The following is a 115,167-nucleotide window of genomic DNA, read 5'->3' as shown; positions in this document are numbered from 1 at the left end:
AAGCTTTGCTAGTGCCTAGAGAAATGCAGCCAGAACGGTTCCCTTCCCTGGAGACAGACAGGCCTCTGTAGTGGAAATAAATCAGGGCCTCAGCTGAATGACTGAAACCATCCTTTCTGCTTGTCACCAGGCTCGTGGATGGCGCCTTTCCTGGGGAAGCCCTGTGCTGGGGTGCCAGAGACATCCCATCACGCTACAGACACGGCGCACAGCGGAGCAGCTTCCCCCACTGCTCCTTCTGCATGGGGAGCCCACTGGGAGTCCTCAGACCCACATCCAGATGAACGTTTGCCTACCTCCAGGTCCTTGCCAGGGCTGAGGCACACCACCAGTGAGTGTTCTGTCTTGTTTCCAGCCCAGCTCCCAAACACACTGGGGGTGCCTGTCCCTTCCCATTGCCTCTGACCCTTCAGCCCCACCTCACCGATGCTGGACTCCCGGGTCAGGTCACCGCAACGCCACAAAACCACAAATCCCTAAAAAGGGCTAGATATCAGCTTTAGCTGTGGTTCACCCCAAGGAGCCAATGCTCCTGCTCCCCAGGAAGCCGACATACCTTCCCTACCTGCTCTCTCATGGTTCAGATACACCATAGGCATCTCGGCTCTTTCCTCATCCCTGTTGGTGCCCGAACTTCCCCTCTGCTTTCTTCTGAGCAAACACAGAGTCTGGTTAGAAATATTAACTTGCATATTCACCAAAGGGTCACAGGGATTTTTTTTTATTACCTAGACCACCGAACATAATACAGGTGGCTGGTTAAACGGTTCATACGTAGCCCCCTATCACTGGTGACTTTCTATTTCAGAATTATTTTTCTCAGGCTTTCTGCTTCTCCTCCTTACTTGGCCTGACAGCAGCATCAAGGTTTAAAACCTGGAAAGCTTTCACCTAGCTTCACCTTCCTTCAAACATTTAACAGCCTGACAGAAGACATGATTGGCTACGAAGGACAGAAAAGGGAGAGAAATGGAAGAAGGGGAATCCCTGCAGGACTGAAACCTGCCTCTGCCTCCCGTACAGCCTGGGGCCTTTCTGTCCCCGTGTGCCCCCAGCAGTGTCCCACGCTGGGACCGGCATGGGGTCGGGCAGTGCTGGGCTGCATCTCCTCAGGAGACCTGAGCTCGGAGCAGCGGGCCGCGCGTCTCTTTGGTGGCCACACGAGCTCTCTGCTGTCGGGTCCGTGAGGATGTCACTCGCAGCTCCCCACCGGACCCTGGGTGGCCGCTGAGTTACGCATGGCAGGAGCTGAGCGCCCAGCGTATTCCCGCAGGTGGATGATCCTCCTGCAGGGATGGCCTCGCCCCTCCTGGGGCTGCCCGGGGGCTCTGAAGGCCTTGGCCTCTCCAGCGAGTGACAGTCCCTAAAGTTAGCAAAGGTTTGCTAAAGGCTGGCGCAGAGGGGGTGGGGAGAGCAGTGAAAGGACAGACAGACGGGGCGGGGGGGAGGGAAAAAAATAAAGATGCAGAGGATTTCAGCTCCAGCTCTGCTGCAGCAACTTGACGTGGGGTGTGTGAAGGAGCCTGAAACTTAAAAAGATTTATTTTCTCTAGTCATAAATCTCATCCCGTTGTTCCTCTGACCAACCAAGCATGATAAAGTCCTTTTCCATAAAGTATTCAGTATTAAAGCCACAAAGCTCACCCAATCAGTAGCCATCTGCTTCTCCCATAACTGCTGCTCCAGAAGCAGGGAAAAGCAGCCAGAAGAGAAAGGGCACCACTGTTACGGCTCTGGGACAAATGAGGAGGCACTGAATAGCAGCCGAAACCTTTGGTTTGCCTTGTATATCTGTATCTATAGAGACAGAGGAAGAAAGGAAGCATTATATTGATACAACAATTGTAAAACAAAAAAAGGAAGAGGCATCTAAAGGGCAATACAGCGGGCATCAGAGGGCCCCGCGGGGAGGGATGCTCGCAGATTCATACAAACCTTTAATTGCTTTGCAATTGAAAGATAAAGAGGCCGAGCAAAAAAAAAAAAAAAAAAAACAACACCAAAAAAACAACAAAACCAAAAAACCAAAAACCCACCAAAAAAAAAAAAAAAAAAACCACCAAAAAAAACCACAAAAAAACAAACCCAAAACCAAAACGGAGAGAGTGGCAAGGCGACCCGCATTACACGGTGCATCGGCGCCTGAGCTCTCGCAGGCAGCGAGCCGGAGCATTGCTGACTGGGGTACGATATCCGCGGGACCGACCCCCCATTACGCTCTCCCCGGCCGCATCTCGGCCCGGCCACGCCGCACTGAACTTGGCTGGCAGCCGGCTGGGAGGGAACAACCCCCAGGCGCCCCCGCGGAGCTCCCCGTGATGCAGGACACGTCCCGCAGCCTTCCAGGCTGTCCCCCCGCAGGGTGTTTGAGGGGACCCCTCTTCGCCGCGCCGCCGGCCGCGCTGCTCCCGGGAGCACAGAAGCAGCCGGCAACGATATCACCCCAAAAAAGACGCGGGGAGGCGCCAGGGTGGCGGAGCGGAGAAGGGGTGCAGAAGCCTGGGGGGGCTGCAGGAGCACCGGGCGGGCAGCGCCCACCCGAGAGCGGCCCCCGCCCCTTCCTGCGCCGCCGCCCGCCGGGCTAGCGGCGGGTTAATGGCCGAGTTATGTCATTAACAGATTTACGGCCCCTGAGAGCCGGGGGGTCGACCCGGGACCCCACTGCACGCTCTGCGGAGGGGACGCGGGCAGGGACCCACGGCCACGGGCCGGGATTAGCGGCGGCGGGCCGGGATTAGCGGCCGCCCGCTCTGCTGCCGCTCTCTGGGATTACGCCGGGATTAGGAGGCGGCCCCGTCCCCACTCCCGCGCCGGGCGGGGGGAGGGGGAGCCCCGGAAACCCGGAGGGGCTCGGGGCGCCCGGGGGGGCCGGTCTCCCTCCCTGGCCCCCCGCTGTGCCCGGCGAATGCTGCTTCCCTCCGATGGAGGGCAGGAGAGGAAAGACGAAGCCCGGGATGCTGCCGGCGGCGAGATGCAGGTGCCAGGCACCTGCCCGCAGCCATCCCAGCTCCCGGGGGGCACTGAGCCCCCTCTGCTCGGTTCCCCATCTTGGGACCCGGCGGGAGGCTGGATGGCCCAGCAGGAGCCGGGGCTGGAAGCACAGGGGACCAAAAAAAAAAAAGGTGGTGGGTTTTCCCTTTAAGATTCCCTGGCACAGGAGTGAAAGCAACACAAATAGGATTTACGCACCAATAAAACCAGGGTCGAGGGCCGGGAGACGCGGCTGTGCCTCCCTCCCCCCCTGCAGGTTTCGTTTCTCTCGCAGAGCACGAGCAGGACCAAACGCCACGTTGAAGGCACGAGTCGCTCCCTGGCTTTTCCCGAGCACTGTCGTGTCCAGCAGCCCTGTATTATGTCAAAAATCTGGCATGGCAGGCAGTGGCACATCTGCTAGGTGTGGATGACATTCATTAGCCAAGGTTCTCTGCTAAACGGCCTGCCAGAGTCTCAGCAGCGCTGCCCAATGCCAATCACTCGTCTACTGCCAGCTCAAAGGCAATCCTGCTTCAGGGATGGCTTCTTTCCATGCTGGCAGGAGAAACAGAGGAAACAATGCATTTAGATGTTTGGGATGTGAGCGAGGTTGCACATGGGAGCAGCAAGCAGATGTAGCAGGAGAGGAGATGAAGTTGTGAAGTGTCATTCAATAATTGCAGCACAAGGGAGATGTGCTGGTGAGCTTAGGTTTGGGAGGGGAAAGCGTTAACCCCTTTCCAAGCCACAAGGCGGACAGCGGTGGACGCTTTTTGGAAGGGAAGCATAATGAGGCTAATGCAGCAAATGGCCTGCTTGTGCTCATGGAGGACAACGCAGGGAGATTGGCGCCAGGACAGCCGGGAAAACTGCCCGGGCCAGGGGAGGGAGCTGCGCCGACCTGCTCAGGGGGCAGCCTGGCTCAGATGTCCTGCCCTTTGGGGGTCTACCTGCTGCAGCCCACACAGCCGCCCTGCTCGTGACATAGTGGGCTCAGCGCTGGCCCTGACAGCTTGGTTCACAGCCCAAAGGGGCAGCTGCACACCCAGGGCAGGCGGGGCACTCCCCGCCCTGCCCTACGAGAGATGCGGAGACCAGAGGTGGAAGGAAGGAGCATCTGCTTGGCACTGCTACAAACATCATTCTCTGGGAAGAGAGGCTCCATTTTCCTCTGCTTGGAAGCTCTGGGAAGGTACTTGTTCTACAAAGGAATTAAAATATCTCAATCAGAGATAGATGTAAGGATGTCAATCTTCCCCTCTTATTAATTTAACAAAATTACAACCACATAACGAAGCTTGATTTTGAGCCACTATGTGCTTTCCAGGGAGCCTGGGAGGCAACCTCAAATAGACGCTCAGTGAAAGCTCTCCTCAGCCCTGTTTTCCCATTCTGACTTCTATTTCTGTCTACATCCATTCAGGTAGTGGTTCACAGAGTGTGTGAGATGCTACCTACCTACACACACAGCTTTTGCCTCACAGATAATTCCTGTGACAGCCTCAGTTTCTTAAATGTTCCAGTGCTTTTGCTTGCACCATGAAAGGCCACTGGCAGCTTGCAGTGCCCTTCATGCTTCTTTCAGCCAGGCAGGGAACCACAGGCTTCTCCCCCAGCACTGGCCTCTCTGCAACTACCTGTGCTATTAAATGCCCATGCACACCAAGAGCCCTCCCAGGTCAGCACAAGTGTTCCACGGTGGAGCCCATCTCTGACACCACACGCGCTCTTCCCACAGGCAGCGGCTTGCCTGCCATCCTCTGCCTGGCCATCTGCGGCACAGCTCAGCTGTGAGCCCTTTCCTTCTGCTCTCGCCTCCCCAGGAAGTCGTTCTGCTCCGGCTGCATTCTGGACTCAGCCTTACCCACCTTCTGTTTCTGCGCGGGGTTTGTCTCTGTTCTGGTTAGTTGGTCAGCCTCAACCAACGAATGTCTGCACATCGTATTTCCCCAGTTTCCTACTTTTCATGGTTTAATGCTTTCTGTACCATACACCCCAACACCCTCCCGGCAGAGGAGGTGTGAACCCCGTAACCTCCCATCCTCAGACACTAGAACTGGGTGGCTGCAGGAGCTAAATCAAGAGACAGAGATGCGATGCTTCTCCGTCCTCTCCAAACATGATACCTTTGTTTAAATATGTGAGTAATCCCACTGGATCTACTCCGGTGCTTAATGCTAAGCCTATTAAGTGTTCACAGAGCAGTGGTCTGCACACAGAGCAGCCAGGAGAAAAGGGAAAGGGAAGAGCGGGGCGCTGCTCCGGCAGGGAGCCGTGGTGGCAAGAAACATCTCCCTGCTCTCCTTCCCCTCGGGGTCACCTCCTCCTCTGGCTACTCCCGACAGCCCCACCACCAGGCTCCCTCAGCGTTCGGCTGATGTGAGTGTGAGATGAAGCGGTGAGGGGGGAAAAAGTGCTTTAAAAACTTGTCAAAACAAAAGCCTGGATTCATTTTTTAATGCCAGGTTGTGCTCTGCGGTCACCGTGTTGGAAGCTAAATTTTGTTTTGTTTTCAAGACGCTTCTCGCAAATCTCATTGTGCTCATCATCGTTATTTTCAGACAATGATATGGGAGGGAGAGCAGTTATCCCCTCTCCTACAAGGAGGGCTCCAGGAAAGCACTCGTGCACGTGGTTTCCTTTGCTTTCCGAGGATTTCAAGCACGTACTTAGATTTAAGCCTGAGTGCTACTTTTTGTACCGGGGAGTGCCTCTTAGAAACAGGACTTGATTCAAAACCTGCACATCCACAGAGCTCTGGCTCTTGACTCTGCTTCAAGCACTGCAAAACCTCCCGCCTTGGCCACACAAAGCCCCGTCCCACCCTTTGATGCATTTCTTGGCACGTGCACATTCTAATTCCCGACACCACCCTTTCTTCCCCTTTTCTTAGCCGGCTTTTCTCCGGGCACAATGCATTATGTTTTCCTGTATGTACTACTCCATACTGCTTGCACAATGTTTTGCATGATCTAATATTCTTTGTTCAAAACTGCAAGAAAATCTAAATAAAGACTATAGCGTGTCGCATCAGTATAGGCATCAGCTAACGTTTTCCACGGCATATGGTACTTCAGAAGCCATATGTACCACTGTTTAGTGATTCTGGCAAAGAGGCGCAGAATGGTGAAATCCAACTGCCAGGATTTCTGAAAACAAATATGTAAATGCTCCAGTGCTTTTGTTATTCATAACATACCTCTAACACAGCACATACAATATGCTGTTCATTCTGTAACGAGTATACTACTAAACTATATTTGCTTCCGTTCTCGTTTTAAAAGATTTTTTCCTTCTGTATACGATTCCGCCATCCCCTCTATCAAAATCCATCTAAACTGCAATTCAGAAAAGGCGTTTTGTCTATTTTGAAGCACACACCACGGGGAAGATTGTGTACCTACGCAAGGGTCTCACATCAGAACAAAGACAGACGTTATCTCTGCAGCCTGACTAGTGGAATGAAAGCAAGGCAGGGAAGTGCACTTAAGCAGATCAGCTGCACGGAGCAAAGCTTGTTCAGCCAGGAATAACCTCCCAGGGAACACGGGTGGGTTGGCCCTGCTCACGGGCTACTGCAAAGCAAGCGGGCGGACAAAGCTTTTGTGAACAGAAACAATAGCTGGGATGGAAAGAGAGGATTCCAGGCACATGGCCCAAGGTGGATGGCGGCTGCCAAACTCTGACCTGGGCTGGGATCGGTCCTGGTAAGCCAGGGCTTGGACAAAGGGGATGGCCCGTGGTAAGGGCTGTTCCCAGAAGGGCTGGCGGGACCAACACTGAGGTGTCGGGGCAGTGCACAGGGCTCACGTGGAGCACCTGTGCATCACTACACGCTTCAGATCCCATCAGCCAAGGCAGAAGCCCTCCTTCCAGAGCCAGCACCAGCAGGTACACAGGAATCAACACCCAGTTCCATGACCTACCTCTGACAGCGCTACTCCAGGTGCTCCTCTGGAGCAAAAAGCTTGTCACCTCTGCCTGGGATCTTGCTGTGCTAAAGGATTCCAAAATGTTGCTGTTTAGCATTAAGCCCCCCCATTCACAACAAACATTTTAACATTACCTGTTGCCACCATTACCTCTGTCTTTTGGCTTATCAGTGCCCACAGAGGCTGAAATTGCGGGAGTGACCAAGCCCCATTCACGGGTCACTCTGCAGCTCGCTCCTGCCTTGGAAGCAGGGCTCCTGACATCCCCAGACCTCCTGGCAGGACCAGGGGACCAGGCAAACCTTGGGAGGAGGGGACAGATACCAGTGCCTCCACAGCACACGTGGCTTTTCCAGTCTATTGCTTAACTAACGTCGTTAAAAACAACAACGAACCCAGGACTCCTTGCACACAGTCTCAGCGAAATACTGTCACCCTACAGGGTCCCGAAAAATTCAGCCATCTCCAGACATGACAGTGTTATTCAAGACACACAGATGTCTTTTTTCCCAAGAGACCAAGGGGTGCTGCTCCTTTCTTTGCCAGTTTTGCACGGCAGCATCCCATTTCAGCAAGCACAACCTCCCTCAACAGGGTCCCGTGCCCACCACCGCCTCTGCTTGACTTCCCTCGTACATCAGACCTGCTCATTACCTCCTGTCTGCTGCCACCCCCCAAGGCATTATCCTGAGATGCAAACCATCTGAGTGCCCAAGCAACTCCTTTTTGGTAGGTTTCCCCCCCTTTCCTTTCCAGACATAAACTGGGATCCCACTTTCCTCCCCTCAAGTTACAGAGATACTCTGTTCTAAAGCTGAAGCCAGATTGCCTGCAGCCAGGTCTTTCACCTCTACACACTGTTTTTTTTCCATTCTATCACAGAAGAAATCCTTCAAATAAACTTATGTTTTCCTACTTTTGTAGGTCCTTCAGCCAGAAACCGTTTTTACTTATTTTGTTCTAGCCAGCAGGTGATAGAAAATTGCCATAAGAAATGTTGGCTTTGAGCGTAAGTGCCTGGATTAGAGAAAGAGACAATTAGAAAGTGAAAAGTGGCAAAAAGCTCTAAGAAGCCAAAAATAAAAGAACAAACAAACATGCAATCTGGCTATCAAAAAAGGCCACGTTTCTGCCTTACTGCAGTAAAAATCAACATTGTCAAAATTACAAAGTATTTTGAAAGACAGGAAGTCATGGGGAGAGGAAAAAACAGCCCCACAGGATCAAAAAGGGAAGACCTGGGCAAAGCCACCTGAAGGAGCTGACAAAGGAGGGGACAGGGAAAGGCAAGCACCTTGCACTGTGCTGCCAGGATGCTGCAGTGATCCTGCAGCTGCCGTGTGAGACAAACTACCCCGAGTGAAGGGAGCCAAAAGAAAGAGCCCGCTGATTGAGCTGGTTCACGTGCGCTCGCATTTATGGCAGCACAAAGGTCAGTCTTGTATTGCCTCGTGTGAATCCCTCTTGAACGGGCAGGCTGGGGATTTGATGAGCTCAGGAGGAAGATTTATTGACACGCCAGGGGTTGCTGGCCCTCACTCTTAACCTGCTGGCAGAGGTTGGGGCTTTTCATTAAGGGGGGCTATGCATGGAATACTTGCAGGCTTCGGCCAAGAGTAAATGTGATCTCAGCCCATACAATTTGCCACTGCCTAAGAGACACCAGATTATTTTCTCTCAGCACAGAACTCAGCAGTCCCCTGGAACCCTCTGAGTGGCTGAGAGCACAGAGGGGATAGTGAGGGGAAAGCTGGAAGGGGTTTCATGGTATGTTGTTCACCATATCCACGAGCTCTAGATGAGCAGGGGAAACCCAACCACCCCTCCAAGCTGTACTCCTTTGCTCTGGAGGCACCCCCTTTGTGGAGCCAGGCAAACACACAGTGCCTCTGCCAGGACAGCCCCTCTCCAGGGCCATTCACAGCTCCCATCATCATTCTGCCTGTGCCACCACAAAATCTGGCCCCTTTTAAGGGAGAACAGTCTTCATGTGGGATATAACCCCCAGGACAGGCTTGTCCCCTCTCCCAAATCCCCTGTCTTGATTGCGCAAGCAACAACGGTTTCAGGAGGAAAGAATAACCTGAGCAATTGGGTATTTACAACAACACACCCTTCTGCCTCTCTTATTACTTGTTTTCATTGAGGCCCGTGTCTCTGCACCCCAGTCCCTCCACTTGGATGGCATCACCTCTGACTGCCTGTACATGAGCTGCTGGATTATTTCTAGGTTATTTTCCCCCTGTTCTTCCTGCGGTTTTTCTGTGAGCCCTGCTGAATCCATCAGAGTTCATTTTACGAGATCCAGCACCATTTTGAAACTCTTGAGCTTTCTGCAGCAACTAAAAAAAAAAAACCAAAACAACCCCAAAACATGGACCAAGAGGTTTTACACTTGGTGTTCTTGTGCACTTCACACTCGTTCCTACCTTTTCCTTTTCCTGTTGCAGCCTGAATAATCCGTGGTGCTGGCTGAGGGGCAGTAAATCCACTGCCTCCTTCCCTTCCTGCAGCCTCTGGCAGAGCTCTCAGCTTCCCTCTTCTTTCGGTTGAGAGATGCAAAGATTTCTCACTCGAGAGACACCATCCCAGGGAGCTTCCCAGCCCCTTGGGGACACACTCCCCCAGGTCCCTTCAAGCACCTGGGCTGCAGCAGGCACAGCTGGAAGAGCCAGGCAAAGACTGGAAGAGGGATTCCCAATACGCGCTCCTGCAGATTGAGTGAATAATTTCCCTCCCGCAGTTAGTGCCAGCACTTGCTCCTTGCCAGTTGGCAGAGGGTGCCGCTTCCTTTTCTGAGGAATGCTTAACATCCACCTTTCCCCCACCCCAAGGGGAAACCACGGAGGCTGGGGCAGTCTTTCCTGGCAGCCGGGCACCTGAAGGAGCTGCAGGCTTGGGGAAAGAGGAGGAATCCAGCGGGGAAGCCAGGTTTCACTTCAGAAACTTCTTTTAGCTGAAGGGGAGCAGGGAGCACATTTCTCCCTCACCTGAGAGTTCCCATGGGAACACAGAAGGGCGGTGTAGCAGCAAATTTTGGAACAGGCACGTCTGCGAACAACTTCTGATATAATATTTGAGTCCTCAGATGTTCAGCCGCTTGCACATACTGTGCGAGCGCCTGATTTGCATGGGATTTGTATTTGTTGGTATTCACATTCGTAGGAGAACGCATACATTAGATTAATGTCATCACAGTTTATGGAGATCATCTGTGCCACAGCACCAGCTCAGGGCTCTGATTGCATTCTGTGCCCCGTGGCACATGGCAGCCCCTCCTGCTCTGCCAGGGCCACTGAGAGTCAGGACAGGCGTGCCAGGCTGAGCCCTGAGGTGGTCCTGCTGGGTTCTCCTCTTTTTAACGCAAAAGTTTAAAGATCACTCAGAGTAACTGTCTAAAATTGCCTAGCCCACATTCCAAAGATAAAATTAATCCAACTATTTTGACTTATTCTCTTATACTTGCTTGTATGAGCTTACAGCACGCTCCACACCCTCATTTTTACTGCCTACTTAAAGACATTCAGCTGTCAAACAGACCAACTAGGTGGTCCCTTTTTGTCCTGCAAGAGCATCCCTCTCTCAGTGAAATGGGACGGTTACAATTCCCTCCCCGTTTGCCACGACACCTGGGTGCTCTCATCTGCTAGACAGCTGGAAGCTGTCACTAGAGATGCTGTTCTCACAGAAGCGTTGCTGGGCTCAGTCAGACACTTTTTGTAAAGCAGATGGAACACCTCAGAAGAACAGCACTGCAGCAACAAAAGCTCATTTTCTGCTAGGGGATTTCTGTTATTGGGCAATGCTTCCATCAGGTGACTTCACACCCCAGCGAGCCCACATGCCAGCGGAGTCCAAGCATGATTCTGCTAACCTACTTCCACTACTGAGGCCCTGCAGTTCCACCTCCCAAGGCTGCCCACCAGCCCCTTTTCCATCTCTGCCCTTCCAGATCACACAGGAGCACTAGCAATGGGGGCTCAACCCCTGCTGTGGCCCTGCCACCCAGGATTTCCGACAGACCAGGATTTCCGCTCCGTCCCCACGGAGCTGTGCACGCCCGGGCCTCTCGCGCTGGCAGCCACATCCGAGTCACTTCTCATGCACAGGGTCTGCAGAGTCTGTCTCAATCTTGATGGCGCAACCCAGAGGAAGTGGGTGGCACGAAGGAAGAGTGCACGTCTCCAGATCTGGTGATGATTTCGTGCTTACTCCGGTAACAGGCCAAATAACACCTTTTGGTCACCCTTAAAAGCCTTTTTCTCTGCAGCACATGCCACCAGCCCATGCTCCAGCTACCTGCACAATTCAGCTGCTTCCACCGCTCCTTACCCAGGCACAGCTCTCCCACCTCACAGCCAGCTCCCATCCCACAGCATTTGACACTTGGAGAGGCTGTGGTATGCATAGCTCACCGATTTATACACTAAGAAATCTAGATGGAAACCTCCAAGTGATAATTGAATCCCTTAGATATCTCAGAAAATGTTGCCCATATGATCTAGTACCCCCATGACAAACAGCTCTCTATTTTTCTTTGTGATGGTTCCTACTTCCCACCAACATCTGTCACTGTGATTATGATCTCTAATGAGCTTCTAAATTATACCACAGCATTCTGCTTTGATGAGTTACATTCAGTAACTTTCATTCTGCAAGACTGCCTACAAGATGCTGAATGAAAATTCCCTCAGCAAAACAGCTGAAAAACTGGCTTGGAGGGGTTTTTTGCCTGTTTTGCTTGGGGTTTATTTTGGTTTTTTTTTAGTGTTCTGTGTGGTGTTTCTTGTTATGCATCTTATTCCAGGATGCCTCTAAGACAAATGCCATAGTGCCTTCACAAACGAGGCACAGAAAGTTGAGCCTTGCTATTGCATAGCTCTAAAATCTCCACCTGAAGATGGGAACTGCCTCTCACCACACAGCAGCAGAGGTGGCACATTATTTCCATAAGACAGGACAGGGGGAAGAACTCAAGCCAAGGACCCAGAGAAAATTGCCATTATTTTTATGATGGCTCCCAGCTCCAGGTGAGTGTTATACTCCAGTGTAAGTAAAACTGGAAGAGCGAATATTAACCCCCAAGGTTTGTTGCCCTGGCTGCAAGGAACCAGTGCCTCAGCTGTGGCCACTAAGCCTTGCTAACACATGCCCACGCTGGCTGGCAATCTCTAGGGAACTTGGATCTCTCCTGTTGATTCCTCAGACAACACCAGCTGCCCTCAGCATTCTTAATCATACATGTTACTAAGGTGCACATCCAATGTCATACCTTGCACTAATGTCACCTGCCCATCTGGGGAAGTGTGTACAGTGTGCCTGAAGACAAGGACAGAGCAGGCTGATCTTCATGTGTGCAAACAGCTCCCCTGAGGCAGCAAGTATTGACTCCCTCCCTGCTGGTGACTCAGCTGCACCTTTCCCTGCTGCTCATCCAGGATCTGTGACGTGGCTCATGAGAGCTGAGCTCAGGAGGGTTTGATTTATAGGACAGGATTTATGGGGGTTATTCCTTACTTCCTGCAGATAAGCACAGACAGCACTGATCAACATTTGCTATGTTTCTAGCTCAGACTAGCTGTGCTCTATCTGTAACTCCTGCCTGTGGCCAACCTTGCACTTGGTGCCTGCAAAGCAGCTCCAAAACTAATGGGACAAAACATGCTGAGCGCAGCAGACTCATTGTTCACCTCTCCCAGCCAAACTGTGGAGAACCTACTGCCATTTCCCATGCTTTCAGCCTGAGCCAGCACCTGGGTGGCAGGCAGGTAACGGGGAAGGTGCTGAGAACACAGGCTGAGATTGCAATACCACCCTGAGGGGTACCAGCATTGCTGGCACACTGGTCCTCGCTGATGAGTTCCCAAGTAAACTTTATTTCTAAGGGCATAACTCTAATTGCAGAGCACTAGCCTGGTTCCAAACAAGCCCCATCTACCTGGAACATCTGCCTACTCACTGCAGCTGACACCATCTCCTATTTCTTTTGCTCTCTGTGCACCCAGTACCTTTCCAAGCCCACAGTGACTCTGGCTCATTCTCTGAAGTGCTTCTGCTTCCAACAGTTCTTGCTGGAGCACAAAACCCTGGAACAGCAAGCAAAACAAGTAAGTGATCCTGAGTAGAGGAAGAGGGAGAGCACAGGACTGGCAGAGAGGTACTGAGGAGCTTATGCACCATGGCTCGTCTGTGCCACAAGATGATCTGCCCAGGTGAACGCACACCGACTCATCACTGTCTCCGACTCAGGAAATGAGTTTTCCAAGCAACTAAACCACGTCTTTTCATATCCCCAGCAGGCACTGAAGGCCCTTCCTGCTCTACATGCATCACTACAGGTGCCTTGGGCTATGGTGCCATAGTACCATTGTACTGTGAGCTATTCTGCTTCTTGGTTAGCTTTGCTGAGCAAAACATTTCCTTTAAAAGGCTTTCTTACAGGCACAAGAATTCAACAGGACCATGGGGGATGATACTGCCCCATGGGGATGACAGTTTAGTACCCCAGCTCTCTTCCTGTGGCTATTGCCGTGTGGCAACTCTACCTGTTCCCCAGAAGCAGTGCCAAGCACACCATCTTCTGCACCCTGCTAAGCAGATCCATGAAAACATACGAGGTCCTTGCCAAGCTGCTTCACCAGCTTGTCCAAGGGGGAAGGGACACGACCCTTCCTGCCCTTCTATGGTTTGTTGCTCTGCCAGCAGCACTGTAGAAAATGAAGCCTGAAATCCAGTCAGCACTGCTCCACCTCCGCCCATCTTAAATGCCCAGACATAGGGAAAAAAGGATAATACCTTGGATGGCAGACAACAGGACATGAGTGCATATAAGTTAAACTTCTCACAAGTGAAGAAATTGAGGAAAAGGTAATTCAGAGTCACACAGATGTAAACATCAGTCAGATAAGACACATCCCAGCCACTTCACTCCTGTCTTGAGGCCAGCACAGTCACACTGGTGATCAGAAACACTTGTCATCCAGGCAGCCAGGGGAGCAGCTCACATGAACAGGGCAAGGCTGATGCATGCCAAGTCACTGGTGTGATCTGGCTGGTGAATAACCAGGCAGGGTCGTGAGTCAGCCAGCAAACACTCACACACACACTCCCTTCCTGCCCTGCGAGGTGACAGCAGCAGAACCAGAAGCTGACTGCAACGAAATCCCCATCCTACCTTCTCAAAGTGGTGTTTCCCCAAGCACATCCTCTAGACGTGGGGTTTGGTGAACAAATTTTCACTAACCTGAGACTACACAGGGCACAGGAACGGTGTTGCAGCCAACTGCAGGGGCTGTAGGCAAGAAACAAAATCACCCACTCAGGTTGGAAAGTACCTCGTATGGTTTAACCTCCTGCTCAAAGCAGGGCCAACACCAAGACCAGATCAAAAATCCAGTCAGGACTTAAAACCCCAAAGAGAGCTGATCCCAAATTAGCTCAGTTCTTGAGAGCCTGGTGCTTAAAATGCCAGGGTTGTGGGTTCCATCCCCACGTGGGCCATTTACTCAAGAACTGGACTCAGTGGTCCTCACGGGTCCCTCACAACTCAGAATATTTTGTATTGTGAGCCCAACCATGCCACTCTGGCTGTCCTGCCCCAGTGCTCAGCTCTATCTGTGTGGTGACAAGGATCCCCTACACCCTGCTGCACGCCTCTCCCAGCCTCAGGCACACAGCCAGCCTGCCCCTGAGCAGTTTCGCAGCCACAGAGGGCAACCCTTCTCACAGTGATCCCAGATCCATCCACCCCGGTGCGCGCATGGCATCCTGGACCAGCAGGGACATAAATACATAAACTAAAAAAATGCTCTCCTGGCAATCTCCAAAACTGGGGAACCCCTCAAATTACAAGTGGGACAGAAAATGGGGAAAAAAAAGCCCCAGATAAACTGGCAAAAATCATGGAAAGAAATGGTGAAAAGCTGAAAAAAGCACCAGCAGCAATGACAGCAAGGCAATCTCCCTGGTGGGAAAACAAAGGGGAATGTCTTTTCCCCCCCAGTTCCAAAATTCATCCCCCCACAAGCGAACAGCTTCTCTTAAGTGCAGGTCTCTGCTGAGTGCCTACACCCATCTTGGGATGCTCCCCCCAGCACACAGCTCCCTGTCAGCAGGCATGACAACCTGCAAGAGGTAAAGCAAGCCAAGCAACTGACCCAGCTCCCAGTGGGTAGCCTGAATTTTGTTTGTTCCCAGTCGAATTTTGTTGGTTCAAAGCACGGGCCAGGTGTTTGGGCACACAGAGCTCTTCGTGACTGTCACTCGCCCCAGCCTTGCAGCCGGAAGAAGCTGGCACAGATGACTTCATGAAACCAAATTAGGGGTCATGCACAAGAAAGGACATGGCCACAGCTCTGGTGTAATTAGGGCCCATCATCATCAAGGACAGGAAATTGGCACATCTGCTTTCCGGGCTGCTGATCCAACGGTGGCTCAGGCACCACGTCCTGCTGCAGCCCCCTGGCCCTGCATAAATACTGCCCTGATTGCCCCCAAACAGTGGTACGAGCAGTTGTTTTATCACTCAGCCTCCCAGTTGCTCTTTACTCCTTCTCTCCTGGGCCTGGGAGGACAGAACTGACACAATGCTCTCTCTCGCTCTCCTTTGCAGCACCCAAGGGTCCAGGCCAGATGGATCAACTTCGGCCCCTTTGCCTCTGGTGTGACACCAAACTGACCACAAGGGACGTTTCTGTTTGGATGCACCCTCGGAAGGCTTGAACCTGCTCCCGTGGAGTCAGTGATAAAACTGTCTGTGCTTTTTAAAAAATGATTTTTCTCCATATAAAATTGAGAATTCTGTCATCCTTTCCCTGGGTTGCACTGCACTGCAGGGAGAGTTCCTGGCTGCTCCACTCTTCTGTCTCCTCTGGCCGGGCCGTTGTTTCCCAAGAACACCAAAAAGGGTCACTGCAACTCTAGAGTTGTGCTGAACTCCCAGGCCCCGTGATCCCTGGGCGTTGCTCAGAGCCAGCAGCAGCAGCTCCCGGGCCAGAGTGGGATTTCCATGTTTTCTGTCCTGCTTTTTTTTTGGCTCTCCCAGGCAGAGTGATTTATTTTTATGCTGTTGTGGTTTGCACCAGGACAGCCCATCTTTCCCTCTTTGTTTTCATTCCTTCTGCTTGTCTGAGCACCGTGGAAACCAACAGCTCTGGCAAAGTGGAAACAAGGGGCTCTGTGCCTTGTCCAGGGCATCAGGCAGCAGAGAACCACAAGAAGCTCAAGGGAGCCTGCTCCGCTTCTGCTGAGACAGAAGAGAGCACCAGGGATCATCCTGGCTCCTCGGGGATGAGTCAGCGCGCACACAGCAGGGACACTGCTCCATATTCCTGCACTTACACCTTCTCTCATCCAACATACTGCTAGTGTTTAGGTTTCCTGGCTGTTGGAATTGAAGGGTTTCTTTCCCCCCTGTGTTTCTGTGCTTATTTTCAGTGGGCACTGCAAAGGCTTCATGATGTTGGAAAGGAAGAGCTATTCAGGAATTCCGAGCTTGCATAATTCCCAGATTTGTCTAGACAGATACTTTCCATCTGGATGATGCAGGCAGTACCACATGGACACGAGAGTTCCTGTGTTACTTAATGCTGTCCTTTTTATTTATTCATTTCTACACTGCTTTACAGGATGCGCACAGACACAAGGCTACAGCTGTAAAGGGAATGAGGATTTGTAGCTAATCCTTCAGGAGGCAGCTCTCAAACAGCTCCTGCATGTTCTGTAACTGCTGGAGCCCTTCTGGCTTCTCTTTCCTTTTACAAAGCATGAGACTTACATGTGTGGTTCATATCCTGTGAGGGGAGAAGAAAAATGTTTTCCTGTGAGCTGCCCTGGGCTCAAGGCTCCCCATCATCATCATCATCACCTGTCCTTGGGTTTGCACAGCTCAGGGTGTCTGGAAGAGCTGGCTGTGGAGCTGTCCTGTTCCGTGCTGCCCCTGGATCATGTGGCAGAAGGGCAACCCCAGACCTGAGTCAGAAAGGGGATTTAATTAATCGGCATTGCAGCCGCACTCACAGACAAACCCAAGCTCCATTTTTCCAGATGTTGGCAACCACTGAGCATCCTGAAGAAAGCAGGCTGGCTCACGGCTGTTGGGCCGAGCTATCCTGGACCTGAGCTGGACGTATCAATCAACAAAGCGCTCCTGACTCTCAGTAGTCTATGCAAAAGGCAGCCTGTGTGGCCAGCAAGCCGCTGTTTGACCCAGTCCTGAGGTCATCTCACCGCAGCACTGAAGGGTTTCCCCCCCAGGCCCCACCTTACTGCTGCAGCATTCCTGAGGGCCCAGGGGCAGGGCCAGGCTCACACCCAGGTTACAGCAAGGGGACTTTTCCTCCCAGCTGCTCACTCCCCAGATACGACGAGTTTGCTTGGGCGCCGTTTGCCTGAGGTCTTCCCGACCAGCCTGGGCCAAAAAAAGAAGGTGGGAGGGGTGGACGTTAAGGGACAACATGTGGGAAAATCATCTGCAAGGGCTGGAGGTGAAGAAGGGAACTGTATAACCCCAAAGGTGCAGTAAGCTGCTCTGTTTACTACTTTCTCTGCAGTAAACCTTGGCAGTGAACTTGAGCTCATTTGCGCATGGACCATCCACGTCAAACCTGCTGCTTCTAGGGCTGGGTTACTTTGTAGCTGTATTTTTTTAAGAGTTCTGTTTTCCACGACTGAGGGCGGTTTCTCCCTGGACCCCTGGTTTCCCTGCTGTCCCAGCCTCCAGGCAACAAGAAGCCAGCGTGAAGGAGGTCCTCATGGTCTGCAGCTGTCCTGGGTCCCTTGGTGCAGGCAAGAGCCAAGGTCTCCTCCTGCTGCTGCAACACGGCTTGTTTTGGCATTGGCAAGCTGCTGATGTGCCCCATCTGGCTCCTGGGATATCATGGAGATATCAGTTCAGGAGGCCGTTTTCCTGAGGGTTTGTGTGCACACAGGGAGGAACGCCTGTCCTGATGGGGCTGTGCAGCACTGCGGCACTGGAAGAGGTTGGGAGAGAGCCAGGCATCAGCAAACGAGTTCTGGGAACTGAGAAAAGAGGCTGCAGCCCTTGGGTGAATGAAGCCAAACAGCCATGAGCCACTGCCCTGTACGTCCTACGTGCCTATCTCCCTCTAATCCAGCCATCCCAGCAAAATAGCCGTGATTTATCTGCTTCTTCAGCAGAAACCACAGGCTAAAAGAGGAATTCACACACTTGGAAACAAGTAAAGAGTGAACTGGCAGTGGAGGCTCGTTCCAAACACACAGGGTCACATGCACTTGAAGCAAGATTTCCAACATCTGGATAACATGACACGTACTCCCAGGCAAGGCGAGTGCTCCTGGGGCTGGGGGTGGACTCGTGCAGCTTGGAAAGCTGGAGTGCAGCTGGTTTTGGGAAGCTCAGCAAGCTTCCTCTGTTGTCTCACAAGCCTCTGCTCGGCCTTTCTTTTGGCTGGGTATCTGGCAAAGCCCCGGCTGCCCTGTCCTTAATCTTCCATGTTTTGTGTATCCACGGAGACTGTAAAACACCTCTTGCTTACCCTTTGGCCTTGCTAACTGAAAAGCATTAAGAACTTCACGAGCCAGATCTCTGGCTGACATTATCCACTGCTGGTCCGCAGGCTTTGGTAAAGTTTCCAACTTGCATCATAGGGAGGCTTGGCCTTGGGATCGGCATGGAGAAGGCACCGTGACACGGATGGGTTAGGTCAGAGTGCTGTGGCTACAGCAAACCATCCAGAGACAGCAGGAACGGGGCTGAAGGGAGATGACAGGAAAACTCTCCAGCAGGATGGCTCTGACTTCCCCCATCTCCTCCTGCGGAGAGAAAAGCAAGGTCTTTTTTGCAGTCTGAATCACCTCCGCAGCCTGTGGGAGACACATGATCACTCTTAGGACAGGGCTTGCTTTTTTTTTTTTTTTTTTTCTGTTTCAAAATCCCAACTCTGTGCTGTTCGTGCAATCCCCAAACCCCCCTCGGCACTGAATTGATTTGGGGCTTACTCTCTGGCACACGTGCAACGCCGGCAGCACCACGGCCGCGAGTGACGCGCTGACGGGACGCAGGGGCCGGGCGAGCGGGGGCGGTGCGAGCCCGCCCGCCCTGTCCCCCGCCCCAGCCGCCCGCCGCCGCCGCTGCGGGGAGGGAGGGCCGTGCCGGGCCGGGCCGGGCCGGGCGAGCCGCGGTGGCGGCGGCGAGGGGCGGCCACTCGGGCGAGCGGCAGGACGGCAGCGCCCGCCCGCGCTCTCCGCCGCCCGCAGCCTCCATGGCCGGGGCCGTGCCCTTGCTGCTGCTGCCGCTGCTGCTGCCGCCGCCGCTGCCCGCCGGCGCCGCGCCGGCTGCGGGCGAGCCGTCGTGCCACGGAGCCTTCGATATGTACTTCGTCTTGGACAAGTAAGCGGGGAGGCGAGAGGCGGGAGGGCATGGGGGAATCGCCGCCATCGGGCAGCAGGGATCGGGGCGGCGGCGGCGCCGCTTTTGTTCGGGCGCTGCGCGGGGCTGTGAGGGGCCGCGCGGGGTGGGGGGGCGGCTGTGAGGGAGAGCGGCGGGAAAGGCGTCGTGAGGGGGGCCCGGCGGGAAAGGCGTCGTGAGGGGGGCCCGGCGGGAAAGGCGTCGTGAGGGGAGCTCGGCGGGAAAGGCGTCGTGAGGGGGGCCCGGCGGGAAAGGCGTCGTGAGGGGGGCCCGGCGGGAAAGGCGTCCTGAGGGGGGCTCGGCGGGAAGTTGGGGAATCCTGCCGGGAGCTCCCCTGAGGGGGCGTGAAGAGGGGCCCGTGGAAGTTCTCCCAGCGGCAGTGCGTTTGCGGCCGGAGGCGCTGGGGGAGCGAGCGGCGGCAGCATCTGCCGCCCGCCCCGCCGCGGCGGCCGCGGTCGCCCTCAGGGCGAGGGGGGAGCGGGGCCCGGGCGACAAACTTACCAGCGAGATGTCTGGAACGGCAGATATTGTTCAGTTTCTCCCCGAAATGTCACCTCGGGTCAGGCCGCTGATGTGCTCTGGTTTTGCCTTGTAGGTCTGGGAGCGTGGCGACGAACTGGCGAGAGATATTTGATTTTGTAAAACAGCTGACAGAAAGATTTGTGAGGTGCGTGGTGCTGCTTGTGACACCCGAGGTGATGCTGGAGTAATTCTGGGCTGTGTTAAACCCCCCCCACCCCAGTCCCCGTGCTTTTGCAAGCTCAGGGGATGTGTTCCACAAACACGTTAAAAGTTTGGCTTCTAAGACCCAAACTGCTGGAAAATATGGGAAACTTTAACTTTATTTTCTTGTGCTTGGAGCTCAGCAAAAAGGTGACAATATGTGTCTTGAAATACTCACTTTCTTAAATGACTCTCAGATGTGATTTGATGTTTTTTCTAAACTTGTTTTTCAATATCCCGTGTGCCTAGCTTCTAATGGAGTACTGCTCAAATTCCAATTTTGGAGATCTGTATAAAGAAGCAGTCTTGAACACATGTAAACATATGCGTTAATATATAGTGCAGGTCAAAACGAAGGGAGCAATGTTAAAGCTCAAACTCAGAGGAAGCCCATGCCGTGTAACAGTGCCTTTGTTGTACTTACATATAATCAACTTTGTTACTGTCAGCAGTGTTGTCGGGCAAGCCCAGCTCCTCTTGAAATAGCTGCTGTTAAATCCTGGCTGACTGCTCTGTACAAACAGCTGAGGATTGCAGTGCTTTGCTTTAAAAAACCCTGCCACAAACCCCAGAATAAACCGAACGAATCCCTCACCACACACAGGGAGAGATGGTGTGGTAGGGTTTTGCTGAGGACAACCCAGTGCAGAGTGCAGTTATAATCTTGGCTTGCTAAGAAAAGCATGGTCCAATCGGGCTTTTATAAGTAAATATAGCTAATTGTCATCTTGTCAAAAGCAAATCTTGTGTAAACTTATGTAAAACTTCTGTCCAGGGGGCGATAGAAACTTTTGAAAGTTGTTTTGTTGTTTTGTCTGGAATTACGCCAAAAAAAAAGAAAAAAAAAAAGAAAAAAGAAGTACTTAAATTCCCTTGATGTCAATAGTTTTAAGCTGCATCAGTGACATCAGCGGACTGAAAACATATGGTCATTCAGCTTTTCAAGTGTGAAGTCCTTACTAACCGTAACCTGATTAATTAAGGCTGATACTCATGTACACATAACAAAGCTAGTGAATATATTAAAATTGGGATGAATAAAATTTCAAGTCATGCAGGAGCGATATTACAACTTACCTTGGGAAAATTCCTGTCTTGGGCCTGCAGAGCATCAGGCAGCTCCTAAGTGTTTTTCACTGCTAATTAGATATGATTCCCTGCAACCTTGTGCAAAGAGACAGGTGACCTTCTCAAAAATAAATAAATAAATAAAAAGATTGAATTCCTCAATAAAATCAATTCATACAGCATTGCTTTTTACCGTGCTATTTCCCTGGATGCTTTTAGGGAAGAAGTTCTCAGGTCTCACAACTCTCTGGTCAGAGAAACAAGCCCAGTCTCACTCTGGAAGATGCTGCATGCAGCTTTCTCAGGGCTGAGGCAGCCAGTAGGCACTGCTCCTGTGACTGGGAGGATGTGATGAACAACAAAGAGCAGACCTGGGAATAGACATTGTGTCATCCTGAAAGAAAAGGGGAAATTGCCAGGGTCAGTTTCTGAGGTGGGAAGTGTGTCTGGTTAGTACCCAAGGGAGCAGGAGGGAACCGAGTGCTGCCCCTGCCTTGGTGTTACACCAGCGGCCCTGGCAATTCCAAAGGGTGTGTGCTACCTTCTGAGCATGGGGTGGGCACATAAACAGGGGCTAGTCGTGTGGGAGAGACTAACAGTTCTGCTGCTTTGTTCCCCCAGCATCTGGGCAAGGAGAAGATGTGCAGAAGTGCTTTAAATCCTCTCAAGTGGGGTTTGTAGTTCAAAAGTACGCTCTAGGAGGCTAGAGGATAGAGATCACGTGAATGAGACCTGAGTAAGTGAAGGAAATGCTGTGCATCAGTATGTTTCTCTGAAATGTGTTTTTGCCTTCTTTCCCTTCTCTAAAGCCCCAAGATGAGACTGTCGTTCATCGTGTTTTCCACCCAGGCGCATGTCATTATGCCGCTAACTGGAGACAGGTCAGTGCTCTGCTTTTTTAATTCTCCCCCTCCCTGCCCCTGCCCTTGCTGAATCAGAGCAGCAGTAACAGGAACAGAACAACGACTGGGGCCTCTAGGTGGTGGCCAGTCTTGAAGCCACCCTGCAGAGCTGATTTAGTTTTGTGACCATATTCCTGGATAGCCTTATAAAAAAGGAAGGAGAGGAACGATGGGAAACAAATCCTTGATGTTACCTCTGCCACTAGCTTTGCAGAAAAGCCAGCAATAATGTTTTCATCTCTGGGTGACTCTGCATCTTGCGTGGCACAGCGCCAGAATCATTCTTCCATTTGCTTTTGTAAAGCAGCCTCCAGAGAATGGTTATCAGGAGTTTTTCATGTCTAGGAGAAACATAAAATGGTAAATAAATGTTTCTCATATTCTCACGTAAGGTAGGTATTTTGTTTTATTTCCTAATCTGGACTTCAGGGCCCGTTTTAGACAGTGGGGTTGGTGCCACTTGAAGGGTGCGAGATCTTCCTGGCACTGCAGTGATGTACAGGTGTGCCTGAACTTTCAGTGGATGGTTTTGGAGGCTCTGGAATTCAAGGCTGCTCCCTCTGATTTCTAAAGCAAGTGAGGATTTGCAGCTAGGATATCTTAAGGATGGGTGGGGAGAAACAGAAGGAGGAGAAACAGGTAGAGAAGAAAATATTGCAAAAATAACTACCAAACTCACAGAAATTGGGAGATGGTCGTGTGGAACAAGTGCTCTCAGCAGAGGACAGTGGCACTGATGTCACAGTCCTTTGGTGTCCTCTCAGCTTTCTCAAAACCAGCACGACCTCTGCTCTCTCCCTTCTGTCCAGAAGCTACCGCCGTGCACACCCTTTAGGGTTTTGAACCTGTGGATAAACCGTTCAGGAATCACTCCACAAACCTGTGGCAGGGTGGAACTAAGGTGGTCCGTCCTTCCTGCTCCCGTTAGTAGGGTCGGTGCAAAATGTGGTGTGCTGTAGTTGGTTAGCTCTGCTGTGGGTTTGTTTGTTTTAAACAACACATAACAAGTACGAGACCTCCTGAGAAGACCTGCCGCTGGCAGCAGGCAGAAATGTAGCTGACATCTGAGATGTCTAAAAACTCAGTTCTGAGCCCCTCCTGTTTCAGCATTTAAAGAGTGGTCTGACTTGAAAACAGCCACTTCCCCCCATCCGGACTGGGATACTGGATCTGCTCTCTGTGGGCAGAGAGGAGCTTGTAAGTCATTTCTCCAGATGGCTGGAGAGGGGTCAGGAGAGGACACTTGAGTTCTGGGGCCTGCTGAAGTCAATGAGGTTCTTTCTCTCCCTTTCAGTAGGCTGTCAGTGGCCTGTTCCTTATCAGGCCCGAGAGGCAGCACTGATAGCACACAGACCACTTGAAATGCCGGGCAGGGTGCTGGAAGCCCGCCATGGGGACACAAGCGCCTTTTTCACTGCTGGCACGCTTGGAGCCAGGGACAGAATCGTGTTTTTCTCAGAAGCCTGGTGTAAAGCACAGGAAGAACCTCTGCAGATCCAGGGGGTTCCCTTGAGGGGCTTGGCTCTAGTTCGGGGTTGGCCGATGCTCAGGGGAAGCAAAGTGCCACCCTTCTTGTTCGGGGGGGATTATAAAGAGAAAGGAGAACGAGTGGCTGTGACCATGTGTACATAGGTAAGGATGGATAGATACAGTTGGAGCAGCTGTCTTTCTAGATATTAAAGAAGTCAACAGAGGAAAAATGCTGAGACTGTCTGGTGCCCATTGTTCCCAACAGAAGAGGAGGATGCTAAGCACACTGCAGTTCTGGGGGTGGCTGTTTGTGAGGGTGGTTATGGGATATTATGGCCTCGGTTCGTTACGTGCACTTCGGACTTGCAGGCGTGTTTTTGCCCTGGCTTACTCGCTAATTCTCAAATGTCAGGAAACCACAATTTCTTCCCAGCAGTTAGATCAAAGCAGGGCAGAATTTTTTGTTTGGAAAGCCTTAGGCTTCTGATTGTTTGCACAAAGTTCTTGCTGGGTTTACTGCACAATAAAGCTGTGGGTATAAAGAAGGCCACAGCATAGTGCCAAAGCCCCCAAATTCCCTAATATTTTGTGAGTGTGGGCAGTGCTGTGACTAACTCTGGAAAGAGAAGTCACTGTTAATCACGGTACACACAGTGCCACAATAAATCCTTAGAAGAGCAACAGCACCCAGGTGGAACAGCCTTCTCACATTGGTTAAAGCCCATTTGAAACACACACATTTGTGAAGTTGAGCTGGAAACTGTGCACTAAGTGGCGAACAAAGATTGATGCACTCACCTTTAGGGTTCAGTGTTGGAAAGCACGTGGTTTGGGACAGTGGATACCTTCAGGAATACCATGCAGCTGGCACAATGTTGCCTTTGTTCTCTTTTGGCCAGCTGTGCTGGCCAGCAGCAGTCCAGGTTTCTGTGAGCCGGCTTTGGCAGCACTGACTGGTGCTGGCGGCCAGGATGAGCCCTGCTGCCTCTGCCTGGGTCAAACTCCTGCTGGAGATGAAGAGAGATGGTGTTAGTGAAGGTGGAAAAGTAGGATGCTTGAGTACCTGGTTACACGACCAACCATCCCGTCCTTGTCCCTAGTCCAGCTGACTGCTCCTGGTTTCACAGGGGTGTGTGAAACATGGACACATTTGGGGCCTCGGTCACGTGAGCTGCCCCTGTGCTTGGGTCCAAGGCAGCTTGCCAAAACAGACTCATCTGCACAGAGTGCGTTCTGCTGCGTGTATCAAGGGCAGCAGAGCTGGCCACTGGTGTTTTCATCCAGAGCCTGTGCAGGAGGCCTCAGGTTTGAAGCAGACTAATCATTTTAAGTGACTCTACCCTTTGTAGTATTTAAGAGGCCTAGCAGGCATAAGCCTCCTCCAAATGATGCATCTGGGGAGGCTCATGCAGGGTTTCCTTTCACCACTACGACAGCTGGCCTCATCAGAGGTGGAGCCGTCCCTCTTTTTGTCAAAGAACACTTCCCCTCTCGGTTTCACTGACACGTGTGTGTGTTTTCCTGTTTACTGCACATCCTTCTTAGCAGCAAACCCCAAGTACCTGTTTTGTTTGCCTTCGTTTGTTAGGGATGAGCCCGTTGCCTTGCAGCACACAGCCTCATTTCTCAGCAGAAATACATGCTCATTAAGAGCCACCATCTCCTGCCAGCACTCATATGCTCATCACAATGAGATAATTAAAGATTCCAGCACTTCAATAGGTGGAATGCCACACGGAAAAGATGCACAGAATGCTGTCCCCCACTCAGAGGAGCTAAGAACACCCATTCCGGAATCTGCATGGATATTAACAGCTGTGTTTGCCTGGCTGCTGCTGGAGGAGCTGTCTGAGGCAGTTACACGCCTTAGAGAGAGAACAGACGGGGTAGCTATTAAAAATTAGTTGTGCCTGTGCTAAAACACAGAAATGGGCTGCAGCGCATATGCTGAGTGGGTAAAAGATAATAAATTTGTACTTATTCAGCCCAAACACAGACAGGCTGCAAGTTGCTGATTCTGTTTTGCCTCTTACACCTCCGTCCCTTTTCTGACTTGCGCCACAAAGCCAGCAGCCCTCAGCCTTTGCTAGAGTTCCCGAGCTGCGCCGTGGGATGTCCAGGCACCCAGGCTGAGGGCTCTGCTGTCATGGTGCAGATGAGTTATACAACCAGAACTTCCCTGGGGACTTCCGTGGCCACCAAAGAGCTTTGCAGAAACTAGAGAAAGGGAAGTCGTGAGAGCACTCAGGAGCAGGACTGGGGGTCCTGAGTGCTGTGGCTGGTTGACTGCTGAGTCCCCTTCATTATCAGGACAGTGCAGGCAGGCACAAGCCCCCATGGCCAGTCTTCAAACCAGCCAGGGGTGAGTTTTAGAGTGATGGAGCCCACCTCTCCTGCTGGTTCTGGGGCCCCAAGTCCTGCATCCACATTGGCCTTCTGACATCCAGACCAGCACCCGCTTGCACTTGATCAGCTTGGAGAATGCGGGGAGCTAGTTGACATCTGGCTGGGTCTGTCTAGTGCAGCTGTGCCCTGAGGGGTAGAGATGGTGCCTGATTAAACTCAGCTAAAAGAGCTCATGCTGCCAAAGATTTCCTGGAACCCCTTGTAGGCAGAGGCCTGGCAACACCAGAGATTGCCGTGCGACCGGGTCACAAGACATTGCAGATAAATAAAACTGAACTGATTGTACAAAAGCTATTTTTGCAAAATGAAATCTGTTTCAGAAAACTGGGACTTGAGTTGCTGCTTGTTTCTTGGCAGCAGAGCACTAACGCCTGTGATGTGCTGCCACTCATTTCTGGCAAGCACCGACTCTGTGGTTTATAATCTGCGTTCGTACATAATCACTTGCAAGTTGTTTCTATAGATGCTGAATGTAAAATATTTGGATCAAACAGATTGTATTATCTTACATAACTTGTTCCCTTCCATAGATTCAATGCCACATAGCTCTTTTACTCCCTCCCCTCCCTGATTGTATCAGTGGATCCTGTGACGGGGAGCTTATTCCAGCTATGGATTGTACTTTGGAACAGAGCTGCTAAACATAGAGGAAGCCCATCCGTGGAACAAATGACGAGTGGGTGGCATTCAGGCAGTGTGGCATATGCATTCTTTCTCATTTGGTCTGGCCTAAGGAAAGCTTTCACGCATCCCGCGATGTATTTTCCCTCCATCTCCTCGCCCCTGCTGGGTTCCTCTTTCTCACCTAGATTTGTCACAGTGTTCTATATATTCTGGCCCAAATTTTGCCCCTTCTTAGTTTTTGTTCATCCTTCCCTAGCATGACTTTCCACGGACTTGGCTGAAACCGTGTTTGCAGAAGAACGAAGACCCTCTGGATTTGATTCTTTCCGTAGTCTCTCTGCCTTTGCTCCCCAACTTGTGCTGATTTCACCGGAAATAATTCCTGTGGTGCACTCTGTCAACTTCTCCTCTTTCAGCCCCATAGTTAGTGAGCATCTTGCAGGTGGATCAGCTGTACTGCTCGTGAAAAATCATGGTGCAGATGCATTCTCCTGTTAAATCTGAGCTGTGGACCTGTGTGGGATGTCTTATGAAAGGTCACGCAAAAAGGTTTTAACAGTCAAAATTTAAATCTATCCTCAATGTTGCTCTTTTTCCCATGGGAACAAAAGGTGTCTTGCAAATGCTGCATATGCCTATTGATATTTTGTTCAGGACAAAGGTTTTAATTATTGAAGTTCAGTTCTATGTGATAAATGTGTACATATTTGTCTGGAAGATTTCTGCTGAAATAGAACTGCTGTTTGAGGGGATTTCTTCTTTGACTGCAGTGTGATGGGGAGCAAAGTTGGTTTAAAGTTGCAAAATAGACCTAATGCAACAGAATTTCCACTGGGCTGTGTAATGCTGAGGCTTTGCCACTGCTTTGCAATATCTGCTCCACCAGGTCATTCTCCTTGATTCCAGCTTTTTGACTCACTGAAGCATATTTTGTTAGATAGGTCTGAAATACCTGTTCCCACAGCACCACTTCTGTCATGAACACACAGTCTGCCTCCGCGTGGGACCCTAGCTAAAGGCTCTCATTTGCAGCCTTGCATTTCAGTTCTCCTTGAGGACAAATACCTTTTTTCAATTGATAAATTGCACCCTTTTCACTCCCCAGGTCACACAAGCAGGCTCTTACCTTTTTTTCCTTTGCAGAGAGAAAATCAAGAAAGGTCTAAAGGATCTGGAGGAGGTGATGCCAGCAGGTGAGACATACATACACGAAGGACTAAAACAGGTAGGTTTTACTCGTCTTCTTGCAATCAACACATCCTCTGTTCTCACCCTTTGGGTAACAACCTGTAACATAAATAGATTTATGTTTTATCAGTCTGTTATGCTCAAACCTGTCTGGTTGCCTGAGTGGTCCCAGGGTTGCCCAGACACTCTGCAAATCCCATGCAGAAGATGGCTAGCCATCACAGCAATCTGCCATGTGGAATTTCTCTGACTCGCTCCTTCTCACGGAGCAGGGGTCTGCGGGGTGGAGGTCAGAGCTCAGCCAGCATCCCAGTGACACGGTGAACAGCCACACGCAGCTCGGTGGGGCTGTGGGGCTTGCGGTGCCTTCCAGGGCTCTCTCCTGGGGAGGGTTTACCGCACAGAGCAGCGACCCAGAGACAAACGCTCTTCCTTTTGGGCTGGCTTAATTACCAAGTTCCCAGCTGCTTATATTCTTCTTCGTTCAAATAATGCAGTTTTGATGAAAGGCCTGGCCCTGAAGGTGAGGATCTAAGCTTTCGCTGTTACAGACAAGTCAGCTCTTCCCCTCGGACTGTAGAGCCATGTTTGTAAGCAGGATCTGCGCAATGAAAAGCTGGGCAAAGGGAATTTAGTTGCTATTTCAAAAGAAAAAAAAAGAATTAGTTTTAAGCCATTCTTTTTCTATCTTGGAATGTACACTGACTGCGTTTGATATCTGGGGGGTAGCAAAGGAAATCCTAACGGTGGATTTGAAGAGATCTGTCCTGGAAGAACTGTGTATTGGCAAGGGTTGATGGGTCAGTGACCCCAGTGCTTTAGAGATGGGCTGAATGGTGGCCGGAAAGGACTGATGAGGGGTTTCCCTGCTGGTAGCGAGTTCAAGGGAGGCAGAGGATTGTCATGAGAGAGATGTTGCATTAGATGCTTAGAAGATGCATCATGGTTCAAAGTTTGGGTGTAGTTTTAAGGTGGATAATTTATTTTGTTGTTTTCAGGCCAATGTGCAAATTGCGAAGCAAGGAGCCTCAAGGTTCTCTAGTATCATCATTGCGCTGACTGATGGGAAGCTGGATGGTCAGATTCCCCTGTATGCAGAGAAGGAGGTGAGCACGAGCTGGAAATACATGTCATGCTCTGTGGACTTTGGGTGCTGCCTTGTTGAATTAATAAAATGCTGATTTTTGTGTTCTGTGGTGCCACAGGCAAGGAAATCCAGAGAGCTGGGAGCAAGAGTTTACTGTGTCGGCGTCCTGGATTTTGAACAAGAACAGGTAAGAATAAGACCTTTACTATTATAGAGTACTAGGCAATACCTCAACCCAGAGTTTTACAGAGTTGATGTTAAGTAGTACAGAAATTTAGTTTTACTTACATGAGGCAGCGTAATGTCTTCTCTGGCTCAGGAAGCACACTCAGATGTATACGTAGACATAAATAGAACGTGTGGGTGTCGTGCTCACTGCCAAGGAGACCCGTTGGAAATCCCCTTGTTAACTGGGAGCTGCCAACGAGAGGGTGCAGGCAAGCCCCACTCATTGGAATGGCAACCAGGTCAGGGTACTGATCACATGAACAGAAGAGCTGTAGACAAGATTCAAGCAGTGCCTATGTAACAGTCTTGGGATAAGGAAAAGAACCTGGGATTCATGTCCTTCACTGGAAAGCTGTTCCAGAGTTGCTATGTCCCAGTGAACACTGTAGCTGCTGCTGTTCGGTCACAGTGGCTTCAAGGAGAGGTACACGAAAGGCTCCTTCCTGCAGAAGATGCAGAGAAAGAGTTTTTAGTGAAAGGCTGAGCAAACAGGGAAGGTGATTCTGGACAGGGGTACAAAATCACTGCCAAGATACAGGCCCTGAAAAGCTTCTCGAGTGTGATGCTTGCCATGATGACTAGCCAGCATTTTGTTAGCTGCGGTTGGTGGTGGTAAGTCCTACAGTTCAGAAAACTCTTAGTTAGCTCTAAAGAGAGCTCTAAAGTTTCCCTCTCTTCGCAGAATTGATGAGGGTTGCTTTGAGACATCCATTTAAATTTTAAGGGTGTAAAGCACTGTGAGGAATTTACTTTGCCAGATGATTCATGCGCTTGCATGCATTTTCTCTCCAAAGCTGGAAAGAATTGCTGACGTGAAAGAGCAAGTCTTCCCTGTCACTGGAGGATTCCAAGCACTTAAGGGGATAATCAATTCTGTGAGTACCAGGCAATAAGTTTTACCTTTCCTTAAGATTAGAGCATACTCTCCAGTCCCACTTCAGGCAGAACTGGTTCCTAAGGCAGGAATTGCAGTAGATGAAGTTCCCTCCCCATTACCTTAGAGAGGCAGTCCTGCAAATGAGCACTGCTTGCGCCTCCTGCAAAGTTATTCACGCTCAGACCTCGGGTGGACTTAGAGGACTCCTCTCAAGGAGAGGGGAGCTCATGTGCGGAGTTCGGGGGATGCTCTGACAAATGACTGCTTTGGGTTTAGTCTGGAAGAAATGGAGACTGTTACTCTGGGAGACTTGAGAACAAACAACTGCTTAAAATCTGGGGAATAAGTGTAAATTAGGAATTAACCTTTACTTACAGAGAGAAGTGTTTTAAATCCATGACTTTCATCTCTTGTTATCCCAATAAGTGGTAAGACTCGGTTCCAGTTTTCAGCGTGGCATGAGGAACTCTGGTCAGTGAGATGAGGCCATTCAGCTGATTACTGTGGTTTGCAGGAATTAATCAAAGAGAAACGTTTTGGTTGTGATCAGTGGCTTGACACCGTTTCAGCTGTGTGTTAAGACACCTGTGGTTGCGAACACAAAATTTATTTGTCTCATTTTAAGCTGAAGGCTATATCTTTTATGCGAGGTTAGCAGTGCTGCTGCTGCATGCAAGCAGCACAGTGCAAACAGGCTTACTGGCAGAATCAAAAGCAATAATGAAATCCTTTTTCTGAGAGAGAGCCCACTATCATTCACTTCCCTTTCCTTTCCTTTTTTTAAATAACAAGAGGATACTACTCACATACAGGATACTACACAGTCATGAATTTATCACTTCCTTTGAGCAGTGTGGTTTTTGTGAATGCCGTAATGCAGCAACTTATTTTCCTTGTTACTTAAAATAAATGTAGTTCCAGAATCTTCCTTGAGCTTTCTAAAGAAAATTAGTCCATCTTTTGATGCATTGACATTTGTTCTCCTGAAAAGACAGGGCAGCCCACGTGGTATTGCCTTTACTATTTAAAATCTCATTCTGTGCCATTTGAAGGACTCGGAGGATTCAGCTCTGCTGCTGGTGCAAATGGTCCAAGTGACAGTGCTGGGGTTTTTTATAAGGGCTGAATGTTTAACCCCAGCTGATGACGTTATGTTTCCAAGGATACTGCTTTGCCAATAAGCATGTCAGGGACAGAGGAGTAAAGGGACTCGTGTTCGGCGTTTCCCCTCCAGCGAGGGTCACTGACCTGCACATGGGCACTTCTGAGGGCTCAGGTCTCTGCACTCCTCTGGTCCTTTCAGGAAGCAGCAGGACTGCGGTCGCTTGAGGTTTTGAGGAGCTCAGCCTGAAGAGTCTGTCATTCAAACACACGCAAGGTTAGCATAAGGTGTAGGGTGTCCCTTTACCTTCATTCTCAGCCAGGGTGGTTTTGGGCAGTCTCTGGCTAGCAGTGGTGCCAACCTGCTATGTCCATATCTCCCAGAACTTTAAAGCACCTTCACTGCTGTGTCAGCAGGGAGGGAGGCTTTTCTGATAAGATATGCCTGATGGCGTTTGCACAAGCCTCAATCCATCTGCTTCTGACACTTATGAAAAATCCGGCTGTAAAAATCCCAGGTTTGGGCATATCGCAGCTGTGGAACAGGACCAAGCGCACGGAATGGCAGCGCATTGTTTCAGGGGAACATCCTAGCAGTGACAGGAAAAGCCAACTGATGCACACTGTTCAGCAGCATACACGCAAGGTCTGCTTCTGCAGACTGAGCTCCTGAGTTGGTTCAGGCCATATTGACAGCCCGGCCACCAGACACGTCAGCACTGGGCTTTTCCCACAGAGCAGGGATGGAAGTATCCATGGTAGGGTTTCTGCTTGCTTTGGATTTTGTGCCCGTGTGTATGGGCTTTTTTTTTTGTAGTGCATGTGTGGTGGCGGTATTAATAGGGTATTTGGTATGTTAGTATAATTAATACTCAGTTTTCTTTGCAGGGGCTTGGAGTGATTGTGACAATTCATTCCCATAACGTTATAGCACTGATAAGGAGATCTAATAGAACATGAAATAGTCACAGTTTTTCTTTTTAGTCGCTATTATAAATTAATTTCAGTTTGCAAGTTAGCTAGAGAATACAGACTCAGAGACACTGATCTAAAGGGGAAAGCTAATTTTGAACCAGATGAAAAGGAGATAGGTCACAAACATGCAGCAGTATTGCCCAAAGTACAGAGTCAAAGTGCAGTTGTGAAACCCTCCGTGAATGTTGCTGAACACTTTCTGTTCAGAAACAACATTGTCTTCAGAAATGGTAGCAACCCAGCAATTAAAACCCCTGAGCAAAGCTGCAGCCCAGAACTTCTGAGTAGGTGTTGCAGGAGCCTCTACTACATTGATGTCTCCAGGTATGAGACTATTTGGTCGCTATCTTGTTACTTTTGCACTGTATTCCAGGAGAGCTGAGCACTTATTCCATGTTTGTTAGTGTTAAAAAAAAAAAGAGTGATGAGTTTTAGCACAGACAATCTGTCACACCTGCTCCTGCTTGTGCCATGTTTTGACATTAGTTCTGATAAAATCCTAGGGAAGCGAGAAGGGTTGACACACCTCCATGCCATTGTTTCACAGCTGAACAACATCCACTACTACACTACTGGCTACGTCCAACTGCACTCCTAACATCCACTACTAAAAGTCTGTGCAGACCTGTGAAGAGGGGGCTGCTTTGCAAAGTTTCCTGCTCTGCCAGCATTGCTCATACCTAGCTTACAAGGTCATAACTAAACAGCATTGTCAGTGTGAATAAATCTGAGCAAAACTCCAGAGCTTAAAAGCAAAACGCTGAAGGCAAGTTACTGCGCTCTGAGGAACAGTCACTGATGGGGTTTGGCTGATTATTGCACGGAGCGCAGCCTTGTGAGCGAGCCAGGACAGGGTGAAGGCTTTGGGAGGGCACAGCTTCTGTCACCATGCAGCAGATCTGCACTAGATAAGAAAATGAAACCCTTAATTAAACTCAAGTTCTGTTGATTTGTGAGTGAAAGTTGTCTGGTTGTCTCTGCAGGCAGAATTGGACAAGGATGGTACCTTGAAAAGTTACATTAAGGGAACTCACTTAAGTAACATTATCAGTGTATGACAGCTCTAAGTAGACAAACACATTTTTATACTGAAGTAAGCTGACAGCACTTAATACAGGAAGTTAAAATCTATTTTGTTCTTAGGAAACGCCACAAAAACTTACCAGAAAAGACTACAGGAACTGATACATGCAGAACTTCAGAGGAAGTAGGTCAAAAAGGGTCAGCCTAGAGTTGTTGTATCTTTCAGTGTTCCAAAATTTCTTAAAAATTCTACCTGGAAAGGATTAGAAATAGAATTGGTAATCTCTCCTTCTGCTTGTTCAGTGTACAGGTGCTCAGGGTTTTTGTCTTTTTTTTTTTTTAAATTTTACATGGGATAGTCCCTGTTAAACATAATGGACAAAAAAAAAAAAAAAAGGATCAAGTCATGTGAACTGAATAGTTGCATTGTAAATTGAAGCAAAATTCTCTCCAAGTTGGATGAGCCTCTTGGGAAAAAGCCCTGTGCCTCAGCATAAAGCTGTCAGTTTGTTCAGGAAAAGTTGCAAATTGGGATACTCGAGGATGGGATACTCCTGGTGAAGGGGTGACCAGGGGAGAGGAGACCTCAGGGTTTGCAGGGTGCAAGCTCCCAGGCTGACATGGACTGATTCAGACCCATCCAAGGAGTGCACCCGGGACCAGTGAGGCCAAACAAAGGATTAAACGCACACAAGGTCCCTAAAAAAACCTACAATCACCCAGTGTCAGACTCTGGCTAAAGGGGTATAAGCAGGGAGCGCTATAAAAAAATAAATAGTTTGCCATAAAGGTATAAATTCTCTCCAGTAAAACTCTGGGGGTGATGGAGGGAAGTCTGCTCATGTTGCAAAGAGCAGTCAGCAAAATCCCTCTGGCATTCCAATCCCTTTGGACACCAGTGCAGGGTATCTATATAGTATCCTGGGGGTTTCCATGTCAGCTGGGTGGTTCCTGTGTCACTCGCTGTGCATGGCAGTGCGTGGCTGCATTGGAGTTACACGGCTCAGTGGCAGCCAGCGCAGCGGGGCCCGCGGGGAGCCGCTGCAGAAACGCGCAGCGCTGCCGGCACCGCACCGAGTCACCTCTCATCTGCAGCGCAGGGACGCTCACTGCCACCACGCCTGTGCCCCGTGCTCGGCACACACAGGGGACGGGGCCCCCAGGGCTGCTGACCAGACCTGGTGATGAGCAGACCTGTCCCTGTTTGCTGTACTAGCACAAAGTCAGCAGGGAGGGAAGCCCCCAAACCATGTTGGACAGCCAGTTGGTGGCCAGGCAGGGACAAAACCAAAGTCTAGTGAGAGGGAGTCAGTTTTGTTGAGGTAGGCGAGAGGTATTCATGTGAGGAACAATTTTAGCCTTTACGTTTATAAAACTTACTGCACTGGCTTCCCAAAGATGTGCTCCAGCCACTCCATCAATCTGAAGCCTTCTTTTCCAGCTGTGCTGTCAGCAGCACTTCCTCAGGCTGACCTGGCTTTGGCACTGGGGGAGGGTGAATTACCCAACTCCCAGGAGTCCGACAGCATCTCCCGCTGGTACCTGCTGTAAGGCAACAGAATTTGTGTTTAGGGAGGGTGGGAAACTTCCCACTGCCTCAGCACTGCTCCAGGATCAGACACCGGAGAACGCTGGTTCCATGTCTCTAACCTGGCTGCTTACCAAGCTCCGCTGCCTGAACCCAGGGGCCAGGCTGCGGCTCGGGTACTGAGCAGCAATCAGGGACTACATGATGTTCAAGTAATCCCTGCTGCTGTGCAGCCCCCTCGAGCTAGGCTGCCTCCCTGCGCTTCCTTGGGCAGTGTGCTCAGCCTGCTCCCTCCCTTTCCCCAAGTCCTGTCCCTCCACCGTGCATGAAGGGGGGTCAGCCAGCTGACTGGACGCGCTTAAGATTTTTCAAGGCCAAAATCAGCTTAAACAGTTCATTATCAATTATACATCAACTTAATTGGATCATTTCCTGTAGGAAGAAAATATGCTCGGTTTATGCACTGGGAATCCAGGAAGCAAACTATTAGACCTTTATGGAGGTGGGGGGAGGAGAAATGCAGCAAGTTATCATTAAAAGAATTATTCTGATTAAATCAGTCATCTTATTTAATCCCCTTGGACGGTCTAATCTTCAAGCTGCACTGGGTGCAAGGTTCAGAACTAACGCTGCGCTATGTTTTCCATGTGATTGAGACTGAGGAGATAGTTTTGGGAATTACTGCATGTAGTTGTTAAAAGGAATCAATGGCCTGGAATAGAATGCTTTCTGCTCTACCCTTCACTGCCGTGCAGCCCTCAGTTTGACATTCTCTGACATATTACAAACCATATAATGTTCTCCTGGAGCACAGTGAGCTTGATAAGCCAGCACCGGCACTGACACGACTCTGGTTAGAGTGAGCGTGCCTGTGCCCTGTGATTGGGATGGGACTTGTCAGCCAGCCCTGCACGCCTGGCAGCTCTCTTACATAAGGGATGCTGTACGACTGGCTCCAAAGGAAGCAGTCACAGGTCCAAATGAAATCCAGCCACTCCTTAGTGAGAAGTTTCTTTGAGACAGATTTTTCTTGCTAATTAGAAAAAAAAATAAATAGCCCAAACAACTTTTTTTCCTGTTATGGAAAGTAACAGTTTGTCTTGATTCCTAGTTACATTACTTGGTAAGTAATGGTTTTAGGGTTGTTTTTAGTAATTTGGGGGTAAAGGTTCCGATGCTGTTAAAATACACATCTCATGACCCGCAGTTTTGTCATCTCCATTTGCTTTCCTCAGTGGCTGCCAATGAGGTGCTGCTCAGCCTTGGTGTAATTATAATATTCTCACTAACCTAACGCCGCGCCAGGCTTCTCTCGGGTGGTGATTTTATGCAAGACCATATGTCTCAGGGATTTTTTTCACTTAGATAGGGGACAGGGTAGCAGCCTTCCCCTTCCCCTCGCTCTTTGTCCACGGCACTGCCAAGCAGTGTCAGGGAGCAGGCCGGGCTTGGCAGCGAGGCGTAGTCACAGGCACAGATGTTTGGCAGCAGAGAAAGGTAGGAGCCATTAGATATTAACTGCTGCAGTTCCTGCTCTCACTTTGTGGGAGAGAAGCGCCAAAATGGTGTTTCCTCGAAAAGCGTGTGTTTCATTCCAAGTCACCCTGAATTGATTGCTTTCCGTCTAGTGCGAGGTGGTCCTGCTGCCTCGTGCCTTTCTGCACAGATCGGCACTGGGGAGATAAATGACAGAGCTTGCTTGAACACAGCAGAGGCATGTGATGTGAAACCAATGCTAGAAAGAATGAAAGGCTGCACTTTGGAAACAGTTAATTTCAGGGAGTTCAAGTATTAATTGTATTAATTGCTATATGGACAGGCTGGCCTGTCCAGAGCTTAAGGTGGGCTGTGAAAGCGCTTCTCACTTAAAAAGTCTGATAAAGGTTTCTTGAGTGTAATCACAGAAATCAAGAGCTCTACTTAAAATTATTTCCTCTTGTAACCTACTCTAGATATTTTTTTTTGTTAAAACCTAATTCTGACACACTATGGGGGGGGGTACAACTCCTATTTACATAAAAAAGCAACAGCTCACGAATGAGAAACCTGTAACAACGCCAGCCTACATACACCTTAAATTCTTCATCACCCTCATTTCACACATGTTGACTTTACATTGCCACAAGAGTCAGTGAATTCTGCACAAAAAAAATTCTGCTCAATACACAGTCAGCATTTAATTCTCTAGAACAAAACCAGTGAGTCCAGCAAACCAATTATACACCTCCTGCTTTACTTCTCTCACCTTTTTACTGTCTTAGCCATAGTGGAAAAAAAAGTTTTGAGTTAAAAAGAAAAAAAAGGAAGCAAGCTACCAGTAATACTTCTAAGTGACTCATAGAAAAACAAACCTACATGGAAACACGGGGTAAGCCCAGTCCTGATGCAGCCAATTGGAAGGAACGAAGCAATAGTTTTAGGAACTAAACCAAGCACCTGGGTGAGCCCAGCTGGACACAGCTAACCCAGCACTGGCACAACGCTGCCTTCATCATCCACTCCTCTGAGGAGCTCCGCAGCCCCGAGCTGGGATGGGGCTCCAGGAGGCATTGACTCACCGGAGAATGGCCTCAGGAGCAGTGTTCTGTAGGCTGGGACAGCCTTCCCCAACTCTGATCCAGGCTTCCGGACCCCGCTGCACCTGTGTAGGCAGGAGCCCTGCTGTTGTCTACCTTTTAAATAGCTGCCCCCCGCACCCAGTGGTGTTTCTGAGCAGCTAAAGCAGGAGCCCGAAGGTGCAGGCAATTCCTCATCAAGAAAAGGCCCACAGCTGGCAGTCGTTGAGGCTTTGCCTGCATGCACAGATTCCCAGCTGAGGCACGGAATGCTCAACATAGATTTAAGCACTCTTGATGTTATCAGGGCCCTCTCAGACATCGCCTTCCATTACTGCCCCTCACTTGCCATACATTTATGACACTGACAATCCATGTGTTGCAGTGACAAGCACATGAGATAGGGGCTTGCCACTGTATCTTGAAATAGGTATCCTGATGAGAGAGGCAGCTCTTGATGAGGCTGGTTTTGTGGTTACCTGAGAGAGGAGCTTGGCACAGTACAAGAGGAAAGCACATCCTCATGGCCTGTCACACCATCAGCAGTGTTTAGTTCCTCGCTCTGTTTTCCTTGAGCTTACAATTTTGCTCACCAGCTGTTCTGTTTGTAGCATCCCCAGAGAAAATTACAGACCCCACGTTCGGGCAGGAGAGAGGAAAGAAAAGGACTCTCCACAGAAAAGCTCCTACTGCCTGCAGCTCTGAGGCTGCCGTGCAAGGGGGCTCTCGGGGCTGGGCTGCCATCTCTGGCTTGCGCACACTCTGGCTGGCAGCGTGTCCATGGACTGTGCTCCACGGACAGGCTTCGTGTGCCAACGAGGAGAGAAAGCTGCAGGGGTGTTGTCTGTGCACACACAAAGGGTGGAAGCGATCCCGTTGTGCTGTCAGGGAGTCACTTTTAAAGGTGAACGTTTTCTCTTCTTTAAAAACAGGTTCTAGAAATAGCTGGTTGGATGCAGTTGCTCTGTTACAGGACATACACTCTGTTCAGAGACTCAGGCTGCCTTTCCCCAAAAATCACAGCAGCCTGATGTGTGGTCAGCTTCCAGTGAGCACTGATGTAAACAGAGGTGCAAGTTTGAAAGGATCCACAGGGAGGAAAGGCCACTGGTGGCCCTAGAAATCCTTAGATGTTCAGACTTGTTAGCATGCCAAGTCTGACCAGAACATGTCAGCAGCTGTCTCCTTCCAGCAGTTCCTGGTTATTCTGACCTCTGTCCCAGGAAGCAAATGCTTTACACAGCCATAGAGCATTTTCAAGACTTGAAATCATTATGTTGGTTGAGTGAAGAATCCAGCTGTGATGACGACCTACTCAAACCCGGTACGCAGTTTACAGTTCTGGGCAGGAACAGATGCCATGCAAGTTTTGATTTATGGTGCTGCCTGCTGCCAAAAATTTCTGAACTGCATACGGGGCTAAGCGAAACCGAGTGAGGTTGCAAGACAAATTGACACTTAGCGTATTTTGTTAATTGTCTCTGTATGGTTGGGCTGCTCATGGCTAGTTACTAGTGCATTGTTCTCGCAATTTCATGGAAGACAACCTTCATTAGTGTCCTGGAAGGGAAAGTTGTTGTTTGTGTAACACTGTGCTGCCTGATACAGCTCTGTTCCACAGCATGTGCTGAGGGAATAGCAGGCTAAATACTCAAAAAGCTGCAGGAGCCATCCTGCTTTGCTGTTAAACACTGAGAACTTGTAACAGGCAACAGTGAGGGTGAAAAAAGAGTCCAGGCAGAGCCAGGCCTGGTCTGTGACAGGCTAAAGAGGTCCTAGAAGATCCACAAAGCACATTTTCTACAAGAAGAAACGTTACATAAAACAGGGGAAAGATCTCTGGCAAGGCAGAATTGATAAACAGAGGTGGAGTTCGCAACGACCACGAGCAGTGGGGAGCTTGATGTCAGCCTGTTGGTTGGCTGCCTTTGTGCAGCGTGCTGCAGGGACATCTGCCCTTCCAGTGCTGCTGCCAGAATTTGGGTGTGGGGTGTTTCTGCACTCGGGGCTGACAACCCCCCAGTGTGCGGTCAGTTCAGACACCTGCAGGTCAGAAACAGGCAGAGTTTCTCCAACAGCTCTGGTGGGAGGAAATGTGCTAGTAATGACAAAAATGGGAGCCCACTGCTTCAGAAATGGTGAACTGAAGTTTCTGTGAGCCTTCAGGAACCTTCTAGTAGGAAGCACATAGAAAGCCATGAGGACAGATATGGATTTTAAGTACTCCTTAACAATCAGCAAAGTCTGGGAAAAGTGCACTAGGCAAAAAGTGGGGCCAGATGGAAAAGCTGGTAAAGCTTTTGGTAATGGGTAAGTGGACCTGATAAATGAACTTCTGACAACTGTTTTAGCAAGATTGACATGTGTGCTTACTTGTAAGCCACTGAAATAGCCTGGAGACAGGTGGTTTAAAGCTCCACAGTCGCAATTGGGATGGCCATGGTGTTCCCAGAGGAGCTGGGCAGCCCAGCAGTTGATTGACAGGCAACCCTTTCAGCAAAGGAAAGCTTGTTTGGGCAGGTAGGGCCTAAGGTGTGCCAGCGAGTTTGCTTTAAGGGTGAGTTGGCTTGCAAGTGCCCTTGGGTACCTCGGATGCCTGTCTTCTGGTAACTTCTGCTCTCCGAAGTGTTCTGACATGATCAACTTGCTTTACTGAGAGATGCTGTAGGAACTGCACAGGGTCCACTCAAAAGCCAAAAGAAGAGATTTCTATTAAGGGGTGGGTGGGATGCTGTCCTGCCTGCATCCATCCCTGAAGAGCAGTGCCCGGCCGCAGAGGCAGCGTGGAGCACAAGCTGCATTCGTGCCACTGGTTCTTGTGCTGGCTGCTCTAAGAACTGGCCCTAAAAAACACCAGGGTTTAAAACATAAGATCCTTGGTCGCTGCTGCTGCTGCAGTGTGGCAGCAATGTAACAAGTCCTGCACATGGAGAAGCTACAGAATAATTTCCTGAGCAGTCTGCTGTGTTGCTGTTGCACAAGTGGATATTTGGGGCATGGATTCCATGTCTCATGTTCGTACCGTCCAAGAGACTGACTGCCTAAGAACAGCACTCCGCTGCCTTCTCTCCTCCCAGCAGCCACACCTTTGTTACGGAGCTGACAGCTGTGGGCACTTAACCTCCACAGGCTCTGGTTCCAGCTGGCACCATTCCCGCGCTGCACAGGGCGCCTCAGAAGGCAGTGAACACCCTCTAGTCTTAGCACAGCTCTCCGCTGCTGAAGCTGCAAGACAGCAGGACAAAGGCTGACAGGTTTCTGCTCTGCTTGGCACTTGGGGCTGTGGGGAATTGGTTCTCTCTGGTAAAGCCAGCCCTGGGAGGAGGGGGAGGGCAGGGAGTGAGAGAAAAGCCTTTGTGAGCCTGGGAGCACAGTCCTGTATTTGGTGTGGACCTCTGGAGACAAAGTGGATGACATCAATTCTCAGAATCTCTCCTTGCATGCTGTTAAAATAAAGCAATTTGTCTTATTTGAATTTATTTTATGTCAGCAGAGTGCTTCACTATCCTGTCCGAGGATGGCCTTATAGAGTTATTATTTCAACTTTTCTTGTGGGCAGTAGGTTTCTAAAGAATGAATTTGCAGTGTCTTGGATTATCCTGAACTGGAACAGAGTATAGGTTTTGATTGATTTACAATTTTTTAATTGATTTATAATTTTTTTTTTTATTTATAGATTGTATAGATTTTTGTGGAGTTTGTTTTGGTCTTGCTGACTTGGCAGCCTGGGTCTCCACATCAGGATAGTTTGAAGTTAGTTTTGAATTCTAAAGGACAGGGGTGGGAAGGCATGTTAAATAATGCACATGGATCAGCAGGAAAATGGCAAAGATGCCCTCACATGATTTCTGCTCTGGGGAAAAATACTTTCTGTTGGAGTGCGCTGTGCTGGCTGGAAGAAATAGCTTGTGTAGAAAGGGAAAAAAGATGGAAACAGGTAGAAAAGAGTGAGTGGGAACAAGGAAAGGTGTGAAGTTTCTGTACCTTCTTCTAAGACATGCAAACACATTCATTTCCCCCACACATGAAAGCAAATGCGGCATTGCTGTATTGAAAATATTGTCACCCGTGGTGGTGGCAGAATCCTTGTGAGCCAAGCCCTACACAGGGCCAGTGCTCAGGACAGCTCGTGTGCTTGGACCCTGCAGAGCATGATGGCTTTTGTTTAACTCTGGGGAAACGCACTTCTGAACACTGTTTCAGTGTTGCTTAGAGGGAGTGTTAAGGAGAACCCAGGGCATCAGCAGAAGTTAAGCAAAGAACCATATCTGTGTGCTTCTGATCAGCTCCACCTGAATCCAGTTAGTCCTTGATGAGGTTTGATGTCCGCTTTTTAAGCTAACTCAGTCCTTGAGGGGAGGGGCTTTTGGGGACAAGGCACATTTCTCTACCATTATCCTTTTTTTTCCCCTCAAGTGTGGACTATTAAGAGGCTTTCTGAAGGATAGAAAACAACCTGACAAACCTAGAAACCCAAATTTGAGTAGTTTCAGACTTTTTTTAACCCCCATATAAGCTTTGTTTGGGGGGAAATGGTAGAATTAGGCCACCACCCTTGCAAAGAGACTGTCTCTAAACAGTACAGCTTGCTTAAGATAAGCAAAGGACAGCAGTAATAAAGATTATGAGAAATTATTGTCGAAGCAGCTATTTCTAGGAGCAGTATTAAGATCTGGTATTTTCTGCTTTAGCCTAGAGCATGCATGAAAATGGATTCCATGCAGGAAATCAGTGTATCCTGACCCCTCTATTGAAATTTGCTTTTGTTCATGATTTGTGATCATTTTATCTACACCATATTTCAGCTCAGTTGGGGTTGTTGTGTCTGCTCCTCCCACCTTGTTCTTAAATCCAAAGGTAGTTAAATATATCCAGGTAGGTTTTTTTCCTGATTTATATTGCATTTAAAAGCACAGTGTTAGAAAATTCACCCTGGGATGTAATGAAACCAGAGAACTACTGCTTTGCAAGGGAAGTCAGGTCCTGTCCCACACTGTCTTCGCCTTTCCCCTGCCTCCAGGTCATACCAGTGACCCTTCCTTAGACACTGGGCAAATGGGGCCAGGACAGGGGTTGGAAGGCTCTCCCTCTGAAAACACAACTGCTGAATTCTGTGCCACCTGCTGGATCTGTGCTTCACATTAAGCTGGCCTCTAGTCTCAGCCTCACTTGAGCTATTTATCTGACTCTTCAGTGAAAACAACTGAACATGCTTTTACAGCAAAGGAATAAAATGCTATACAAAATATTCGCCAGCCCCCAAACAAGCCATGGAAAGCTTCTCTCCACACTGCAATAGGAATCAAAAGGCTGAAGCCCTTTTTAGGAAGCAAGATCCTCAGCTAACACAAACTGCTTGGCTTGCACTGAACTCTGGGCTACATTCTTTCCTAAGATCTCTGTTGCTGCGTCTCATCCAAATGCACGCGCCTGCGACGTCTCCATTTTTTAAAATACCACTTAATATTTAACATGGGTTTTAAAGCGCTACAAGGTTAATTTGTGCACAACATTTTGTGGGGAGAGAGGCAATACGGGCAGTGTTCAGTGAGGCAAGATGCTCTCTTTCTCCAAGAAAGCTTGGCGTGCTTCTTGTCAGAACAGTGCCTACATGATGGTTTCTTCTGGGCCTGGATATGTAGCAACAGGAACCACTGGAAAACATCACAGAGCGTAAGGAGTCCTCCTGAGAGGGAGGCAGGAGTTAAGAGTATGACAGAGGGACACGGCTAGGAAGTCAGGGCAGCTCAGCAGCAGGCACAGACCTGGCAAGTGGAGCCAGAGAGGGGACAGTAACAGGACTCTCTGCTGTGCACGTGGTTGCATGGACCTGAACTGATGCCACGGAATGTTTATGAATGCGTGCTAAAAATACCACTTAGAGCAGGGAGAGCTGAAGTGAGATCCCTGTCCAAGGGCAGGCAGCGCAGTCAGGAACACCGCTGTCACTGTGCCTCTCCACGCAGGGCGAGGTGCCAGCACTCACAGTAACGTGCACTTGGCTTGACCAGGCTTCATTGTTGCAAGACTGCTCTTAACTGGATGAGGTTTTGGATCAGGCTCCTTGTGATTAAGTTTTGGCTTGAACATTAGGATTAGGGTTCGTGGATAATCAGGCTAGGGATCTGGACATCATTACATTTTAAAGGCTCTCTGGGGTTTAACAAACTAATCCAAGACTCCAAGGAGGAACTCCTAGACTTGACTGTGCAGGGGTGTGGGAGCTGCTCATGCTCTAGGCAATGTTCTGCAAAGTCAGACTTAGCAAACCAAACCTGTACCTCTATGTGTGTTCTAGGGAAAGCATTTGTTTTAAACTAAGATAGCTCATTGAAGTAGTGCTGTGAAACCTACTTCTGACTATTTCCTCCTTTGCAATAGGTTTTGAAACAATCATGCACTGAGATTTTATATTTGGAGCCATCCAGTGTCTGTGTAGGAGGTAAGGTTTTATAATTTTAATATACTATTCAATTATTATAGGACTGGGGTTTCCCACTGTTTTATCCAGAGGAAAACTGCATGTCTCTAGAATAACCTATCTCCAGCTTAAGTCCTCAAGAAGTTAAGGAAACATGATATTTCTCTGTTTCCTTCTTGCTCTCCTCAGAGGAGCTGACCACCAGGGCCTGCTTCCATAGCTTGGGTAATGCACGTGGAAGTTGGAGATCATTGACCTGCCCCTCTCCCCTGGGTCTGCTCTGCACTTGTGTCAAATCTGCCCCAAAATTTGTGGAGTGTAAGAACAAAGCACGTGACTGCACTTCTGGGCAGCAAGAGAAATATATTAATGAAATAGAGTTCCACAGAATTTTAAGGTCTTTTCTTTCTAAGCTTCATAATCCACGCACAGTTGGAGATCAATCAAAATAAGGTAGTTGCAAAACGTTCCTTGGATATTTTTGCGAAAATGTGGATGCTCTGGGTGAAGTCAGTGGCCCTGGTAAAAAACTCTTTTCACTCCTCCTCTGCACAGCTCACAGATAGCGTGGCCCTTAGGCAGCTTGCAGAGAAATAGTACTAAGGAGAAATGTTTTCTTCATCTGGTACATCAAGTGAGCCTGATCTGGGTTTGGGGAGTCTTCTTCTTCTGAGTCCCCTATTTCTCATTTCTCATTCACTGAGAAACTGTGTCTTACTGTGCAGCTGAGCCCCGGATCGTGCCGATAGCCTGAATCTGCTTCCACTTTCAGAGGGCTGTCTCAACACAGATTTGGGAACAAATCTTGCCTTCCTTTGCCAATTTATAAGGAGAATTCAGTACAAGAGTCCAGGAAAACAGGAGATAACACTAAGTTGGAAGCATTACTATGGTGTGCTTTGTTTATTGCAGACTAAATGAAGTTGCCCTGGTCTAAGTGTAGCTTACTGCAGTGCACTGCAGTTGGGTGATTTTGTGTGTTTGCTTTCCCCTCCAGAGGAGTTCCAGGTTGTTCTCAGAGGAAGCGGCTTAACCCTGGGTGGGAGAAGCGACAGCGTGACTTGTACCTATCAAGTGAACGGAACGACAATCCGTAAGTGTGCATGTTTGCCATCTCCTGCCTGTGTAGTCCTGCAGTTACCTCAGCTCATGACAAGTCAAACAGAAGCACAGCGAAGAGGAGGAGAGCAGGAAAGCTCAGAGGATTAGCAAAGGGAGGAAAGTTGTGTCACACTCTGCTCAGTGGTTCCAGTTGGCTAAATTTTCAGTGCCTTCAGCTGTGAGGAGTGTTGGCAGCCCCCTCGCTGTGGGCATTAGCATGGTGAGAAGTGTTTGGCTCCTGACGTTTGGGCAAGCAGATGTTTGCTGATGGTCAAACCCGTGGCTGCAGTGTACCGACTGAGGTCCCTTTCTGCACCATGATCCCGGCCAAGACATCTCATTGCAATTCCCAGAGGCGCTTACCTTGGTTTTGGCAAGGTCCCTGCTGGTCCTAGGTGGTGTGCCAGGTGTGCTGTGGGTTTCAGGGGCACATTAGTCCTCCTCCTGCAACAGCATAGAGAAAGGCCAGGTCAGAGCAGTGGTGTATTTTGTCACGGTCCATGAGCTCTGTCTGCCCAGCATCAGGGCTGACTGCAGCCATAGCACAGAGCAATTCTGTTTGAGATGGTGACCATGACACCTTGTACTGGCACTTGTCCTCTAGCTTATATGTGAATTTTCTTTTTCTATCCAGAAGCTGAAATAGATGGCTGGGATAAGTACATCCAACTTCTAGCTCTAAACAGAATTCCATAGAAGCCAGCTAGACTGGAAAAAAAAAAAAAAGTAGCTGAAGGACTGTTTTTTTCCCTGCCTACTTTCTGATTTCTGTATTAGCCTGTCTTAAATTCCTACACAATTGAATTTCTGTTTCCAGTGCAGTTTCTTCCTTACTCTGGATATTGTACATACCGGAGTGGGCTGCCAGTTTCTCCTGCCTGTTAAACACCTACAATAACTTGGCAGAATAACAGGGTAACCCCGTAGCTCTGGATGCAGGCAGCCTGTGTAAGTCAATTCCGCTTGTATAAATTTCCCTTCAGTTTCCATTACAATTGTCACCTCTGCTTCCCATTGCCCACAAACACTTGCTACCATCTGATGTGAGAATTGCCAACTACAGCTCTGGGCTGCTTGTTTTTTCTTGGCTTGAGGAAGGGGTGTGCTGAAGCACACGAGGGTAGGGGAATGGCACAGCGATGTATTGATTATAAAAACACAATCTGCTCTGTGGGGTCTTGCCAGGGCCTTCTACATCCCCCCGGTCCAACGTCGCCAGCAATGGACAACAGCGAGCGTCTGGGGACTAGTACAGGAAGAAAGCAGGGACATTTCATGTGGGACATTTCAAGTCCTTCCCACAGTACACGAGGTCATTCTCTACAGCTCTGTGCTGGATTTTGACTGCCTGCTTCAGAGGGAGCCTAAAGGGGGCCAGTAGAGCCAGGATGAACTGGAAGACAGGGAGGGCGCTTGGAGCACTGCAGGAGGAAGGAGATGGTCCCAAGAGAAGGACAACCATTCCCATGTCATGGCAGTCTCCTCTACAGAAGACTGGCAGTTCCTCTGCAGAGCCCTCAGTGTGTGAGGGCACTGGGGCGAGGATCTGCTGGTGTTGGAGTGCCCCTCACAGAGAGTCTTTGGGACCAGCCTCTGAGCACACCCTTACTGTGTCAGCTCCCCTGCTTTTAAAGGACGCGTTTGGCATCTTTCTCGTTCTGCATTTATAAAGAACCATTACCAAATGCTAGAAAGGAAACCTGCCAAATGGAGCTGTGGGATAGAAAAATAATCTATGAAACATACCATTAAGACAAAAACATATGGCAATGTGCTAATCCCTCTTCCCCACCTCACAACTAGCCCCAAATCTAGGCCAAGCAGTCAGTGCAGATTATAGCACATATGAAAAGCTCATTTATGCCAACAGCTCCTCCTTCAGCTGCCCCTGAACTGCTTGTCTGTCTGCCTGTTCCTGAAATGCAGGACAGAGTCATCTCCAAGTTGATCTGGCAGATCACTTATCTGCTCTCGCCCCACAGTCAGGAAATAGTCCTTGCACAGAAATCATCAGTCCTGCCTTGGGGAACTTTGGGCTGATGGTTCTGCACACAGGAACTGAATTTTCCCCAGCTTACCAAACATGTTAGGCAAAGAAGCTCCATCCTCCCCTCCTCACATCTGCAGAACAGAAATGCCGTACTGGACACAAGGCTCTACAAATAAGTGCTTCATGTGCTCTACAGACAGGCGCTTTGTAAGTTTAGGAGGTTTGCAAATCACCCACACTCAAAAGCAGGAGAAACACTGGCGAAAACCACACTCAAGTCACAGCTAATAAAACAGGCCTGCAATGCAACGCACAGGGATGGAGCCAACTAGAAACAAACCTGCATCTTCCAGCTACCAGGAAACTACTAGTAGTGTTCTCACTCTCCATAAAGATGGTGTTGATTCTAGGAAGTGTTCTCTATGGAAGAGCATCAGCTGACTCGAGCAGCTCCAATAAGCACTGTAACGAGGGCTCACCTGGCATTTACAGCCAGCTCTGGGGCTCTGTGTTCCTTACCCTGGGCCTGCCTTGCTGCCAGTTTCAGCCAGGACAGACCAGTAAGGAGCATGGGAACAGAGGGACCTCACAGCAACATGGCTGTCCACAAGGCAGCTCCTCACCTAAGGTGCACGGCATAGTAAGCTCATGTCATTCTTGTTTTTCAGATGAAAGGCCTAAAACAGTACAGTCTGATTTTTTGCTCTGCCCTGCACCGATCCTGTACAAAAGTGGCCAGTAAGTACTGAACCAAATGCCAGCCCACATTTTGCTGGAATTTGGCACCATTGTAGCTGACTGGGAGGGGTTTGGCTGAAGGCAATATTTTGTTGCTTCTACGGGGGGCAATTTGTTGTTTTATTTTCCCCCCATTCTTGTGTTATTTCCCTGCTGTATATGCCAGCTTTGGAGTGGACTTGGAGTAGTCATCTGTGACCAAACCCATTTGGACAGTGTCTTAAAAATGAATATTCAGCCAGTTTGTGAAATACTGAAAAGATCTGGCTTGTCCTAAGTTTTATGCAGATTAGCTGCTTTAACAGGGCATAATATGCTCTCGTCCAGATCATCTCCAGGCCCACTGTTAAAGAGATGACATTACCACTGACACTTACAAGCTATTATTAAAATTAGGTGTCAGGACATGTACCCCTGCTCCACACATCCTGATCCAGTGAGTTAACAGCTCCAGCACCGAGGCTAAACTGCAGCTCTGGCCTTATTCTCAGTGTCACTGGCCAGGGCTGCACATTACTTCTGGCCCTTGGAGAAGTAATCCTTCCCTCCTCCTCTCCAACTCAAAGGTGCCTCAGGGCCTTATGATCACTTGGACTTCACTGTGCACATTTCTGAGGACCCTAAGCTAATCTGAAGTCAGAAAACTGCACATCAGACCTTGTTCCTGTGGGAGGGCCAAGGCTTTGGCTGTTGGCTTTCTCCCTGCTTGTAAAGTAGTTATTCCCAGGGACTAACTAGGCATGAGGCTAATGCTACTCCAATGGGAAGCACAGCAGTTCTGCATTGGCCTTGATCTGTGGCACTTGAGGAGCTGCAGAGGTAAGCGTGTTGTATAGATGACTGGTCTGTAGCTACATTTCTGACTTGAGCAGCCATCAGCCGCCTCAGTTGTGCTGTCAGATGGACAGCAAAGCTCCACAAGCACATCTGGTTTGTGCGTTGGACGGCAGGCTGGGGGAGGGAAGCTGGAAAGCCGCGGAGGGAGAACGTTCAGTGCTTGACCCCAGTGGGGCGGCTGGGGCCAGAGGGTCTGCCTCCCGAGCTGCGTCATGGCTGGCAGGGAGAGCAGGCACGGAGCAGAGCTACATGCAGAGCAGAGGGAGGGCGAGGGATTCAATACTGATCTGTTTCCTGATGCTGCTTCTCCCATGGCTCTGTGACAAATGCATCTTGCACCACGTGCAGCAGGGTGTCAGTCCCCTGTGCCTGCTGAGCCTGTGCATCCCACAGCGCAGCAGCTCTGCAGCTTCTGGCTCAGCTAAAACCAGTCAGCAGCACCACAGCTCTAAGGGAACTGATTTTGTCATCAGGACAAAGTCAATCAGTCAGGTTTAAACCCCTCCTCCCCAGGCCAGGTATTTCAGGGCAGTTACTGTACAGCAGAAGAGCAGTAGCAAATCACATACAGTCCCAGTATGAAGCATACATTACATACAACCCCAGTATGAAGGTTCCCAAAAGCTGATGCTGTAAAGGCTTTTCCACACACAGTTTGTCCCAGAGTACATAAACAGCCAGTCCTGCCAAAGGTGTGTGAAATGTATCACACGGTTGTACAGGTTAAAGCTGTGCAACCTGTACATGCACATGCTGCACTTTTCATTACACTATGGAGTGGTACTGAACCAGACACCTGCCACCCTGGAACTGCAGTGTGGATAATGCACCTCAGCACAATACAGTTGGAGTTGTACAGGTTCACAGGAAAACACCTTTTCCTGAGTTACCCTGTGAGACACAGTTCCCTGACATACTATTGAAGGAGTTGGAGCTCTGCCCCAGAGCTGAGCAGTTTACTGTGCAGAAGACTGACAGCTATGAAAGAAATGTACGTACTTGAACTCTTGACTTCCCATTGGCACAGCCTAGACTAGTGCTGGATATCTCCCAGTAATTCCTCATGTAGTGGAGCTAATATTAGTCACTAATGTAGCAACAACCGCTCTGTTCTTTTCTAGTGCTCTTTTGGGTGGATTTAAGAGAACACAAGCAGTCTGAGTTAGCTTGCTGTGTGGCTTTTAAACCTGCAGCTTAGTTTCTGGGTGAACAGTCAGGACTCATGTAACAGGTTTCACTGTATCTTTTCCGAATTGGAGACATTCTTGTTGCTTAATGAATTAGCAGTTTTCCCATGCAGAGCAATACTAAGCTGTGTAAAAACACATGAAATGCCAAAGAATTCAGGAGGTTGGGTTGGTGAGCCCCTACTCTCCTGGAATTCGGCCACGATGTGTTTCTGCTTCCTTCCCAGCTGTTGGCTGCATTGAGTCTGGAGCTTCCCAAGTGCCAGCTGTAGATTAAACCAAGCATTTTTTTCAGTCTGCTTTTCCACAGTACCCTGTAGCAGATGGATGTATCATCCTTAGGTTGGGTGACAACATGACTGTGCTGCCTGTGCCATTTAAAATCCCTTCTTGTCATGCTGCTCCTAAAGTGCAAAACTCCATAGTCTGCTTACAAACCCAGCCCACTTGCAAGGCTCCTTATCAGCTAACAGCTGACAATTATTCACAATTTTCACACAAGCACCCCCTGCCTTATAAAACACCTTATGACTTTGAAATAAAGCAGAAAGGCAAAGTGCACATACACCTGGTGGGAGGTGAGGAGGCTAACCCAGGTTGAATTGCTCTGAGAGATCACCTATGCACTGTGATGGCAGGTGTAACAACACTGTCAAGCTGGTTAGTAAGCAGGACTCTGATTCCGCTGCACCGCCCATTTAAAAGTCACATTTTGAAGGTCTCAGAATATCTGAGAAAATCAGTTCCCCTTTTTAGCAGAGACTTGGATTTGTTGTCCTGCCACAGCTTGAGAGACTCAAGGCAAGCCAGCGGTGGCTGTGACCTCTCCATTACTGTACATCTTTCTGTTGTCGTTGTGCCTCGGAAGGCAATCAGAGCCCTTGTCTCTCTTGAAAGAGACTACTAGTGATCACTAGCCCTGATCACTGGTACAGGAAAAACAGTGATATTTTACAAGTCTGCATTCCTTGCTAGTTCCACTTCTGCTCTCTCTCTGCCCTGAGTTCTGTGAGATTGCATTCAGAACTATCTGTCTGTAGGCTTGGCTTCACCTCCAGCTGGCTTCTGCTCTGGCGAGCCATTGGTGAAACCCCCTGTGCCTTGCACGGAAATGCCAGTGGGAAACCCAGCATTTCTTGCACTGCCTGAACACTTACAAGTCTGCTTTTATTAGGTGAGTGGATGACAGTAACTACAGTTCAAACTAGCACAAGAAACACTGCTTTACTGAAATGCTTCTGCTGAATAATTACATGACTACTACTTATCTCAGTCTATTCCAACTCTCATTTCTCACTGGAATATCACAATAACATTTTGGTTCTGATGGTGCCTACTGCAAACATCCAATCCTGTGCAGACTCTCCTCTATGCCAGGCAGGAAAGGATGGATGTAGGCCAGGCTGTGGATTATTCAAACTGAACCAACAGGCTGAGGAATTGTCATTGTTCTTAAAATAGTTCAGGGAACTACAGAAGGCTGTTTTTTTGATGCAGCTGCAGTGCTGGCTAGCTTCCATCTTTGTGCATCCTGCACTTGAACTCAGGTTTTGCTAGGACAGAAGAATGCAGCGTTCTTCTCCTTGGGCTCAGAAGCTTAAGGAATAACAGAGCCAAAAAAGAAAAATCCCAGCCTAAACCTAAGTGAAACTTCACTCACAGGTACCTTGACTTGATGGTCAGCTTGCATGCCAAGGTGGGACAGTCCACACTGCTGCTATTAATGACCTTATCTGCCCTCTATTCAAACACTGCTGTCTTCAGCCTCCATTTATCCCTTCCTACATCCTGTCCAACACAAACAGCTGGTGGCACTTAAAGAGCAAAGATTCAATGCAAAGTATTTGCTGGGTGGTAGGAAGGAAAATGACTACTGTATTGCCAGATTCTTGGTTACCTGCAGTTGCAAGGAGCTGATGGAGTCTGGGGCAGCTCACTTGGCACGAAGCAATGCAGGAGGTAATCTGTTACCCATCACATGCCTCACATTCAGCTCTAGGGGCTCTAGGATTTCTAGGTGCAACATGTTTCCATGACAGTGGAACAGGAGTACCTTGAATCTTGCTTTCCATTTTCTAAGTGTCATTTTTATTAATACCAGCACCAGATTTAAGGGGAAGAGCATGGACACACAAAAGCAAACAGACAGAGAGAAGATGAACGGATTGTGGGCTCCATCCTTCACATTCCCTCACTGGGTTTCTAGACAGCTGTCCCTTTGGAGAGCCGCTGGAAGGTGCTCTATGGAGTGATTGTCATGGCAGGCTCCTAACCAGGGATCCTGGCTGTTCCCAGCACCCAAAGACAGATCCTCTTCTGCCCTGACTGCATTCACTGCTGCCTGTGAGCTGGGAGCCAGGAGCTGACCGACTGCTTTTGTCTCGCATCTTGGGGAAGCAAAGCCCGTTCCTTTGGGACAGTGGTGGTCCCAAATTCATCATGCAGGCAGGGTGCCAAGCAAGCACCTGCACCCCCAGGCACATACCCAGTACACGCAGCAGCAGGGAAGCCAGTCTTTGCAAATTTGATTTAACTACACCAAGGAATATTTTTTTCTACTCTTGCTTCCCTTTTCTCCCCCCTCAGCTGCAGCCTCTTAGGTCTCACTGCTTCCTCCCCTGTGCCAGTGCGCTGGCAGCATGGATAGGCGCTCAGCTAAGGCATTACCTGTGCACTCCAACATTCATTAGGACCCTGTGGACCCCCTTTCACTCCTTCATTTCTTGCTGTAGCTCCTTTATGGAACTGGTAGTTTCCCCCTCCTGTTTCCTGTGCTTGATGAAGGCACTCAGGAAGTAAAAGCAGTGTTGAAGAAGCGATGCTTTGTAAGGTGACTGATGGTGAATATGTTTGCCTAATTAACTTGTGGCTAATAATTCTAAGCCATTAAGTAGCTAGTTAGTACATGCTTCAAATAAACACATCTGGTGCTGCCCTGAGCGGAGGTTGTGGCTGTGTGTGGGTGACAGATGTGCTGTTTCCCCAGCGCTCCCTTTTCCATGCCGAGCAGCACGGCAGTGCCGCAGCCGGAGCCAGGCAGCCTCGCGGCAGCTGCACGCTCCCCGAGTGGCTCCAGGGACTTGTGCCTCCTCTCCTCAGTTGCCCAGCCACTGCAGCCCGCTCTGGTGCCTCAGAGCTGGCGTGCAGCTCCAAGGAACACCCTTCTCAATAGCTCAGAGACTCCTGCCTTCTGGCCTGAAAGGCAGCAGGAGCAGGGGATAAAGTGTCAGGCCACCCAAGGAGCAGAGCGCTTAGAACTCCTTAGCCCTGCAGATTGATCTGTTGCTGAACAGGGGGCACTGGCAATGATCACGCCTTGCTGTGTCACTGCCTGGAACAGCTGGGCTGGACTTGGAACAAACTTCCAGGGAGGGAAGGGTCCTCCCGTGGAGGACAAAAGCCTACTCCTTTCTATGGGCAGTTACTTCCTGTGTTGGCAGAGCTCATAACTCTCATCAATCTTACAAGTGGGAACAGCTAGGAACAGTTCCATGCAGGAGGGACCCTTTCTTCCACCTAGGCTGGTGCCTGGTTTTTCAGGTCTTGGCTTTTTGTGGTGGGGCTGTGTAAAGCTGGGTGTTTTCCAGACAGAGGAAGGAGTTATGGCAATGAAGTAAACAAATAGCAGAATATTTTGCAAGAGGCTAATTTGCCAGGAATTACGTCTTCAAAGTGAGGCTTAAGTTCTAAGTTACCAAGGGGCCAGTCAAGGTTTATTCGTAGTTCTGAGTGCACATGAGCCCTGATTAGAATGTAACTGCCCCATAATGTCCCACACAAGCTGTCATTAGAGCTAGAGCTGCAGGCCCAGCCCATGACCTCTGTTTTGTCAGGCACCAACAATAGCACAGCTGCCCCTGCCTGGCTGGGATCTCAGACCTGCCATTTGGCACGAGGAACAGAGCAAATTGGATAAATACACATAAACACATTGGGAAGGGAGGGAAAACAGAACAGAATGAACCAGAGCAGCAACCCACAACTTGTTTGATAGGGATGATTTAAGTAGGCATATGGTATAGTTAAATGTGCTTTCAAAAACATTGGCCTGATTCTTCAAGCAAACACAAAATAAATATCTGAATGGCATGCGAGCCGATCCGGCACCATTAGTGCTCTCAGAGGACGCACTCGAGAGCTCGGGCTGTCACACTGACATTCCCACCCCAAGTGTCAGTGCCTCATGTTAGCATGGCACAGTGGTACTTCCCTCTAGCAGTGCAGGCCTCACGAGCCAGCAGGCCACGAGCTCGTAATTACACCTGACCTCGCAGCCAGCGTCATACCTTACCGGCCCAGTGTTGGCAGAACAGCCCAGCCACGCCTCTCCCAGCTGGATTAATCCAGCAAACCCAGTGCCCTCACACACATCTGGAGCTTGCTGAGTGCTCACCTGACACCCCTCTGCAAGGCCGGGTTACTTGGTACCTCAGTCACACCTGCAGGTTACACCTCACCTTTGTCTCTCCGTGTTCTATCAGATGGACAAACAGACAACTGCAATAACCTGAGACAGTCTGTCTTACCGCAAAGTCCAAACTCACAATTAAAAGATGCCCCTGACAACCTCTCCCCAGGTGTTTCTCCCAAAGAACCTGCCCACAAATACTGGAGTACACAAATCCCTGTGATTTCCATTGCACACAGGTACACACACATCATCACCTGTTTAGTCAGACAAGCCCAGAACTTGGTCAGGGTCATGGAATTGTGCAAAATATCCCTTTGCCTGTCTGAACAAATGCTGAGAAAGGTGTGTGGAACTTCAGTGAGTTTTCTGATAACTTGGAAGTGAGTGGCTGAAAACCAGAAGGAAAAAAGCTGTTGCTTACTATGGCTACCTTTACTACTGTGATTTTTGTTCTGTCACTTTTTCTTCTGCTGAGAAAGGTAAAAATTTAGAAAAGCTGTTGTCAGCAAAGGCAGACAGAGTGTTTGCAAGCTGCAGCTCAGTCTCGCATGTCTTTCAGGGTCACTCAAGAAAGGATTAATATGCTGTGGCTGTGTTGAGCATTTCTGTTCTCTCTCTAACAAGTGACACTGAGCTCTTTCTGTAGTGCTGTTCACTAAGTAGCCTTAGCACACCCTTTGTGGCAACGCAGACAGGGGTGTCATTTGGCCACAGAGCTGAGTTACTCACTAACCTAAGGGGCAGTGCTTGTGCTGAGTGCTGAGCCACTCGAGAGCTTGGCAGCTGGTGTCAGCATGCCAGCATTGGTTAAAGGACCAATTTTCCAACCCTCATCCTCAGTCTGAAACCTACACGGTGGCTACATACCACTTGGAAAAAAACATTGTTCAGAGACAAGGGGACCAATTAAAAGGATAATTCGATGAGACTGGCAAGTTAAGAGACAGCTTGTTGACTAAAGTATTTCCCATTCCACGTAACACTGGTCACTATGTGAAAAGGCAAAAGCACAAAGAGCCCAGTTACCTCTCAGAAGCCAGCTGTCCTTTGATATGCGCTGAACAGAGAAGAGCAGGCAGCCTGCTGCTGCAGGAGGTCCCAGCCCCCAGAATGAGGCTCTCTCAGCTGCTCAGTCCTCTTCCAGCCTTGCCTACAGCTCTCTGATGCAGGAGATGCAGCTATTCCCAGCACCAGACAAAAAGAAAGCCACCTCTGCTTCTCCCTTTTGACTTCCTGCTGTTCAGCAATTGGTAGGATGCCAGCTCCAGGTCAGACTGTTTTCACCTGTTCCCTGTTGTTTTCACCGTTGCAGAGCCCCTGTGCTCAGGTGAAGGCAATACTCCCCCATTGCTGCTGTGCCCATGGCCAGTCCAGACCTGGGTTGGATATTGGCATTACCCCTCATTGCAAACAGCTGGTCTTCCCCTGAAGCCCTGGGCAGGGAGCCAAGGGGGTCAGAACTGCTCCCACCTGCACCGATTCTTCCTGTTGCCTGCTCACTGAGGTCAAGTGTTTAATATAGGCATTGTCTTTTGTTTCCCTATCCAATGTTTTGTTCCCACAAAAATAAAAGACAGTATGGTTCCCAGTGTCTGGTGCTCCCATGGGACAACCTCTCCCCTCCAGAATAGCCAGAGAAATTAACTCAGGTGGGGGGGAAGGCAGAAATAGGGCTGGAGTAGGGTTAATGTCTGTCATAAATATTAACTTCTGCAAATATTTTAGAAGTACATTTAGTCTGACACAATTAGGGTATAATGGGACCTATTCACAGATGGAAACATCCTCAATGAATTGTACAGGCTAACAGGCCCCTCAGCCATATGGATGTGGTGTTAAGATCAGTAGTAATTTCTGGCGCAGTCCTTCATGTCCCTCCTAGGGCACACAGTGTTCCCAGAGCATTAGCGAGGACTGCGTGAGCAGAACTAAGTGCTGCACATCATGCAGCGGCCACAGGATCCCGAGCTGGATTAATGGTCTACTTTAACAGAATAATGACGTTTCATACCCTGCTACTGCAGGTTCCCGTGATTCCACAAGATCAGAGCTAGTGCCTCGCTGGCTTCTAGTTCTCTCACATTCCCCAGGAGTTCCCAGCAGTGCAAGTTTGTGTCTTGTTCCGTGGAAGGTCAAGTCCAGACAGACAGCATAGTGGACATGCGGCTGGAAAAGCTAGAGGGTTCTGAGGTAACAAGAGGGAGTCCTGAAGAGCCATCATCTGAATTTATATCAGTGCTAAGCTACACCAAGAAGGGCAGGGGGATGAGTTTGGACTCATTATTTACCAGAATCCCCAAACACCACGATGAATTCCAGGATGAGCGGGTCTCGCTATCCTCAGGAAAATAGTCAGTGCTCCTCTTTTTGCCTGTGTGGCTGATGGGAGGAAAACACCTCTGACCACTTCTCCTAACTGCAGCCCATGTCCTGTCCCCAGCACAGTTCCCACTGAGTAGATGGTCCCAGTGCTCCCCGGGCACAGCTGGCCTGTGGCATAGGGGCACTGCACCAAACAGGACAGGCAGGGCTGGAACCCTGCTCCGGGAGAGCTGTCCCTGTCCTTGTGCAGCTGGGGCTGCTGTCTGCGAAGAGCACCACACCCAGAAGCCCGGGCTGGAAATCCCTTCCTGTGTGTGTTGCCTCCTCCTGGGGCAGGGATGAGTCCCTGGATGCAGAGTCATCTTTGTGGTCCAGGAGTGTTTGTTAGCAGAGCCCAGGGAACGAGTCCTCTCTGCTTGGGTCAGGGAGAATGGAGGGGTAAATGTTAATTGCAGTCCCCAAAGACATCAGAGTGAGGTTGGTCAAATGGAGCCCGTATTATAAAGCTATCCATTATTTCATGAAGGCAGTGTTGGAAGGGAAAGCGCCCTTTAAATACACAGACCTATTTTTTGCCTTCCTCCTATGTACCGCATTTTTGCTATTTTAGTGCAGGCATTTGATTCTGAAGTACCTTTGTCACCGTAATTTTAGTAACTTTTTGAGCAGTTGCCAGTTTAATTTTCAGTGCGTGAAAATTGGAGGTAAATTATTTATTACTTACAGCAAATGTCTTTCACAATTGTATTTAATTTTTTCATCTTTTTTAATGGGTCATAAAATGGCAGTCTTTTAGTAGCTTCCCATAAAGTAAGGGGCAAATGAATACTTTGCAAATAGGTTACCGTGGATGGAAATGTCAGCTGTATTTCACAGGGAATGGGAGGCTTTAGACCAGAGTTGCAGGGACATATGGCGCTGGGCCACATCCCTCTGCTGTCACAATAAACCAGCAGTGGGCAGGATGGAAGGAATTGCAACTGCTCGGTCTCCTCAAGTTACATTTTTGGGTAAATTGTGTATTAGGATGGGCAGTGGGCCAGGACCGAGGCAGCTTCAAGTTGCAAGAGTCTTGTGGTTACCTTTGGTCAGAAATCAGAACATTTTTAAAAAGCTCTTTTCAGACTTAAGTTTTCCAGGATTGGTTCCCATCCAGAAAGTGATATTGCACAGACAAAGGATAGGAAAATCCCTTCCACATGGAGGAAGGGCCGTGAACTGTAAATGAAAGGCAGTTTTTCCTAGGACGGTGAGGCGGGTTTGAAGTACAGCCTGCCGGGAGGGCAGAGGCAGAGCAGTAGGGTTTGTGCTGCACAGCGCTGTCAGTACTCATGCTCCTTTGCCAGCTCTCTGATTCCACCTGGCTCAAGTGCGGTGTCAGGAGGGAGCAGAGGATGGGAATGAGCACCCTCCCTCAAAGCCCTGGAAAGCCACTGTCTGTGGGCGCTGCTGGGCTTGTGAGGAGGCATGAGCAGGGCTCTGCTGCCATTCCCTGGAGCCTGGCCCCTGCAGCGCTGTGTGTCCACCTGCATGGGGAGAAGCCGCTCAGCTCTGCGTGTTCCTGGTGCTGGGCTGCAGGATGGTTCTGCGGGACGGCCCGGGGCGCTGCGGCAGCAACACTGCCCAGCTCTAGAGGGGGTTTATTTGAGGGGCCCTGAGGACATATCCCATTCAGGCAGCTTTCCAGAGCTCAGCCCTCAGCTGGGATCTGTGCTGGTACAAAACTAGCGAGCCAGGGCTGTGCCCAAGGGCTGTGTCCCTGGCTGCAGGGACAGGAATGTTCTCTTGACCGGACAGTTCTGAGCTCCACTGGGGGGTCTCGGCTCTTGCAGAACAGTGACAGTCACCAGTGGGAAATGCAGGGGCCCGAGAAATGGGATGGCTGCTGCTTGTCATTTTCATCTGGGAATATTTTCAGTTTCGGCAGAATGCCGAGCTAAAAGCCTCGCACACGTGGCTGGTTGCTGGTAAACACTAGGATGTGTTTGTGTACGCGTCTGTCTCTGAGCCGTGTGTGAAGGAGCAGCCGAACCAGGACACCTCTTTCTGGGACTCCCGGTTTGAGGGGCAGTGTTTGTATGAATCACAAGTAGCCAGAGCCCAGCAAACAGGTGGCTGCTCAAGAAATGAAAGGATGTACTGGGTATCCCCAACAGCCATGACAGTCTCAGGGAAGGAGTGCTTTTGTGTGTTGACAGGTTCATCCTTTTGAAGATGAGGTAATTATCTGTGTGAGTTCACTCTGTGGCTTCCAGAACGGAGCGGCTATGATCAGCTCCAGTGACATCTCCAGTGGCTCATCCCTGCAGCGGTGTATCAGGGTGGGAGTGGGAAGGCAGGGCTGCCCTCCCGCAGCGTGTCCGTGCTGGAGCTGATTGCTCAGTGAGCCTGCTCCCTGGGATCTGTCAGCGGGCTGACAGCGGCAGCGGGGCCGCAGAGCTGCGGGCACGGCGTGGCACACGGCACCGGGGCTGGGACATGCAATCCCGGCTGGTACCTATTACAGCTAGGAACGGCTACTGTGTTGCAAACAGCGAGGAGTACAATGGGCTCCAGCCCGCTGGGAAATCTTTGCTGTTTTACAGAATGTTTCATACAACCCAGTGAGCTCAAGAACATGCCAGGGTCCCCAGGATGCCGGGGAATGATCTTTTGCTTTAGTGTGGCTTACGTGTTTTATCCAGGTGTGCTTTGTGTCCCCGTTTTGCTCCATGTGCTGGCAAAGACTATCTCCCAAAACAGCATCGTTCCTCAATAGTGGCATTCCAGGCAGGACTCAGAGGGCTGTCAGGGCACACAGGGCTGGTGGGGCAGCTGCAGGAGCGTGTGAGCAGCTCAGCCTGGGGGTCCTCCTCTGCCCCCGGGGAGGCAGGAAACCCTCCTGCCCTGCAGTTCCAGGAGTGTATGGCCAAACCTGAGCAGAATCCTCATGCTGGAATTTCCCCCAGCATTCCTCATTACAATGCCAAAACAAATAATTGGAATGAAAAATTATAAAAAGCACTGCATCTTAAAAAAAGTCATCATTGACCAGAGTTTAACTGTGGTTTGATTTATTGCTCTGCAAGGGAATCAAATAGGTTTGGTTCTTTCACTGGTTCTGATTCACTTATTGCAGTGAATTCCAATTAGAAGGAAATTAGGGTTATTCTTTCTGTTGGATCAATTATTCAGAACAGAGATCATTTAAAAATGAGTTTAGTGGAAGCAACTCACTTGATTTTTTGTTATAACTGAAGAAGAAATGAGCCAAATTAGCTAAAATAGCTTTGAACTCCATATTGACTGCAGTGTTTGTGCCAGAATAGAAACTCATGACATATAAGAACGGTGTAAATGATTAATCATTTTAGTTCGTGGATATCTACATTTTTATTTAATTACATCTATGCATAACATAAACTGTCTGAATCCTGGGAATCCAAGCCAGAGAAGCTGAGGAGTCTTATTCTGTTTAACATCCACCATGTGTTGTTTTCTTGTAGGGTTAATTTGTAAAATGTAAACCGCATACTATTTGTATGCAGTGTTCGGGGCTATTTATAGCAAGTCCTGACCATTTATAATTATCCGACATCTTTAACCATAATGTCTGTGTGTGACTAAGGAGATGGTTACGGAACAGACAAAACAATGCTACTTTTACAGCTGAACTTCAATGTATTTTATGGAAGATTTTTGGGAGTATTATCTGCTCTGTGGAATGGGGAAGGGGTATTCTCTACTTGGACAGCTCTTTGTCAAGGAGACCAAACTTATTCCCAAATAGGAACAAGCACAGGCTTCTGTTTTCCCTCTGAGGACACTCCCTGTGGAGCAGAGGCTCTAGGTAGAGCAGGTATGAGCCTTTCTTGGCTCTTCCATGGCTGCTGATGTTTCTTCTTTGTCTCTTGGCAGGACCCTGGAGGTTTTGGTGAGTTTAAATGAAGGCCAGTCTTTCATGTCCAGCTCGTTAACCATCACTGCTTCCGAGTGTGTAAGTGAATGACTTCTGTAACTCCTTGTAAAATCCCCACACCCCGTTTCTCTTTGGACTTCGCCATTGCAAGACCTCAGAGCACAGAACCTCTGCTTCCACTTTGCTGTGCAAAGCTGTGTCTTTCCAAGTACTGGGAGGCTTCCCTGCCCTCAGAGACCTGTCCTGAGCGCCAGGCGTGACAGTCAGCTGGGTCCCATTCCGGCATGGCTCTTCCCCGAGTAGGACTGGAGGGAGCAGATGGGCACAAGCTTGGCCCTTGCGCCTGTGTGTGGAGAGAGGTTACAGGCCGGCAGAGGGGCTAATGCTCTGTAACTCTGGGGCCTGAGTGAGGAGTGTAGGCTCTCAGCTCTTGTTCATCCGGGGAGACAGCCTGTCTAAGCAGAGGCCAGAGTGTCCCACTTACACCTGGGAGTGAGGCAGCGTGAACATCCTGCTAAGTCTGATCACAGGTTATAGAAGAGATAAAAACTGCTTCTGGGAGAGACCACACACTTGTGCTGCCAGTGACTGTTCCAACTTAACACATGTATTTTCTACTCTCACATTTTTGCTGTCCTTTAGTTCCCTTTGTATTACACAGGACAGCTGGAATTTATGGAGGGAGACACGAGCCCACTGTGTTGAGCACGTGCTGTGCACGTGGGCCTTTAAATGTGTCTTACCTCAAGCGTGACTGGAGAGCAGCTTTTCCATTGGGCGTGGAGCACAGAGAGAATCTCTTTTGCCCATCACCACGCATTGCTCCCAACAGGATTTCTTTGCTCATAGATCAGTAACTGAAAAGAGAAAAAAGGACATTTTTATTCTATTCACTTAAAACCTCACCATTTGTGCAGCTGTAGAGATCAGAGATCCAGTGCAGCCCTGCAGTTTGAGGAGGGAAGCCTGACTGAGCTGGGAGCCGAAGGCACACACAGAGCCCAAATGGCAGTTCTCTGTTTCAGGGCCTGTCGGTGGGCAGCATGCCAGCCGTACGCCCAAGCAGGGTGGCTGAGGGCTGTGCAGCACAGGAGCTGCTGCAGCCTGCCTGCACTCAGCCCTTGCAGAGAGGGCAGCACACGGTGCCCCTGTAAGAGCTGCCAGGAGTGCACAGAGAGGAACAGAAAAGCCCTGACGCAGAGCAGCTCAGAGCGAGGTGCTGGGCACGGCCTTCCCACGGAGCTGCATGGCAGCTCTGCTGCTCTGTGCTCACAGCCTGTCCTGGCAGGAAGCAGAGGGGTACACATGTGCACGGCAGCAGGAAGAGCTTCTCAGCAGCCTTTTTTGTCTCTTTCTGCTTTCTGCTCTTGGCCTGTGCTGCAGCAAAGGCAGCTCCACACAAGAACTGCTGTTTCCATAGTAGCAGATGGGCAACTCAAGAAATGGGTCACTGCTAGAACTGCTCACTAATTCTGGGAGCTGAGCAGCTGATGGCTGACTGGGAGATGAGTTGCAAGTTACAGCCTCCCAACAAACACGTTTCTGCAGTGCAAACAAATAAAATCCCACAGCATTAGGCACCCAGGCACCACTGTACCTGTTTGCCTCGCTGCACCTGGGATATGGCTCTGTTCCAGACCCATGTGCAGTGGAGCACCTCTGGGTCGGGACTCCTGACTCAGTGTTCCAGTCTTAGTGGTCCTCTGGGTCTCTCCTTTTTTTCCCAGTTGAAGTCCGAATAACTTTTATTTTCCTAGAGATGCTGTTGTATCTCTGTCAGTGTTGTTCTAAAAGCCTGAAGTGTAGGAATAAAGACACCCCCAGGAAGTGGGTTGGAGGTGTGGGAGGTGGACTGCTCAGTGCTGTAGTTCAAGTGTTGCTGAAAGCAGGAACACTCCCTCCTTCAGTTTCAGGCTCCCGCAGCAAGGCTGCAGGGAGTCAGCGTGCCACAGTCTGTGCAGGAGTCTGGGCGATCAGCACCCAAGCCTCACAGGTGTACTGTTCATAGAGGCGCCCTAAAACCTTCCTGCATGCTCCCCAGTCCATGTGTGAGACCTGGGTCCTCACGGAGGAGAAGGGCACCTCTGTGTTATCCACAGGCTTAGGATGAGACTTCCCCTGTCGGTGTCTGACGGCTCATTCCCTAGCAGGCAAGGGACTCTCTCTTTTCCTCAAGCTGGGCCTCATTCTGATCTCAGGGCTGTAAGTTGTACGAGTTCTACATCAGAAGGAAGGCCCTGAGCTGAGCAGAACTGTGGCTGGCTTTCGGTGAGCGGGGGAGGCAGCACTGACGCTGTCCCTGCTGTCTCCGCAGTCCAGTGGCGTGGCAGCGCTCATTGCCGTCCTCGTGCTGTTGCTGCTGGTGGCGCTCGGCCTGCTCTGGTGGTTCTGGCCCCTCTGCTGCAAAGTGGTGAGTACGGACCCTGGGGAACAGCCCCTGCACCCTGAGCCACGGGTGGGAAGCACAGATCCTGAGGGAAACCAGGAAAGGGCTGGGGAGAGTAGTTCCAGCACTGGGGGCTCCACTGGGCACGGCCCCGCCTGTCTGAGTTACACGCACAGGAGCCAGCATGGTGCTGTTACTGGGAGTGGGGTGGCCTTAATGGTGTGCAGATGTTACCCTGAAATCAAGGACCACTTTAAAACTGCTCTCAGGAAAATTGGTATTTGTAGTCCATTATGGGCTCTCAGGTTGGAAATCCCTATTTTTTTCCATAATCCCTGCACACATCCATCTCTTTATCTGAGTGCGCTCTCTATCCTCACCCCAGCAGCAGCAGTGTTGGTCACTTGCCTCCTGCCATTCCTCTCCGGGGGAGCAGGGAAGTTTATTATTCATCCAGCTCAAGAACAGTATGGAGGACTTGGAAATGGAGATGGCTTCCCTGGTCTGGGTTCCTGTTCTTGTCTGGGGCTTGTGGAATGTGGGGCAGAGAGGAAGTGGCCTTCTCACCTGACCGTACTTCAGCCCTTGTGACCCGGGGGGTCCATCGGGACCCTGGCTGTCCAAGGGCAGGAAATCTCAGCCTCCATCTGCACCCTCACAGGCTGGGCTTCCTGAGGTGAGAACAAAAAGCCTCGCTCGTTTTCATTCTCCACAGCACAGGGCCCACAGAAATCCAGGAAGCTTCCTGTTAATCACCTTACTTCCACTTCGTTTCGTACGAAGAGCCTCCCTGTGGAAAAGGAACATTGCAAATCAGTAAGAAGCAAGCTCCTGGTTTTCTCATTTTAAAAAAAATCTAACCTTGATTCATAAACCAGATTCATAAGTTACAATTCCTACATGAAGCAGGCCAGTGAATAGCTCTATATTATCAATTTTCAGCCTTATAAAACCATAGTTCTTCAAATGTTTGTGCCCTCTGTGGTTCCTCCCACCTCCTGTGGATACTATTTTGTTACTTCAAAAGAAAAGGTAATCTTAGGCCTCTTTGCTACAGCACTGCTGAGTTCCAAGCTCACATGCTGTTGCACTGAACCTGCTGCAGAACACTGATCCTTCCTTCTGGTTTTGCTGTCCCTCAGTCCCTGCCTTTCTCTCCTGCACATGAGGCTTGGACATCCGTCACCTGGAAGGGCCGCTTGTGGCTTTGTAGTCCTGGGCTTGAGGGCAGTGTCCCTGAGGAGAGAGGCAGCATTAGGGCCAGGCAGGACCTGCTCTTCCCTTCCTCTGGCTCTGCTTCCCTGGTTTCCTGGAACAAGGAGCAGGAGCACAGGAGTCAGATTCTGATGGAAAAGAGAGGTCCAGGGTGCTGTGGGCAGAACAAGCGTCTGTAGCCAGGCGGGTGTGTTTCCCCCTGCCCACGGGCCCGGCTCCATCCTGGCTGGGGCTCAGTCTCACAACGTTCTGTGGTGTGAGTCCATTGGACACTCAGAGGGTGGGGCAGGGGGACTCCTCTTCCTTTTCCTTCCTCGTCCCCCACTGTCAAGGGTTTCACTGTGACAGTTCTGTCACTTGTGCCTCGCTGTGGAACATATGATTGCAACAAGCTGGCTGTAGGCTCTGTGCTGACATCTCCTAATGCCCACATCATGGAGCGGAAGAGAAGTGTTAATGAGTGGATCAGAGGCACTGCTGCCTCAAGCACCAACTTCTTTTTTTTAAATGATTTTTAAAAAGAAATCAGCTCTTCTCCAAACTCAAACCTTCATTCTTTGTGACTCGCTAAATGAGATGGAGCTTTGCCCGGAGAGGCCGATGGTAAAACCGATCAAACTGAGGAAGCAGCCCATCTCTCCATGAGGATGATAAGACAGCAGTGTTATTCAGAGGCTTCGTCATTGAAACAATCTGAATCCAGCTTGGGGAAAGTGAAATTACAATACTCAGCTCTTCCTCTGTGCAGTTCTGTGTGCTGCTCCATGCAGAGCTGCACGTGTGCCTTGGATTTCTCTTTTTCATAAACAGCTTTCTACTGATTTCACTTGGAATATCACACGATTGAAAAGAATCCTTGTGTGTGCACGTGTGATTCGAGTGTGTGAGTGTGAGAGCCTGTGGAAGCATAAGGATGCAGGCATTGACATTCCAGTGCTGTCAGCAGGGTGAGGAGCTGCTACTCAAAGCAGATTATTTTCTCACACCACTGTCACTTTTAAAACAAGTTTCATTTTCTGAAGCCATTAGAAATAACAGCTAATTAATGGATTGCTTGGCTTTAAACTGAATTTCCCCTCAAACTTTAGCGAGTTCAGGAGCTGGCACAGGATTAGATCCTCCACTTGAGGAGATGAGCAAAAGCTGGCATTGCCTACTGCCTTAGGAAGCCACAGTAAGCTCAAACAAGTCAGGTTTCCCTTGATTGTCCAGGGTGGGAGCTGTGATTCCTACATCCCCAATGGGCTTAGGGCCCGCAGGAATTGCATCCCTCATCGTGGAGAGGTTTGCAGGGCAAAGCTGTCTGTGCTCAGACACATGTGAGGCTTCAGAGTGGCACAGCTACAGATGGGGAAGGGCAGTGCCATTTCATATGGGTGCATTCAAATCCACCTGGGAGCACCTTCTCCAGTACAGCTGGCAGGCCTGACAGAGACAGAGACCATGTTGGGATGATCGTTAGGGACCATCATCCCAACGGAAAATGGTGAAACGGAAATAAGGGCAGAAATTAAGTAAGGTGTCCCTTCATTGAGAGAAAGTGCTGCTCTACTGTTTCCAGTCTCCTAATTGCTTTCAATGAGAATTAAATATCTCCAGGCTTTGGAAAATCCTACTCAGCATCCAACTACCTCTCAGGATCTGTCCCACAATCCCTCTGTGTTGCTGTTTCATGTAAAGTCAGGGTAATGATTCCAGTGTGGCTCTCAGGAATGTTTCACTAATTAAACAATTACTTTCTGTTAAGTATGCTGGAAACTCCTGATGACTGGGAAGAAAAAGTGTTCGGAGCTGTTTAAAGAAAAGTAATGTCTGGCATGGTTTTGCAACATCCTAACAGCAAAGGGATGTCTCAAAGCTGAAATCCACAGGTTACTTTCCAATCCACCCAAAGCACTCTGAGCTTGACATGAGCCCTTCTGTAACTTAAACCTGAAGGGCTGTGGAAAACTGGTTCCAGGGGTGCCATAAGTTATTTCTCCTATCGGGCAGAATTCCTTTATGCACTCCTGGAGGTCCACAGCCTGTTTAAGCAGTCAGTAGTAACTATCTGGGTGGCACTGATAACTGAAATATAAATCAAGATGGAAAACTCTACTGATCAGAAAAATATGTTTCTTTCGTGTATTATGCTGACCTTCTGCAGTGGTAGTGTTCATAGGCAGTGTTTATTGAAAGTACTACAATTAAATAGCACAGAGTGAATAAAGTAAGGCACATTTCAATTAAGTTACTTAAAACCTGTATTAGATTGAGTTGTTTGTCAGCATGCACAGTTTTGCATGTGTTTGTGTAATATCAAGGCATAGCAAGAACGGACTCCTTGATATTCATGGTGTACTTTTTAGTCATTTCCAGGCAATACCCATGCCCAAAATATGGCCCAATGTCACCAAAAAACTTACCAAGATTAGCTTGCAAACCTGCTTTTCTCATGGAGGAACGCCTGTGAGTTCTGTTTTCAGCCAAATCAGTGAAGAGGGTCCCTTGCCTGCCTCTCCCCTGCTGGGACTGTCAGTGCTGGGCATTCTCTGAGCTTTACAGTGTGGATATGACAAAGGGAACAGGAACAGACTGTAGGGAGATTGATACGGAGGTGTAAGAAATGCTCCCGGGAGTGGGCTTCACCCGGAGCAGTGTCAGAAGTGTGGGAGTGTGACTGCAGTGCAGGCACTGCACAGTCATGGAGCTGGGAGGTGGGAAATGTGAGGGCTGCGGAAGCGTCCGGGACATCCAGAGGTGAAGCCTGAGCTGCCAGAAGGAATTTCACACTTGTCACTGGGCCAGAGACTCCCCAGCAGCACGGCAGCAGCAGCGGCTGCTCGGCCCACGGCTGTGCAGGACTTCACACAGGCCTCGGACGCTTTTCCTCCGGGATTGCTCACGGACTCTGGGGGGGGTCTCGGCACTGGCTGTTCCTCACAGCGGCTGAGGCTCATCCGGCCAGGAAGCGCGGTGGCAGACACGTCTGCCCAGAGTGTCTGCAGGCCAGGGATGGCAGGTCTGGCAGACGGATGGTGGTCATTTCCAGAAGGCCTTGCTGATGGATGCTCAGGGGAGCGGACCGCAGAGGCTGCCAGCTCGCTGGCGGTCATGGGGGCTCGGGTGGAAACAGGTCGTTCTTAACCGTGGTGTGTTGCCTTTGGCTGCTGCCAGGGCAGCACCTTATTCTTTCCTATGTTTGGCTCTTTCAGGTCATCAAGGATCCCCCTCCACCTCCGTCAGCCCCGAAAGAGGTATGGTCTGATGCTGCTCATTTTACCACACTGCTCTCACAAGGAACCACTCCTGTGCTTCCCTCCGCCCTGCGTGTCCGGCTCCTTGTCCGAGTGCTGCCGGAGAAAGGACTGCCATGGGGGAGGGGCCTTCAGTGGAGAACAGGGTTGCTAAAGTCCAGATCCCTGCTCTCACAGATCTGGATCTCTGGCTCTCTCCACAGGCCTCAGCTCAGTGTGGCCTGAATTAAGCCCAGATCCACAGAAAAAGTCACTTAGGGCCTTCATTCCAAGATAGCCTTGTTTTCCACAGTCTGCACTGAAAGCAGAAAGCTTCCAACATCTAAGGATTAATGTAGGACTTAGGCAGCGTTTTCCCCCTGCTCTGTCATTCCAGACACTGAGGAATTCCCCTTACAAGGGAATTCCTCTCCCTCTTACGGGCAGTAATGCACTGGAGGCTCTGCTGTCCTCAGTGTTTGCACCCCTTTCACAACCAACAGGGTACGCTCCAGGAACTCCAGTGAAATACACGGAAAAGACATTCAGTGTGTGGGTGTGGAAGCATTTTTTAAAAGTAAACACCATTTGAATGTACTTGCAGGAAGAAGAACAGGAGCCCTTGCCTTCCAAGAAGTGGCCCACGGTGGATGCTTCCTACTACGGTGGACGAGGAGTTGGGGGAATTAAGAGGATGGAGGTTGGTATGATTTGGAGATGGCAGTTCCCTCAAGCACGAGAGCTCTGAGGCTGCAAGTGTGGAAACAAAGACTTGACAGTGCACTGAAAATACAAGGCCATAATGTGTGCTTGTCTTCCCACTGGCATAAGCCTTGGAAAATTCGTTACCATATCGAACAATTCTGACCTTGCCTCTGAAAGAACAGCTTTCAGTAGTTCCATTTGACTGGGACTTTAAATAGCTGCCTCAAGACATGCTCTTTCCATCACGCTAATGAGAAAGAGAGAGTGAGAGCCTTTTCTGCGTGTTTTGGAAGGAATTACAGTGAAACATAAGTCCCCCAAGTGTGGGCCAGCCAAATGCGCTGACAATGGTGACGCTGAGGAGAGGCTTGATCCCAGAGGGACTCGCAGCGACAACAGAGCCTGTCTTTGAAGAGACACGATAGCATCATGTTAATTAAAACAGAATGAAGAATGTGCATCCTTATGGGCACATCCTTATGGCAGGTTTTGTAGTCAAGTCAGCCTATATGGAATGTGCAAAGCACTTCCTAACTGCAGTCCAGGAAGCTGTCTCTGTCTGAAGCACCCACCTAGGCCATACTGAGGTGTCTTGATGGAACTTTAAAGGTATTGGCCTAATCAGCTTTGCTCGAGTACTTTTTAAATGCAGAGGCAGAACATGCAGGTTTGAAGCTGTGTCGCTTACATGCATTTTCTTCAGCAGTTCAGAATTGCTAATTTAGAAGAGCTTCAGATTTCACAAAAAGCAAACATTTTGTGCAGTGTTTTTCAGAAGCAAACTAGGAAACGCTTTCCAACATCGAGAATTACAAGCTTGGATTTGAGGGAAACTATGATAGCCTCCAGGAGGGGCTCCCAAATGGGATCCTGCACAATGGAGCAGAAACCTCGTGAACACAAGTGACATCAGGACCACAAAGAAAGACATGTTCAGCCCATGGCAAAAAATGCAAACGAGGGTAGAAACTGATGATTAGGTTAGAAAACCTTTTCATCTGTGGTAGGAATTTTGTGCAGGACTAAGGGCTAAAGAAGTTAACCAACTGAAATTCCTGCCAGCGTAATCATGGGCCCTTGAAAAGAGGCCCCTTCTGTGGGGCTCAGTGGCTCTGTCTGTCCCCGAGACCCCAGAGCAGTGACAGGTCTGGCTGGGCACTGACGGTCAGTGCCTCTGGGTTTGAGTGGGGAGCTTCACCTCTGCCCTGCCGTGTCTGGGACGGGCTGGGAAGATGGGCTCAGGCTGTTGGGAGAGCAGGACACGCCTCACAGCTCTCCCTGGCTCAGAAGAGCACGCTGCTCTTTTGGGGAGCTGGGGCAGAAGCAAGAGAGAACACACCCCAAGGGAGGTTTTTCTTACCTGGCTGGTAAAGGTGGTTTCTGTGCCATGGCCAGTGACACACGTGCTGGCCCAGTCATGACATTTCTTCCATGTTTGCAGTCCATGTGGCAGTGGAATTATCTGGTTTTTATTGCTTCTCTGGCTTCTTTTCTTCTGCCGTTCCTTCAGCAGCCTGATTCCTCTGGCAGCTTCCCTTTCTGGAGAGGGGAAGGGACTGAACCATCACCCTTGCACTTCCTACTCCTGGGCTGGGGCAGGTACCCATCCACTCCTGCCTTCCCCACTGGCTCCACCCCTCTGTGACAATCCCAGATAGCTTGGGCGGTGCTGTTTGCTTTCCTAGCTCTCTCTTTTGGCATTGCTTTAAAGCTTTGTGATGTCATTGCCAGACCCCACCTCTTACAGTTAATTCCTTTTTATGTCAAAATTGGGTGGTCAGACTCCACCACTTCTGGTTTCTTCTGGGTGAATTGGCTTTTGTCTGAAGGAGAAGGTAATTTTTCCAGTGAGAGATCCACCAGCTAATGGTTTTAACAGTGTTTAAAATACATTTCAGCAGCCACATGACAAGCCCTGTAATAAAAGTACCATGGATCACAGTGAAAGACACAGGTGTACAGGGGCCTCCTGGCAGGCCAGATGACAGCAAATGGCATGATGATGGCAAGTTTTGCTGAAATGATCCAGGCCACTTTCACTAAAGACTCTCAGTCTTTTAGCTGTTCCTTTTTGGATTAGAAGGGAACAGCCTTGTCCAGGCTCGTTTCTGTGTGCAGTACAGCAAACACCCCTGCTCAGATTGCTGCAAGGTGAAAGAGGATTCCTGCAGCAAGGTGAATTATTCCTCTTAGCAGGGAGGTTTTTCCATGTTTTTCATCTCCAGAGCGCAGTGAGTGCAGCCTGTATGGGAGTGGGAATACGTGTCTGTCTCCCTGGCAGTGATAACCCTGGTTTCCTTCTCTTTCAACTCTATATATATTTTATACACTTGGAGCACTGTAACATACACAGTTAACATTAACATACACAGTGTTGCATGTTCTGCATGCACTTAGGCAGGGTAGACTGCTTCACCTGCACTACTCCAGTGTGTATCTTCCTGCAGGACCACGTGGAAACCTGAGCAGGTTCAGGGAGCTTCTGCTCAAACTTCCCTAAGCATCACAATAAATCTACACCAGGCTTCTTGAAAACTCTGGGTTAGGAGACCTGGGTTCAGAAGTCTTGCCTTTCATGGGTGCCAGATCAAGGTCTGGTACTTTAGGATAAATAAGTGGAAATTGTATTTTTATATCATTACTTAGAGAAGATTTCACAGATCCCGTCGCCCACGGGATAGGGCAAGATAGGATTTTCTTTCACTACTGAGACTTACCTACAGACATTTACCTAAGACTATTGTTACCATAATGAAGAGGTAGTGTTATCCTCAATACCTCCTCTCTTGTTTATCCAGCACCTCTTCCAGATTTATCCTCTGCTATTTGCAGCAGTTTCCCTGCCCTGAAGTGCACTCACACCTGAACTCTGCCTTTCCTCAGGTGCGCTGGGGCGACAAAGGCTCCACAGAAGAAGGGGCCAGGTTGGAAAAAGCAAAGAATGCTGTGGTGAAACTGCCAGAAGAACCAGAAGAACCTTTTCACCCTAAACCACCTAAACGAAAGCCTACCTCACCAGCCGTGCAGCAGAAGTGGTACACACCAATCAAGGTATGTGTTCAGTCTGTGGTACCATTTGTTACTAAGGGCTGGATTCTTTGTGCCTCATGCTGGCTGAGCTGTGCGTTACTTTCCAAGTGTTCCCATTCAAGTGTGATGTGCTATTCTCGAAGGGAACACCTACTCAGCAGGAGTGGCAGGAGCAGTTTGTAGCCCTAAATGCAATACTTGATCATTACTGCCACATTCTGTTTGCCTCCTCTTAAAAAGGGACATATTGTACAGTGAGAGCATTAAAATCTATGGGGGCTTTGTTGGCTTAGTAGAGCTAATTAAACCCAAAACTGCACACTTTGTAGCTGCTACACTAGGTTTTAAACACACATTGTCATGGCAAACCAAGAAAAGCAAAAAATTATATAAAACAATGTAATGCAAGAATTCTGATAAAAAGCGAATTGTTCTATCTGGCTCATAAGAATGGTGCTCTGAGTCACCTGCCAACAGAGCACAAGCACTGCCTACAGGCAGAGCGTAGGTCTGTAAATACCTTGCCGTTAGGTGTTAAGAAGGAAAACACCCAGGTGTAGCTGGGACTCTGGATACTGCTGTCTTCCCAAGCACCTGCGAGTCCTTTCTGAGCCCCAGAAAGCCCTGAAGCCATGATGTCCAGACACACAGGCAAGGTCTGGAACCATGTGTGCAGAGCGGGATGCTCCTAACCGGCTCCGCTCCCCGGGCAGGTGAGTGCCCTCCCTGGCACTCCAGGCGGGCAGGGGCAGCACCGCAGCGGTTGCAGGGGACGCAGGCCAGCCGTGCGGGTGGGGGTGCTGCTGCCCCTGACTGAGCCCTGTGTCCCCGCAGGGCCGGCTGGATGCGCTGTGGGCGCTGCTGCGGCGCCAGTACGACAGAGTCTCGCTGATGCGGCCTCAGCAAGGAGACCAGGTGAGTGCGCCGCGCACGGCCGGCCAGGGGCCGCGCCACGGCCCGCGGGGGGCAGAGGGACACCGGAGTGGCACGGCGGGAAGGGAAGGGAAGGGTGACACACCGGGCGCTCTGTGTGGTGAAAGGGCTGTGGCACCAGCCTGGATGCGTGGCACTGGCATGGGGCTGCCGGAGGCAGAGGGAGGGGTGCTGGATGTGGTACGTGCTCAGGTGGAGAGCAGGAACACAGCCACATGCAGGGTAAACTCTTGTCACAGACACACAAATCGCTCTCAGACCCAGCTGTTTGTAACAGCAGAGGCTGACAATAACGTCCATGCAAGTTGCTTCCTAGAGCTTTGCAATTCCACACCAGTGACACCTTTCACAGAAGAAAAAGGTGAGGAAATGTGTTTCTCAGACAGTCCTTTCTCCTGGAACATCTGTGGCCACTGAAAAAGGGGCCTCACCCCCAAACACTGCTGAGGGCACAGCGCTGCTGTTTGCACCTCTGATAGTGAAACCAGATCAAGTATTTTTGATTGCTGCTCCTCAGGAAAGTATCACATTGAATGTCAGTATTTATCTCCTGCATCCACTCAGCTCGCTGTCTGTGGCACTTGGGAAGAGCCACAGGAGCAAATGCTTTTCTTTAAACAGGATGGCAGCAGGTCACTGTCACATACTCCAGGGCACTGTCTATGCACCTTACAACATGAAGGCCACACAAAAGGATGAGAGGGCTGAAGGGGAGGGAGTTACATGTGGTCGAATGGGAGGCAATGGGAATTTAGATTATTTTCCCGGGATGAAGTTTGGTGCTGTTCAAAAGGATTAAGAGGTGAGACTAAGGTGAGGCAAGTGTTGGAAGCAGTTAAATGGCCAAGTGCCCTGCTGCAGGTGGAGAGCACAGCTGGATACAGCTGTCAGCGTTGTTACCGTGGCAGGTTAGGCACTGTTGTGACATGGAGCAGCAATAACAACAGCAATCTACACACAAAAATACATGGCACAATACAGTTTAACAGGTAAATACAGTGTAAAGATGAACATAGAAGTGGTGCCTTAAAAGACTAAAAAAGTGTGAATCAGGCCCTGATTTAGGCATTTCTGCCTCTAAAGGCAGGGAGTTACTGTAAGGACTGCCCTTGGGGCAGGCTTTGCTGAGCCACTGAGCAGTCAGATACCTGCCTTCCCTGGGCCTGTCAGGAGCAACACTGGCCAGCACCTTGGCTTGTGAACAACAGAGTGGTAGCTCAAGGGAAAAGGAGTAATATTTGTGCCTAAAGGAGCGGTGGGTCAGATGTGACCTGTGTCACTGCAGAGTGCCGTTTCTGTCTGCGCAGTGTTTGCTGTCTTGGGGAAGAAAATGGTATCTTTTTCCTTGTTCCTAATAACACACTGGGTGGAGATCCCACGGTGGGCCCCTGGTGTGTGTCAGTGCACGTGTGTGCACAGGGACACACACACACACACACACACACACACACACACACACACACACAGCCGTGGAGTTGTTCTAGTTCATCATCTTCCTGTTACTGTTTAGGAACTTGTCAGTTCCATTTGTAAAAGATCTCACTGCTGAATTCGAGTGCTTGATCAGGCAGCTGAAGTTTAGGCATGAAGTATCAAAGCAGAGCGAGCAGTTCGTGCCTCCCCGCGCTGTCCTGCCTGTGCCGTGCGGCAGGCCGTTCCAGGAGGCTGCCAGGGAGGCTGGAGCCCCGGGAGCCGCGGCTGCCGGAGGCGGGCAGCGCCCAGGTGTGGGCACACGGAGCAGGCTGCGGGCACAGCTGTGTGGCGGCCGCGGGAGCGCGGGGCAGGCCGGGGCACGTGGGGCCCGGGGGCCGCAGCACTAAAGGTAGCACGGCTTGGACACAGCTGCTCCCCGGCTCGCCTCAGGCACAAATCCAGAGATCCAACGCGGGCTGGCTGTGCTGGGGGCCGAGGACACGCAGCCACTTCAGAGACAGCTGCACGCCGCGGCAGCTGCGCCGGGCTCCCAGTGAGGGATGAGGACAGCAGGTATGGATCGAGGGCCCCACAAACAGCCTCCATTAAGCCACGAGCGCTTTTGAAGGGCTCCCATCAAACAGAGCAAGTCCGCAGCAGGAGATTTCGGCTGCAGAGCCATGTGGTGTTTTCTGCGCTAACAAGGTAATTTATAAATGATGCATTACCCTGTGTCTGTGCTCCTAGCTAGACTTCCTTCCTTTTTTTTATTAAAGGGGCAAATAAGACTGAGCCGCAGCAGCCCGGGCTACTCTGATAAACCAATTCAGTGTTCAAGGGCCTGAACTGAACTTCTTTTCCCAGGAGTCTGGGGCTGCCCAGTAACATAGCCTGGCACAGGGGCACAGCGCCAGCCTCAGGGGCCTGGTTTTTCCTCTAAATCCTTGTGTTTGTTTTCCAAGTCATAGTGTAGCATCATCAGCAGTTTGGATTCTTTGTCTGAGCTTGCTGCAATGTGATGGTGGCTGAGACTCTGTTCCTGTGTGCATTTATGCACACAAACATCTTTAAGTCCGCAAATAGCCCGTGGCACTTGTAGTGAAGATTTTGTCCTATCGGGATGGAAATAGTCAGTGGTAAAAGAAAGACTGTACTTCATTCTAGAAGAATCAGAAGAGAGGAGAACTACAGAATGCTTCTACCTTGTACTTCCATGTACAAACCAGCCTTTTAAACAGGAAGACACTTATTTTAGCCTGTTAGTATTTACCTGCTTTAAAGGTCTTTTCTAATAATGGCTGCAGAGTTACCACAGACATCTGTTTAAACTGTTACTCTGCACAACACAAAACTAATACGTTCTGCACGTGCAAGATGTGGCTAGCAGTGCTCCCTCCAAAAGGAAGCTCCTGGTCACTGGAGTCATGGCCTCTCCCTGTAGCCTGAGCTGCTTTCAGGAGGGTCTGGCTGGCTGCCTGGCAGGTGCCCATCCCGACTAGAGTGGCTCTCCTGGCAGTCAGATTTGCTGTCAGTCAGTGGAAGCGGGAGGGACCATCTTGCTGAAGATAGGATGTTGTGCTGGTGTCAGGAGAAACAGGGATATTTTCCCAACTACGTAGGCAGTAGTTCTTGGCACTGCTTCCCTTGGTGCAGATGAGTCTGCTGCTCTCTTAAATGAGCCTTCGGGACTCATCCCTCTGTGAGCATTGGTAGGAATGAAAGAGCAGGAAGAAACCAACCTGCCTGTCAGTTCCAAGGCCATGTGGCACGGGATAGCACCTGTGGAGAAAGGAATGCCACTGCTGGGGGCAGCACGGATGTGCCATAGGTGTCCCACAGCTTTGCTGCCAGCACACGAGCAGTGCAGCCTCCCAAGCCAAGCCAAAGGAAACCTTTCCCTGGGCGGGGCAGGGGCTGGTAATCACCAAGTGTTTCACTGCGCAGGATTCCCAAGCAACAAGCACATTTGTTTTCCTCATCCTCACAACACCTTTCTCACGGAGTGAGCTGCAGTAGAGTGATGCACCAGGCCTGTTCCCCTGCCCAGATTATTCCTCCCCTGTGAGCTGGCGGCACAGGGCAGCTGTCCGAGCGGCTGGCCGGGATTCGGGAATGGCCGCTGAGCTAATCTCCAGGCTTTGCAGATGAAGGAGGCAGCAGATAACAGGATTAAAGTTTCCCGACCCAGGGTTTTCACAGCCCGAGACGCGGGCGGAGGGGGAGACAGAATGACTTCTGTCATTAATCTTAATTGATTGCCAAGAGGTTTTTAATCTGGCTTATTAATTAGGAAGGTCCTTAACACACTGTCTACATATCAACATCAGATGCTCTTTTGGGACTTTGGGGACATATGGCCTATCTATATTTACATTCACACAATTTACACATACATACATCGCTGTATGGGAGCTGCTCGCACGGGTAACGCGCACGCAGCGCCGAGGAAGCGTTTGCATTCACACACTCTTCAGCAAAAGGGGATGGAAACGAAAAAACACCTCGCACAAAGGTTACATCCCCACACGGTGAACTCCCACACCTCTGTTTATATTGATATGCGTATTAATCCAGATCAATTCTATGTGACATTTATCTAGATTAGCGTTCAAATGGCATTCTTGGTTTGGCAGATTTAAGTGAGAGGTCCCAGTGTTCTTCCACAGCGACATGGCATGTGGTAAAAAGTCCAGGCTGTGGTTCCACTGCCATTTTGGAGGAGATCAGCACAAATACTTGACAGAACAGAGTCAGGTGATGCTGTAAATAAGTGACCAGAGCCACAGAGGCTCTGAGATGGGAGGCGGTGACAGAATGAGGTGAACAGAACTAGGCTGGTTTCCGTGTCACTTCACTGGGCTCTGCTCCTCTAACCAACAGCAAAGGCATGTGAAAACACCTTGGGAAAGCTGTTTCTAGAAAGTGAGTTTCTATCTCACCTGGCAGGTGTGCTGTCACCGGCCAGAGCTGTGTCAGCCCGAGCTCGTTCAGTCACCCAGGGTGAGTTGTTGCAAACCTGTGGTAAACTGCAGCAACTGCAGTTCAGAGGATGCTCAGATGTGCCCACCCAGGCCCTGCCCAAGCTGGGGCTCTAAAGCCTGTAAGCAGTTGCGCACGTTAATTCTTTTATACACAACATTATCCAAAGGGAGGCAGGGGATGGGAGCCGTTTTCCCCTACAGCTCTTCAAAAGTTGGGAAGAACTACAGCACACGTGCTGCTGGATGTGACTGCTGCATGGGAGAGGCAGACAGTGAGGAGAGAGAGAGGATAAGTGATCCAAAATAACATTCATTGCCTCCAATCCTTTTACTGAATTCCCATAATTCAACATTACTTTTGTTCTGAAATCAGTTTTTGCATGTTTAAGTGCATTCTGAACTATAGATCCATAGAGCATTAACAAAACCCCCATAACACTTCAGTTGTTTGCATTTTAAACTGGCCAGGTGTTCGCCAGCCAGAACATTTCCTGACCACTGACTGAGGGCCGGCTGTGTCACAGCCTCCTGCACTTTAAACACAGGCTCCGAGGAAGGTAATGCAAGTGGCAGCGATGGTTACCGATGCTGCTCCCTGTCACAGAGGGTTTGTGGGTGCACACAGGTCTGTCCCCTCCCAGTCACTCCAAAGAGAATTCTGTAACTTCTAGGAACTGGTGGGCAAATGCCACATGAGATCAACCACTGCAGTTCAGGTGGGCTCAGCTCCTGCCAGGCTCCAAGCTGTGCTGGACAGGTGACCAAGGAAGAGGAGTAGTGTCCCTGGCCTGCAGCCTCAGGACAGATGACACGTCTGGCTGTGAACACAAGCTTGGGGATGGGGTGACAGCCTCCCTAGGACAGGGCTTCCCTGCTGCAACTTCGTGGCTGCTCTGGGGCTCGGTACTGCTCCTTCCTAGGCAATGGTTGTTCCTCAGACACATTTCTGTCTGCAGTTTTCTCACACAGCCTTGCCCTGTCTTTATTTCTTAGTCCAGCAGGCCACACGCAGCAGTGTAAAACAGCTTGATCCAATGAAAAGGGAATTAGATTTTCTTGGAGTTCATTATCACCTTTTTTCAGTGGAACAACAGAAATTCTTTACCAGTGTGAAATAGAAGTTCCCTCTCTGGATGCAAACTGTGCATCCTCTCTCTGTGCAAACTGGTGCCTGTCTGAGCAGAGAGGAACTGAGCAAAGCGCACAGGAGCTTGTAGCATGTTTTGTATCTTTCTGTACTCGGGTAGATGGATGATACTTTATTTTACAATTTAGTAAAACATAGAACCTACTAAAATCTGGAAAGGCTGTAAAATGATGAGCAGAATAAGCATATTATGATCCAAAAGAAAATTGGTTACTTAGAGTTGAACACTCAGAGCAGTGCTCAAGGGTGCTGAGAATATCACTCCATTCTGGGAAGATGTTCCCAGCCCAGCTGAGCACCCCTGTATTTGGGAATCCCCCAGAAACTCTGAGTAGTGCCCCACTGCTCACCCAGGAGAGACAGAGAGGATGTCTGAGGGCACCCCCTCTTCCAAGGGCTGCTTCGCTGCCCTGTTCCCGTCCGTTTGCCCCCTTGGGGAGCTGTGGGTGCCTGTCTCGAACCTGGAGTCTCTCCCACAGCCCAGCCACAACCAGTCACAGGCCATTTGCTGCCATGCCTTTACTAAAACAACATCTCTAGACAAAGGCTCCCCAGTGAAGTGGCCAGGGCAGCGATGGGAATGCTGGGAATGCCCCTCCCAGCCCACCTGCTCCCACACAGGAGCAGCCATCGGTCCCCTCTGGTGACATGGCCGTGCCCCAGCAGGTGGTTATAGGTCATCGGGACTGATGAGCTCTGTGATTACGGCGGCTCAGTAAGGTTTTTTCCTCTCATACCAACATTTACAATAAAAAGGAAAGGTGTTTGAAGGATTAGGAGAATATAATGGATAAAATTTTTCCATTATACTTAGGAATCTGTGCATTAGAACTATGGGAATTCTCTGAAAGAAGTCTTCCTCTTTCCTTAAATTTTTCCTGTGCTGTTTGTAATTAAGGCCCTTTCCTCCCAAGCCAGCCACATGCCCAGCTGGCACTCTGTGAATGCTCCGAGGCACTCTCAGGGCATGTTTGATGTCAGTCTGTCCTGATTTATAAACCCATAAATGCTGTGCTTAGAGAAAGGAGAGTAATACTAGGTTTTGGCTCAAAGAAGTCAGGAGTAACGCAGTGTGCTGTGTCCCCCCGACAGCAGGGAGGACGTGCCTTCCCACTGGGCCCTGGCCGTACATCCCTAAATGCAGTGTGTCCTCTGGGGAGAGCAGCTGGGCTCTCCCGAGGGATAAGGGGAACTGAGGCGCATGTGCAGAGGTGATGTGAGCCCCAAGTAATGAAACAAGCCCGTGGCCAGAAGGGGGAAGGAGAGATGCCCCTGGTGAGCACTGAGCACCAGCTGGGAGCAGAGGGTTGCTAATCCAGGTAAAGGGGCTCACAGTGCATTTCTAGGGGATGAAAATGGGAGAGTTCAACTGTGAAAACAGTGACAAGGGCATTTGGGGCCCAAGAGGAGCAACATAAAACAGGTTTTCTCCCATCAATACACTCTTACTTGTTGCGGAGCTTAGGGCACAGAGATTTCACCCCGTACATGGACACAAGCCAAGCCAAGTCAGATCTTACACCAGTCTAGGATGAGCTACACAAACCCCCGCATTTATCAAGGACCGCACTGCTCAGGTGGAAAGTTGTGGCACGGAGGCTTTGTTCTTGCGATGGCTCTGAAGAGCAGTTTTGTGAATAACTGCTTCAGCTTCAGCTACTGCATTCAGGCTGAGCCACATGGCACCCACTGGTAGCCAGGAGAAACACTGAGACTACCGATGCCCTGTTGTGTCCAGTGCGTGCTCAGGGACAGCGTTTGCCGTGCTTTTGCCAAAGGCTGCTGTCACTGGAGATGGCCTGGGAAGGCCAGTTTGGTGCTAATGAGATGGCTGGGAGAAGGGAACAGCAATAGCAGCGGGAAATGGTGCTCTGGGCACGCTGCCACTCTGGGATTAGGGTCTGTCCCAGACCTGTCTGACATGGCCTGAGCACCTGCAGAGCCCTCAGCGTCTGCAGCTGGGCACCTTCCTGAGCATCCTCCCCCTGGGGAGTCCCGCGTGTGCAGGAGCAGCAGGAGATGCGTCTGATCGGGAGGTGACATCGGAGCACGCGCACGGGGGTGACCTGACCTGCCCACACCTGCAGTACAGCCGTGCTGCCCGGTGCCAGGGGAAGGCTGCGCTTCCTTTGGCACCAGGGCTACAGGTCTGTCTGTTTCCATGGTGTAAGTTGGGTCACACGCACCCCAGCTTCCTGAGGCTGATATTTTCAGATGTGCTACTCAGATCTATTTTAAGGGTTCTTCCCACTGCAAGTCTGTGATGAGCATTAGAGCTTTAAAGCACTGCTTTGGGAAGCTATTATCAGTAGGTATTAATTATTGAACACTATACCTTCTGGAAAAGTTGTTTCATCACTGGAAAGTGACCTTGCTAGAAGAGGCTGAGGGAAGGAGAGGCGTATGGTGCCTCCTGAGAGCAAGTGGAGTGATGCGTGGCAAGAGAAGACACTAAAGATTTATTGTCTGTGGCAAAAGAAACACAGATCTCTGCTTGTGCAGTAAGTGTTTTTGACATCATACGCCATAAAGAGTGATTGGATGCTGTAGTTAAAAAGTGTTTCACTGAAGGGAAATAATAGACATTTTCACAGTGCTGTATCTATTAAGTGTCCAACTGTGCGGCTGTGCAGCTGGGCTGGCCCTGATAACTGCAGTGTTGGAGTTCAGGCAGTTCCGAGTTAAAAGGCAGCTGGATCCTGAGAGAAGACTGAGAATTTATCTCTCTTGAAAGAAGATCCCTTTTGACCTTGGCTGGTACAGGTTCTTATTGCCTGACAGCACACCACTGGACAAGTTCAACATCAGCACTGTTTGGACGTCTCGCATGGAAATGTCACTTAATAACGTGGCCCTGGCCTTTTCCCTGGAATTTCTTTTTCCCAGCTGTTAGTGCAGCAGTGCGCTCGTCTACCAGTGACACTGGGAGTCGGAATTCTCCCTTTGCTCCAGTGGTTTAAAAACCCCAAGAGAAACAGGCATTCAGTTTAAAATAAAAGCTGGGGAGAAGCCAGAACTCAGGCTCACCTCTCACCCTGTGGTTGCCTCTGCCAGGCTGGAGAGCGAGGTGTGGCCAGAGAGCTGCTCGATAAATCATCATTAAGTCCACGTGCAAATACAGCAGCCAGGCCCAGGCGCACAATTAGGCACCTAATTACGGTGAAAATGCAACCGCACACTTTGCTACACCAGCCCCGTGGCCCTGGGAGCCGGCCGGGGCCCGTCCCTGCCCCGGGAGGCGATGGGATGGCACCTCTGGAAGGCGTCCTGCGAGGGGCAGAGGCGCTCAGACAGGAGCCTGCCCGGGCACAGCCCGCGCTGAGGTCGCTCCTCCCGCCCACACGGGGGTGATAGTGACGGAGGGGACAGGCCACAGCACGGCTGTGTTACCTCTGCCTCTTTTTGCTGCAGTTTCTTTTTCTTCCTTTCAAAAAGGCAAAGAGGGGAATACCCAGCCAAGTGTGATCCGTGATTCAGATGACAGCTTATGAGTGTGTGACTGAAACTGCAGCGAGGCTGATTCCAAAGGAACATTCAGTTTAAAATAACGCTGTCACTGTTCAGGGACAGCATTTTCCATATGAAAATGCCTGATCTGGGAGTGTTGTCAATGCCATGATCCTTTGGGGGGCAGACTGTTCAGCCACTGCTCCCACTGGCAGGGCCCACCTGAGAGTAGCTGAGGCCGGGCACTGGGGGAACAGCTTTAGCCTGTGCTGCTGCCTGCACAGGTGAGGTGCCACCACTGCCTTCAGTTCTGCTTACCCATGCCAAAAGTTTTCAACCTGGGCTGGAACGCTTAGCAGCCGAGGGAGGAGCCCAGTTCCCAGTCACGAAAAATGAAGTGCACCTGTCCTGTGCCTGTTCAACATCCTATGATGCATTTTCTGTATTCTTACATCTTGTAAAACCAGCAGTCCCTTCTCCTTGATAATGTGCTGGTAATTTCTTGGAAGGAATTTGAAGGAATTCCTTATTTGGAATTGAAAACTTATACTAAAGGTCTGAGAATAAGGCTTGTTGGAGAGAATCTACTAGCCAAGGAGTGAAGATACAGTCCTACATTAAAAAATCACAGAACTGCTAAAATTACTGCACTTTTTAGTTTTAAAATGCATGTAATTTGTACAGTGTGAAGTGCTGCTCAGTGGAACTCTGTCTGTGTCAGGGGATCTTCCTTTGGTTTATTCTGTGAGCACAGTAAAACCAGGATTTCTGTATGGATTCAGGAGGAGAGGCTACCTGGGCCTCATTTCTATCCATTTTCCCCCCAACTGCCACGGTCAGGCCATCAGCTGAGAGGCATTTGCGTTTCCTTCCTGTGCTGACCACCACTACTTAATCGTAAGGAAAGCATCATTTTGCTTAGGAAAAGTGCAGTGTTTCACATGTTTTGCAATTTCTCACCTGTGCTTCCAAAGAACGGCTCCATGTCCCAAAATCCCACCAAAAAATCCAGCACCAGAGCTGGGAAGTGTACTTATATTTGGGAAAGCCAGTTTCACTGCTCTTGGATCCAGCATATGTGCAAACACAGGGTTATTACCTGGGTTAGAGACACACCTGCACTTGTAAGCCCTCGCATCCCTGTCTCAGGATTTCCCATCATTTATACCATCTCTGTGACAGAGGAGGAACTGTATTTTCTGATTGCCACTACCAAGTCTGCAGTGATTTATTCCTACAGGCTCTACCTGAATTAAAATCTTAATTAAGCTTATGCCACTTTTTTCTTCATTTTAATTAGGAACAGCCAAATCACTTGTCTGGGGGAAGGAGAAAGAAAAAGATAAAGAGCAGCAACACTTTTTTGTGTTCTGTAGTTGTATTAATGAAGGCGTGGTGAGAATGTCCTCCCACAGAGGTACCACAGGGCTGCACAGGTAACACAGCACAGCCAGTCCTCCTCAGTCTTCCACAGAAATGCTTTCCCTGAGTGTTTCCTGGTGTCATTTCACACCTCACTTCTAGAGTCCTCACTTCAATAAGACTCCAGGAAATGACCCATCACAGCGCTGAGTTTTTGGTGCAGTCACTTTGAAAACCCTGTCAGATCATCAAGTCTGGCCACTTGCCCAGCACTGCCAAGGCCACCACTGACCCACGTCCCCAAGTGCCACATGCACAGGCCTTGGAACACTTCACGGAGAAGCATCACTTGTCTGGTCTGTCCTGCTTGTGTTCCACCTACGGCAAACCACACACAGATCACACAGGCTATGCCTTGAGCACATTAGAGATTCGTACTAAGCTCTCCTAACTTAGCAAATGCTGCCATCGATGAAGTGTAAGTCCCTCGCTTATAGCAGGAAGGGGATTTTCATGTGCCCTCTTTCCGTGTTACCCGCTCCTTTCTCCCCAGCCAGCCTCTCCAAAGGCTGCAGCTTCGCAAAAGCGCAACCTGGTTCTTTGCGTGGAAGCCCTGGCTGAGTCTGTGTGCTCCTCCACAGGGTGGAAGACTTTTCCACACACTGCCCCACAGGGCCTGTGGCAGGGAAGTGGCCATTCCACGAGTTCCCCTGGTCTGCAGGGGAATGCACTTCCACCAGCAAAGCTGCTGTGGCAGGGCCGGGGCTCAGGCTTTCCCAGGGCTTCATGGGGCAGGAACTGTCCCAGGGGGACCTGGAGGCTCCCAGTGCTCCTGTGGATCTCCTGCTCAACATTTGCATGCTGACATTTTCTACTTAAGGGGCCTTTTGGCATCTCTGGCATTAATTTATAATGCTGTGGTAGCGGGGCTGCAGCAGTGCTGGAACAGCCTTTACTTCAGAAAGACTTTGCTCTGGAATCCGACTGGAATCAGTGCAGAGACTGACCACATTCCAGCTGCTCCTGCTGGGAGTTTTGGTTTGCTGGATTTTGGTTTGTTGAATTTTGAATTTTTTATCCTGATTGTCTGGCTAGATTTTACAGGTGTATTTCCTAACTGTATTTGCCAGTATCTTTACATTTCACAAGTTCTCTTGGAGCGTTACATGACACTGCTGGATTTTGTGCACCTTCCTGTGTAAACTCAGCCCCGGGATCAGTCCAGGAAAAAAAGGGCTTAAATTTGTGTATTTGTTTGGCAGATGTAATTCACAGACTCTGAAACCTCCTCTGGTTCATGCGAAGGTACAATTAGAGCCAGGGGGTTTCACACAAGCAAAGTGGGCTTAAAAGGGCCAAATATGTCAGTAAGGCCCTGCAAGGGCCAGGGACAGACCAGCTGGATTGAATTTTATTACAGCTGGTACAAGGCCCCTTACAACATGCCTGGGTCATTTAAAAATTTTAGAAATCATTTAGCTTCAATCAGCCCTTCATTAACTGCAGTTAAATGCATGTAAACCATTTGAGGACAGTTCACAAAGCTATTTTTACTCATTTAACTACACCTGTTTGAAAATGTAATTTGAAGTATGCAATGAATTGCAGTAGTTGAACCTGTGTTTCATTTTTGCCGGAGAATTTTTATATAGAAGTTTCTGATTTGCCAGTGCAGGCTTGGGTTCTGTTGTGCTTTCAACTCCAAAGAGCTGACATGCTTGTCAGTGAAAGGATGTAGAAAAGGCACCGATCCACCCATGTTGCAATTAAATTCAGGCTCCAGTCCATGTGTGGCTGCAGCTTCAGAGGGTAATTGTGCATACCTCATTGCTTTTTAGTTCTGAATGCTGCTGTGGTAATTTACCAGGTAATTCCAGAGACAAGGTCTAAATTAGCAGTGATTTCATAAAGTTTAAAATATCCATACCTAGCGGGAGGATGCCGGGGCATTGCCTCCAGTCTCCCAGACTGAGAGCCCAAGAGTCCTGGAGAAGCCCCGGACCCAGGGGGAGCAGGGTGCTGGGCAGCCCAGACTCAGTGCTGCGTACCACAAGCACCGCATTGCCATGGCAACCACGCTTCATTCGGCTCTGTAACACTGTGACAAACCCCGCCACCTTTCCCAAACTCACCATTTATCACGGCATTCCTACACTTTGCCTCCAGTTCACTGTTCCCAGCCATTTCCCAGCTCTCACACAGGGATTTCTGTGGGGGCTGTTCCTTTCCTTTGTCCAATCAAACCAATCCAATCCCTTAGGCAGCTTGAATCTCTCTAGGTGGGATAATCTGAATTTTTGTCAAATCCTTTAGAACTCTAGTGTCCTCCTCCTGGTGGCATTCCCAAGAGTCTCCTCAGGCAGGAGGCAGCTCAGAGCAAGGCTCCCAGTGACACTGAGGGGGCGTTGTGCTGTGCTCACACACCTGCCAGCTGGGTCAGGGCCCTCTGCAGGGTGCACAGCTCCTCTGGGGAGATCTGACCGTGCCCTTCCTCACGGCCAGTGCAGCCAGGGCTCAGGCTGGCCTCTGGGAGCTGCCCCCAGCCTTGCCCCAGGCTCTGGGAATGCCCCGGAGCACCCTGTCCCTGGCAGTGCCATCCCCCAGCCCCAGCCAGCCTTCCAGGCCGGGCAGATATCCAACAGTGGGGAGTGCATTCCTTGGTGTTTCAGCGCTGCTGGATCGATGCCCATCCTGGCCCGGCCCTGTGCTGCGCCCAGGTGTGCACCCCCCCAAGCCAAGCCATCTGCACTCCCATGTCCAGGAGCAAATCTGGGTCAGCCCAGCCAGGAGGGGAAGGGCGCTGGGCAGGGACCTAGACACCCGGCACACGCTGCTCCTTCTCCTTTTGCATCAGTGCAGCGTCTCAGGAGAGGCCGGCTCAAGTACTACCCAAGTACTCAAGGCCAATTCCTCAGTTACCTGGAGGAACCTCCTTCCTTAATTCCAAAGCTGACAACACCATCACCACCTCAGCCCGGCTGTGTACAGCTCTAAGCTCTGGCCAGCCTTATCCACGCTTTAGTGAGAACCAGATGCTCCCTCTCTCCACAGCTCCTCTGAGCTATCTCCCATTCTGAGACTGGCCTCGAGGGTGCTTCCCCCTGCCTGGTAAAAAACTGCAGAAACCCAGAAGCTTTGGATAATGAAGCAAACATATTTTTGTGGTGTGGTGTGGGCAATTTTTTTTTCAGTCTGCTGCTGCTAGTTTTTAAATATAAAGTATAGCATATGTTTAACACAGAACATATGGAAAGAATGAAAAAGCAAATCTTGAATTCCAAGTATCGTATTCTAAGTGGAAAAGACTCCACAGTGTGAAAGTGGTCATTCAGAAATAAAAATTCAGGAAGATGTACTTTTTATATGTAAATACTTATAAATTCAGTCATGAGAAGGAGAGTTCCCTCACTCTGGGGAGTGTGCAGCCACACACAGAGGTGAGCCCTGCTTTGAGAGGAAGGTATGACTCCCCAGCCTTGTTAGGAAGGGTGCTCAGCTCAGGAGGCTGCTCACCACCCCTGCCAGGAGGTCGTGCGCCTTATCTGTCTTGAAAGACTGACACTGCAATGATTTAATTAATTTCTAAGCCAGATAATTCACTTCTAAATTCTTAGCACACGGTTATGTTCAGTGTAAGAACTCTTCCGTCTGTATTTCTGTCTGCTCTTGTACTTTGTACCTGCCTGTGTAGGACAGCTAATCCACACTTTCAGCCGGGAGCTGATGACCTCTGAGTGCCCAGACTCCATCCACACGGATCTGGATGCTGGGAGCAGTTCAGCTCCCTGCACAGGAACAGCAGCAAACGCTCCCCTGTCCCGTTATTGTCGGGGAGAGCTCCTGAGAGGCCATTTCACACACGAGGTTTTTTTACCAGCAGAGACCCCGAACAGAAGGCAAATGGATAAACCAGCACAGCCACCTCTGCATTCCCTCCTGCTCCTCCCCGTGCTCACAGAACCACAGCACAGCTCGGGCCCAGCCCTGCCCTGCGGGAAACACCGCACCGTGCAAAGCCCAGCATTGTCCCCAAACTGTCCCCAGACTGCAGCAGCTTCTTTTCCCATGTCCCGGCACTTCATCTCTCCTCCGGAACACAAGGACAGGGAGAACTGGTTTGAATGCCACCAGACAGGTATTCGCTGCTATTTAGAGAGAAAGGACTCAGCAGTGGCCGGGAGGGACCCCAGGGCAGGTCTGTGCTCCCCAGACCCACCAGCACACAGGAAGCTTCAGGTGCCATCCCTACTGACTCTTCCTCCTTCCCCCTTTCCTCTTGCCTCTCCTTTTGTGTGCAGTCCCAGATAACTGCCAGTCACTTGGCCGGGCTGGCTCACAGAAGGTGCAGCAGGCACAGATGGCACTAATGCATAAATGTGATCTAGTGAAGGGATGCCAGCACCAACCCCCCACAGGTTCCAAGGAGCTGCAGTGCACTTAGAGGGATACGGGGATTGGCAAGGTGAAAGCTGAGATTTGCAAGAGCTCACTGTGCCCAAATCAACAACAGAACCCTACAGCAAACGCGCAGATTTCTTTATTAATTTAGCAAATGCACTTAATGCCGCCGTCTCTGGGTTTATGTGTAACAAAGCCCCTCCAAAGCCCTCACTAATTATACAAATTAAACTGAGCAAAGGAAAAAAGGGAAAAAGGCAAAGGTGGGAACTGAAAACCAGAACAAACTCAGCAGTCTGCTCTGATTCTCATGTCTGAAACACGGCACTGAGGGGTTGGGAGTCAGGGGATCTGAACAGGGTCTGGCAGCAGTGGAGTAAATGCCATAAATCGCCTGTCCCTCCTCAGCACTTGGAGCACACAAACAGCTCACCAAATCCCCTTTTCCCGTAGTCACTGGTAAATGACATCTAGGAATAATGCACAGGGAAAGGAGTAAACTCAGCCTGATGGTGTTTCCACAGGACACCTCTCCTGACCGCTAGAGAACAGGGCCATCTCTATAGGTACATCTGTAGCAGTGACTTGTAATGAGGAAAAAACATCTCAGGGAATACCCCCTCCACTCCCAAGCCCCATTCCCAATGCAGGATGAGAGGACATCCCAGCGCACCCACGCTGGGGGCTCCCGGCACTGTGCGTGTCAGGCCAGCCTGGGGGACCAGGAAGGAGCCCCTGACACACTGCACCCTGTCACTGCGCAGTCCAGGGATCCTTCACATCCCAGTGCCATGATCCTTACGCAGCTGCCTTTAAAGGAACTATTCCTCATTTGCAGCAAGGTGCACAGGAGAAGCAGAGCCTAAAAATTAACAGAGCTGCTAACTTAGTGACACTGGCACCTACGGGGGAGTTGTAGCAAATGCCTCAGCAGCACAAAATCAGAGAATGCTGCTGGGGAGTGGGATGCCCAAATACCTGAAAAGTGTGAATTACTAATCCCTTTGGCATTCCAACCAAAGCCTAAAAATGTGCTGGGGGTTTGTCTGCAGGAAGAAGAGTTTACTCTTGTGCTATCAGGCAAGCTGGTGTGGCTGAAGGGTGGAGAACAGCCTGGCACCCGTGTCTTTCCTGGCCCAGTGCTTGGTGTCAGCAGCACGGAACTGTCACCACTGTAGGGCTGGGACAGCTGGGTGACAGTGGCATCTAGAGGGCTGCCACGTGCACTGTGTGTCTGCAGAACGAGGGTCCTGCTGGGCTCTCCCTTCCCATCTGCAGAGCCAGCCCCAGCCAAGTGAGCACAACCTCAGGGAGCTGCGCCCTCCTACCGCAGCCTTGCTAGTAGTCTTCCTCCTAGGAGCCGCCACTTCAACCCTGCCTACTGCTTCAAACAGATTGACATCGTCCCACAGAGTTGCTGAAGTGGATTTTTTTGTTATAGTAATTGTATGATAACTGGCTTAAAATGATTTCCGTAGTGTCCTAAATACCACAGAACCGGGCTGCCTTCTCTCCTTACGAGCAATTGCCACATGCCAGTCAGGTGCTGTATAGTCCACGGGCCAGGATCCGAATGCAGTGCCATTGCTGTGTTGTGGGCTCAGAACACATGCCTGGATGACTTACACACCTAAAGCCATAGAGCACCTGGTCTTAAATCTCTGGGCCATCTGAGGAGGAGAGTCCCTCTTCAGAAAGGCCCAGGATAGAGAGGTGATCGGGAAAAGGACACTGGGAAGTGAAGGAAAGGGATTTTAGGAGAGGCATGAGCTGAGGTCATGATAGAGCAGAAGTGGAGTTTAAGGAGAAGGGGTCTTCTGACAGTTCTGGTTTATCTGATCCTACACCTGATTTCTGAGAAGGATAAATTGCTTTCTTCTCACAGTGGTTGTACAGAGGGGAGGAAGGAAGAATAAGGGAATATTTAACTTGTGCTTTAGAGGTGCCATCCCTAGGAACTCCATTTTTCTGATATTCTTTGTCCTCATAGATAAAAAAGGCCCCAAAGCACTAGGATTTGCTAATTATGGTTTCACCAGGCCGATTCTTGATTCTATGAGACTTGAAGTATGATGGCTCTATAGTAGCAGATTTTCTTTGCTTTCTTCCTGTATGTACCAAAGATGCATCAAACTCAGGAAGTTGTTTAGCATGCTGACATGAGGAAACTGGCACTAGAGATCAGGCCTGGTGTCAGTCTGTCTAGACACATCCTGTAACATATATGGGGTCCACATTCACAGCAGGGATTTGCCCCAGAAGATTTGGGAAGAGCTCAAAGAGCTGAGACACGTCTCAGAGAAAACCTCTCCCCTGTTCTTCCCCACATGCTGCAGTGCTGCATGTGCGGCTCTCGGAGCTTCACCTGCAAGCATGAAACACAGTCCGACCCCCCAGTGTCCCACGAGAGGAGAGGGAGCTGTCCCAGGGACAGCGCCGCGCGTCACTGTGGGGATGGCAGGAGATGTGTCCTGGTTTTGGCAGCACGTGCGCGAGCGGCTGAGTGTCGGTGCTGGGCAAGGTGTGCGCTGGGCCGGCGCCAGGACACAGAGCACCTTCCCTCGGGCAGCGCAACGGCCTCGCTCTGCCTTCCAAGGACTAAGGAGAGCTGAAGGAGAAGAGCCCTCCATTGGCAGGCGCCTGCAATGGAACTGAGAACATGCCCTTCAGGAAAGGGTCACACCCTGCCAGGTCAGGGGGGTACTTCCAGGGAGGCAGCAGTGCTGGGAGTGAGGGAGGCTCGCTGTCGAGGGTCAGGAAGAGTGAGCTAGGGCCCTTGCTCCAAAGGATCCGTGCTGGAAAAACAGGGACTCTGCAGGCCATTTCCACATCCTTTCCTTTTGCATAAGCAATGCTTGCCTTGCATGAGGAAAACAACAAACTCCTGCCCTCTAGAGACAGGAGACCTCCAGCTCTGCTGAATAAAATATTTGCCACAACCTCCTTTTGAAGCAGATGCTACAAACGCAGCCAGTTTTATCCTCCCCCAAGGCCCACGGGCCGGCTCAGCAGCTCGGCACTCCCTCCTCCCAGCCCTGGAAGGCCGGCTCGCAGGAGAGGCAGCTTGTCACAACCACTCTCAGTCAAGGCAGGAGTTTATTTGGACAACTGCTGAATACAGCAGTCACGGAAAACTTGGTAAAGGAAAGAAATCCCTCCCTTTTCTCGCTACCCAAACCCATCAGGGCAGGATGGCCAGCGCTCACGCCAGCCCAGCGCCTGCTGCTGCCCACTCCCTGGCTGTCCACAGCCCTGTGCCGTCTCCATTCCGCCTTGTCCACAACAGGGTGCAGGGCACCCTCACACAGGCGGGGTGCAGGTGGCTCTCGCTGGGTGCCACAGACACAGGGAGCTGCAGAGCCCCTGCACCTGGTTCCCACAGGGATTCACCCCTGCTGACAGGCACTGCCAAGATGGAGCAACTGTGCTGACTTGTCCACATGCCCAGTTCCCAAGCAAGTGCTGCTCATGGGTAAAAAACTGCTCTGATGGCATTTCCTCCAAGCTGCCAGCACACTCAACACCCCCTTGGCTCCCAGGGCAGCAGCAGCAGCTGTGTGCAGTTCCATCCATGCAGCAAGCACCAAGTGGGTACGAGCCACCCCACGTGCCAGCAGCAGCATTTCACACACAAACATGCCCTGCCCTCCTCCAAACACATGTCTAAATCACAGGCACTCAAAAATAAAATCTTCCAACCTAGCATCTTTAAACTACCTTTTTGGAACCTCTCCCTGGCAGGTTTGGTTTGTTGGCCTGTGCTCCAAAATACAGCATTTTTCAGGTGCGAAACATAGGAACTACTTTTTAAAACAACTTAGTGCTGTCTTCCTGCCCTTCTTTTCCCGCAGCGAAAGCAGGTCCAAGGGGTGGAAGGTGGCTGTGAGGTACCTGTAACTGTGCAGCCTTTTTTTGGGCTCCTTTGGGAAACCAGTTCCTGGACCCCAGACGCTGTGACCTTTGGTAGTTGACGTCCAGGACTGTGGGATTGCTGGGAAAGATCATGAGGTTCATGCACACAAGCTAAGGAGGTTACATTACGTGAATCTGAGGAAAATACACGAATTAACTTCCCTTTCCACTGAGGCTGCTGGCAAAGTTTGTTGAAGTGAAAAACCAAATTCTTGCTAGGGCCCAAATAGCACCGTTCGGTTGTAGTTTGTTTCTTTTCATGATGTTGTTGTTACTTAAGGAGGCCTTTGAGCCCACCCTGTGGTTTTCTCAGAGCTCACCTCAGCTCCGTCACAGGTGTTTCAGCCAGCAATTCAGGAATTCTGGGAAAAAGCTGCCTCAGGGAGCGCCAGGAATAGATCCTGATGCCTGCAGCAGTAGCAGCGGTTCAGGAGCACTCCTCTAAGGAGTCACTGCTGATGAATTGTGTGACTAATGTTCAGTCCAGCAGCAGGTCGTGCTGTGAGGCAGCTCTCCGGGGGTAAAGTCCTGCTCCCACACCGTGGCTCAGGGGTGCCCACCGGGACCTCTCCAGGTGCCACTGCAGAATGGCAGCGTGCGGGCTCTGCCGCAGGTGACAGGAAGAACTGGCAATGGATTTGCCTGACATCAGACAAACGTCTGGTGGCAGCGCACCTGGGCACAGAGGAGGTCTGAGTGCTCAGAGCCCGGCAGCACAGCCCTGGGCTTGGTGTCAGCAGGATGGGAAACCAGTTTCAGATGCCCACAACACCCTGAGCTTCCCAGGGGTCTGGGATGAGGGGTTACCACATTGTGGGGGACAAAGAGCAAAAGGGAGGGAGATGATGCCAGCATCCAGTCCCTGAAAGCTGTTCAGAGCTGCACAGGATAAGGGTGAGTTAGCACCCCTTCTCCACAGTAAAGAGTGATCTTAAAAAACACTTGTCAGTGGGTATTTATGAGCGAGTGTTGTAACTGAAATACATCCCAGGCAGCAGAGCCAGGGAAGGAGCAGTCAGATTTAATGCCACAGGGATTTTAGTGCCCACATGGGCCAGGTGACACAAGCTGCAAGTAATGCTGCTTCTGCCACCTCTGGAACAGGGAGGTCACTGAGGGCCGTGTCAGACAGCGGGGTTTGGCCCCGCAGAGGCACTCTGGTTCTGCTCCCATGCCCAGGGGAAGTGCCAGGATCAATTCAGCAAGGAAACAGGACTTGGAGGCAGGTGCTGCCAGGCACTGGCACCTCAGTGCCCAGTTTGAATCCCTTCCAGCTTTACTCCCTCAGAATTCCTTTATTGCACAAGAGTGTGCAGGTCCAGAGCCCATTCCTTATCCCAGTGAGCAGCAGATGGGGAGGTAATGATTCTGAAGAGGTGTGGAAAGCAGGAAATGGCCTGTTTCCTTGCATTACCAAAGAGGAAGAGGTGCACACAGTCCTGTCTGTTAGTGCAAGGGCTACAGGGAAGAACCCACTTCCCTCAACGTCAATCCTTGGAGGCAGGCAAAGTGCAGGCTAGGGCACAGGGTGTATGTGAGAAGAAACAGAATCAGATAAAGCAGGTTGTTGGCCTGCTGACCCACACTGCAGCAGCAGCAGCCTGGGCGGGCTGTCCCGGGGAGCTGTTGGGAGCAGCCTGCTTCCCAGGGACAGGCTGTGCTCACGGAGATGTGCCCATGGGGGATGGAGGATGCTCTGCTAGGGCTGTGAGGATGGGGCAGCAGAAACGACACCAGAGCGTTCAATACGTGTCTTGGGAGGGACATTATTCTGAAGCCCTGTCCTTCCTCATGGCTCTGCAGGCACTGATCACAGAGTGCAGGATCAATGCCAAATCCCAAAAGGACGTGTGCTCCTCATGGGACACTGCAGCTGAGGTAGGAGCACAGGAATCTCAGCTATGGGCAGTGGGGATTTCAGTCCTCCAAGGCCAGGAGAGGCCAAGCTTTTAGGACATTGGGCATCACACGGAGCAAGGACTGTCCAGGCAGGACAGCACTGCCAAGTGCTCTCCGAGACCTGCCACATTCTTCCCCTGCAGTACCTCTGGTGCATCTGTGAGCATGAAGGGTGAGGTTTCTCCTATTGGATCTGGTGCGTGGAGACAGATCTTATATTCCCTGCAAAGATCACAGAATGCACGCATAACTCATTTTTTAATTACTCTTGTGCTAAACCACTAATTTAGTGCAATTTCATACGGACTACATGTTGGTATTGTTAAGGTTTATGAGCCAGTGATTTACAAGGCATGGTACGTCAGAACTCAAATTGGTTGGATTGATGATTTAATTGAGCACAGGGACACGAGTGCAACAGTAACTCCCCACACTGGGGTATCCTGGCAGTGCCACCAGGATGAGAACGCACTGGTGAAATTGGTTACATGGAACACGCATATTTTAATTGGGAAGTCCAAAACCAGACTGGTGAGACTAATGTTTAGTAAATAGTGCTTCCACTTAAGTAAATAGCTCTCTCTGTAAAGGTCAGATTAATCAGAAGAAGAATTTAACATTCTGTTTCTAAAAGCCGGTCTCAGTGATGACACAGATATCGCTGCATGGGAGGTTTTGGATGCTTTTCGAGGAAGGACTTACGTGAGTCCACAGCTTTTTCTCCACACCAGCTTGCAGGAGACAGCGCTGTTGGTCACATCACTGAGTTTCTAATAATGAAAACCTGCAGCTCATATTGATCTGAAGTGATAAACCCCTAACAAGTGAACATCACCCTTTCATTTTCTGCCTGCCTCAGTCTGCCCATCTAGAATACAAATGGTTGAACTTCCCAAATGAGCTGACAGTCTGTTTGTTACGACGTTACGTGTCTGATGCTGACACCATTTGGAGAGCTGGTGTTTCTTAGGGCTCTGAGATTCCCCAGCTCAGGGTGTCTTCCCTGCCAGTGACACGGGCAAGTCTGCCTGACCACACAACTTCTGTCTCTCCTCCCTTCTCCATGAGTCATGGGCTAAAGAAGGTGGGAGCAGGGATGTGGGAGATGAGTGGGGAACCAGAAAGGGCAGTGCTTAAGGTTCTCCTCTCTCCCTGCTCTGCCTAGAACCACTCCTCCTGGCAGAAAAGCCATGTGGATATGGCACTTGGGGACACGGTGGTGGCCACGACAGTGATGAAAGAATGGTTGGACTAGGTGATCTTAAGAGCTTTTCCAGCCTGAAGGATTTCATGATTTATTTCTCTTGTACATTTATAATACAGATGGTGGCGGCCAGAAGTTCCTACGGTTCCTGTCCCCACCTTTTCACCCATTTCATATTTCTTAAACAGCTGACAGAAACGGAACTGAAACATTAGGAAACCCCTTGATGAGAACACTGCCCCTCTCGTGCCAGCCAAGACCCGCTTGAGCCATGCCAGATAATTGTGTGCCATCACCCTCCCTGATACCCAGAAAAACTGGAGATCGAACTAAATGAATGACAGGAATATGAAACCCAGCCCAAATTTAATTTGGCAATTCCATAATCTCCCAGGTTTGAGCAGAAAGCAGTAATTTCCCTCCAGCAGTGCATCTCCTAAAGCAAAAATAAGGATTCAGAGCACAAGCAGTGCTGCCTGCTCCAAAGCCAGCGCTGCTCACGTGGCACCATCCTTGACAGATGCCCGTGACCAAAGGGAAGGAATTGCTGCTGTGCCAGAGAGCTGCTTTGAGGCAGCACACGCTTTGAGGAAGCACACCCTACTCCAACACCCCATGACCCTGTGAGAGTTTAGGCATTTAAATGAGCTCCAAGTGAATAGAAAAGGTTGAAGATTTCGCTGTCGGATTTGTTTCATTTCAGCTACACTGAAAGCTGTCAGGATTCACCTGGACCCCTTTATGGATATGACATCACAAGAAACCCCATTTCCTTCTGTGCGCAGCAGCTTACAGATCCTGGGTACAGGGTCTGTAGATGCAGAGCTAGGGTTATTGCTAATAAAATGCAGTTTCAGATCAGCAGCAGCCCTGCTAACTAACGGTCACATCTATCCACGCTCGCTGCGTGAGGACCTGGCTCAGGGGAGATTTGGGGGCAGGATCTGCCTTCCCTATGCTCTTCCCTCCCCACGGTCAGATGAGTTTGGGTTTGTTCACTGCAGCTTGACAGAATTTGTGAATTATGCTCACAGAAGGCCTGGGAGTGTCAGAATGTGTCGCCCGTGTCCTCGTGCTTGCCTAGAGCCTGCATTTGTAAGGCAAATGCGGTGCCTCACTCTGGGTAATTTCCATTAATTCTTAAAAGGTTTTTCATGGGTTTGTTATTTTCCCAAACATCTGAATTTCAATTACAGCCTCCTTCTAGCATCCAGCAATCTCAGTCTGTGTGCTACTCCACCAGTAACAGCTTCTCTCTTCCCTCAGGGCCGCTGTATCAACTTCACCCGAGTTCCCTCTCAGTAGAGGAGAAGCAGCGGATACCAGGAGGAGAGACAGCCACATTGCCACTGTCCTACCCAGCTGAGAGAACCGAGCCCTTCCTCACATCCCTTGGACCATCTTGCAGCCCAAGCTCCAGAGGTTCCTGCATTCCTGCTCCGGGGGCCCGCGTTCCAACTACCCACCGGTGCTCTGCCCGTGCCCCGGAGAGCAGCACTGCCATGTGTGCCTGGCTCTGTGCGACACCGAAGGGACAGCACAGCCACCAAAGATGAGAATGCTTTTCTATTTTTTGTTATTTGCTGTTTTTTTAAGGACTACAGATTCTCAGGACGCAATGTGCTTTTAGCGGCGACGCGGCGTTCCTCAGCTGCGGCGGAGGCACGTGGTATTTACACAGGGACTACTCGCCACGGGCACAGGATAACAATTCCCACCAGGCTAAGCAGGCGCAGAGCCAAGTGCCTCAGAGCCATGTCAGATCCCCAACCCTTGCCAGCTCCCTCCGTCGTGCCTTACGGGAACCTTCTGACTGGAAATCTTGTCACTCTAACACTGAAAAGTGCACACGCATGACAAAATGTAGACAGGATGCCTCGAGGTATCGGTAGCGAGCAAGACTTTGCCCTTTAGTTTTTGAAGACACCTTTCTTTCATTATGCACCCGGGACAGGAAGGAATTACTAGAGCGTTATTCCGCGGGAAGACAGCCTGTAAGCAGAGATCTCGAGCCGAGTTGGAGGGACTGATGCTTCAAGACCTTGACACTGTGGCTGGTGGTTTTTTCCCCTTTCCTGCATTCACAGTTCAGTAGCGCATAAAACATCATCATCTATAAACATACCTAGCAGTCGTAGGCTTGTGTATTTTTTTTTTTAGATTAAAAAAAGCAGTAGCCACTACGCTGGTATCTCAGGGTTTTTTTCCCCCCGCAAATCTCCAAGGGCTCTTCAGCGTCACAAGCCAGCAACCCTCTTTGCATGAGAATTTCAAAGTTTAATTAATATAATTAAAGGCAACAGCAAGCAGCAGCCTGTGAAGATTTTGCTCATCTTTTTTATGCCTTTTGACATTGAATGACCTATTACTGTATGTGCGTTCCTCAGTGGCGGAGGGGGCGCCAAGCGTTGGGTACGATTCCGAGTGGGAAAGACCTCTTTCCATCAATTCGGAAATTAAATTTATGGGAGCGCCGGCCATCACCAAACATCGACAATGTATGTATTATAATTTTTTAGAAAAACCAGTGTCGTGTCACGTCGACGATGCCAAATTATGTTAGCGTGAGCGGAAACACTGTGGGGGAGGAAGGAGGGAGCAGCTGAAGAAAAAGGCTCAAATGATCCAGTCACTTTCGATACTGTACTTCAGAGGCAGAATGGATATTCGAGTCGAAACCTGACAAAGCGCGCCCGCTTTGATGGGAACTGGTATAGACAATGACCAGTGGCTGGGTCAGTGGGATGTCTCTCTGCGAGCAGGGAGGCTTATCAAATGACACTAAAAATAAGTTCAACAACCATCACGTTGGAGGGGAAAAGGCGAACATTTCACATTTGGTGGGCATGAATGTGCGCAAGATGGAAAGAGCAATGCGGAGCATCCTGGGCTAATTATCTCCTTTGTGCTCTTCGTTGGAATCGCAAGGGACAGAAATAATTCTCTTGGTCCATGTCCAAATCCGTGGCACTGCCCAAAGATGCCTTTACATTTATCCACTCGCTTACATCTTCTGCTTGAGTTTATTTATGTCACTGGTAGCCTCATCAGCAACAGCCATGTCTGCACATTAGACTATAAATAAAATTATTATCTAAGTTTCAGTCATTATTTCTGTCTTCTACTCCCCCGTAGCCTCCGCATCATCCCCACAGCTCAGACCTCCGTTTTCCAGCACCATGGTGACCCATGGTACTGACTTCCAGAGGCAGCCCACTTTCCATTGCACAGCATGGCCAGGAAAGCTGCCACAGCCGCAGCCGGGGGTCCCGGCTGCCCAGGGCCGGGGAGAACCCTTCCAACATCACAAGGATGCTGCTCATGCCTTGTGGAGCATCAGCCATGCAACCAGAACCACAAAGTGCCCACGATGACGCCTTGTCGCTGCAGAACCACAGCTTGGGTGGCCCTGGCTGGGAATGTCCGACCCACAGAGCCCAACCTGCAAGCCCTTGGCTGAGCTGAAGCACCTGACTAAATCTGTGTGCAGTCTCCAGCCCAACGCAACACCAAGAGCAAACACTGGGCGGGTGTGCCAGAACACAGGTGAGGGCCTGCAGCGCTCCTCAAGGTACTGAGGCAGCACAGCTGGAAGCACTGAGCTCAGCAGGTGCTAGGTTAGAACACTATCGGCTCCCTCTCACTTTTCCTTCATTTGCCAGGTACGCACAACACATTCCAAGGTATCACTGGAGCGCTGGCTCGTGTTCTGAGCTGCGCTGTGTAACAGGGCAAACATGCAGAGGAAGAGGGTTTTCCCCTCACATTTATCTGCTGCCTCTCAAAGAATATTTGTAACCAACTGAGACACCAAAGTAGAAATCCAGTGACCATTTTTTGTCCTTTCTGCCTGTGCCCCACTGAAAACCGTGAAACGAGCAGTTCTTCATAGAAAGGCTGATCCCAAGCAAAACTGCATTTCGGGTCCCCACATGGATTTTCCCTTCTAACTGGCACAATATCACAGCACGTTGCACTTGGCATTTTGGTGCAGATAATACCTGAGAGTTTCCTTATTACACAGTGTGGAAATGTCCATCACAAATAATTTAGGGGGCAAGAGGCATAGGGCGATATAAAATGCACTGATTCAGATGACACCAATGAGACTTCCTGGGCAGGAGTGCTCAGGATGCCTCAGAGAGCTCTCAAGAGCTGTGCACAAAGAGCCCAGCAATGCCACCAAGCAACCCCAAAGGGCTCCTCTCACCAGTGAGGCAAGGGAGAACTCATGAGGACAAGAAGATCCTCAGAGTAACAAGGCTATGCTTATTTTCTACATTTTCATACTAGCAGAAATGAATTGGCTAGAGTTAATATGAACTAAAAATTAATTTTGCCATGTTCCCTTTCAGTTTTTCGATTTTACAAGAACTACAGCATTCATCAGGCAGGAACCTGCTGTTTGTAACCCGGGGGAGCTGGGTCAGACTGATCCAAGGGGAAATGGAAGGGAATTCTGAGTGCTGTGGTGCAGGCTCACCCTGAGCCCTAGGCACTGCAGGACAGCCCTGGCTGACTGGTACTAATTCCTGTCGGGGATTTTCCTGCAGGACATTTCTGAGCTACATCCCTCTTCTCATCATCCCTAAGGCGACACCACGACTCTGCATTTCGCACACTGCAGTTTGTTTCACACACTTGACTCAGCCTCATCACACTGGAACGCTCCCACACAGGTGCATTCCCACTCCTGGAGGTGCTGGGGTTTAGTGGCAAAGATGACGTTATCTTTGACCCCTCTCAGCAATGGCACCTCACGCAGGTCATCATGGGTTTGCATCTCTTTCCTGGGATTCTCACAAACTCCCAAGACACAGACTGCCCTGGTCACTGTTGTCACCTTACCATGTCCTAATGGTTCCAATCATACTGACATACTCCAGGGAAAAAACAAAGGTCAAAGTTCTAAGTAGGGGAGGTTTTGTTTTTCTGCTTTCTGCTGTTTCTCCTGCATGTGTAGGAGGAACTTGGGAATTCTATATTATATCATTTCAGACCAAACCTCCCTTTCCAGCTGTGGAAAAAACGGCTTTTTTATTGGTCACAATTCAGACTGCGGGGAAAGGTGAAAGAAACCCAGTGCTACCAATGAGGGAGAAATCCCCATTCCATTCTCTGTCATTGAGTGCTGCCTCATGACTACAGGAACCCTGCTCTGCTGCAGGACAGGTGTTTGCCTTGGCTCACTGGGAAGCAGCAGAGGCACCAGCACTGCCTGCCTTCGGAGTTCAGCTTAGGGAACCTCTCCTTCACCAGAGGAGACACTGAGGGGAAATTTGGGAGCTCAGCTCTGCAGTGCTGGGAGGCAGGACCCGTCTCTGACCTCCCCTCTGTGCGCTGCTGGGCATCCAAAACGGGCATGGCAGCACGGCCCTGGGAGCAGCACGGGCACAGCTAACAGTCCACCTGCTGCAGACACCACGCTCAGGTGTGGCCAAAGCAACGTCCCCTTCCCGACTGCCACAGCAGGGGCTTGGCTGTTGTCCTCGCCCAGAGCCAGGGCGCTGGCCCAGGGAGCTGCCCCAGAGTAGGACACTGGGCAGACGGCCCCACGTCGCCATGGGGGCTGGCACAGCTCTCCCAGGAAAAGCCACAGCAGGGACAGCGTGCTGAGCAGAAACTTCAGAGGCTGCAGTGAGCAAGGCAGTGCTTCATCTGCTAAAGAGCAGCTTCTGAGTACCTCTTGCGCCGTTACAGAATTAACGTCACCATTTCTAGGGAGGGCCTTATTAGACCTGGCATGTCCTATTTCACTTCACAAATCTGTTTTGCATTGGCTCAATTAAAATTGTTATATATTTTTGGGTCCTGTGTAGGTGCCATCTGTTTAACAGTGCAATTGGGTCCTGTGATGCACTTGTAAATTTTGTGCTGCAATATTTTTTAATATAATGAGGGACTTTGGATGCAAGAAACTGCCTTTACTTGATAACTTTTTTGGGTTTTGGCAGTGAACTCACAATGGTTCTTGCTGTGCTACAAGGATGGCTCCACAGCCCATGGAAAAGCAAAATTTGATTTCCATGTTTGCATCAAAATTGTATTATTTAATTCACACTAATTTTTTTTTCATTTGCTTGCTCTGCCTGATTTAGTAAATGAACTTAATTTCCCAAACGGGAATGCACAGGACTGCTCAGCTGGGGCCTGTGGCTGCTGCTGCTGCCTTCTGGGGAGCTCTGCGATGTGCCAGTAGGGCCAGGGGCCCACTGCAACAAACCACAGCCATCCTCTCTGGGACTGGGAACAAACACACCTTCTGAGACTAAAGCCCCACCTGCAAAGCTGGATGTACTCCACAGCACAGCCAAGCCCAGGACAGATCTCCTGAGAAACAGAACTCAAACATGGTTTTATACGTCGGGGGGTTTCAGTACCATTTTTAGGTTTGCTCTGATGTCACCAGCACTGAAATGCCATTCCTGACTCCCAGTGAATCATAACAAAAATCCAAACCCATCCCATCGATTGGTTCTCCTTTAAAAGCACAATCTCAAATTCTGCTGAATTCTCCAACAAATTGTAGGAGAAAAACATCTGCAAAGGCACCAATCCTGCAGCATTTGTGGGGTTCCCAGGTCAGCTCCACAGCCAGGAGAGGGGTCCCAGGTCTCAGCATTCAGGTACTCTAAGTGGAACTGCTTTGTTCTGGATGGTGAATTGGGCAGTACCCAAAAAGCTCCCAGCTCGCTGCAGTACTCCTCAGCAGGATGCTTAGGAAAACTTGTTCCAATCAGCATGCTGCTTCTTAAGCTGCCTTCAGGGACATGGATTTACCTAGAGCACAAGTCCTGCCCGCTTTGGGATGTAACAAGACATGACTGAGTCACGGAGAAATGCCTCTCTAACCACACCACTGGTTTTAGCATTAACTCCAGCCCCACCTTGGCCCCAAGCACCTGCCCAAGCTCCAACAACAGCCCACACTTCCCTGGAAAATCTCCTGAGGGCGCAGGGAGACCCATCTGCTCCAAGTGTGGCACTGGAGCACGGATTTACCTGGGATTTAGGACAGCATGGAACCCGACTGCTCGATACCTGCTGCGACAGCACGGGCTGCAGCGGCCCGAGATGCCTTCCCCTCTTTCCCCAAACCTCTCCAGGCTATCCATGCGCCCTGTGGTTCCTCAGGACAGCTGCCTGGGATTGCCAGCCCCTGGGATAGATGGTGTCTACTGACAGAGCTGCAAGACGCTGATTAAATTATGTGCTTTGGCCAACCTGTGTGGGGAAAATTAATTTGAGCGCCAAGTGATGGGTTCAGTGCTGCCTTGTTGGAACAGGGAGGTTGGGCTCTGTGATGCTTCATCTCCTTTTATTTGATTAGGCAAATTAGGAAACAACAGTGTGAAATGCATTATTGTACTGATCTGATGTCCAAAATGTGAATCTCATTAGAGCTCTGGCCTCAACGCTTTTTTTTGGTTTCTCTGTAAGCTGAGGAAGAGCAAGTAGGCCAGAAATAAGTATTTTTCAAATTACATTGGAATGGCAGTAATAAACATCATATTCTGTACAGGCTTCAGTCCCTGGAACAGCTCCTCATAAAAAAGCATCTCTCAGCTTCTGGAGAAATTCAGTACAACACGTGCTAGGAATGGAGGAGATGCACCAGTGAGAGGAGGTCGTAGCCAGAGAGGGTGATCCACTGACCCAAGTTCCCTTAGAGCTCCGTGGGGTGAGACCCTGGGAGTGGGGACACAGCGCCCCTCCAAAAGGATGCTCCATGGTCCTAAAGGGGGTTCTGCAGGGCTTCTCTTGATAAGGGTGCATGCTGTGGTGGTTAGGGAGAAGAGAGAAACAAAGCAGGATGGACGGCAGGGTGCCATAATTCCAGGGGACAGCCAGGCGCCATCCTGCCACGGCACGGAAAGGGGGCTGGCCCCAGAGGGCTCTGCCCAGCCCAGCCTGTGCCAGGGCTCCCTGCAGAACCTCCTCACTACGCTGGCCCTCTGGACTCAAGGTCACTCTGTAACACCAGGGGAGAATAAACGTACAGTGTAAAAGCAAAACAAGACAACATTTCACTGCAGAGGGCTCTCCAAGAAGAGCCAGTGCAGGTGTCATTTGGAAAAGGGTCACTTCACAATACAGCCCTTCCAAATTGCAGCTCCAACTCAGAATTAATTATCCTTTCACTGTCTTGGGTTTTCTTTTCTTCTTTGCTTCACATTAACTGCAGCTGAAATTATTTTAAAGCAATGATCTTGAACATCATGTCCTTCAGCTGGCCCTGAAAATCCATTTTCCATGGAAAGCCTCCTTTCTTCTCCAAGATTTCTGAGAGTGTACAAAGCTCATCAAGGCTCTGGTTCTCCAGGGGTGTCAGATGCTTGGATAATACCCAGGTGTCTGCCTGCTGGACCAGCTCCAAGGTACTTTATTAGCATGAAGAGGCCTATTTGGAAGCAGTTTAACTCTTTCAGCGCTCAGGGCCTAGCGTGTGTCCTGCAGCAGCAGACAGACACCAGGACACCGCCTGTGCACAGCTACAAATGCAGACTCTGAGTCACCACCACTCACTGCTACATCTTGAAGAGGAAGCACCCGAGATGTCCTGTCATCACAAATGGAAAGATCACCTGGTTTTGTCCCACCCGCATGAAAGCAGAGGAGAATTGCAGGGACAACTGCAGACCACAGCTCTGCTGCACACTTGAGGCTCAGCCCTTCCCCAAACTGCTTTGGAAAATCCCAGCAGGGCCCTCTTGGGAGCCGTGCCCTCCCTCATGACAGTGGCAGCATGAGGGGACACTGTGGGGCCTGTTTTCCAGGCATGGCATGCAGCTGGGCATTCCCAGGCATGGGCTGACACGGGATCCTGAGATGCCCTTGTCCCTGGCACCAAGAAGGGCAGAGGCAACAAGAGCCTTTGCTGTACCAGGGCAACCTGGAGGGGCGGAGGGGACTTGTCCTTGATCCATCCGAGCACACGCACGCCACTGGCAGCAAAGCAAGGGAGCACGTGAAGATCCTGCTAACACACACTTAAAATAAGAACTGTGAGCTGATGCCCTTGGATTTCCAGGAACTGCAGGAAACTTCTGCTCCTGGCTCCAGCAGCTTGCCCCAGCAGTGGCAGAGTGTCTCAGCATGGTCCCACAGAAGACACGGCGCCCACTGGAACGATGCACCCTGCTCCAGAGCTTGCTGCTGAGATCACGTGGTCTGCATCCCACCCTTTTACACGAGACATTTTCTTTAGTTTCCAGAATGCAAAACTGGAGTATGCAAAACAAAGACACAAACCACACAATTCCCAGCCTTAAAAAATCAGCTCCCACTTAAAAAGCAAAGCTGCTTTTAAACTGCACACTGTGCTGCTTCAAAGCTTGCAGCAAAGGGCTAAAAATCTGAGCCACCGAGATATGTAAGATTTGAAAAAATACGGTCCCAAAGGCTCCATTAAAAATTTTAGAAGCCCAAGGTTTAAGTTATTTGCGAGCTGTTTGAGGCCTTCTCTTGGATTAGAGAGGCAAAACCTTCCTTGAAGTTTGGGGTGTTTCCAAGTGGCAGCTGGCAGCAAGAGAAGAGTGGCATTCAGAGCCAACTGTGTTCTCCTTCCCCATGCTGCCGACCAGGCCGCAGGACAGGACACACGCACCTCCTCTTGGAGATGACTCTCCCTTGAATGTCACAGCCATGTCTGTGCAACCAAAGAAAACACTGAGCGTTGCCAAAGCATTACACAGTGCGGGGAGGCTGTGAGAGAGTGAGGTTCCGGTAGCTGGGCTTCCAAACACACTGAGGAAACATGGATTTTGGGAAGAGCAAAAGGAAGTTCAAGCCCTCTGTGGAATGGGGCTCCAGAGCCCACAGCAGCTGAGCCGGGAGGAGAGAAACTGTTAGCTAGCTCTCATCCCAGCTGGAGGGAAAAGCAGCATTGCTGGTCGGAGCCACAGAGAACAATCAGGGGCCAAGGACAAGCTCTCACAGTGCTGCTGCAGCATTGTACCCCACGCAGTCCCTCCCAATATCCATGTCCTCCTGCTCTCAGAGATGTCCCAGTCCTCACACAGATGTCTGTGGGGATGTCAGCTGAGCCCAGGGATGTCCCCAGCCCTTAGAGAAGGGCTGTCATGCTGGCTGGTGCAGCTTGAAACATCCACAGCTTCATCTCCCTGCCAGGACAGGACTGCAGAGAGTTCCTAGACCAAGACCTGGACATTCCTCAGGTGAATTGCCCTGATGAAGCCACTGCTGAGTGCACTGACACTGGGAGGTGACTCCTGTGTCCTCAGAGAACATATGGAAACCATGCTGGGACATCCACTGCCACTACAACAAGGGCAGGCCCACCAAGACGTCCATGACCAGGCTCCTCCTCCCAGAGCTGCTAAAACTGCACTTCCCTCTTCTCTTCAGGAATGAAGCTGCGGCTCTGACATATGCACCAGCTAGAGGAACTTCACCTGCAGGGAGGGGATGAGGACTATTCCAATTGTGGCACTGGTTGTATACAGGGTGGCTGGTGGCATCAGCTGACTGCTTTCCCCTTCAACCCCGCACACTCCCATGGGATCAGTTTAAGTGACAAAACCTTTGCGGGACCAAGGAGACTCCCCTGTTACTTCTGTTTGTTTTCTGTTACACTGCGGCTTCTCCCAGCAGCTGAAGTTGAAACAGGACTGGCTTCAAAGGTAAACATTTCTCACAGCTTTCTCATCAACTATATTAAATACAGTCATAACCTCCCCCCCAATATTTTCTGTATTTGCTGAAGGATGACGTCCTCCTTGCCTTCAGCGTGTGCCAGATTACTCATAAACCTGGACCATATGCCACTGCAATTTACTGATGGGCCCAAGCTGTTTTGGTAGATACAAAATCCGAGGGGATTAGGGAGGCTCGAGCCGTGCTGAAAACAGAGCAGCAGCAGTGGGGCAGCTGCTTGCTCTCTTTGCTCAGCCTCAATTTAGGTCAGTGGACAAGAGCTGCCCCATGCCAGGCTGGAGAGCCGGGCTGGCTGTGGGGGCACACACGGAGGGAACCCCAGCCTTGGGTGTCTGCCCCCGTGGTGGGGCTCACCCTCTGCGGGACAGGTGAGTCCATACTGCTTCCTCGGATCTGGAGCCTGCTGCCACGCCTCATGAGGAGCCCTCAGCTCAAAGCCAAACAAGGGGTGCCTTCCCCCCATCCCACGGTGACCCCTGCCCTGGCAGTGCGCCTCGGGGTGTGGCAGAGCACCGTGACAGCCACTGGTGGCTCCAGTAGAGCTCCCTGCTGGGACCCGGCTGGTGGCCGGTCCAGAAGGTGGCCGGGTGACTGGCAAGTCCCCACAGCTGTGCTGTCTCTGGCCCAGGGAAGGATGTGCTCAGGGAGGGAAAGGACAGCTCAGCTGGAAGCACCACCTGAACCAGGGCCTTTCCTAGGTGGGAGTTATCCAGTGCAAAAGTGCTCAAAGCCAGCCTGTGGCTCCCAGGCCTGCCCCTTGGCTCCTTTCTCAAGAGCCTGCACTCACATGGAACACAAAATGCCATAACAGATCTGCTGACTTGAGTACTGCCCATTGAACACCTGGCAGGACACACAATGCAGCTGCAGCAAGCAGCTAATTATTCAACAGCTTCTTCGCTGCTGCACTGGAACTGTCCTTCCCCCTCCACAGTATCTTCCACAAGGACCTCCATCACCTCAAACAAAGCTGCTGCCTGTCACCAGGAAATTCCAAAGGTCTGCAGAGAGCACCAGGGAATGGGGACCAGAGTGGTTGAGCACAAGCACCCCAAACTGCCCCACAGGGACAGGAAGCAATCCTGACTATGGCTGTTGTGCAGGGAATATCAAACTTCAGTCATGGGAACATTTCTTCCAGAATATTCCTCCACTGGGTATAATTCGGGACTTCCCATTACTTAGAAGATGCTCATGATCAACACAGCCTGACTGGATTTCCAGCTGCCGGAGCTTCCCTCCAGACCACAATGTACCCCATTGCAAGGAGTTGCTCCTGAGGATTACACTGCTTAGCATGATTAAGTAGATTAGAGCGCCCATTATGACTTTTAAGTAAGAGTTCATGATTTTACCTCTCATCTTGTCTCATCTTGACACCTGAAATGCACAACAAACCTGCAGACTTCTGCTGGGCTCCAGAGGAACAGCAGGGCCTGACCACAAGAGCCTGGCTCAGGCACCCCATGTCCAGGTCCCTGAGGAGGGTGGGGCCGTGCTGCATCCCACGGGCTGCCAGACCTGGCCCCGGGTCCTTGCTGGTGGGGACATCCCTTTGTGCCCACCCGGCACAGCCCAGGGCCTGTAGGGCTCTGTGCCTGTGAGCCCTGAGCACCCAGCTGTCAAGAGACTGAGCGCAAGTGTTTACTGGAACGGTATGACTGGGCTTTTCTGGGTATTTTACAGATTTTTCTCCTCAAGTTTGTCACTGCTGTGTCCCAGAGCGACCCCAGACCCCCACACCTTTCTTCAGAGTCAGGACAGGTGGGATGGAACATTCTGCTCCCTGCTCCATGTGCCCAGATGTGCCATGCAGATGGGTCTGCAGGGAGGGACGGGGTCTGGCTGTTGATCATTGTTTACAACTCTTATTAAACCCATTCTCCTTTCCTAATTATTATAATAGTTCCTGAAAACACCACCCGTGGACTTTAAATGTTTGATGTGCGCTCTAATGAAAGCTGTGGAATTATCCCATGCTCGCTGCCACATGGCCCACACAGCAACGGAGATGCTAAATAATTTTTAAAAATTTATAGTTTACAAGATGTATGTCCCATCTGTGACGATGCAGCAGCTCCCAAATGCCCTGAATTTCACCGCATTAACAACACCTCTTAAAACCAACTGGCTGTGCTCCACAGGAAGGCGCAGTAACAACCCAAGGGGTCCATCACAGTGTACACAGGTTGGAGACTGACCTTGTTGGGACCGAATGCCACCCAAGCACACAGACTCCACGGCCAAACCAAGTGCTTTACACCTCCAAGTACCCACACTGCTGTTAAAAGCATTAATCCCATTATTCCACAGAGAAAGAAGCTCCCTTTGGCATCTCTGGTGAAGCTCAGCCTAATCACGGGCGTGACAACAAAAACCTGGTGAGTTCAAGTGCAGTATCCCTGGAATAATCGATCCCTGGGGTGAGATCAGGAGTCACTTTTTCCTCCTCTCCCAAGAGACGTTCTCTGTCACAAGGCAAAATCACACAAACTGTGCCCAACTTAAAAACTGAGTTTGGGATGGGAGCCAGAGCAGATGGTTAGCAAAGCTAAACACCGCTGATTTATTTCTTACCCTTTATGCAGCAATATTAGAGACAATGGCCCTGATCAGAACAAATGAGAACAAACACAGGAATGCAGACTCAATAGAGAATTAACAACCAGCACTACCAGATTCCATTATGCTGTGATTAATTCTGAATTTGTGGCAGGATTATCAGCAGCAAACCTCTAGCTCTATCTAACAGAAGCAGTGCCAAAGCATCCAGCCTATCAGGGAGGGCTCTTCAGTCTGCAAGAGACTCCAGCAGGAAAATGGTGTGGAAGATGTCAGGCTCTGTGCTGTAAATTCAGCTGAAAAATTAACTTCCTGGGGGTCACATCCAACCCAAACCCCAAGAAAACATCAGAAAAGTCTGGACAGACACCAGAAGTCGTCCCTGAGTCAGGGAGGTCTGAGGGATATCACTTGCAAACATGAGGGACAAAGCAACAAGGCTGTCACCCTCCCTTGTCGGGTCTCTCTCACATGAGCACTGCTTTCAGCCCCCCATTTCCCACTAGGCATACTGTGAGGCTGGGGGGAGCATCCCCAGGTACTATCCAGCCTCCCTCTTCCCTTGCCATGGCTTCCTGGGTGCTCCAAACTCTGTTGCATGACATACAAGGCTTTGGTCACATGATGGCTCAGTTTCCCCGTCTCCAGCACAGCACAGCCTACCCCCACAGAGCTCCCCTCCCCTGGCAGGGACAAAAAGTGCCAGACACCCGTTATGGCCTCGTCACCATCAGCATTCCTATAAACAGGCTATATAAATACCTAACAACTGTTCCCCACTGTGCCAGTCACCCCTGGCTCGCCTGTCTGTGCAGAGGACACCTGCCCTGGGACCTGCTGCCGGCAGCCACAGGAAATGGACTTGCTGACGAGGGTGTTCAAGGCGGTTATTTGTGAGATGCAGCTGAGGTGGGACGCAATGAGTTCAGCCCTGCTTTACTCCATTTCCCATAGCTAAGCACACAGTAACAGCTGAGTTTATACCCGGAGCTGCCATGCATGAATATCTCATTATAACTGCAAAGATCTTTTATTTGTATTGGGCCCTGCACCAGCCCTGCGCTGCGTTAATCACCAGAGCTGGGCTCTGTTAATGACCAGCTCCGTTAACCAAATGCAGCAGGTGTGGCTCCTTCCATCCTTGGGCCTCCATGATGGAAAGGAGGGGCTTGATGCCAGGCTGGGATTTCGGCTGGCACACAGTGGATTATGGCCGCAGTCAATGGCGAGGAATTCCCGCCTGTCACCAGTGGTGAGACCACAGAGGTGATGTCATGGCCGGAGTTGTGCTCGGCACAAAGAATCCCAGTACATTACCACAGCCTGCCTTTCAAAGAACTGGTTTCTTATGGCACTTGATAGTGCTCAGGAACAGGCATGGGAGAAAAGCCAGTGTCACTGGTTTGATGGAAGTTGCTTGGGATATTTTTTAGGACCTTGCTGAAAAGTTGGGATTTGTTTCCTCCCACCTCCAGGTAAGGAAGTTGCTCTTTTCCACCTCTGTGGAAAAGGGCTTCTCTGCACAGAGCTTATCTGCCTGTAACTCCTACAAGATCCCATCTCCTAGCTCCTCCAAAACATTCCTAAAGCAGAGCCAAAAGAGAACAGTGCAGCTGGGAGGAGGTCGGGGACATTTAAGTGTGCTTGCAAAGGCTAGGAACTGTTTTTCCTTCAGGAAAGGCATTTCCTTTTACCGAAGGCTCAGTAAAAAAGGGACAAGAATGAAGGCATATGGGAGAGAACTCCAAACACAAAGACGGAGCCAGGTGATGCAGTGAAATACCAGCACATGAAACACACAGATGCTTATGAGGCAACACAAACCTCCATTCCAGATGTCTTTTACAAAACCAAATCCTTCAAGTCCTTCAGCGTTGTTTCTCCTTTCACGAGCACTCATAATTTGGAAAACACTGGGCTGGAAATGGCTCCAGCTGTTCCTGCTCCAGGGGCTGTGGCTGCAGTGAGTCAGTGCCACATGCGGGGACCTTGTGAAAACGCTCTGCAGAGCCCAGCAGCGGCTGCCAGCACAGCACTGAGACAACACAGCAACCCTGCTTTTTGGGGCTGCTCAGACCCCCTCCTGTGGGACCCAAACACCTTTCTCCTTGGCTCCTGGATTTTGCTTCCAGCTTAAGAGCCTGTGAGGCAAAGGAAAAGCTGACACAACTTTATTGCTCAGCCAGGCCAAGCAGGAACCTCGCCTGAAACTCCTCCAGTTTGCTGGACCTCTAGTCTGCTCCAGGGTTGTACTGAGCTGTAGCCACAAGCTTGGAGCCAGCTCTGAGATCACCCAGAAACCCAGGCAGTGGCTACACTCCGGATGGGGCTATGCAGCAGTTACTACACCCAGGGTCACCTCTAACTTGCACCCAGAAACCGGCCTCCACACCCACATTTTGGAGCTTTGTAATGCCTGAATGACTTACCATGGAACGTGAGCACCTGCTTTAGCAATCTGGGGTCAGGAAAGCTTAGGAGACACAGATCAGGCAGTGCTTTTGGCAAGGAAGTGGTGCTTCAGAACTGCAGGGGTTTGACTCTTCAAAGGGAACAATTAGCACAGCTCTTAAAAGTGAACATGGAATGACATGAAGGAATGGGATGTCACCCTACAGCCTTTAGCAAAACCCAAATCTAACTCATACTTATGTGAAAGCTGCTGCTCTTAAAACTGGCGCTAATAAAACTGGTGTCAAGATGCTGAGAAATGGCAATGGGAAATGTGCTCTGAAGTGTTTTGAACTGGAAGTCAAGAGCACCTCTAGAAAGGGAATTCCCAGCTCACAGATCTAAAAAAAGCTCCCCTTTCCCAAGACGCAACAGCGGCAGCAGGACTGGGGATCTGCTCTGTGAGAAGGAACACCATGGCAGTGGTACAGCCCACGTCTCAAAGCTTCTGTCATGGGTGTGGGGGGCTCCTAGAGAGGGGTTCGTGCTCTGTTGCTCCCCATTCCCATCTCCTTCTGTTCCAGGGGCAGCGGTATGGATGGGACATGCTGGGAGAGGGGATAGCAACACTTGTCTGGCTTTGGCAGTCACCCTATGTGTTTTCTGGCCCTGGCAAGAAAGCAAAGCTCAGGCTCTCTCCTTTCCAAGGGGCGATGGAAGGAGAGCTGCCCTGGGAAAGCCAACAACATGGACATGGATTGAAGGAGAGCTCTGACCTTAGACCTGAGCCCTGATTCCACAAGGAAAATCCACCAAAATCAGGAAGAAACGTTAAGTCACATTTGAGTGACCCACAGGGGAATCCCACATCTGGAGGGCTTCTGTGGGCGCTCCAAGTCACCCACTCAACACCAGACAGCAAACAGAAGCAGCAAAGACAATGCCTTCCTCATGGGTTACAAACTGTTCTACCTCGGGGTATTCATCAGTGAGCAATAAAGCCCCACCTCCTGCTAGTGGGTACAGAAAGTGGCTCCTATCTTCAACCCGATGCCATTCACTGGGATTACCCATGCTGGAAAGTGCTGACCAGTCCCTTCTCTCTCTCCACAGGCACTGATGGCATTTTTGGATTGTCACCCTCCAGGCGTATACACAGGAGGGATTCTTTCTGCACAGAGCAGGAATGACATAGGGGAGTAAAACATGGAATATCCTGGGAACTCTGTTTACAGCCAATGCAGCATCTTTCTTGGAGTGGGGAACTTGCACATCTTTTCTCCAGTTTCTATTTTATAAATACTTAATCTAACTAATTTCCTTCCCTAAGTAGACTTGGATATCAAAATAAATGAAACAAATGCAACTCTGTTGTGGGCTTTGGTAGAATCCACAACAACTGTGGCAAATGCTGGGGAGTTGGCATTCCTCTTAAAAATCCCCTTTTTAATTCCTGCTTACATGATTAGGTCCTGAAGCACAGATACATTCAATCACCACCTCGGAGTACCTCGTAAATCTCTGCTCGGTATCAGAGCAGTAACAACATGAAGAACCTGAAGTGCTTGAGGCAGAATATTCCCATTTGCTGCGCTTTGAGCACGGAGCGTGCTGGCCCACCCCAGAGTGCAGGAACAGCCCTAAATTCCTCTCAGGAAAGCTAGCCTCTGATAAGCACCTGCCAGCTATGCCAGACAGGGCACCCAGGTACCTGCACCATCCCTTTTATGAGCTGTCACCTCCGGGCTCCTCAGCCACCACAGCTCCCCCCCTTCCCTATCTCCCCCACCTGTGCCTGAGATCCCATGCCCTAAAACTACTTTGGAAACTGAGCTGGTTAAACTGCTGCAAGCGTCTGTATGGGTGAATGGAAATCCATTTCACTTCACGTCAAATACAGCGTAAATCCCCGTGGGATGAGTTACGTATCAGACGTAGTTACAGTAAGCGCCCCTCAGAGTTTCTCTGGGATACAATAATGCCAGTTTACACCAGCACTGCCTTGTCTGAATCGCACCTTTCTGCCACTCATACTTGTATCTGATCTAGCGCAAGGCACCCCTACCTGCAGCAGCTCACTCAGCCAGGGACTGTGAGGCAGAGCCACCAGCGGCTTTAAAGGAAGGACAGAAGCACAAAACCTCCCTACGCTGCCAGGGGCACAGCGCGTTCAGCTGCCAGCTCTGCAGGTAACCAAGGGTGAGTGGTTTGGGGGGGGGGCTGTGGGGAGGGCAGCACTGGGATGGAGGGTTTGGGCAGCAACTGACAGGGAAGGATGCTTGGTGGCCCACAAAGAATTGCTTGATCTGACCAAGAGCCTCTCCTGAAATGCTTGGCAGGTGTTAAGCAAAGCAGAAGAAACGTGGACAAAAATAAGCTGCATATTGGTTTGGTTCTGGATGCCATGTGCAGTTTGGGCACATAAAGGGACCTTACACGTTTACTCCCTGTGAATGCAGATGTGGAGCCTTGCTTTAAGAAAGCACGGAATGCTGGCCTTAAATCCTCACTCACATCCAGCTTCTAAACAAGAAACAAACATTTAACACGGATAAATTAAGTCAGCACGGTTTCATTAAGACCAGAAGAAGAAACACAAGCCGTGCCACAAAGAGTTCTCAGCTGAAATTTAAAACCTTCTGTAAGCAATCTGTGTGTGGCCAGCAAGGCCGAGGGAGGGGTCTCCCCCACTACTTTACTCATTTCAAGACAAGTAACAGCATCTCCTAGGGCAGCCGTGCCCGACCATGGCTGTTTTGAGATCCCGTACCTTTGTGCCTCGGCCCAGAATTTGTGTGCGCTTCCCAAGAGGAGCGTGCCCGTGCTGATCTGGCCATGGAATCAAGGGCACCGGCAGGCTCCAGTGACAAGCACGGCGGCCACGGTAGACTGCTCTGGCTCCCCACGTGCAACATCCGAGCTGCGCCGGGCTGTGCCCATCACCCTGCCCGCCCTCCCCGTGGCCCAGTCAGCCCCGGGGTGCGAGGAGCAGCAGCCGGAGCCACGCAGAAAATCACAGGTTCCCGAGGGGCACTTCACACCCCTCTGAGTGCCAACGCTGCCACTCCGGGCTCAGGAGCCATCACGCCGTGACACCTCCCTCACGCAGGCTCCCAGGGCTCCGGAGAGCCCAGCCCGCCCGGTCCCCCTCACGCAGGCTGCCTGCCAAACCTGCAGCGGCTGTGACCTTGCCGCTGTCCTCTGGCCGCAGCCCCCTCGGGAGGAGGCACGCGGAGCGGGGACGCCAGCCAGGAGCTGGGCTGCGAGACATGGAGCTGGACACGCTCGGGGAGCAGGCGCCGTGCATGCATGGCTGGTGACCTGTGGGACTCAGGCTGGCGGCTCCTCCAGGGCCCGGGACTTGGCAGGCTCCGCTCCCAGCCCCTTCTGTGCAGCCACAGGCAGGTGCCAAAACGCTGCCCAGCCTGCGTGCGCTTCAGAAGGTGAGGGGAAGGTGGAACTGGGCGGCACCAGAGCCTGTGGGCTACCAGGACCGTCTCCCAACACCTCCACCTGCCGTCACATCACCCCATGGAAGCAACTCGCTTATCTGTAGCATCAAGTTCATAACCTCTTCCCTACCATTTCACACTGATTTTTTTTCTTTAACAGAAGGTGGTAGTGAAGAACCAGAAGGGTTTCAGCAGCCTCCTGAGCATGAGGCCAAGACGAAAGGCAAGAAGGCACCCTAGCCAGACTACGCACTCTAAAGAGTCACCAAAAACAGGGAAGTTTGACACTGGACACAGAGAGACTGGGGTAAAACATGGCAAACGTCTGAAATCAAGGCACAAAAATGGCAAATCCTGAATTTGTAGCAAAGAATTAATATGTGCTAGACTGAATAAATGCAGCAAGACATGGGCAAGGCAGGGGGCTGGGACACACAGAGAAGTTTTCCAAATGGGACTTACTACACCTCCCAGATGCCTCCGCTCACCAGCACAGCTGTCTCCCTCTGTGCCCCAAAGCACAGCCAGCTGCCTTCTGTACCCTATACTGTCTTTTGCTTTTAGCTGTATCTTTCCTAGGTTTTGGCACCATCAATTGCTGCTCCATTTGACAGCCTTGCCCAACAATGGCCTGGACAAGAATGTGCTAATTGCACAGTGTGTGTGGGTGTTTAAAAACACAAAATAAAACTCAAACAACGGTTCGCTGCTGAACCAGTGCTGCATCCAGCAGCCTCTCCCCACGGCCAGCACCAACCCACTTTCACGCGAAGGCAACGCCCAGCCAGGCCCACTCCAGCCACCCAAGTACCAGCAGACATGCTGTCCTCTGGAGTGGACTGGAAGGCTCTTACAGACCCATCTCCTCGCTAAGGGGGTGCCACGGGAGCACCTGGGGGGAGCCTGGCACACCCGGCACCTGCTCCCAGTTTAAGCAACATCCTCAATGACAAAGAACAGTAGCCATTGCAAACGTCCATCACCCAAGCTCCGTTCACCTCCCCACCTGCCGGGCAAGGGCTGCGGGCACCGGGAAGCGAGCCGGGCTCCCTAAAACAAGGTGGCTCGCTCAGGGAGGGTTATTGCCAATGTTATTGCCACCCACGTATAAATATGTACATGGACCATCATTTTCTTGTAACAAATGGTGAAAGCCACTGCGGTGACAGTGAGGCAGCGCGGGAGCAAGGTGACTTTATCACCTACCCCTGACTATGTTTCCCAAGCAGCCTCCTCACCAATCCGGAGCCCTCCATGATCATTAGTTCCTGCACATGGCAGCAATGAAATTGTCCCTTAAAGTAAATCATTCACGGATTTTTATAATCCGAAATAAAATTTTCTAATATTTTTTTCCTAAGTTTTCCAGGTTTAAGGTTTTAATCTTTTATTATTTATTGTGCAGCAGTTGTGAAGGGCATGATGAGCAGCCCAGCGTAAATAGTCATCGGTGGAGGGTCGGTGCCTGACAATGCTGCATTGAATAAATTAATTTCTTTTCTTTTTCTTATTACTCCACATTCTCTCTGAGGGGGTTTGAATACAGCCAGAAAAATGAAAGAGTAAAACAAAACAAACTAAATCTGCACTTTGGCTCCTGGGTGTTTTCCTGCCTGGTGGCTGAGGCTGCTGATAAATATTCCCTGGAAATGGTACTGAAGGAGGAAATGGCATATAGATATATTTTCCTTTCTTCCTTCACACTCAGAGCATCAAATTCAAAAGACGACAATTTTCTGCTGCTTGAGATGCAGAGTGTTCCTCTATTTCTGCACTCTCCAGGATTTATCACTCTTTTAAAACTACTGCAAACACAATTTAACCTTTGCTACCTTTACCTCTGGTCATTTCCTTTGGTCCACTAGAGCCTGAATTAATGCTAATCACAGCAAAACTCTGGACATTCTCCTAACTGTAGGCTTAAAAAATAATCCTCTTTCCACAGAAATAGACATAAAATATCTCATTAGACCAATAGCACTACCAGGCACATTCCAGCCTAGAGTATAAAAAAATTTATGTTACGTATCATTTCTTTCTACCTAAATTCTCCGACTCCTGGAACTCTGAGGCAGAACATCCTGGTGTGCCTGCAGGACCCACTTCTCTGTGGCACAATAATGCTGTGAATAGAGGACCCTCCAAACTGCACACTACAGGTGACACAATAATACCAGGAACTGGAGACTCTCCAAACAGCACACTACAGGTGACACAATAATGCTGTGTCTTGTTGGCACTGTAAGGCTGCCACTTGTTTTCTCTTGCAAACAACTTCCCCTTTAATTTCCCTCTGCATTCAAACCGTACCATAATACCAGGAACCATTTCCCTGCACAAGAATCCTACAGTATTTCAATTAAAATCTCTCATCTTTAGGCCATTTTTTTCCTGGACACCCCTCCAGTTCCACTCACAGCCAAGGCACAAAACCCAATTAGTTATTAATTGAGGCACGTTAAAATTCATTAACTCTGCTTGTGAAGCTGAAGCTATAATTAACTGTCTGCCCAGGCTTTTGTTCTTTCATCTCCAGGTAGAAGGTCCCACAGTTAATAGGATAAGGCAGCATCCCACCTCCTCTCGGTGGCAGACAGCCCAGCTCTGGTGCCGTGGGAACATCCCACTCTAACGCTATCCTTGCAGCTGCTGCTTATCCTGTGCCTCAGGTCAACCAGGGCACATTTGGAAAGAGTGGGAGCATTAAAAACCTTGTGGAAATATTTTGCAAAAGGCCATTTCCCACAAGCTCACCACCCTGATGCAGGATGGCCCCAGCACTTGAATGCCTGAGAGCTGGTAAAAACAGCTCCAGGCAAATCCCATGGAGCTTTCACATGTGGAGCAGCACCAAGCCAGGCTTTTCTGTTAAACAAGCACGGGAA

General features: G+C 50.1%; 1 protein-coding gene and 1 long non-coding RNA gene across 2 annotated transcripts; one reads left to right on the top strand and one right to left on the bottom strand.

The window, feature by feature from the left end:
• Positions 1–1,076: 1,076 nt before the first annotated feature.
• LOC119700985 lies at positions 1,077–19,932 on the bottom strand. The gene is made up of 5 exons (XR_005256967.1): positions 19,795–19,932; positions 18,422–18,698; positions 14,080–14,196; positions 3,190–3,528; positions 1,077–1,797 (listed from the first exon to the last, which is right to left on the bottom strand). It is a non-coding gene; the product is annotated as an uncharacterized LOC119700985 (long non-coding RNA).
• On the top strand, positions 18,978–96,304 carry ANTXR2 (ANTXR cell adhesion molecule 2). The gene is made up of 17 exons (XM_038136784.1): positions 18,978–19,275; positions 19,889–19,960; positions 21,894–21,965; positions 27,630–27,711; positions 28,673–28,780; positions 28,880–28,948; positions 29,784–29,864; positions 43,430–43,490; positions 44,467–44,562; positions 47,229–47,298; positions 59,953–60,031; positions 62,268–62,363; positions 66,749–66,790; positions 67,374–67,469; positions 70,358–70,525; positions 71,339–71,419; positions 94,467–96,304. Exons 1-17 carry the CDS (start codon positions 19,148–19,150, stop codon positions 94,503–94,505), a joined length of 1,440 nt encoding a protein of 479 aa, XP_037992712.1. The 5' UTR covers positions 18,978–19,147; the 3' UTR covers positions 94,506–96,304.
• The last annotated feature ends 18,863 nt before the right edge of the window (positions 96,305–115,167 follow it).

The sequence above is a fragment of the Motacilla alba genome, chromosome 4 (genome assembly GCF_015832195.1).
Source record: "Motacilla alba alba isolate MOTALB_02 chromosome 4, Motacilla_alba_V1.0_pri, whole genome shotgun sequence".
NCBI lineage: Eukaryota > Metazoa > Chordata > Aves > Passeriformes > Motacillidae > Motacilla > Motacilla alba.
Note: the sequence above shows the minus strand (reverse complement) of the source record. Positions and strands in the feature narration are given on the sequence as shown.

Excerpts from the sequence above, each read along its gene's own strand:
- ANTXR2 (XM_038136784.1), top strand. The coding sequence starts at position 19,148 with ATGGCCGGGGCCGTGCCCTTGCTGCTGCTGCCGCTGCTGCTGCCGCCG. Across the intron at positions 28,949-29,783 it reads TGGATTTTGAACAAGAACAG|CTGGAAAGAATTGCTGACGT; the intron begins GTAAGAATAAGA and ends TTCTCTCCAAAG. Across the intron at positions 71,420-94,466 it reads GGCCTCAGCAAGGAGACCAG|GGCCGCTGTATCAACTTCAC; the intron begins GTGAGTGCGCCG and ends CTCTTCCCTCAG.